Source organism: Cololabis saira, chromosome 8, assembly GCF_033807715.1.
Source record: "Cololabis saira isolate AMF1-May2022 chromosome 8, fColSai1.1, whole genome shotgun sequence".
Taxonomy (NCBI): domain Eukaryota; kingdom Metazoa; phylum Chordata; class Actinopteri; order Beloniformes; family Belonidae; genus Cololabis; species Cololabis saira.
This window is the reverse complement of record NC_084594.1, coordinates 44,062,453-44,206,631: the sequence shown is the minus strand read 5'-3', so window position 1 is coordinate 44,206,631 and position 144,179 is coordinate 44,062,453. Positions and strand designations below refer to the sequence as shown.

Genomic DNA, 144,179 nt, shown 5'->3' with positions numbered 1-144,179 from the left:
ACACCCACCCGATTGTTAACTTTAATGCAAAGACTGAGTTTGTGGGAAGAAAAGAGGATTTCCTTTCCAGATCTTGCAATAAACAAGGATTTATCAATCTTATGACTGAGGAGCTGGAGAAGAAGGGCTGCAGTGTTATCAATGCATCAGGTGATGCAGATGTTGACATAGTCAAAACTGCAGTCAAAGCATCAGAACATCAGACCACAACCTTGATAGGAGAGGATACAGACTTGCTTATTCTTCTGCTCTACTATGCTGAGACAAACAATAGAGACCTCTATTTTCGTTCAGATAAGTCCAAAGCTAGTAAAGTGTACAACATCAGAGAGATGAAACAAGTCCTGGGTAGTGAGTTGTGTTCCCAGTTGCTCTTTATTCATGCTTTCACCTGATGTGATACAACTTCCCGCATCTTTAGTGTCGGGAAACAGTCAGCATTCCAGAAACTTGTGAAATGTGAATCAACCATCCAGTCCTGTGCAAATGTGTTTCTGCTCCCAAATCAGGCAAGGAATGTCATGGAGGACCATGGGAGCAAGGCAATGGCAGTGTTTTTTGGCGGCAAGAGTACTGATTCACTTGCTTCTTTGCGCTACAACCTTTTTAGCAAGAAAATTGTTTCTGCTAAGTCATTTGTTACTCCAGAACGTCTCCCTCCTACAGAGTCCTCGACTAAATACCATTGTCAAAGAGTTTATTTCCAGATCATGGTGTGGATGGAAAAGGAGAGTGACATTAACCCAGTGGATTGGGGGTGGAAACTGGAGGGCAATATCTTCCTGCCAGTTATGACCAATAAGATTGCTGCCCCGGAAAGCCTCCTGCAGATGGTCCACTGTAATTGCAAAACCGCCTGCTGAATACAACGGTGTAGTTGCAGAGCATATGGACTACCATGCATGCCTGCTTGTGGACCATGTCAAGTTGAAAACTGTGAGAATCTACAGAATCAACCTTTATGGGAGGAGGGGTGTGACGATGAACTGTGAAAGGAAAAAACAAAACAAAAATAAAAAAAACATACAAGATAAACAAGAAACAACTGCAGCGAACTTAAAAACATAAAAACAGTGGAAAAAAAGATAAAAATAAAAAAAAAACAATGAAAAAAAAACATAAAAATACAAAAAAAAAAAAACAACTATAGGGGTTAGCGGTACTGAGCCTTCACGTGGCGACCCTGTTTTGACTAATTTCACAGTACCACACTGTAGTAGTCAATGGATTTTTTTAGACTACAGGTATAAAGAAAGCTCCTGAATACAGGATTAGAAATAGAAGTGAAACTGGAAATTGTACAATTAATATAGATATGTTCATAACCGATTTCATAACCGTTTTATTAAATGTTAAATGTGCATGGCTAACAGGGGTGGAAAGTAACGAATTACATTTACTCACGTTACTGTAATTGAGTACTTTTTACGAGTAATTTGTAATTTTCTAAGTAGTTTTTGAAATATGTAATTTTTACTTTTACTCGAGTACATTTTGACCCAAGTATTTTACTTCGCTACATTTGAACCCCCTCACGTTACTGAGTACAAAATTTATGGTGAAGGCACGCCGATTTGTCCCAGTGTCCAGCCGCGGTACTGCAACAAAAAATCCCATGGGGCCCAGAAAGCTTTTTTCCCATAGACCGCAATAGTAAAAGAGAAGCCTCTAAAACTGTTCACAGGACACCTCCAGCTGTAATCACCGGCAATTACTAATCTTTGTATTCTATATTTTTAAGTCATGGACTTTATATCCGTCAAAAATGTTTTATAACGGCCAGAAAAGTCAAATAAAAGTCTCTTTCTGGGCGTGACGTCACGGCTGTGTCCGTGCATTCCACGGATGTATTATATTAATATATATTATAAAATTATATTATATTAATACATTAATAATATATGTAATACTATACATGTAATAATATACATTAATTCATATATTATATTAATACATATTATATTAATACTCGCGTCATTGCCCCGGGGCATGATGGGAGGTCCCAGAGCATCATTGATTAAAACAACTTGCTGGATTTGATTCGGGACTCATCCTTTTTTTGCATTAAATAACTGAAAGTAACTTTTACTCAAATTACATTTTAAATGAAGTACTTTTGTACTTTTACTCAAGTACATTTTTAGATGAGTACTTTTACTTTTACTTTGAGTAGAATTTAAGCAAAGTAAAGATACTTTTACTCAATTACAATTTTTCAGTACTTTTTCCACCTCTGATGGCTAATAATGTCACTATAATTTAAATATTCTAATTAGATGCTTTTATCAAAAAACATGGGGTTTGGCACCAAAAATGCTTGCCTCTGTTAAAGAATAAGGAGCAATGGTTATTTTATGCGAATTGGCGAGTATTCAATGAGATACGCCTAATTTGCATAGTTACACATACAATTTCAAAAAACTTCCAATGCAATTTTTTTTTGTCTTCATGTAAGTAATTAACTGGGGAAGTTTCATGATGATATCTGTTTGTTAAAAATTTTACCCTATTCACCTGGGATTTCTTGGCCACCTTGGTCGCCATCTTGAAAAATACACCTTTCTGGTGGTCAGATTTTGGTAGACTTTTAGGATGTCATTAAGTACACCTAGTACTACAATAATCCACTGAAAAACCTTTTGTTAGAATTTTTTTGGGGTCAAGTCATAAATGCAGCCGACTATTGTTCCAGCCAATCATAAGAGCGCACCCCACGTGAGGGACGCAGAACAGTGGATAAAACACGACTTACTCGTAAACCAATCAGATAAAAGGGGCGGATACACCTGCTGTTTGAGCGGCGTTAGCGACGTTCACTTAGAAAAGTGATTAATATTTCGAGTTGGTGGAGTAAAGATAAATAAACAGCAACAGGAGATAAAAGAAAAATAAACAGGATGTAGAGGAGATCACTGTTCTGCTTTTCTTGAGATCTCGGTAAAGAAAACAGCGCGATCTGAGATGGTTTGTTGGGCCGTTCAACCAGAGCCGTCGGGAGAGCTCTTAGTCCTGCCGATGCAGCAACTGATGATGGGAAATAGCAGAGATATTTATGTATTTGCTCCGTTTGGTTTGACTACGTGTTACATGGGATTGTCCCGCTGATTGAGCTCAGAACCAGACAGATCGCAGCAGAGAGCTGCTGCGCTACCTGACAGAGATGAGCTGCAGCGGCCAGGTGGAGCAGCACGCGCATGTCAGGAGATTAATTTACCGAAATATCTGGAGTAAAGTCGGTATCAGTCGACTGATAACCGAAGAACCTCTGTATCCAGCTCAGATGTTTGATGATCGGTGGACTAAACCCCGACCAGCATCCTCACGGCTGCATCTTCCCATGAGCACGACTCTGCACCGGGAGTGTGTTGATCTGCCACCGCTGTTTTGACACATGTTTGTCTCTGTGTGGTGGCAATGTCACATCATAAATGTGAGCATAACAGCTTCTTGTTTCTGACCTCCACGTCTGGTCACTTGTGGTCAGCTGGTGTCTGAGCGGGACCAGCGCCACTCGCGGCCAGAGCCAGAACACGACCTGCAGCAATATTCACCCCCGTCAACAGGCTCGTTCTCCTGAAAGACACCTGTAGTTCAAATACAGAATAGAAATATCTCTGCTGTTTCTCATCATCAGTTGCTGCATCGGCAGGACTTGGAGTGCAGTCTCCTGACGGCTCTTGTTGAACGGCCCGACAAACCATCTCCGATCGCGCTGTTTTCTTTACCGAGATCACAAGAAAAGCAGAGCAGTGATCTCCTCTCCATCCCGTGTTGCTGTCTTGTTTATTTATCTTTACTCCACCAACTCCAAATATTAATCACTTTTCTAAGCGAACGTCGCTAACGCAGCTCAAACAGCAGGTGTATCCGCCCCTTTTATCTGATTGGTTTACGAGTAAGTCGTGTTTTATCCACTGTTCTGCGTCCCCCACGTGGGATTCGCTCTTATGATTGGCTGAAACAAAGGAAGACAGCTGATTGGTTGCAGATCCTTCTGTGTTAAAAAAAAAACGTATTTGTGGATCGAGTCACGTCAGGAGAGTCTCAAAAGTCACACGAAAATCCAGCGCAGCTCACAGACAAAAAAACTTTTGTAAATCAGGTTATATCTGTGTGTGCATCAAAAATACATTTGTATATCTTGTCCTACGCACGTGTGAATTGTTCTGTGCATTTGTGAAACGGTGTGTGCATTTGCAAATCGGTCTCTGCATTTGTAAAACTTGTCCTGTGCATTTGTGAATTATGAGACTGTTCTAGCTCCATAGAAGAAAGAAATTTTACTGATACTGACGATGAGACAGAATCAGTTCTGTCATCGTCAGCTGAGAGTCTCCTATAACATGATGCCAACATTTCTGTCCAGGTGTGATCTGTGAAGCCGAGTATTCACCTGGAGAAGATGTTTTCTGTTTCATTAAAAACTCAAAGAAAAAACTCATGGGGATCAAAATGATGGTTTTACCAAAAATAAAGAATCTTTTTTCAATGATACCCCTTCAAACCCCTTTCCTCTTGGTTTAAGTCACTGAACTCATACGTGTCAAAATTTCTATGGAAAAATAAAACACCACATATTAGCTTAAAGACATTACAAAAATCCCAAAACTGTGGAAGTTTAGACTTACCCAACTTCCAGTATTACTTCATACTTAATAAGCTACAGTATATCTTAAAATGGTGCAAAAATAACCCACTAGATAGTTAATGGCTGGATTCAGAACAAGTGTTTTGTAAGGACTTGAAAATCTCAGATTTACCATTTATTAGTCAAAATATTAAACTTTAAAAACATTAATATTAGCTCTACTCTGACAGCCTGGTGGGACTTCCTTAAAATAACCAAAGTCTCAGTTTATCCATGTAATCGCACACCCATCTGAACTCATACATTCTGAAAAATGATAAAAATATGGTAAACTTCATTCAATGGAGAGACCAAGTAATAAAGTATTTACAACATATAGTCACAAGTGGACATTTTGTACCTTTAAACACACTCACGGTTCAATATGGAATTAGCAGTAACACATTTTTAAAATACCAACAACTTAGTGTGCTGCTGACGCCCCCCATCGGAGGCCAACCGATGTAAATCACGCCCGTCGTTACGTAACGACGGGAGCAGAATCTGAACGGCTCGTAGATCCACATCACACTGAACGGCTCATCCGGGCGGCTGTACAGACACTGCAGAATTTGGTTGCTTTACTCCTTCTCTGAGTTGGCAGGCTGAGGGGAGACCACTTTATATATGTTAAAGCAAGAAAAAACGTGTTTATCATAATAGGTCCCCTTTAAGTCTGTAATAAGTAAAAAATATAAACTCAACCAACTGGATCTGCAACTTCCGTTAAGGTAACAGAATTACTTAATCTAAACAACCCAAATATAATATCAAAACTGTACAGGTTAATGTCCAAAATAGAGAACTCAAAATGGGAGATTTCTCTTAACACTAGTCAAATCTCTTGGTCACAAATATGTTTAAATACTTTCACTATGACCAGTAAGGAACATATCAGAGCCGGGCCGGGGGGCGGGGCTTATGACCGGGCCTTTTGCAGCCTGGAGCCAGTTAAATAGCACTAACATCGTCTCCCCTTCGTCTGGACCACTTCACTTTTGGAGGTTCATCCCTTTTCAAGGTGCTTTTAGTTTCATTCTGACACCATGTTACGTTAAGCTCTAAGCTCTTGTCTTAAAATCACGAGATAGAGAGAGTGACTTGCTGTTAAACGTTTTCTTCAACGTCCTTAGCAACAGTAACCAATAACACATCCGTGTCCCTACATACTAACCACCAGCCCTCTGATTGGCTGAGACATAACCAGGTTTATACTGTACTGTAACAGGTTGGATTAACTTTACACAACAACAAAGTCCAACAAACCACAAAAACCACAAAAACATAGCCTAATAAAACAAATACATTTCAGTCACAAATTCAACGCATTGTTTAAGAGTTCAGCAGCACGGAGCCTCCAGATCACTCTGAAATCACCATCTGATTCAGTTCAACTAATGACAGTACTGTAGTAAAATTGGCACGGCGGCCCATAAATTCACATACAAGTTCAAATTCCCCTGGGAGGGGGCGGGCCTTGCTGGCGGGGGGTTTCCTCCCGCCCTCTTCTGGCTTCTGGTCTCTCGGGTGGGGTGGTTGTGCTCTCCCTCCTCCACTATAGTTACAGTTCAGGTAGAGCATCGTTTTGACTTTACACACAGTTACACAGAGATACACACCTGCTCACTCACCTACATACTCACCCCACAGTTTTGGGGGACAGATAATCGCAGTAGCCTAGTCCTGATTCAGTCTCAGGGACCTGGTATGGTTGCTGTTTGTGTCTCTGCTTGTTCTCCTGTCTGTTTGTTTGTTTTTTTAAAGGCTTGTGTGCCTGTTGTGCGTTTCCCTGTGTTTTTCTCGTTTCAGACTAGCAGTGGATGTCAGTCTTCAACACCGCCCTTCACATTAAAAAAAAAAAAAAATATATATATATATATATATATATATATATATATATATATATATATATATACACAAACCAGATTCGGTTGAAGTTGGGAAATTGCGTAAAATGTAAATAAAAACAAAATACAACGGTTTGAAAATCCTTCCCAACCTATATTCAATTGAATACACTACAAAGACAACATATTTAATGTTCAAACTGATAAACTTAATAGTTTTTTGCCAAATAATAATTAACTTAGAATTTCATGGCTACAACACGTCCAGTAGAAGTTGGGAAAGGTGGCAAAAAATACTGAGAAAGCTGAGAAAAGCTCATCAAACACCTATTTGGAACATCAGGTGGGTACCATGATTGGGTATAAAAGGAGCCTCCCCAAACATGCTCAGTCATTCACAAGCAAGGATGGGGCGAGGGTCACCACTTTGTCCACAACTGCTTGAGAAAATAGTTGAACAGCTTAAGAACAACATTTCTCAAAGCAAAATTGCAAGGAAAATACGACAGAGAAGACCCCGGACTGTTGAACAACTGACGCGGTTCATCAAGCAAGAATGGGAAAGAATTCCACACGAGAAGCTAAGAGAATTAGTCTCCTCTCTTCCAAAACATTTATTGAGTGTTATTAAAAGGAAAGCTGATGTAATGAAGTGGTAAACATGCCCTTTCCCAACTTCTACTGCACGTGATGCAGCCATGAAATTCATTCAGTTAATTATTATTTGAAAAATAAAATGAAGTTTATGAGTTTATGAGAGCATTAAATATGTTGTCTTTGTAGTGTATTCAATTGAATATGGGTTGAAAAGGATTGTCAAATCATCGTATTTTGTTTTTATTTACATTTTACACAATTTCCCAACTTCAACCGAATCCGGTTTGTATATATATATATATATATATATATATATATATATATATATATATTTATATATATATAAAGAAAAACTCAAAGATGAAGTCATCCAGGAAACCGTTTCATTCACTCTAAAGAGCCCCACTCTAACTCTAAAAAAGCAGTCACAAGAAACTGGCTCAATGTAAATGCCCCGAAACAGGAACAGTGGTTGGAAATTGTCCAGGAAATGTGTGTTATGGAAAAATTGACATATCTTTTAAGGATCAAAGAGAATGAATTTGAAAAGAACTGGGAAAAATGGAATACTTACATGAGACGTGACACCAACTAAACAAATGCTGAATGGAACAGTGGACTGAATAGAGAATCATCTCCAGACAGTTTGTTAATGTTACTATTATTGTTATTCTAATCTGTTACTTGTTTGCAGTATTGTTTTGTCTATATACATGTGAAAACATAATAAAAATTTAAGTTATAAAAAAAAGAGCCCCAACTTGAATGTTACCTGCTCGTGTTCAGTTTTCTACACAAAAACATCCGTTTATTTTTCTGAGATCATAAAACAAGTTTTCAGGAGACAGTCGGTTAGTTTAACCATGAATCCTACTTTGTTAGCTCAACGCTAACTTCCTTCTTTGTTCGATAAACAAATCCCTGAACAACTCGCAGAGAAACAGACTTACAAAGAAACTTTGTGTTAAAGTCTCATTCAAGTCCCAGAGAAGAGTCTAAAGTTCTGAAGAAGATAGAAGCTTGGAGCTTAAAAAGTCTCAGTTAGTGAAATAAATCAAACTTGTAGAATCTGTAAAAGTCTTCTGAATATCAGCATCAAAAATTATCCTTTCTGTTGAACAAGAAACATTTAAACCTGTTTATAGCAAATACATGATTTTATTTTAATCATCAAAACAAAAGGTGGGTATAAAATGATTATGTTTACTTTGAAGAGCTGTAAGCAAAACTAAGATTATTTCTGTAAAATTTATTCCTACAAATATTTTCTTCCAGATGGAACAAAACACTTCCTACATCTGATTCAGTAAAGTTCAACTACATTTCCAATGGTTCTTAGTGTCAGCAGCATTGATCCAGATACCGTGTTTTAATTCAAATATCAACAAAGGTAACATCAGAAAGTCATGTGACCCCTTACTGACGTTAGCTGGATGTCCGTTACTGCGTACTCAAAAATGTCCCAACAACCTCCAGAGGTCTCTTTTCCTGTGTTTGATTAAACCTGATACAGGTACGTCTGAACAAGAGTCCTCAAAGACACATTTATCTGACCCCAAACTATTTAGTTCTTTAGTTTCAATCTCAGACACTTTAACAGCAGCAAAAGAAGAAGGAACAAACACTCACCTGGGCTGACCTGGGCTGACTCTGAATCTGTCAGGTGATTTTCACCTGAGCAGAGCTGCTCCTCCTCCTCCTCCTCCTCCTCCTCCTCCTCCTCCTCCTCCTCCTCGTCCTCTTCACTGTATTTAATGGAAATCACATGAGACAGAGTTTTATAGTACGACTCAGACACTTTATCAGCAGAAGAAGAACTTGACACATGACGAGATGACGTCACGGAGCAGATAAAACAGGGTCGACAACGACGGCTGATGATTTTCAAAGAACCTGCATCAGTTGTCAAAGAGCCACGTTTAGGATTCTGTGAGAAAGAACAAGAACAGAATCATCAGGAAAGAACCAGATTGACCTTAAAGTGGTTGGCTTTGCTGCTTGCAGATGTTCTCCAGAGCAGAGACGGCTGCAGGAGACGGCAGAGCCAGGACTGTTCAGCTGAGCAGCCGGTATTTGACATGTGGTGATGGAGACTCCGGTCCTTCTGGACAAGAGAGGAACCACAGACACAGAAGCTGCTGCTGAGGTGACCAGCACATCTGCTGATGCTGGACCTCATTTGTATTCAGCCTCCTGAACTCTGATACCCCCATAGAAAATCCAGGGAGTAAAAAGAGTCCACCTGTGTGAAATGTGTTCTCAGTATAAATACAACTGCTCTGTGAAGGCCTCGGAGGTCTGTTAGCAGTACTCGAGTTGTAAAAGAAAATCAGGGGGGATGGTGGATTTTCTCATATGGGGACAGATAATTTGTGCTGATTACAAATAATGTAATATATTACAAATAATAGCAGTGACCAAAACACCTGCAGAAATACTGCAGGAATGACATAGCAGCAGTTAAATGCAGCCTTCTGTAAGCTTTAAATATCCACTGGGCTTACATCAAATACATCAAAACACAACAATAAAAAACACTTTTCTGAACTTATCAATATGACTCTGTCCTTCACAGGATAAGTAAAATGGATCACTGCAAAAACTCAAAATCTTCAAGAATATTTTTCTTATTTCTAGTTAAAATGTCTCATTTTAGTAAAAAAAAATCTCATTACACTTAAAACAAGATCCATCACTGGAAAAAACGACAATTTTCACCTGTTTCAAGTAGATTTTCACTTGAAATAAGTAGAAAAATCGGCCAGTGGAACAAGATTTTTTTGCTTGTAATGAAAAGATAAATCTTGTCCCACTGGCAGATTTTCCTACTTATTTCAAGTGAAAATTTACTTGAAACAGGTGAAAATTGTCAAATAAGTTATTTTTCTGGTGTTATTTTTCTGGTGATGACTCAATGTTGAAATAGCAGTAAAACCACATTCATTGATGAAATGACATAAGGGATGGAAAGGCGGGATGGCAGCTTTACTGGGGGGATGATTTTGACTGTATTTATTTCAGGGGGGATGCCATCCCCCCTCATCTCGAGTACTGTCTGTTAGAGAACACTAGTGAACACCCGGGGTCATGAAAACCCAGGAACACACCTGACAGATCAGAGATGAGGGTGTGGAGAAGTTTGAAGCAGCGTTAGAGGAGAAAAAGAATCTTCTGGAGCTGCTGAATCCATCACCTGAAAACAGAGAGTACGGGACAACCACAAACTCACCAAGACACGACCGTCCACCTCAACTGGCAGGAGACCAGTTAGAGAAGCACCCAAGAGGCTCATGGTCCTCTGGAGGAGCTGCAGAGATCCACAAGTCACTAGTCAGGGGGCAAACCCTAAGATTGGTAACTATGCTCACGCTTCTGGGTAAAGTTTGACAACCTTATTTTTTTGTTAGAAGGAACCCCTAGGAGGAATAATAGGGGTGTTGTCATCTTGGATTTTTTTGCTGGTGACCACTGGAGGCGCTGTAACATTCAAATACATAATTCATGCATATGGTCACAATAATGGCCAAAATGTACAGTTTATATGCAAAATCTTCAATGTTCAAGATTTTATATTTAGGGAAATGGATAAGACATCAATTGAAAAAAAAATTTTGGATTGTATTGCTATATTTTGTCCAATATTGGTTAAAAAATATGACTTTTATAGGCGTTTTGAACACACACATAATAAGCATCTTTTTTTTTGCATTCTAACTAGTAATGGGATGTTATGCTAATTGAAGCAGCTAGGTAGCTAGGCAAGCTAGCAAGGCAAGCTAGTTAGAGCTCTGCACCATGCTTTTTAGGGCTTCACTTTCTGCGCTTGACTGAACGGAATGATGCCAATGATTAATTCTCCAGCGCATGACTATGATACACTTTGGACAGTATTAAAAAAGTGCCATAACATGACCAACAACCTAGGCCAAAAGTACACAGTCATAACATTTGATGAGCAGCTTTATTGTAAAGCAAAGATGCTTCAGTGGCACCATCAAAAGGATTGTGAGAACATGGTGATCCTCTTGGGTGGCTTTCATGTGCAAAGGAACTTTGCAAAGGTTATTGGCCATCATGTTGCCGATTCAGGGCTGAGAGACATCCTTGAGGATGGTGTGTTTGGGAAGAACACAGCAGATAATCAGTGTTGGGCAAGTTACATCCAAAATATAATACATTATATATTACTAGTTACTGTCATTTGAAAGTAATTAGTTACATTACAATATTACTATATCTGAATTGTAATGCGTTACACTACTTGTGTATTACTTTTGAGTTACTTTCAACAAAATAGCAAAAAAAGATAAATCTTGTCCCACTGGCAGATTTTTCTACTTATTTCAAGTGAAAATTTACTTGAAACAGGTGAAAATTGTCAAATAAGTTATTTTTCTGGTGTTATTTTTCTGGTGATGACTCTAAATGTTGAAATAACAGTAAAACCACATTCATTGATGAAATGACATAAGGGATGGAAAGGAGGGATGGCAGTTTTACAGGGGGGATGATTTGGACCGTTTTTATTTCAGGGATGATTTGGACCGTTTTTATTTCAGGGGGGATGATTTGGACCGTTTTTATTTCAGGGGGGATGATTTGGACCGTTTTTATTTCAGGGGGGATGATTTGGACCGTTTTTATTTCAGGGGGGATGATTTGGACTGTTTTTATTTCAGGGGGGATGATTTGGACCGTTTTTATTTCAGGGGGGATGATTTGGACCGTTTTTATTTCAGGGGGGATGATTTGGACCGTTTTTATTTCAGGGGGGATGATTTGGACCGTTTTTATTTCAGGGGGGATGATTTGGACTGTTTTTATTTCAGGGGGGATGATTTGGACCGTTTTTATTTCAGGGGGGATGATTTGGACCGTTTTAATTTCAGGGGGGATGATTTGGACTGTTTTTATTTCAGGGGGGATGATTTGGACTGTTTTTATTTCAGAGGGGATGATTTGGACTGTTTTTATTTCAGGGGGGATGATTTGGACCGTTTTTATTTCAGGGGGGATGATTTGGACCGTTTTAATTTCAGGGGGGATGATTTGGACCGTTTTTATTTCAGGGGGGATGATTTGGACCGTTTTTATTTCAGGGGGGGATGATTTGGACCGTTTTAATTTCAGGGGGGATGATTTGGACTGTTTTTATTTCAGGGGGGATGATTTGGACCGGTTTTAATTTCGGGGGGGGAGGGTGCCATCACATCACCCCTCATCCCCCCTCAACTCGAATACTGCTCACACGGAACTCAGAACTTCTTCATAAATAACTCCCAGAGAGAAAAAAAACACCAGCAAGCTAACAAACAAACCAATAAAGCCATCAGAGTTAACAAAACGAACCAGCAATCAACAACTCGCAACTGTTTTAACCTCTCCTCCTGATGGGCTGCAGGTGTGGTTTAAGGCTGATTTATGGTTCCGCGTTACACCAACGCAGGCCATACGCCGTGGGTTACGCGAACTACTGCGTAATCTACGGCGAATCTCTGCGTCGATTTAACGCGGAACCATAAATCCGCTCTCACAGCGCGACTGACTGTGAGCCCGGCTCCTGCTCTTCGCCGCGCGCAGCTCCTCGCCGACTCCGCGCTCATATATATTTAATAAATGTATAAAGCCCATATATTAATAACGCCTCACTTGGCCGAGCCCTAACGCTGAGACCATGGTAGATTTAAGTTACACGCGGACACGCCGCACTGTTGACTTTTCCCTGCCGGCTCTGCTCATTGAACAGTCCCCACACAAACAGTGTCCAGCGGCGCTACTGTCACAGGGGTGGTTCAAGTCCCCAATTAAATACTTTCGAGGGTGAGCAGCGCTTAGTAACCCACAACAAAAAGCAGGAGTGCAGCAACAGACATTTATTGCTCCAAGACGGTTATAAAATCAAGGGTGGGGGAGTCACTAAAAATAGAACCGTTTCTAAAAATGGCCAATCCATAAAAGGTTAAAAAAGGTTAAAGATGAAGAGTCTCAGTCTTTCTGGGCTCACTGTCCTCCAGTGCCCTCTCAGTGCCTCCTCCCTGTTGGCCCACGCCAACAGGGATCCCCGGTCCGAGTCCGCCGGGGGCTCCCCAACCACCTGGGCCCCCATGGGCCTCTGTACGTCAGTCCATCCACTCTTGTTCATCAACTCTCGTTCAATCTCCCAGCTTGAATGTCTGCCTTGAATATATAAGGGGAAGGAAACCCTCCCCTGGTCCACCATTGGTCTAGGGGGGCCAGCCTGCAGTGGTTTATTGGCCACTGCAGCTGTCTGTCAGGATTCAGTTGATTGTGTTCAGCTGTGTCTAATCAACTCAAACAAAAAGGTAATTGCATGTCAACTCAAAAACAGAAGAAGTTACATTTCAAACAATAATAACTAGACAAAACAACAAAACATGCATGCAAATAAAATGTTACACTAAAATTCCAAAACAATAAAACGATTAAACACAGCCTGACACTCAGCATGACATCCCCCCACAGTTTACCGTTGGCAGTCCCTGTCAACAATCCCCATGTCCACCAACAGCAGCCTCCAGCGGTTCCTTATCCCAGCAGCTGCACCCAGCTCTCCGCAGCGTCCAGCAGCCCCACCAGTAGCCTCCGGTGGTCTCGTGCTGCAGCCAGCTCTCCGCAGCGTCCAGCAGCCCCACCAGTAGCCTCCGGTGGTCTCGTGCCGCAGCCAGCTCTCAGTAGCATCCATCAGCCCCACCAGTAGCCTCTGGTGGTCTCGTGCCACAGCCAGCTCTCAGCAGCATCCAAAAGCCCCACCAGTAGCCTCCGGTGGTCTCGTGCTGCAGCTAGCTCTCAGCAGCATCCATCAGCCCCACCAGTAGCCTCCGGTGGTCTCGTGCTGCAGCCAGCTCTCAGCAGCATCCATCAGCCCCACCAGTAGCCTCCGGTGGTCTCTCTTGCTGCATATGGGCAAAGGTCGCATCACTGTTACGACGGGCAAAACATCCTCAGGGCTTGGGGCAGAGGGCCTTCTTTAAGGCCCAACAAAAAACGGGCACCAGGATAAATTATCATTTTAAAACTTTGTGGGTACCCAGCACTGCTCACGAACTCGATTCCTGCCAACAACGCCAAATGTCACAGGGGTGGTTCAAGTCCCCAATTAAATACTTTCGAGGGTGAGCAGCGCTTAGTAACCCACAACAAAAAGCAGGAGTGCAGCAACAGACATTTATTGCTCCAAGACGGTTATAAAATCAAGGGTGGGGGAGTCACTAAAAATAGAACTGTTTCTAAAAATGGCCAATCCATAAAAGGTTAAAAAAGGTTAAAGATGAAGAGTCTCAGTCTTTCTGGGCTCACTGTCCTCCAGTGCCCTCTCAGTGCCTCCTCCCTGTTGGCCCACGCCAACAGGGATCCCCGGTCCGAGTCCGCCGGGGGCTCCCCAACCACCTGGGCCCCCATGGGCCTCTGTACGTCAGTCCATCCACTCTTGTTCATCAACTCTCGTTCAATCTCCCAGCTTGAATGTCTGCCTTGAATATATAAGGGGAAGGAAACCCTCCCCTGGTCCACCATTGGTCTAGGGGGGCCAGCCTGCAGTGGTTTATTGGCCACTGCAGCTGTCTGTCAGGATTCAGTTGATTGTGTTCAGCTGTGTCTAATCAACTCAAACAAAAAGGTAATTGCATGTCAACTCAAAAACAGAAGAAGTTACATTTCAAACAATAATAACTAGACAAAACAACAAAACATGCATGCAAATAAAATGTTACACTAAAATTCCAAAACAATAAAACGATTAAACACAGCCTGACACTCAGCATGACACTACGTTCCGCCGCGCCGCGTTCCCAACGCTTTTTTCTGTTGTCGGGACGGGATGTCTCGCGGACGCGGTGTTGGTGAATTCTTTAAAAAACAACAGCTAAACGGGTTAAAATGCGTTGTAACGCGCGTTACTTAGATTGTAACGAGTAAAATATTACCGAAAATTTATTAGTAATGCGTTATATTACTGCGTTACAGCAAATAGTAATACATTACTGTAATTGCGTTACTTTTGTAACGCGTTACCCCCAACACTGCAGATAATATCATGATGGGAAAGGGATGGAACCGCATAGCCCATGCACACAAACTTGTCTTTGAAGCTCTTTGGAAGATCTTGTGGCCAAGCTTTCTCCAATGGGTGGAAGACAATGAATACACAATCAACAAGGGGTGCTTGGAGCTGGCAGGTGCACTTTCAGAGCACATAAGAAATGGAGATGTTGAAACAGCTGCAGCATGCTATGAGGAGCTTTTACTGGAAGTCGGTAAGGTTCAGAATCTCATTGCAGAGTTTGACATGGCAAATGAAGACAAGCCAACCTTGACCTTCTGGAGACAATACATGGAGCTTGTGTCTATTCTCCTGGCATTCACACGGGCACTTAGGTGTGGAGATTGGAAGCTATACATGTCAGCATTCAAGAGCATGATGCCCTGGTTCGCTGCTTATGATCACACTCATTACACAAGATGGGGTACTGTATTCATTGCAGACATGGAACATCTGGCACACACAGCACCAGAGGTCAACCAGGGATTTCTAGATGGTGATTTTGTTGCCAAAGAAACCAAGCATAGCTTCAATGGGGTGCCTTTTGACCTTCGCCTTGAACACATCAACAAAACAGGAAAAGTTGCTGGAGGACTGGTGGGCATCACAAGAAATGAGGCTCTTTTCTAAAGTTGCCCCTTGACTACAGGGGGGACAAGCTGTCCACACGACAACTATTAGTCATGTCTAGGGGTGGAACGATACGGGTAACTCCCGATTCAATACTGTGGCGATATGTGGCCCACGATACCGATAATATCACGATACACGATATCTACGATATTCGATATATTGTAAGAAATTTCATCAAACGATATATCACGATATATGTGACTGAAAAAGAAAAAATACCCATAAAAAGGAAAACATCTGTAGTTATGCATTTATTCAATGCCAAAACTTCATACAATGTACAAAGAAAGTGCATTTGTATAGAGCCTCACTGCCTCCTAGGCTTGTAAATGTAAACACTGTACAGCTGGACAAATTGAAGTGCATGAACAATAGTGCGATGACAACCGCGTAAATCCATTATGTGTGTTGTAATAAAATATCGATATTTGCCGTCAGTTTATCGATTATTTATTGCAACAGAGAGCGCAACAATATATTGCAATATCGATTTTTTTCCCCACCACTAGTCATGTCCACAATCTGGTCTTCATGGAAGAGTGGCAGGAAGAAAACCAGAAGAAGTCTCGTTGCAGAAAACCTTCTGCAGAAGACTTGATCCTGGGGTGGAGGTCCACCTTCCAGCAGGACAACGACCCCGAACAAACAACCAGCTCCAACAGAAGAGTCAACACGTATTCATGTGTCAGACCGGCCCAGTCAGAGTCCAGACATAAAGGAGACCTCACTCAGGGCCACATTGTCTTTGCAGCGTGCACTACTTTCCAGCGCTCAGTATCGGGTCTAGTCCAGTCTTCCAAGGACTGTTACCTCCTGCTTACAGCTGAAAATCCTCCCTGTGGATAATTCAGACAAGAGACTTTTGTAAAACTCTACCTTCGTTGTTCTGCACTTGGGTCCTACAATCCACCCGGGACAGAAACTGGGATTTCAGCTGGAAACTTTCTTCAAGTTTAGTCTCCACAGGACTGTAGACAACTTTCCTGGACGTGGACACAAGACATTCAAGGCCTGTTTAAAATAGGTATTAGATGCCATAATAGGTCCCCTTTAAATGTGAGTTCATATTATTCTAAAACATACATTTAATTCAGTATGTATTTAATTGTTTCATGGATCTTGTCTTGAAGAGCATGATGAAATAATTTCAACCCTCACGACAGTTCGTCCACAGACACAAACATCTGGTTATTTTCTGCAGCAAGTCAAGACAAATCGATCCCAGATAACGGATCAATGCAGAGCCAGACGACAAACTCCTTCAGGAGTGTTTAGGGTTTTTGGATGATGTGAAAGACGACTCACGTATTCATGTAGCTCCAGCACACGCATGAGCACTTCCTGAGTTGGTAAGTGAGTGAAGGACAGGAGAAACGTCACAAACATGTCCAGAGCTGCTGAGAGAAGCTGTGAATCTGACTGAAGAAGCTTTGAGGAGAACTCCTCCAACCCCAGCAGCTCCTGCAACAGTTGCAGTTTTATCCTGTACAAACATCTCAGATGGAAACCTGCCTGAATTCACCACGTTCCTGTACATCTGTGTATGTGACAAATATCTTTAAACTGTATTTATGACCAGTTGTCACTTCTGCTATTGTACACAGAACATTCAAAATGTTTAGTACAACTTTAGATACATAAATGTTGTAAAAGCAGGAAGAAAATCTCACAAAATGAAATGAAATGTTTCAACAAAATCAGTTCCTCCTCAAGTGTTCTGAGATTTCTCCAAAAACACATTTGTTTGTGTAAATGTATTTGTTTGGTAAAGAAACTCATTTCAACAGTATATACATTATCCGAAGTAGAAAACTTTTTGCACACCGGATTTGCAGAAAGGTGCGTCGGAGGAGGAAAGCTGCAGCCAAATATAAAAAGAAAACTCCTGCACACCTTCTTCTCACCGTACTCGTGTTTATTAGCTAATTTAACCCTAATAAACACGATGAGAAGAAGGTGTGCGGGAGTTTTCTTTTTATATTTCAACAGTATATACATTGCAATGGAAATAAAAGTAGTGCGGAAAAAAAATCTGTGCAAAAAAGGCAGGTAGAATGTGTGAGGTAGACATACAAAATATAATCACACTTACAGTGACTGAAAAAAAAGAATAAATAACCCAAAATAAAATAGAGCTCTTTTCTTAAAAAAATAAAAAATAAAAAAATGAATTCCCTTCTAGGATTTTTCCAGTTCTTATTGTACTGGTAAATGTTCTTTTGGGGTTTCTTGTTCTTTTCCGTGTCTCTTATGTACATTACCCGGGTAGGTATAAGTGTAGGTGTTATTTCCTTAGCTGGGAAATCCTGAGTTCAAACTGATCTTGTCAATCCCTGCAGCAGCTGGCCAGTCTACTGGCAGCAACCTCCAAAGCATCGTCCGTGGGTCTGGCTCGCCATCACTTCCGAAGTCTTCGCTCATGCAATAGAAGGGGGTCTCAAAAAAACCAGTCAGAGTTCTTTCAATTTAAGTGATTCGCTCAGCAATACTGCACCATGCAGCACTCCCTCCCGCACTCTTTATCGTCTCTTCTATCCTTTTTTCTTCATACTTTCACCCGCACTCATTTCACCTTCCCGTTCACATGCATGGACACTATCCTTTTTTTCTTTCTCCCGCGTGCCCGTTAATTACATGACACACCAGCGGAGGGCCGGATCTGCCATTCCAACGGGTGCTGCCGAGGACCATAATTCAGGCTTGAAGCCTGAATTATGGTTCAGTCTCTCTGTCGTCGCTCTGATGGCTCTGATCCTGTTGACGACTGAAAAAAGGCTCCACGGAGCAACTTGTAACAGGCAATGCTATCAGAATACAATGCAAACAGTTAATCTTGGATAAAAAATCTTTGTCGCAGGAGTCTAAGACTTCAATAATGTACGGGAACTCATGTTAAATCGGTGCGCGTCGCCGCGTACCCGACGCCGTAAGCTCTGCGTTGGTGTAACGCGGAACCATAAATCAGCCTTAACAGTCCAGGAGCCGCGACACATCGCCTGACGGGAGGTTTTACATGCGAAAATAAGATTTTCTATTTTGAACATCATGATAACATACTAATAACCTTGATTTAGAATACAACATGTTAGTAAGACTATAACAAAAAAAAAAGCATCACATTTTTGGGTGTGCCAGCTGTCTCTGTGGGTGGCCCTGGCACACCCTGGCACACCCGTGGCTACGCCACTGTTTACAACGCCAGCAGAGAAATGACATCTCACTGTTCATTTTATGCAATTTCTCTGGCGTATAATAAATCCTGTGTATCATCTTAAATAGAGCTAGTTTATGCCTTAGATTGTAAGAACATTTATGAACGTGCCTACAAATGTAAGACCAATCCTCTTTCTGTATATCAATATGATACACTTACATCTTAAATTATCTGTATTTATAACAGAACATTCAACAAAAATGTTGTAGATCTTAGAAATCATTTTTTCATTGTTCTGCCCCTTATTGTTTAATATAACATAATTTTTTGATGATGTAGGTTCTTGAAGAGAACCATTCTTTCCAATTTAAAGTTATACATTTCCTGGCTGCCAACATAGCAAGATCTATATATTTGCATTGATATTTGTTCCACTTGTCTGACTAGTTCCCAAAAGACATAAACGAGGTGACAGAGAGACAAATACATTTAAACATTGAGATACCAACTATTATCTCAACTATTACGTGTCGGACGGAGGCTCAAAGTTTCGGTTTAGTTTCCTGTGAAGAGGCTGAAAGTGAAAGTGGATCAGCGGCGCGTGATGAGGCTGCTGTCCGCGCTGGCTCGCCTGCTCCGGGACACCATGGCCCGGTTAGGAGAGCTGCTGCTCGGCCCCGCGCTGCGGGGGCTCGGCTGGCTCTGGGGGCGACTCCCCCCGCTGCGGCAGCTCTGCTACGCGGCCTGGGCCGCCCTCCCGGGGGCCCTGCGGGCACTCCCGCTGCCCTGGAGGAGCCGGGGCGGGCCTGAGCCGGGAGGGAGCGAGGAGGACGGGCGGGGGACCGGGGGGACCGGCGGCCCCGCCGGCTCCGGCAACCTCGGCGGCCCCGGGCACCGCGTCGAGGACCGCCCGGAGCGCGACGAGTTCACCGGGGAAGATTACCGGGTGGAGGCCACGGATGAGTTTTACTGCAGCTACGACTCCACCTGGGAGACGGAGGAGAGCCCCGGGCCCCCCGGGGCCCCCGGGGCCAGGAGCAGGAGTTCACCGGGATACGGAAACGTGAGTACCCGGGACAGGGACGCACTGACGCGGACCCAGAATGAGACCCGTCCCGGTCCCTCGGATCACCGCTAGGGGCGGGGTGGGGGGTTATTTCAAACTATACAGGACTGTCTCAGAAAATAACAATATTGTGATAAAGTCCTTTATTTTCTGTAATGCAAAAATGTCATACATTCTGGATTCATTACAAATCAACTGAAATATTGCAAGCCTTTTATTATTTTAATATTGCTGATCATAGTTTACAGCTTAAGAAAACTCAAATATCCTATCTAAAAAAAATTGAATATTCTGGGAATCTTAATCTTAAACTGTAAACCATAATCAGCAATATTAAAACAATAAAAGGCTTGCAATATTTCAGTTGATTTGTAATGAATCCAGAATGTATGACATTTTTGTTTTTTTTAAATTGCATTACAGAAAAGAAAGAACTTTATCACAATATTGTAATTTTCTGAGACAGTCCTGTATATCTTATTCAAAGGTGTCGTGTTGGTACTTATAATTTATTAATTGTATTATTTATTTCATGAAATATTTACCAAAAGTACAATATTTTTTTAATTATTATTATTATTGACAGATATACAGAAAAGGTACAAATCTACGATGCAATCTACAAACGCTACAAAATAACCTGTGATCCGTCACATGGGGTGTGACGTCACCAACCTGGCCAGGAAGGTTTATTTCAAACAATACATCTTATTCAAATGTGTCTTGAAAGAAGTTGGTATTTATAATTTATTGTATTATTTATTTCACGAAATATTTACCAAAAGAACAATCTTTTTTTTAATTATTATTAATTATTATTATTATTGAGATATATACAGAAAAAGGTACAAAACTTCAGGATAAAATGCAGTTACAAATTAAGGACAGTAAATTATATATCAAAATAAAATAGAAGGCTTGAGGTTTAAGGAGGAAAAATAAATTAAAAAAAAAAATCAGGAGATATATTTCATGGGGGTGTGACGTCACCAACCTGGCCAGGAAGGTTTATTTTAAACAATACATCTTATTCAAAGGTGTTGTGAAATAAGTTGGTATTTATAATTTATTAATTGTGTTATTTATTTCATGAAATATTTACCAAAAGCACAATAATAAACACGCTTCAAAATACCTGTGCTGACGTCACATGGGGTGTGTCCAGTTTTATACAGTCTCCGGTCGTTAGTAGTGTCACTCAAAGCCAGTAATGTTTTTTTTCCATTTTAAAACATAACTAATAATCTGATTTTCTGTGCTCCAGTCCAAGTTCAGCAGATTTGTAAGTGCTGCAAGAGACATGCAGAACTACAGGCACGGTTACCCTGTAAGTAACACACACACACAAACATGCACACACACACACACACAAACATGCACACACACACACACACACACAAACAAACACAGCAAACCCCATTAACCTCTTTCTTTGACGATTTGTCACAGAACCAGTTCAGGATGCAACACCGGAGACATGAAGCACAAGTAAGTACTTACAAAGTGTTTTAAACTGCCTCATTTTTGAAACTGTTCAACTAAAATTCTCCTTCCTCTTGAGCAGAACGATAAACCCAATCTGAGCTTCTACCTCGGACACACGTCCTCCTCACCAGACGGTAGGTCCTCTGCAGACACACAGTACCAAGTCTGTGACCTGAATGACCTGAACGGTTGTAAAAGGGATTTTTGTTACGCGTCCAAACGAGAAAAAGTGGGGATGTTAAGAACGATGCAAATAAAAAGATAAGCACAATGGTTCTAACGTTGACTTGAGTCGCGTTTCCAGTACCCCTAGATCTGCACAAAACCCAAATATTCAAAAAGAAAATCTGCAATGAAACTGGCTCTAATTATAAAAAATAGATAAAGATCTATAGAGGGGTCAGAACTGTAAAGGGGTAAGGACTGTAGTCGGGTCAGAACCAAAGAGGGGTGAGGACTGTAGAAGGGTCCGAACCGTAGATGGGTCAGAACTGTAGAGGGGTCAGATCTGTAGAAGGGTCCGAATTGTAGAGGGGTGAGGACTGTAGATGGGTCAGGGCTGTTGTCGGGTCAGATGTGTAAAGGGGTAAGATCTGTAGAGGGGTCAGGACTGTAGTCGTGTCAGAACCAAAGAAGGGTAAGGACTGTAGAAGGGTCAGAACCGTAGAGGGGTGAGGAATGTGAAAAGCAGATCACTGTGATATCCCTGTTTTTTCCAGGACCTCTCTACAGTCCTTCTACAGTTCTGACCCCTCTAGAGTCCTCTGAGCAAGAGATGCACATTTTGCAGAACCAGTATGGGACTCAACTACTACTGCTGCTCTCCCCTTGATGGTTTGTAGAAAGACTGTAGAAGGTTCAGACCTGTACAAGGGTCATATCTGTAGAGGGGTCGGGACAGTTGTCGGGTCAGACCTCTAGAGAGATCAACACTGTAGAGGGGTGAGGACTGTAGAGGGATCATAACTGTAGAGGGTGAGGACTGTAGAGGGATCATAACTGTAGAGGGTGAGGACTGTAGAGGGATCATAACTGTAGAGGGGTGAGGACTGTAGATGGGTCAGGACTGTACATGGGTCAGATCTGTAGTCGGGTCAGAATTGTAGAGGGTTCAGGACTGTGATAGACAGAAACAGTTAGTGGTCAAGATGTTCTCAACATGCAGCCCCACTTACTGTAGAAACCCCCAGTGATGACTGTGACCCCCGGGGTGCCATGGTAGCCCCTGTGGCCCCCCAGAGAGCCCCGGTCAACCTCAGTGAGCGATAGTGGCCCCAGTGAGCCATGGTGGCCCCAGTGAGCCATGGTGGCCCCAGTGAGCAATATGGCACTTTTGCACTAGTCTCACTTCAGCCCGGCTCGGCTCGGCTCGACGCGGCTCCACTCGTGTGTTTTTGCGCTGCCAGGGGAGAAGCGGGCAGGTTGGGGTGAAGCTGCTATGACGTACTCGATTGGGCAACCGCTTTGTTCATGTCGGCGCAGATGAGAAATCAGCTGGAGCCGGGAGCGGCTGAGAGTAAAACAGCCCGTCTACATCCCTCTCTCCTCAGCCACCAGGTTTATGAACATCTGCACCTCAGAGTTGGATCACCAAACAGACGTTTTGCGCTTTATAATAAAATCGCCGCGAGCCGCGGGTCGCTCTCGCTCTGACTCCTGCTTCCTGATTCAAACGTCTGACGGCCCCGCCCCCCGACCAATCAGAGGCGTGGAGGGTGGTGACGGCCCCGCCCCCCGACCAATCGGTGGCGAGGAGGGTGGTGACCTCAGAAATAGTCCCTGCTCAGCCCGCTATAGAACCTCACTGAAATGTTTACAGAAAAAAGTATCGACTTGGAGCGGCTCTACCTGTCTCAGCCCTAGTGCGAAAGCGCAAAATGGGGCCGTGGCGGGTAGAACCGAGGAGAAGCGATACTAGTGCAAAAGCGGCTTTAGTGGCCCCAGTGAGCCATAGTGGCCCCAGTGAGCCATGGTGGCCTCAGTGAGCCATAGTGGCCTCAGTGAGCCATAGTGGCCCCAGTGAGCCATGGTGGCCTCAGTGAGCCATAGTGGCCTCAGTGAGCCATAGTGGCCTCAGTGAGCCATAATGGCCCCAGTGAGCCATGGTGGTCCCGGGGAACCCCCCTGACCCCCGATGAGCCATGGCAACACTGGGGACACCTGTGACCCCCAATGCCAGGTGGGTCCCGTTTGGCCACCAGACCAGTTTCCTTGTATTTGTAAAAGGATTCGCTTGTGGCTCATCTGTTACCAGGCGTCTTCATATCCGAGTTCCATGACGAATGGTACGGGAATTACGACCAGCTGGAATACGTGCACACCTACATCCAGTGGTAAGCTCCTCCCCCATCAAGGATGTTGTGTTCGATCTTTGGTTCTGGTTTGTAATCCCACTTTCCTCTGAAAGGTTGTTTCCCCTGCAGGAACCGGGGATGAACCGTGACGCCAGCACGCTGACCCAAGAGGAAATCCAGGTATACTGAAGAAGCTCCTGTTCTTCTTTGAAAAAAGATCTGGGCCTCACAAACGCTGTTCTATGGAAGAGAATTAGTGCCATGCAGGAGAAAAAATATTTGAGAGGGGAAGATTTTCTTTTTTATTGTGCAAAAAGTCGAAATATTGAGAAAAAAGTCGAAATGTTGAGATTAATGTTGAAATACAATTTCGAGAAAAAGTTGAAATGTCAAGATTAATTTTGAAATACAATTTCAAGAATAAAGTCAAAATTGTGTGAATAAAATCGAAATTTCGAGAATAATGTTGAAATACAATTTCATGAATAAAGTGTAAATGTCTCCTCTGGTCCATCAAATCCAGTTAGAGCGACTGACAGCTCTGCAGCAGCAGCCGTAACTAACTAACTAACTAACTTACATCCTTGGAGTGGAACGTTAAGGGTACGTTTCTGAAGTTATGCAACTGCATAAGTGTGATATGTGTTTCAAATCAATATCGTCATCAAATTTGGACTTTTTTCTCGAAATTGTACTTCAACATTAATCTCAACATTTCGACTTTTTTACTCGACATTTCAAGTTTTTTCTCGAAGTGCATAATGAAAAAAAAATATTAATTTTATTTTTCTCCTGCCTGGCCCTAATACTCTTCCGTACTCTTCTGTGTTTCCAACAGGACTTTCTTGATAGCAGCGTTGCAAAGGAGAATCTGCTGAAGTCGTACAAGCTCATGTTGGACTTTTACGGTATGCAGTTGGCTGACGAGGCAACCGGAGAGGTGATGAGGGCCGACCACTGGATGGAGAGATTCAACAACCTGAACAGGTGAACGACAGCTGCGTTTCAACCCAAGTCTCCCCTGAAAACAGCAAAACCCTCAAATAATCTTTTTGTTTAAAAAACAAGAAAAATCCAAGGCACTCTTCTTCAAATATAATATATATCCCACCAAAGAGCACCTTCGTCACATGATTTAGATTAACCTTCTGAGCACTCTGGACTTTCTTTTAATCTTTTTGTTTGTTTTTTTTCACCGTCAGCCGCACACACAACAACCTGCGCATCACGCGCATCCTGAAGTGCCTGGGAACCCTGGGATTCCAGCACTACCAGGCCCCGCTGGTCCACTTCTTCCTGGAGCAGACTCAGGTCCAAGGAGAACTTCCAAACGTCAAGGACAGCGTGCTCAACTACTTCCTGTTTGGCGTCCTTGACAAGAGTGAGCGCAGGAAGCTCCTCAAGTTCGCCTACCTGAACTCGCGCGCCACAGAGGAGTTTGTGTGGTGCCCGAGGAAGATCCAGACGCTGTGGTCCAGGCCCGGCGGGTCCAGGCTCAGACGGAAGAGGAAACGCGTGGGTGCCTCCGGCCCGTCGGCGGAGCTCTACAGCTCAGACGAGAGCCAGGACGAGGACACGGCCGAGCCCTCGGCCACGTTCTGATAAGCGGCGTTGCAGGCGAGAACTCGCCGCACCGCTGACTAACGGGCTGCAGTTTGTTTTTTACTAACGTGGGTAAATGTTTTCATGCACCCCAATTATCCAAAGCAGTTGTTCTTGTACAAGACAATAAATATGGATGTTTATTTTCTGATTCCTACTGTTGTTCTGAACTCCCAAGTGCTTTTATCACAGATGTTTCAACAGATGTTCATCATTCCCAGCGGCTGGAAACGCTTTCTAGTCTCTCATAATGGTTGTTTGAATCCAGTTCCTTCTTATTTGAGAGTTTATACCTGTTTATACCTGTGCAATTTTTCCCAATAAAGACATTGTTGAAAAAAAACAAAAAAACACTACCCTGATTGTTTCATCTTTAAACTTAAAATTAAAACCTTAATCACACCAAAGGAAGTTCTGCTCCACTGTTCCAGAAAGAAAGGTGGATTTTATATTATGTGCAGATTTGAAGCAGACTGGTAAAACGACTTGTTTTAAAGTCGACCACTGTCACTTTAATAACGGTAATGGTAATAAAAGTATTAATAGTAATAATAATAAAAGTAATATCAATAATAACAGTAATATCATTAATTATAAAAGCAGTAATGAGTAATAACTAATAATCAGGTGTATAGTAACGAAGTAGATGTACTTCGTTACACTACTTAAAGGGATTGTGACATGAAAAACACATTTTTCTTGATTTTTTGTGTTTAGTTAGACGAGACAACCCGCTGCATAAGCATATTACTAAGCGGAGGAAAAGAAACTAACAAGGATTCCCTCAGTAGCGGCGAGCGAAGAGGGAAGAGCTCAGCGCCGATTCCCCGTCCGAGCGGCGCGGGAAATGTGGCGTACGGAAGACCGCTTGCCCGGTGTCGGTCGGGGGCCTGAGTCCTTCTGATCGAGGCTCAGCCCGTGGACGGTGTGCAAGACAAAATCACATACCAAAACCAACAAAACCACCAGGCCATCGTGTGGGCGGATGCAATCAGTGAGGGTGGACGTGTGTCCGTGAGCTCCCGGTATGCCTCAACAATCACCACTATTTTACTTTTACTAACTCAGCTCCGAAAGGGAAATTAACTTTCCCCATTTATTGGACCTTTTCTCTCTCATCTGAAGGGGTAAAACTTAAAGCTTAAGAACTTTATACAACAATATTATACGAACTATCGGCTGAGATTTCCCTCACGGCGTGATGGCTGCTGATCAGGAACAGCTGACACTGGACTCATTGTTGAGAGCAATTCGGGAAATCAAAATAGATCTTACTTGTCATATAGACAAAAAGACAACAGACATTCAAACCTCATTGTCTAAAATTGAATTGTCAATTTCAACTTTGGCCGAACGGGTTGACGAAATGGAGACCCGAATTAGTGCAAATGAGGATAATTTAACAGACACTTGCTCTCAAATGGAAAAGATGGAAAAGGAGATCGCTTTTCTAAAAGAAAAATCAGACGACCTGGAGAACCGAAACAGAAGATCAAATATAAAGATTATAAACGTGCCGGAGAAATCTGAGGGGAACGACATGGTTGGATATCTGGAGCGCATCATCCCGCACCTGCTGGGGAATGACCGCTTCACCTCCCCGATCACCCTGGAGAGAGCTCACCGCTTGGGAAGACCCTCGGACCGGATCAGACCCATCATCGCTAAATTCCTTAACTACAGGGAAAAGGAGAAGGTGCTCCGTCTATCCAGAGAGAAGGGTGCGGTGTATCTGGACAACAAGCGCATCTCCTTCTATCCAGACTACAGCGTCGAGATCCAGCGCAGGATGATTCAGTTCAAAGACGTCAAGAAAAAACTCCGAGAGAAAAGTATTGAATATACCAGCTGCTACCCCGCTAAACTGCAGATCAGATTTCAAGGAGAGCGTAAACTTTTTGCGACACCAACTGAAGTTGAAGTTTTCCTTGCTGAAGTGGAAATGGAGTAGTGGGGGATATTGTCCAGAGGAGTGAACACCTGTGGGACTGAAACTGATGGGACTCAACACTGGACATACCGGTAGGCTAATGTTGATCCAGTAATATAATTTAGTAGGCCTGATACAAATTTGAAGTGATTTATAATCCTGCTTTGAAGAAAAATATAACCTACATTGTTATTTAGTTTTCCTGTTTTAGAAGTGATAATTAAGACCAACATAGCCAAATAGGGATCTTGTGTTTTGTAGATTAGTGCTTATTTCATCTATTTTATTTGAAAATAAATAAATTAATAAAATAAAGAATGTTTTGCTTTAAATAGTCCCCTGATGGTGGTTGATTGAATTTGACTTAATAGTAATTGTTGAGGCTACCTAGCCTGTTTAGAAGTGCACAACTACCTGCCACATGGGTGGGTGTTTTTTTGTTTTTTGGGTGTGTTTTTTTTTTTTTCTTTTCCCTTTTTTTTTTTTTTTTTTTTTTTGTTTTTGTTTTTGTTTTTGTTTTTTTTTTTTTTTTTTTGGGGGGGGGGGGGGGGTTGCTATATATGGTCCTTATTCTATATCTGTCCCATTAAGTTAGTAATTATAATATTAATGCCCAGAACTTTGAACTATTTTTTATTTTATTATGCTCTAAATAAGGGATCTATGGTTTTCCTTATATATTGTCATGTCATGAATATGGCAGGAAGATTGACTTGTATATCAATGAATGTCAGAGGAATTAATTCCCCAATTAAGAGAAAGAAAGTCTTAACATATCTGAAAAAACACTCTGTCGATATTGCTTTTATCCAAGAGACTCATCTCACCAATCTGGAGCATATGAAGCTACGAAGGGACTGGGTAGGCCATGTTTTCTACTCTTCGTTTTCTTCACAGTCAAGGGGAGTGGCACTGCTCATAAATAAGAACCTTCAATTTCAGTTGAACTCAACAGAGAAAGATGAGAGTGGTCGATTTGTTCTCATAGATTGTGTTATAAATTTAAATAAGATAACCCTTGTGTGTATATACGGCCCAAACATAGATGACCCGACATTCTTTAATGAATTAACTTTAAGGCTTGCTGCAACTAACGGCCAGTGCATTGTTGGGGGTGACCTAAACCTGGTTTTAAATCCATCAATGGACCGTTCTTCCCCCAAATCATTATCACTGTCCAAAGCAGCCATAGCCCTAAGTCAAGGGATGAGAGAATTGGGACTATGTGATGTTTGGAGATTACACCACCCAAATCAAAAAGATTATTCATTTTATTCTACTGTTCACAATACTTATTCAAGAATAGATATGTTTTTGGCTTCACATAAGACTTTGTCTAGAATTAAAGCTTGCTCCTATCTAGCTGCCACACTCTCTGACCACAATCCCATTAGGATGGAAATGGAATTAGGTCTACCTGAGTCTACCCCACACAAATGGAGATTTAGGAGTTATCTATTGAAAGACCCAGAATTCATTACCTTTATGAATACTCATATTGATGTATTCCTGGAAGCTAACCTGAACTCTTCTACTCACTCTAATATCTGGGAAGCCCTTAAGGCATACATGAGAGGGCAAATCATGTCATATGGGGCACATAAAAGTAAAATAAGGAGAGAAACATTTAAGCAACTAGAAAATGAAATTAGGCTATTAGAACAAGAACATTCGTTAACACAAAACCCTGCTACCCTTAATACTATTACTCAAAAACGGATTCTATATGACAACTTATGTACTAGTAAAGCTGAGGCAGCTATGACTAGAACAAAGTATCACTATTATGAGTTTGGCAATAAAACAAGCAAGTTACTTGCATGGCAGATTAAAAAGGAAGACTCCGAAAAATATATTAAGTGTATTAAAGCAGAGGATGATGGATGTTTAGAAGAACCTAAAGATATTAATTTAGAATTTAAAAGATATTATCAAAAATTGTATAAGTCTGAACTTGATATTGAAAATTCAAAAATAAAACAATTTCTGGATAAAATATCCCTCCCTAAGATTGACACAATTGACAAAGATCTTCTGGATGCTGGAATATCTGAGGAGGAGGTTCTTTGTGCTATTAACTCATTACAGAACAATAAGGCACCTGGACCAGACGGATTCCCAATTGAATATTACAAAACATTTTCAAAAAAACTCCTGGCCCCTCTTACTAATATGATTAAGGAAGCATTAGATAATCAAGTGCTGCCACAGTCACTGGAGGTTGCAACAATAATATTACTGCCTAAACCAGGTAAAGACAAGCAGAATTGTGGCTCCTATAGACCTCTCAGCTTGCTTAATTCAGATTATAAAATTTTATCTAAAATAATTGCTTTAAGACTAGAGAAAGTCATTCCTAAAATAATCCATCCAGATCAAACTGGATTTGTCAAAAACAGACAGGGAGCAGATAATGTGCGCAGATTGTTTCACATAATAGATGCTGCACAGAAACGACAACAGCCAATGTTAATTGTGTCTATGGATGCTGAGAAGGCGTTTGACAGAATAGAACCATATTTTCTTTTGCAGACCCTTAGGACTATGCATTTTGGTGATAGATTTATACAATATATAAAAACACTTTTCAATGCCCCTAAGGCTCAGATTGCAACCAATGGATTTCTGTCAGACGTCTTCTCGCTTTCTAGAGGATGTAGGCAGGGATGTCCCAGCTCACCTGGGTTGTTCGCACTTGCTATTGAACCCTTAGCCATTGCCATTCGCTCCAATCCATCCATTACTGGTATATCATTTGGTGGAGATGAGCACAAATTAGCTCTCTATGCGGATGATCTTTTATTATTTTTAACAAACCCAATTAATTCTCTCTCCCAAATATTTGAGTGCCTTAAGGATTATAGTTTTGTATCTGGTTACAAAATTAATTTTTCAAAAAGTGAGGCTTTCCCAATTAATGTAGCGGACAGTGATACTTGTATTATTTCTGGATCCTTAAAATGTTGCCCCAGTGGTTTTAAATACCTGGGTATTAATATATGTGACTCCCCTAATAAAGTGTATTTAGAAAATTATGTAAAGCTGTTAAATCATACTAAATCAGAACTCCAGAGGTGGATGGATTTACCATTGTCATTAATTGGAAGAGTCAGTACAATCAAAATGAGCGTACTACCTAAATTCATTTATTTATTTCATTGTATTCCTTTCAAAATCCCCATAGATTTTTTCAAACATATTAACAAAGCTATATCTTCATATCTATGGAAAAAGAAAACTCCAAGGGTTAAACTACTTACCCTTCAGGCTCCATATGCTAAAGGTGGATTAAATCTTCCAAATTTTAGACTGTACTACCTAGCATCTCAGGCTCGTCCACTGTGGATTTGGCTGCACTCAAACAACAGTGATTTGAGATGGGTCTCAATAGAGAAAAATGAAATGAAAACTATCCCATTAACGTCTATCCCCTACTTGGGCTCCATGAAGAAACTGGCTAAGATCACAACAAATTCAATTATTTCTAGCACATTTGGCGCATGGCAGGACTCTCACACATTATTGAACTTAAATACATGTTTACTTTTGAATACTCCTCTTATCAACAATCCTAACATTTCAAGTCATATTGCTGACAGAACTCTACAAAGTTGGACTGAGAAAGGTATCAAAACAATTGATGATTTATATATTAATGATTTATTTGCCAGTTTTTCTCAACTATCTGAATTATTTGACTTATCAACACATAATTTGTTTAAGTATTTTCAAATAAGAGACTGGATCAAAAATCAATCGCTTGACACATTCCCCAATAAACCTGTAACATCTCCATTGGAAAAACAATTGCTTGATAACAAAATCACATCTATAAAAGGAATAACATCTGTAATCTATAATATTCTTATCAATAACCTACCACTATATCACAGACCTCCAATGAAACTAAAATGGGAAGCAGACCTGGAATGTTCATATGAGGACAAGGATTGGTATACTCTTTTAGAAAAAACACACACTATGCTAATATCCACCAAACACAGACAAATTCAATTCAATATTTTACATCAAATTTACTACACTCCCTACAAATTAAATAAATTTAATAGTGCGGTCTCTGCCATGTGCCAAAGATGCAAAATAAATACTGGAAATCTGCTCCATATGCTCTGGAACTGTCCTGTTATAGATGCTTTCTGGAAATACGTCATCAAAACAATCTCTGACATTTTAAAATCCCATATTCTTGATCCTAAAGTTTGGATACTGGGAGATATTAGTTCATTAAAAATAACCTATCATAAAAAGTATTTCATTCTGCTCGCAGGCACCGCAGCAAAAAATTGTATTTTAAAAAACTGGAAATCGGAAAACCCCCCAGGACCCAAACAGTGGATCAATGAACTTGGATCATATTGTACTCCAGAAAAAATACTGTATTCCGTTAGAAAAAAAACTAGAGACTTTGACCTTATTTGGGGACCTTTTTTGGATTTTTTGCTTTTAATGGACTAATGATCTGAATCATCTACTATGTTAATGAATTTGTTTTCACAGGACTTGATTATTTAATTTATTATTCATTTTTGTTCTAGTATTGATAGACACATGTTAAATAATTTTGAATGAGGTAATTTATTGACCATATGAGGGAGGGAAGGGGAGAGGGGTGTGTTGTTGTTTTTTATTTTTATTTACATTTTTTATTTTTTATTTTTTTATTTTTTTTTATTTTTTTATTATTATTATACTTTATTTATTTTGGTTTAATTAATGTTGTGAAAAGTAAAAAAAAAAAAAAAAAAGGGGGAGAAATATTGATAATTATATTGTTATTGTAAATATTTCTTTTTTTTATGCCCTCAATAAAGATATCTATACAAAAAAAAAAAAATCACATACCATTGATCCACTGTCTGCTGTGTGCGGGGAGTTTGGGGGAGAGGAGGAGTGGAGGATGGGGGGGGGGGGGGGGGGGGGGCAATGATTGACAGGAAAGGGGGAAAAGGACGCGTTTTTCACTAGGCAAAAAACACCCTCATAAAAATAGCCAGGCATGGAGTACTGGAGTGAAGTTTTTCTTGTTACACCCTTTTAGACACATTTGAGGGATATTGGCCAAGACTTTTAATAGTGTTAAAAGCATGTTAAAAATTATGTCACAATACCTTTAAAGGGGACCTATTATGAAAAACATGTTTTTTCTTGTTTTAACATATATAAAGTGGTCTCCCCTCACCCTGCCAACTCAGAGAAGGAGGAAAGACACGAAATTCTGCAGGGTCTGTTCTCCCTGCCCGGAGGATCCTTCCAGTGTCATGTGACTTTTACGAGCCGCTCAGATTTGTGCATTTTCGTTACGTAAGCAAAATGCAAACCACGCCTTGGTCTCCTCCGCTGCTGAAACCACGCCCACAACTAACTCCACCGGCTGGAGCGTCCGCTATTGTTCAGCAGCGGTGGCTGTTTCCACAGCGAGAGACAGTTAAAATGAGGTTTTGCATCAACACTTACCCTCATAAAAGGATCAGTTCCAACAGCACGGACCCGGCAACTGCACACGAGTCAGCGGTAAGAACGTTCATTTTTTATGTTATTTATATTTATGTATTTAGCTTAGCTCCTGTGTTACTCCGTGTTACGGAGCTCTATTAGTACCGTAATACATTTTTCTTCTGTTCATGGTTTCAGATCTTCCAAGCAGCTGAAGCTTCAACGACACCTTCAGAAGACGCACGGTCCTTCCTTGAGCCAGAAATAGTGCATACATGTTATTTATATACAACTTATGTTCTTTTATTTTTTTTAACAATAAAGTTGCCATTTGTGAAAATTCAGTGTTGTGATTTCTTTACAGTTATGATTCATTTGTCTTGTAACATAAGAAATGAAATGATGAGGAATCGGAGTAAATACCTGTGGTGTACCTGTTTAGAATTCAATTAAATCTTCCTGTGTGAATTAGTGTGAAGACGAGGTGACCCGTTCCCTCTTCAGGGAACTAAAGGCTGATTTATGGTTCTGCGTTACACCAACGCAGAGCCTACGGCGTAGGGTACGCGTCGATTTAACGCAGAACCGTAATTCAGGCTTAAGATCCCAGCGTCCGACTATCGCGTCGAGCTGCGTGACATCGGACGCTCTCTGTCCACACTGAAACGGTTAAACTCGCGGCCAGTTAGGACAGTCCAATAGAAAATAAAGCAATGGAATTGATTTTGCCACTGAAGTTCGATCGCATCGCATGGGACTTGTGTACGGAGCTGCTGCTCTTCAGCCCGGAGCGAGGCTTTGTTCCCCCCCTGCTACACGTCATTCAGAAATACCATATATCCAATATCCATATTCGGGGGGGTCCCTAACTCGTCCCTAACTTTTTTTTTTTGTTCTTTGTTTTTTAAACATTGTGGCCCTATACAATAAACCAATACAATCAGCCTACTATAGCCTATGACAAATACACCCACACTTTTAACCATTTTAGATGCACGTTGTTTTACTAACAGGAGGCAAAATTGTGCATTACGATGCAGAATGTTATTTACATATTAAATCCGATAATTCAAATAAATAAAAGACATTAATTGGCACCACACTAGTGCACTTAATGAATAAATACCAGGTATAAGACACTGGCGCACGACCAGTGCATTGCAGAAACGAATAAACAAATAAAATAGGCCAATGTATTTTTTTTAGATAAATTAAAAAAAAAATACAATAAAAATTAATTGTGCATTCAAATAACAGTAATAACAACAAATGCCACTATCGGAGACGTGCAATCAGTGCACTTAAACAGATCCTCAGCCTGCACAATGATGACTGATTATTTAACGTTATGTAACCACCCAGGAAATTATGTTTTAACACAGCTGCAGCTGTGTTAAAACATGTGAACACATTCACAAATTCCACTCATAACAGGTCATCACGCAAAATTTAAAAAAAATATGATGGCTCTCAACAGGTGGGTTCACGCAGCTTACACATTCACAAATCACACTCATAACAGGCCATAACGCAAAATAATAATTAAAAAAAAACATTAGCTCTCCGGTGGGTTCAGGCCATATTAAGCAGGCTGGCCTCTTACCTTAAGTTAAAATAGACCAAATGTGCCTTTTTTCTCTCTTTTTTTTTTACCTTGTCTGCACACATATTAATGGTTTATACCAGGCTGGTAAAAACCTAAGGCATTGTTACTATATTTAATATATATACATATATACGCATACACATACATATATACACATACAAACCCAGTGAGTTTTTTTTGTTTGTTTTTTTTTTGCGGGGGGGGGGGGGGGGGGGGGGGTGACATTTCTTGACTTCTTGTCCTTTCCGTCTTGGTTTTGAGGAAGAAGAGAAGCAATGTCCTGCTTTAATCCAGCTTCTGACAAATGGAACCGGGTCCAATTTGTCCAGAGGAGGTCCGATGAGGTCACAAACAGGAGTGCAGACAAGCTTTCTTCACGCAACCTGTTGAGCCCCTGGCTGTCCGTGTTATTAACTGCGGAAAAGCCTTGTTGCGCTGTGCTGGCGCACATGGCTAATTTGCATATATAAAGGTGCAGGACTTGTGTTAAACCAATAAAAGTTTTGAATTGTGAATACTTGATATGGCGATCTCTTAAACATATTTAATTGACCATTAGTGACAATCAAATTACCATATTACCACTCTTTGATATAGCCTAATTTATTTATTTTTTTGTCAACATTGAGACCCCCGCTAAATTTGGCTTTTGAGTCCGTCAGGGGGGCTCAAGGGTTAATCGGGGGTGGTCGGACCCTCCCGAACCCCCCCGTATTTCGCACTCTGGCCCCGCCCCTCAGAATCCCTCATAGAGGAGGTTAGAAGCGGTAAAACTAAAGACATGGCCCACAGGCTGCATTTCTGATTTATGTAGAAAAAACAAGCTTTTGATTGTTTTTAAGACATTCAAGGCCTGTTTAAAATATACATTAAAGGCCATAATAGGTCCCCTTTAAGTGGTTTTTTTGAGGATTTGTACTTTACTTGCGTTTTTTTTTTTTAATCACGACTTTTACCTCACTACATTTAAAAGTTAAAAAATATACTTTTACTTCGTTACTTTGACATTTGCCACCTCGTTACAAATTAAAATAATTATATTTTGCAAGAGTTAATTGTCGGTGTTGTATTCATTCACCTGAAAGTGAAATGAAAAAAAAAACAAGGATAATTTTTGGTTGTGTTGCTTCTTTTCGTGCGTACTATAAAATACTTGTACTCTTACTTTTGATACTTGAGTATATTTTTTCACAAGATACTTTTGATACTTAAGTACATTTAATGTAAGCTACTTTAAGACTTTTACTCAAGTCATTTTCTTATGGGTGACTAACTAGTTTTACTAGTCTTTTTCAGTTATGGTATTTCTACTTTTACTTAGTTACTTTTTTCAAGTACTTTATACACCTCTGCTAATAATAATAATTAAAGCTACAAGCAGCGATGAACGGGCGCGGGGCGCTTTTGACTGAGAAAAGTAATGCGCGTCGTCGCAGGATGGAGATGCACATTTTGATGTATAACACACCTGGGTGCACGTTACGGTTCGGGCGAAGAAACGGCTGAAGAAATGGCATAAATTGCGCCAAAATTACACAATTAATTCAAAATGGCCGACTTCCTGTTTGGTTTCGGCCATGGCACCAAGAGACTTTCCTTTAAGTTGCAACATGATACAGGTGTGTAGCGATTTTCGTGCATGTACGTCAAACCATATTGTGGGACTTGAGGCACAAAGTTTTCTAGGGGGCGCTGTTGAGCCATTAGGCCACGCCCATTAATACAAACCCTTAAATATCAAATTTTTCTCCAGGCTTGGCTTGCGTGCAAAATTTGCAAAACTTTTTGGGCACGATTAGGGGGGCAAAAACGCCTTCCTTTCGTCGGAAAAAGAAAAAAAAGAAACGACGAGAACATTTCCTACAGATGTAATAGGGCCTTCGCACTGTAAGTGCTCGGGCCCTAATAATAAGTGATAATAGTAATACTACCCCTCAGATCACACTTGAAGACAATAATAAAAAAACAACAAATTTTCACCAAAGAAATTTAATTGGTCAAGCAGAAACAAAATCTGGACATCTTACAAGAACTATTTATGGGATGTATTCTGTAAATAGAAGCTTCGGTTCAAAGCCACTGAACGAACACACACACACACACTCATACATGTCTCAACAGTGTTTCCTCTTCACCTTCCCATCATGCACCTCAAATATATGGCTTGGACTTTCTCGCCTTAGAAAAGCAGGACTAAAAACATCAGTATGTACAGAAATATTTTCATATTTACATTTTGTAAATGGAGATTTATCGGTTAATTTTTTTCTTTAAAAAAAATGCTTCAACAAGAGAAAAAGGTACGTGTAGTAGAACTCAGCGGTGAGCTTGACGCTTGTACACGAGAAACTTAAGACGGCCTCGATTTCAGAGCTAATAAAACAAACAGAATCCTTAAAGTGACAAAGAAATGTGACGTTTTCTTCCCCCAGAACAGACAGACAGCTGCGGGAACTTTACCAAATACTGCTCTACATTTACGGTGACGTCTGATTAAAGAGTGTAAAAATGATAGTTCAATGTCCCAAAAGAGGAAAAACAGAGACTAGGACGAGTCCTTCTCATTGTCTGTGGGTTTGACTTTAGACGGCTCGTGTTTACTGTCCTTTCTGTCCTCTTTCCTTTCTCTGCTCCGGCTCTTTTCTCTCCGATCTCGATTCTTGTCACGCTCTCTCTCTCTGTCTCTGTCTTTGTCCCGGTCCCTATCCCTGTCTCTGTCTCTGTCTCGTTCACGGTCCCTCTCTCTGTCTCGGTCCCGGTCTCTTTCCCTGTCCCTCTCTCGGTCCCTCTCTCGGTCCCGCTCTCTTTCCCTGTCCCGGTCCTTGTCTCTGCCCTTGTCTTTGTCTGTGACCCGGTCCTTTTCTCGGTCTTTGTCCCGGTCCTTTTCTCGGTCCTTGTCCCTGTCCCTGTCCCTGTCCCGGTCTTTGACCAGGTCCCTGACTGGGTCTTTCCCACGCTCCCGCTCCCGGTCTCTACCTCTGCTTCTGGACCGCTCTCGTCTTCTGTCTCGCTCGCGTTCTCGGTTTCTCGTCCTGTCGCGGTCGTAGTCCCTCCGGTCAGAGTCCTTAGCCCGCTCCCTGTCCTTGTCCCTGTCCTTCTCTCTATCCCTGTCCCTCTCCCTGTCTCTCCTCTTCTCCGGGTCTTGCTCCATGTGCTGCTCTCCCTCCGTCTCCCTGTGTTTCTCAATGTCCCTTCCTCGGCCGCGGTCCGTTTCTCGGCCGCGCTCCATTTCTCGGCTCCGCTCTCGGTTACGCTCCGGGTTCCGCTCCGGATCCCGCTCCCGGTTGTCCCGGTCCCGCTCCGGATCCCGCTCCCGGTTGTCCCGGTCCCGCTCCGGATCCCGCTCCCGGTCCCTCTCTCTGACCCGGTCCCAGTCCCGTTCCCGTTCCCGGCTCCAGCGCCGTCCCTGCCCCCGGTCCCGGTCCCAGGAGGGCCGCCCCCCGTGCGAGCCCTCCCTCTCCCTGTCCCGCCGCCGGTCCTCCGGCAGCTCCCGCCGGTCGTCGGCGGACGGCGCCGAGCCATCGAAGCGGCTGAATCTCTCTGGGCCGCGCGGCTCCGCGTCATCGTGGGTGCTGCTGCTCCTCCTCCGGTCGGGCGAGTGGCGGCGCCAGGGGTCGTCCCTGTGGGGGTCCGGGCTGAGGCGGCCGGGGGGGCCGTGGGAGCCGTCGGCGGGCGTCGGCAGGAGTGGGCCGCTGTGCCGCACGGCTCTGTGCTCGTCCGAGTGCCAGTCGAAGCGGTAGCGCTCCGACCCGCCGAAGGGCGGGGCCGGGTGGGACGGGTGGGGCCGGGGCTCCTGGGACGGGAGGCCCCGCAGCTCGTCGAACGACCCCCGGTGCGTTGGTGGAGAGGAAGGTCTAGAGTTGCCGTACGGGTTGTGTGGAGTGAACATCTGCCCGCCCAGCGAGCCCATGTCTCCGGGGGGTCCCCTCCTGCCCTCGTACTGGCCGGGCGGGGGGGCCCGGTAGGTGGGGCCGGCGGGGAGGCCCGGACTGTCCTTGAACAGGTGGTGAGGGTTGGGGTGAGTGTTGGGGTTCTGGTCCCTGCTGGGCGTGAACACGTTGTTGGGAGAGTCTGTGTTGTACTGCTGGTCTACGTACTGGGATGGGGGGGGGCCCTTGGGGCCCTGGAAGAGGGCTGGAGGGGGGAGCCTGTTGTCAAAGGGACCAGGCGGTAGGGTGGGGAAAGGTGGGGGTGGAGCTCTGCTGGGGGCGAAGTTGAAGGGAGGAGGACCGGCAAACCTGGGTGCAGGTAAACTGTTCTGTCCGTCAAAAGCAGGGAGTGGGGGCAGGCCTGGGGGCGGGGCTTGTTGTCCCATGTGCTGGTGGGGGATGGAGGGGTCGAACATCTGGGGAGGGGGCCCTCTCTGAGCGATGGGAGGGAATGGTGGAGGCAGCCCTCGGGGGGGCATGATGTTCTGGTGCGGGGGCCCGGGGAGTGGCCCGGGGAGTGGCCCGGGGAGCGGCCCGGGTAGAGGCCCGGGCGGGGGCTGCTGGGGCGGCAGCTGCTGGGGTGGCAGCTGGCCGCTGGGCCACTGGTTCTGGAAGCGCGGGTACGAGGATGGAGGCGGGCCGTACTGCTGGCTGCCCTCCCCCTGCATGGGGAGAGGACCCCGTGCCAGGGGGGGGGCGTGGAGGGGCGGGGGGTGCCCCTGCATGGGGAGCGGGCCCGAGATGGGAGGATGCTGCTGGATGGGGGGCAGCATGGACACCGGCGGGGGCCCCATCCGGAGGTTCTGCCCCGGCGCGGGGCGGGGCGCGGGGAAGCTGTCGGCCTGACGGCTGTCGGGTCTGTACTCGTTGTCGAAGCTGGGCGCCGACATGTGGTGCGACATGTGGCGGGAGTCCACGGCCGCAGAGCTCTGGGTGAGCACCGGGATGGTGGAGGTGATGGCCTCGGCCTGGCCCCGGTAGTAGCCCGGGGAGTCTCTGCCGTCTCTGCCATCTCTGCCGCCTCTGCCGTCTCTGCCGCCTCTGCCGCCTCTGTCGTACTCCGAGTCCTCGCCCGCTTTTAAGATACTGGCAGCATTTGGCCAAAGACTGTACTTGTCCACCTCTGTTTCCGCCTCCTCGGGCTCCTCCTCCTCCGTCTTCAGCTCTTTGTCGTCCATGTAGTTGATCTCCATGTCCGGCTCCACCGTCTCTCCCAACAGAGGAATGGACACCTCGTCCTCCGACTGCAGGAAGGGCAGGGCCTCACTCTTGGCCTCCTCCTGCGGCGGTGAGACCTGGGAGGCTTGTGAGGAGTCGGGAAGCTGGTCCGTGTCGGGCTGGGGCTGCTCTTCCTCCGCGGGCTCCCCTGAAGGAGCGGCCCCCTCCCCCTCCTCCTCCTCCGGGTCGTCGGGCAGCTTCTGCCGTGGATCCCGGCTCTGCCTGGGGTCCCTCCTCTGGTTTATCAGGGGAAGGACCGACGAGGACTTCACCAGCTCCTCCACCTTCTTCCCCAGCTGGAGCAGCTGAGTGCTGGCCAGCAGGGAGACGGCCGGCTGGGCCGGACCTGGGTTGGGGGCCGCCGGGGGGGGCACCGGGGACGCTGCCCGCTCTTCTGCCTGCTTCTGCAACACCTGGCCTCCGATCCTCTTCAGGTTCTCCAAGATCTTCTGCGGGTCTGCGATACATTCCGGTGCGGGCTTGGCGGGTGCAGGCTTGGCGGGCGCCGGCGCAGACGTTTGGACGTCATCAAAGATGGATTCATCTTCCGGGTCATAAGCCACATCGTCCGTTTCACTGGCTACCGCCTCAGGCTTTTTAGGGGCCTCCGCTTTGCTTGCGGCCTCGGAGGGCTTCTTGGGCACGCCGTAGCCCCTGCTGGGCTCGTACTCTTCCTCCGGGTCGTACGGCCTGTCGTCTTCGTCCTCCCCTCCGGCGTCCTTGGCGTACTGCAGCACGATGGGGTCTAGCATCTTAGCCGGGGCGGGGAGGTCCCCGGTCAGATCAGACGGAGAGTTGGAAGCGTCCGGGTCCTTCTTCTTCCTGAAGAGAGTGCTGAGAAGCGTCTGGAGAGGGGTGGCGGTGGCCGCCGTGGAGCTGGATGGGGAATCCCTCTCCGAGGTGGTGGATGTGACCAGATCCCTGTCTGATGACGGGGCGGGAACAGCGGTGGAGGCAGCCGGAGCGCCGTCAGACGAGTGGGATGGAGGCGAGCCCGGCGGCGTCGTGCTGAAGGAGATGTCCGGGCCCTGTCGTGTGCTCCGGTCGGCTCTGGCGGAGGACGGCGGCTTGGGAAGTCCGATTTCATCTGCGTCTTTGGTTTGGGTCTTGGAGCGCTTCTCCTCGGCTTCCAGCGGGGCTCCGGCTCGCTTCCTGTCCTTCTGGCAGATCAGCAGCCCCAGCAGCAGGTTGGGACGAGCCGGTTCCAGCCCTGAAGCAGAAACACACAATCTAAGAGGCTTGCAAATATGACGTTTTTAGTTCAATTAAATCCATCAATGCATAAATAAATAGGGAAAGAAAGAACGGAAGATCTTTCACACGGAACCACAAGATGTTGGTGCTGCTGGATTCATCATCTGCATCCAAGTAATAAGTCAGATATTTGTTTGATGTTTAATATCTTTATATTGATAAATATATATGATATATAAATACAGGACTGTCTCAGAAAATTGGAATATTGTGATTTTCTGTAATGCAATTACAAAAACAAAAATGTCATACATTCTGGATTCATTACAAATCAACTGAAATATTGCAAGCCTCTTATTATTTTAATATTGCTGATTATGGCTTACAGTTTAAGAAAACTCAAATATCCTATCTAAAAAAAATTTGAATATTCTGGGAATCTTAATCTTAAACTGTTTAAACTGTTTTTTTTAAATTGCATTACAGAAAATAAAGAACTTTATCACAATATTCTAATTTTCTGAGACAGTCCTGTATATGATATTTATGCAATATCCTTCTACCTCACACACATCCTACCTGCTTTTTTTGCACTGTTTTTTTTTTCTTTCTCGTACTGCACTACTTTTACTTTCATTCCATACTGTTTATATTTTGTAATTATATACTTTTTACTTTTTTATTTTCTTTCGCTGCATGTGTGTGTTGTGTGTAACTGCTGCTGCTCAAAGCGAATTTCCCTACTGAGGGATGAATAAAGGACAATCTAATCTAATTAAAGCTTAGAGGTCCAGCATTTACTCATGTCCCGCATGTCACCTGCAGCTCTAAGATGGTCTCATCATTGCTGATGTGGAAAGTGTGCTGCCGTCGTCGCGGGAGATGACCGGCACAGGAACCCAACGGCTTTTTATTTCTCTTCCGTACCAGTCACTTTTATTTGGCGGTAGAGTATTAGTTTCATGCAGGAGAAAAAATATTTGAGAGGGGAAGATTCTTTTTTTATTGTGCACTTTGAGAAAAAAAATTGAAATGTCGAGAAAAAAGTCGAAATGTCGAGATTAATGTTGAAATACAATTTCAAGAATAAAGTCCAAATTTCGTGAATAAAGTTGAAATGTTGAGAATAAAGTTGAAATACATTTCGAGAAAAAAGTCAAAATCTGATGACGATATTGATTTGCAACACCTATCACAGTTATGTAGTTGCATAACTTCAGAAACGTCCCCTTAACGTTCCACTCCAAGGATGCAAGTTAGTTACGGCTGCTGCTGCAGAGCTGTCAGTCGCTCTGGATTTGATGGGCCAGAGGAGACATTTCCACTTTATTCACCAAATTGTATTTCAACTTTATTCACGAAAAATGAAAAAAGTCAAAATGTCGAGAAAAAAGTCGATATGTCGAGATTAATGTTGAAGTACAATTTTGAGAAAAAAGTTCAAATGTTGAAGAAAAAAGGCAAAACTTCGACTTTATTCACAAATTTCGACTTTATTCTTGAAATTGTATTTCAACATTAATCTTGACATTTCGACTTTTTTCTCAAAGTGCACAATAAAAAAAAAAATCTTCCCCTCTCAAATATTTTTTCTCCTGCATGGCCCTAATACTCTTCCGTACGCCAGACTGTGAGCCCTCCCGAGAGCAGAAAAATAAACCCCTCGAGTTCCCAATCCAGCAGCAGGAGGGGGGAGGGAGACAGATACTCACCACATGTCAAAAACCAAGATAAGAATAAAGCAATGTGAGCAAGTTCAGATGGAAACATGTGAGAACAGACGGGGTGCAGCGTTTACCTGGCCCGTCGAAGGGCAGCAGCTTGGAGGGGAGCGGGTCCTTGGAGCCCAGCGGGATGAGGTACAGGTCCTTGATGCGGCGGTTGTTGTTGGCCACCACGCCGAACCTCTTCCTGCTGCTGAAGTAGGAGAAGAGGGAGACGTACGCCACCTCCTCCTCCTCCGTGGCGGGGTGGAACCGGATCAGACACAGCTCCTGTGAGACACAAACACGTGGTTAAAAAGGCCAGCTCTTCTCCGGGGCTGCTCTCTGACGTGACGGAGGAAGGAGAGGAAAACCTTGGAGAGGGACGTCTTCAGCTTCCCCACGTAGTCCCACACCGTGCCGGGGGAGATCCGGCCCCCGATGTGGATGGTGTCGGGCAAATCCTGCAACCAGGACGACAAAAGGCCAAAACTTTAGATGTCGTTTACACAATTGCCGGAGAAGAAAAGCTGACCGGCGGGTAAAATTACCTCTTTGAGGTGTTCGAACGCTCCCGAGACCAGGTACGCCTTGGTCACGAACTTGGCTACCGACTGCATGTTGACGAAGCCTTTCCAGATCTTCTCCTGGCCGTGCAGGAAGATGGCCGTCTCTCCCTCGGGAGGGGGCTCGGACACGCTGGAGGAGCAAAACACACACTTTTAGACACTAACACAGGGGTCTTCAACCAACTAGGGGGGCCGCGGACGTACTGCAGGGTCCTCCAACTTAACAAGAAATAAAGGCCATTTTAATCTAAATAATTTGTGAGAAAAAAAAAAATATATATACATATATATATATATATACACACACACACACATATAAATATGATTGAGAAAACTCCATTAACAGGCGATTATAATCTACTTTTGACTAAACTATTTAGTCTACAACTCAACATAAATGATTCCCATGACGTGAGTCATGTGACTAATGTCAACTTTAGAGCGGTAAAAACGAGCTACCTAGCTGTTTAAGAAGAGAAAATTCGTTGCGAAATTGACTTTCATATTTAACGACGACTCCTCAATATTTCCTATTTAATGTTAGTTAGACCTGATGGATAAATTAGTGACAATAACGAAGCCTAAAGCTGGAGATTGTAACGTTACAGCTCGGCCTAACGCTACTCCTTCCACGTCTGACGAGGCCAAAGTTTCATCAACCATAAACACATGTAGGTTAATAACCCAGTCAGGAATTGGTTAATAAGGTGATATAAGCAGAATAAAACACATTCAAAAGTTACTATAACACCTAAAACACTTAAAACAGGAGTCATTACCAGAAAAATAACTTGATATTTGACAATTTCTCAAGTAAATTTTCACTTGAAATAAGTAGGAAAATCTGCCAGTGGGACAAGATTTATCTTCTTATTACAAGCAAAAAAATCTTGCTCCACTGGCAGATTTTTCTACTTATTTTAAGTGAAAATCTACTTGAAACAGGTGAAAATTGTTGTTTTTTTCAGTGATGAGTCTTGTTTTAAGTGTAATGAGATTTTTTTTAACAAAAAATGAGACATTTTAACTAGAAATAAGACAAATATTCTTGTTAAGATTGTGAGTTTTTGCAGTGATCCATGTTACTTATCCTGTGAAGGACAGAGTCATATTGATAAGTTCAGAAAAGTGTTTTTTATTGTTGTGTTTTGATGTATTTGATGTAAGCCCAGTGGATATTTAAAGCTTACAGAAGGCTGCATTTAACTGCTGCTATGTCATTCCTGCAGTATTTCTGCAGGTGTTTTGGTCACTGCTATTATTTGTAATATATTATATTATTTGTAATCAGCACAAATTATCTGTCCCCATATGATCAAATCCACCATCCCCCCTGATTTTTTTTTTTTTACAACTCGAGTACTGATTGTCATCAAGTTAAGGAGTGAGAGGACACTACTACAGAGCGGGTGAGCACCTTGTTTTGGCCGGCTTGGGCAGAGGCAGAACCAGCGGCGGGGGCAGAGCCAGTGGCGGCGGCAGAGCTAGCGGTGGCGGCAGGGCCATTGGCAGGGCCGGGGGCATCGGCAGCGCCGCCTTGGCTGCAGCTTCCACCAGAGCGGGGCCCGGAGCTGCCGGCGGCTCCGCCGCGCTCCCGGCGGGCTTTTCCGGGGCGGCGGGGGCGATGTTGACAGCGGACGAGTGGCGGGCCATGCGGGGGTCTCTCCGGGAGATGCTGACGGAGGAGACGGCGGGGACGACGGGGAGAGGGGTCTGGGCCGGAGGCTCCTCCTGGTAGAGCTGGGCTGCTGATGAATCTGCAGCCGCCGGCTCCGGCTTGGGGTGGAAGGATGGAGGGGGTGGATGCTGGTACGAGCCCTGGTGCTGGTAGGACGGGCCGGGCGGGGCCTGGTGCTGGTAGGGCGGGCCGGGCTGGCCCGGGCCCAGAGACGGGACGCCCTCCGGTCTGGGGGACTTGGCTTCAGGCTTCTTGGTGAGCCGGACCTTCTTGGCTGCAGGTTCATCTTCTGCCTTCAGTCCTAAAGGACAACATTTGTTTGAGTTTTTTCAAATAAGATTAAAAAATTAAAAAAAAAACAATAAAACCATGCAACATTTAGAAATCTGACAAACCCCCAACATTCACGAAATGGGTCAAAGATGTTATATCTTTTATACCTTTAGAAAAGCTCAGATAAAACAGATTCAAATCTCGCCAAAAATGTATAAAGGCCTGGTTTCCTTTCTTAGAATTCATCCTTACGCTGTCTTTCAATGATGTAGCTTAGCATTTATTTTAGTCATGTTTACAGTGTTACTTGGATGTGTGGAAACCCTCAATTGTACTACTAACTGACAAATGTTTGGACTAATGTGTAACCCTTAACCGTCCATCCGATATGTAACGAAAGGCTGATCCTCAACTTCTATTCTACAACCAGTTCTAGATCAGGTTGAAAAGAGAGATGCCTCAAACATTTCCAATGTTTCCAATGCTGTATGTTTGTGTACAGTTATTTTGTTTATACTCGGGCAACTTCTATTTTGTTTAATTCTCTAAATCCTAAATGCACTCAACAATATATAGATATAACCCCTCCCGCTTTTTCCTTTCCCTTTTTTTTCTTCTTATTTTTGTATGTTTTTGTTTGTTTTGTTTACTTCATTTGTGTTTTGTTTGTTTGTTTAAAAAAATAACAACCAAATATCACCTTTACTGCTGAACCCGTGATGTAATGTGGACATGTGGTGATGGCGATGGGGTGGGATTGTGTTGAGATGTATTGAAATGCACGTCAAATTGTATCTTGTAAGATTTAAGAAAAAGCTAATAAAAATACTTTGAATAAGAAAAAAAATAAACCCATGCAACGTACTGCCTTCCAGAGGCATCTTTCCTTGTTTTTTTTACCTGTGCATATTTTACAGTTGAGGTCAAACAGGTGAGTCTTGTGTTCAGCCGTGGTGTCTTTGAGCATGCTGGTGAAGATGTCTGCCACGCCGCCGCCGCTCCCCTCCAGGGCGGAGGACTGAGCCGGAGCCGACGAGATGAAGACACTTTCATCCTGGTCCTGAGGAAAACACGGCACAAGATACAGGTGAATCCAGGCGAAAGTGGCGGCTGTCAGTCACGCAGCAGCGCAGAGGAAGCTAGACGGAGGAGCTGGCTGCGCGTCGTCCCCCCTAAGGGCCAGTCCCAATCCCCCCCTAGTCCTACTTTTCAGCCCTAACCCTAAATTTTGCGTGTTCCCGTGAGGGTAGTGGTGTCCCAATTCCTCTTTGCATGTAGGGCTAGTGGACATAACGAGGGCTAGTGTGTATCAATCTGGCCCTTCACAGCGAGGGATTTCAGATGCTGACTTCGCGACGGAGGGCATGAAAAAATTTACCAGAATGCTTTATGTCATCATTTGCAGACTCAATCAAACAAAAAAACATGGACATTTCTCATTTTTTAGTGAATAAAATCTATATTTTGAGTTAGTTTCTGCATAAAAATGCATTTTGATTACATTTCTAGTGAGAAATATATATTTTACTTTCATAATATTCACTCAGTGAATGTACATAATCACTCGCTTGCCCGTTGTTGCAAAGATCTCGCCAGAATAAAGGCTGATTTATGGTTCCGCGTTACACCAACGCAGAGTCTACGGCGTAGGTTACGCGGCGACGCGCGCCGTACGGTGTGTGTTGCCGCGTAACCTACGCTGTAGCTCTGCGTCGATTTAACGGAACCATAATTCAGCAACGTTTTCAACCTGATCTCACAAAAATCCATGAAATGCCCAGGACCGCTTACGTACCCGAACGTAAACCATGCAGTGACGTAGCAAGTGGTGTCCCAATCCCTAGGGAACATTACAAAGCCCTACCCCTTGTGGCTTCATTTTGAGGGTGAAGTGGTAGTGGGAGAGGGCTAGTGGTAGAAAGTAGGGTGAACATTGGGATTGGCCCTAAAACACGGCCGTCTACTGGGACAGTTCCTGCAGGCTGAACCCAACCCCCCCCATGCAAAGTGAGAAGGAAGTATAAGAGGTGCAGAAGAGCCACTTGCCACCACTTACTGAAGCAGAACCCAAGCGAGAAGCTGAAGACGAGCCGGAAATACATACATCTGCGTCGGACGTTGGTGGAGCGTCGTCCACGTCCATGTGGGAGCCGGAGTCATGTCTCTTCCCCAGTTTGGAGTGCCCTGAATGGGACCTGGGAGACAGACCCTGCAGACACAAACCGGTCAAACTTAAAGCAAGGAGTCTCCTTGAGGGGAGGAAAGCATGAGGTGGGAGTTCTTTGGGAGGAAGCGTTACCTCGGGAGCGTCAGGTTTCCTCCACTCGGATATCTCTTTAGCGAGCAGCTCCTCGGCGCTCAGCCTGACCAGCCTGAAGGGCGACACGTCCCCCCCCATCACCCTGTAGAACAAGCCCTGACACAAACACACGCTTCATTTAGGCCAGTGTTGAAACAAATGTATTTTCCGATTGTAAATCGATTCTCATTAATTCCTAAAAATCGATCCATATGTCTAAAGATCGATTTATTTATTTTTCATCATTACAACTTTTGGTATTTTTTTGTTTATGCCCAAAAATTTAATGTTTTGTTGGACACAAGAATAACTGCTGCCATGTTTTTGCCTTTAAATATTTTTTAAAAAAGGTATGAAAATATTAAAGTTTTACATTATAATTGCATAAATTGTCTATATTTCTTTGCTTTATATACTGTCTTGGGGTTACATTTGCATAAAATGCTAAAAACCAAATTCTCAAAATTGAAAAATTAAAACTGATTTCATCCGTCTCTGTTTCCTCCCTGGATCTGTTTGGTAATTCTGACCCACGATGTTTCTGAAAGCAGTTCTATCAGCATTCTGGGAGCTGATTGGTCCTTACAGCATCATTAGCTGCAATACTTGCTGTTGAATCTAGATATAATACTAGTATTAATATGTTGCATAACTACAGTCATATAATTCATGCAACAGCTCAAAAAACAGTTTTAATAACACATCCATATCAATATCAGAATCGAATCAGATCGAATCAAAGTGTGATAATCGATTCTGAATCTTAAGAATGGGAATCGTTTCTTGACATTTGAATCGATCCCCTGCCCTAGTTTAGTTTCACTGCTTAAAAACTCAAACCAACCTTTCTTCAGACTCTAAATTCTACCAATAGTACCTGAAAATCTAAGTGTGCAGGTTGATGGGAACTCACTTTGTTTTTGGGGTCTTTGAGGTTGAACATGAGGGTCCGGTACTTGTTCTTGTACTTGCTGTCGGTGCTCAGACACAGATTGAACATCTCCTTCTCGATGGCGACGGCCAGCCTTCCCACTTCCCCCTCAGTCATCTTCAGATCGTCACTGTCGCTCACCCTGGTGGAGAGGGAGACAAGGCTTTAATACGTCTGGACCATCTAAACAACCTCAACTAGGGTCGCCAACCGTCCCTTGAAAAAACGGAATCGTCCCGTATTTATAAACTAAAGTACGTGTCCCGTATTAAGCTGGAAAGCACTTTGTCCCGTATTACTGTGAGAGTCAAAAAATAGTCATAAAATGCCAATGGAAAATGTCATTGAGCTGTTGAGTTCCTAAGTTATTGTTTCCTGTTTTACTACAACTGTAGCTACAGTCATGGCCTTTGAGGCACAAATATGTTTACAAGTTTTCTACAGACTTTCTGTTTGCACTTTTGTTATTGCACTAAAAATGTGCACTAATACAGAATTGATGTTCTGCTTAGGGGTGGAACAATACGGGTAACTCACGATTCAATACTGTGGCGATATGTGGCCCACGATAACGATAATATCACGATACCTACCATATTCGATATATTGTAAGAAATTTCATCAACGATATATGTGACTGAAAAAGAAAAAATACCCATAAAAAGGAAAACGTCATTTATTCAATGCCAAAACTTCCTACAATGTACAAAGAAAGTGCATTTGTATAAACCTCACTGTCTCCAGGGCTTGTAAATGTAAACACTGTACAGCTGGACAAATTAAAGTGCATGAACAATAGTGCGGTGACAACCGCGTAAATCCATTATGTGTGTTGTAATAAAATATCGATATTTTCCATCAGTTTATCGATTATTGCGACAGAGAGCGCAACAATATATTGCAATATCGATTTTTTTCCCCCACCACTAGTTCTGCTTGCTAAAAATGACGCACTTTGTCCCGTATTATATTGTTGCACTAAAAATGTGCACTATTATAGAATGGATGTTCTGCTTTCTTTCTATTGTTTTATATTAATTTATAAAATTTTAAGTTAAGCAGGACAGGTTTCTGCTTAAGAAAGATACTTATTTTCTCATATTGTGATTAGTATTCTGGCAGTGACAGGGGAGGGATTAGTTTGGTCTGTAGTTTGTTTTTATTATTGTTTTATTTCTTTTTTCATACTGTTTAATTGTTTTTTTTAACATTTTGTACACTGGTGTATGCTATGATTAACATGCCCATGCCTACTCAAAATCTTTGTAATTAACACTCAGCATTTCACCTTTGCTACTTTGTGAAAATTTCAATAAAAAGATCTTGAATTAAAAAAGAAAGATACTTATTTTATTTAGTTCATTTTGTATTAAAGTGAATTGCTGGATAATAATTTGTTTTCCATGTGTTCATGTGATTCAAAAATATGCATCTAATTCAATTCAGGTTTGAGTCAAATAGTTAAAAAAAATCGTTTCACTCACAAAAAATGGGGCTAAAAAAATTCACCACGCCAGGAAAGGTGAAGACAACCGGGCCGGCCGGCCCTGACGATGAGGTGACCCAGATGTATTTTTCAGGGAGTACAACCCTAACCTCAACACACACACACACACACACACACACACACACACACACACGGCGGAGACCTGCGGGACTCACCTCTTGAAGAGGATGTCGGTGAGCGAGCGGCGGATGTTCTGCCTCATCTGGTTGTTGGGCGGAGGCCGCAGGGGCGGCCCCTGCGGGTGGGGGGGGTGTCTGGAGGCCGAGGACGGGCCGGGGGAGGCGGCGGCGGGCGCGGGAGACGAGGGGACCCTGGGGGACGAGGCCTGCCGTTGGGGACTGCCGTCCTTCTGCTGCGGCTGCTGGGGCTGCTTCTTGGGAATGGTGAAGTTGGACTTGGTGACCCTGAGCGCCCCCGTGACGTGGATGGGACCCGGAGGGTGGGAACTCGGCGGGGGGGCCGACGGCGCCGGGGCCTTCTTGGACTTGGCCGGGCTTTTGCTCGGAGGGGTCACGGGTTTCCTGGAGATCCGTGAGGCGGCCGCCGGAGGCGGCTGCTTCTTGGCCCTGGCGGATCCCCGGGTCTCCCTGGTCCTGCTGGCCGGGGGCGACTTCCGTCCCCGGGTGGGGGTCGTGGAGGCCGCCGGCTTCTCGGGGGACGGCGCCGGCTCCTTCTCGGCCGGCCGCTCTTCTTTGGGAGGAGGAGCTGCAGATATAAAACGAGAGCCAGTATTGGAACATGTACAATCCTGTCCGGCAGCAGTAGACGTGACACAGTTTGGGACTATCGTGATAAAACAACCACCACATCCAGCAGGCAGCAGCAACCATAACCTCCTTTTCTACGTGACCACTCGAGGACAAAACCCACACATTTAAAGTCCCCATTATTGACTTTGCATAGAAAAACATTGTGAAATGAAAACAATGTTGACAACTGAGAAGATAACCAGACCCTCTTTATTTTAGCAGCAACAGAAAATACATTAAGCTGTTAATGCAAATTCTTTAAATCAAGTGGGGTCGTAATCCTAAAAGTTGTGGGGGGACCCTCTCTCTGAGTCCTCGCATCCAAACCGGAGGTAAGGAACTTTATTAAAGCACCTGCACAAGGTTGCTTGTACAAGCTCTCCAATAACCAAATGTTAAACATGAAAGAGGCAGTTCCTGTCGCTTGAGCGGCAACGAGACGAGCCCCGTCCACCACCGGTCCAGTGGCTGCGTCGTCCCCAGCTCCGGCCTTCCCTTAAAAATCTAAAATGTAATTTGGGAATAAGTATTGCAACCCCAGAAGGGAGCGTGTCATATCTCTGGGTTGGCTGGAAACAACACATGGAAGGAAGCAGCACAACCTCAACAGAGTCTCATTAGTGATCCGTTATTCAAATGAAATGTGAATGGTACATTTGAGTCAACTGCTTTCATATTCACATCCAAATATTAAAAAAAAATAAAAAGCCAAGTCACATCCCACTTTGGAGCATGAGGAGTTGTGGCAGAACAAGAGCTGGGGGTCAAACATCTGCTGTGGCTCCGCCTCACGGCCACAAGCCTCTCTGGACTAAACTGCAGCAAGTGGAGAACTCCCAAGTAGCGGCGGCAAAGTAAGCAGAGTCAGCAGTGTTGGATGGATCGTTAGTGGAGAAACATCAACGATGTGATGGCTATGGATGGACCAATGACCTGCAGCCACGTTGCTCCCAGCTGACGGCTACAAAAACACTCATCTTTGATACTTATATTATCTTCAGAAACCCTGCTAGTATAACTCCTCAAAAAGAGGAGCGGAAAAAGCAACTGTCCACATCCCAAACATCCCTTAATATGCATCAAATGTCATCACCGGGTGCAAACTATTTGGAAAAACTGTGGCGGGGAGAGGGGGTCCCCCTTTTCTTCACGGGCTCTTCAGCTTCCAGCATCTCCAGCATCTCCAGCGGCGGCGGCTTCCTCAACTTCCCCACACGGGTCCAGCTCCGGGTCTTCAGAGGCGGCTCTCACTCGGTAGCTCTCACTCGTCAGCTCTCACTCGTCAGCTCTCACTCGCTCAGCGCCCACCGTCTCGCGAGCTTCTCCGTAAATGTGTGCAGTTTTTAAAACAGTTTCAAATGCTTGATTTCAGCTTAACTGGTCGGGACATCCTACAGGAAGCCAACAATGCTCACATAATCAAACGAGGCATCCAAAAATCACTTTATCACCTTTTATTTTGAAGCCAGTTTCTCAGGAGTAGTGATGCATTATATTCAATATGAATTAATAAACTGAAAAAAACAGCTCGTAACCACAAGAAAAACTAGGACATGAGCTCAATATGAGCCATGTTCATACAGTCACATCACCTACCTGCTGCAGAGGGAGGGAGGGAGCGGCTGGAGGAGGAAACCAGGAAGTGCAGGCTTGTGAAAACCTCGTTCAAAATACAGAAGCCCCATTTCATTCATTCAATCCAAAAATGTCAGCTTATGTCTGAATTTTAAAAAGAACAGGCTCCCTCTCTGCGTCTACCACATTTTCATGAGTGGATTTCATAAAAAACCGTGATCCTCCTAAGGAAGAAACAAGCCGCCGTATCAAAGTTAAGGTGTTAGTCTACGTGGTGGGGTCTGATCCTCAAACACGGAACACTGCTCTTCATCAAACTAGCCTAGTTGTGGGTGACCTTTCAAAATAAGAGCCTCCTGATCACTCAATACTTACCAAAAGCAAAAGGCTGACACTTACCGGTTGACTGCTGCCCAACATTAGATAGTGGTTTTTTTGCACATGACTGAAATCACAACACTACGGCACAGATCAGTTCATCACGTCCTCTCTAGAGGAGTTTAGCATGACAGGAAGAACACACAATCGGTTCAACAACAGCTCTAGACTTTTAAAGAGATACATACACTTTTTGTTTAACACTGTTGGTGATATGGGTGAAGTCTTTTCTGGTGTTACTGCAATGTAATTATGGTCACTGGACCAGGAGGCAGTGGTCGGCGGCGGCGGCTGCTCCTCGGCGTGCTCGTCTTCGTCGTCCTCATCCTCATCCTCGTCCGGGTCCGAGCTGAGCTCTTCCTCGCTGTCAGAGTCTTCCCGGGACTTCCTCTGTGCCTTCTTCCCGCCGGCAGTGCTCCTCTGAGGGGGGGGAGGAGAACAAATGCATATTCAGGCGTTTCAGATCCAAAACAGCAAGAGGAAAGAAATGCTTCCACTTCAGCTCTGTTGTCTTAAAAACATTCACTTCTAAAAGGATCCCCGGATACACGAAGCCGTCTGCTCTGGTCCGGTCCAACAGAACGGTGACAGGAACGAGCCTCCGACACTTCAGATGTTTTACAGACCGACATGGACTTTTATGGAAAAGTACAATGTGCATGAAAATGTTCTTTGCAGGTTTAATACATTTATATCATTATAGTAAACATTGGACTGTTTCTAACGGCGGGTGTGGAACCGGCGCATTCCCATTACTGCGCTGTTGCTGTAATATTAAAATCATATAAATACAGGACTGTCTCAGAAAATTAGAATATTGTGATAAAGTGCTTTATTTTCTGTAATGCAAAAATGTCATACATTCTGGATTCATTACAAATCAACTGAAATATTACAAGCCTTTTATTATTTTAATATTGCTGATCATGGTTTACAGTTTAAGAAAACTCAAATATCCTATCTCAAAAAATTAGAATATTCTGGGAATCTTAATCTTAAACTGTAAACCATAATCAGCCATATTAAAATAATAAAAGGCTTGCAATATTTCAGTTGATTTGTAATGAATCCAGAATGTATGACATTTTTCTTTTTTTTTTTTTAAATTGCATTACAGAAAAGAACTTTATCACAATATTCTAATTTTCTGAGACAGTCCTGTATACAATAAAAGCCTACAATAAAATGAAACAACAGCAAAGAAAATCCAATAAAAATTACGCAAAGTTATTTATGATCTTGTCATGCTGACGACTAAAACTGATGCGTTACTTAGAGCCGTGGAGAGTTATGCTCTCAGCTGATTGGTCAGCTCAGTGGAAGAGTATAATATACCCAGTCAAAATAAATAGGATAAGTTGGTCAAATGAGATATGACAACGAAACATTTGTCTTCACACGATGCATCATTGGTGCCGGGTCCCGTCAACAAGAAAAACATCCAACACAAGATTATGTCTTGATTTGTCCAACGTGAAGCCTTTCCTGGTTTGTTCTGGGTGGAACTACCGGGTGCGGTGGGAGCTACCGTCTACCGTACAGAAGTGTTGTGCTCTTCTGGGAAAGAAGGAATAGTAAAAATCTCAGAGCTGGCACGAATGATGACCCGACTCAAATTCCAGGCCAACGCGGTCCTGCCACTTCGTCTGGGTCTGCAAAATCCCCACGCAGCAAAATCACAGCAGGAGGTGGACGGGGTTTCTTGTTCTCACTCTTCTTTTCCCACCAACAGTAAAATCTTATTAGTAGATTCATAGCGTCTTCAACACCTCAATAACGCTCTTTTTATTTATATCTTACATCCCCACTAAGAAACCTACTTCTTGTTTTTTTTTATTTTTATTTGATTTCTTCTCCTGTTGTGTGCTGGAGTTCCTCCTCTTTACTGGACGCACCGATAATCCACTGGTATAAAAACATAGCACATAAAACCTGGCCCTTACTGTACTAAAACCTTAAAACACTGGATTAATGGACTGACACTGAAGGTTGTGGTTTATTGAGCAATATGTGACGGAGGAAGAAAGCAGTTTGGACTCATTTATTATCCACCAACTGGCCGCCCTGCGGGGCTTTAAGGGCGGGAACCAGTTCCAACACACATCACGTCTCAGAGATGACGCCAGTGCCAAGCTGCTCGGTGGAGGGTGAGGTCACTCCGACAACTAAAGCTGACCGCATTGAACAGGACACACTTGGAGAAGAAGAGTTGGTATCGTATGTCCAGTATAGAGGGAATGCACATGACGTCACAGATGGAACTTCACAGCGGGTTACGCTCACTGAGTGTCAGAAAGACTGAGTCTAAACTTTCAGTTTGAGCAACTGGAAAACATCTAAAATGGGAAAGAGCTGTTGTGCGATCGACTGTACTCATAGATTTAGCAAGAAATCAGAGTTATCGCTTTACAGACTGCCGAAAAATAAGCTTAAGAGAGACAAATGGATCACTGCAATTCGCAGAAACAACTGGATTCCAGACACTGAAACGTGGATTTGTGGTTCCCATTTTGTATCAGGTAATGTTGGATTTTTGGGTAGATAACGTTAAACGGTCAAATCATAAAGTTCGGTGTCCTCATCACTTTAATTTCTACAACAAATCCTGCCTTGAAGTCGGATCAAGCGTCAAGACTTTTGTATGCCTTCAAGCTTTGCTTCATGTATTTCCCCGGCGTAGAAATTAAGTACATATAAATATCGGGAAACTGGATTTGTGGACAAATATTAATGTCCATGGACCACTGGTTCTTGGTAACTGTACCAAATATTAATGTCCATGGACCACTGGTTCTTGGGGTAACTGTACGGGTCACTGTCAAGTCCAGCTGCCTTTAATTTAAGCCCATAATCAGCTGTTATCCCGTCTTCTCCACTAGTTGCAGCTGTTTTTGCCACTCAGTGTGAGTAAAGGGGCTGGTCCAGTGGGAATGTGACGTCATTGCATTCCCTCTATTTTAGACTAAATTATGTCCTAAGAGTTCAGGAAGAACGGGCACGTGTCTCTAACATCCCTGCTGTTGGAAAAGCATTTCAGTGGGTCTGTGTTACCTTTGGTGCAGGCTTGTTTTTCTGAGCCTTGTCCTTCTGCTTGGGCTCTCTGACGTCACTGATGGACTTCATGGCTGCAGCCGCGTGTCTCAGGATACAGTCATTCCCACAGTACACAGAGTCTGGCTGGGCGACGCTGTCGCAGCCCGGCCCGATACACTTAGGCGCGGCGTCCTCCTCGGCCCGCGGGCCGGGCGTGTCCTCCGGGACGTCTGCTGTGGGCGTCGTTTTCACCTCCACCACCGTCGCGACCTTGGGCTCCGTGTCTGCTGGCGCCTTCTGCTCCGCTGAGGACGCCGTCGTCGTCGTCGGCGCAGCAGCCGCGGCCTTTTGTTCTGCCTTACGCTCAACCGGCTGCTGAACCACCTGCTTGAAGTCGGTGTGGAAATTAAAGACTATTTAAATATATTGTCATTCTTCATAACTCCTCAGTGACATTTATCATCCTTTTGACAATGCTATGCTCCCTCTTTTTTTTTTTTTTTTAAACATACTGAATCAGACTGATACATTTGACATGGGAGGAAACTGGCATTTGTATTGGCTTGATAAAGAAAATAAACCCAATAAAAAGATCTGATATAGTTGAGAAAGAAAACTTTTATAAGTTCTGGTCCAAATGGACTGAGTATGTGAAACCAATCACATCTGATTTCATGTGAACTATTTTTTTATGTGATGTAACAATTGTAAACATGGGTGCACTCCCTGAGAATTTAAAAAAATAAAAAGATCTGATATAATCATGAAGATGGTGTAATTTCCTCCTAGAGCCTTTTTAAAACCTGTCATGTAGGACGCCAGCACGCCCCGCGTCGGCCCGACTGCAGGCCAACACTACCGGCACAAACGCCGGTCTGATAGCTCCCCGGACCGGTTGTCACGGCAACAGAGTTGTATTCAAACAATATGAAGCAGCAGCTAGCAGCTGCTACGGCTAAAAACAATAACACGGGCCGTTGATGTTCACGGCAGACGGACGGATGGATGAACTTCCTTGATCCTAAAGATGGAAACTGAAGTGCGACGGCTCAAACTAAAACATGATACACACCAGAAACATCTGAACACGTTACACAACATGAAACATCAGTGTCACTGAAATGACACGCTGTGATTATTGAGAACAAACACTATGAAGGGTACAGGTTTCAAAGTGCTCAGGCTATATTATCAAGAAATAATGGATTAAACTATCAGACTTCCAGGCCATGAAATTGACAAGCTACTGTCGGGAACGATTACAATGTGAAAACATGATTTTTTCATGATATTTTTGCCATATCACCCACCCCTTCAAGCTACATATGAATATTAGAATATGGTATAAAGAAAAAAAAAACTCTTGAATGTACATATGGGTGTTTTTTTCCCCAGACATTTAAAACTTTAAGGCAGAAATGTTGAAGCCATAAAAGACAAAGTAATGGGACATTTTGAGTTGACTAAGTGTACAAACTTCTCCTGGCGCATGAAAGGTACAATAGATTTGTTTCTTTGTAGATCCAAATCCCTGAAATGTGTGACTTGACATGTTGGTGTTGGTTTGATAAAGTCAAAGTTAAATGTTTGAGTTGTCTTGCTTTGTTTTTTTTTTTTAAATATGCAGCCACAGGCCTAAAGTCTAATGTCTGAAAAGTCCAACACACACAAATGCATCACATGCACTCGCAGTAGACGTGAACTTCAACAACTTGACCCTGTGATACGAGCCCTCCCGGATATTTCCACAAGTATTTTACCACTGCACAAGTGTTGTGCTTTTATTTATCTGACAAAAACAAATGACCACCCCCAGATCCCGGACTGTTGTCTGCTCTTAGAGCTATTCAAATATTTGGTTTTCATTGCTGCATCTTTTTATTTTCCTGGGTGCACAAACTGCAGAATACTTATAAGATACTAAATGTAAAGATGAGAAATATATCAATATAAAAATGAGCGTAGTCATCGGTATCAGCCAGTCAGAACAGGTAAATTCATGGGTAAATCTGCCTTACATTTTTAATATCACGCATCCCTAATAGAAATGATGTTGCAATTTCAAAAATACAGCAGATGTGTAAAGTAATCAGAGATTTTACAATCATAAACAGGTGATTCAATCATTAAAAAGGACAAGCAGAAACATTAGTCTCATGTGTATGAATGTTTTGGAGGCTGGACGGTGTTTGAGATCAGAGCAACTGCAGAGACTTACCGGCTGAAAGATCTTGATCTTCTTTTTCCCGGTGGGATTGATGGCCTTCTCGATCCTCCCCTTGATGCCCAGGTCCTCTGCTCCCTTCTCCTCCGCCCCGGCCGCCGGGGAGGCCTGAGGGCCGGCGGTCTGACCGGCCGAAGGTCCAGCCATCGCCCCGGTGAGGGGGACTCTCTCTGCTGCCGTACACGTCATGGCAGCGGCAGAGCCGGCGTCGGCTCTGGGCCGGCCGGCGTCTGCAGCCGTGGGGAGGATGGACGTGGCGGGTCGGACCACCTGGTTCTTCTTTGCCGTACAGTTGGGACAGATGTAGTCTTCCCCGTTTCTCTCCATGAGGCGGCCGCGGGCCTCGGTGATGCCCACGCAGTCCCCGTGGAACCACTCCTCACAGCGGTCGCAGCAGATCATGAACCTGCGGAGCAGAGCTCGTCAACACCGGGGCTTTTCCTCACGCATCATGTCTGCTCACGCTCCAACCAGGAACCAGGACGATGGGTTAGCTCGTTGAATGTGGACAGAAAATGGCATGTACTTGGCCAAAGACGCGACCTTATGGCCTCAGGTGGTCAACACCACCCTAATCAAATGCGCTTTTCCACTAGCACCAACTCATCTCAACTCAGCCAAGTTTCTTTTCCATAACAATTCAGCACCTGGATCAGAAGTAGGAGGTTGGAGTGAAGCTGCTGTGACATTGTCATGTGACATTGATTGTATGATCTAAACGAAGAAGACAACAACACTAAAGATGTAGAACCTGGAGGAGATGATAGATGTGCTGCTGGGTCTGTGGCTTGTGTTCCATATCAAGTTAAAAAATGAGAGTGAGAGAAGCTTCATGTTTGTTTGTCTCTGCGCTGCTGAAAAGTCAGCTGGAGCCGTGAGCAGCTATGAAGAGACAGATCTCCTGGTAGATCTGGTCGTTCCTTATCGTCGTCTAGATCCCTTTTTAATTATTTTTAATGGGCATGTGGTACAAATATATAGAAATATTCACCTATGTGTATGTATGTATGTATGCATGTATAAGTATGTGTGTGAGTATAATTACAGTATATAATAATAATAATAATACTGTTATTTAGCAGTGTGAGTACAGTGTGTGAATATTTATAAATACAGGTTAAATGATCAGTGAATGGGGGTAGGACTAAATAAGTTTACACTTCTTCCTACTTCTTTTTTGGCACATGTAAATCAAGATAGCAAGTTTTAAAGGATGAAATGCTTTGTTTTGTTGTTTTGTTTTCTTAAACTCCTCGTGAAGTGTTTCTTTTTTTTTTTACATGTACAAAAATAAAATAAATTAGGTTTATGAACATCTGCACCTCAGAGTTGGATCATGAAACAGACTTTTGCTGCCATTGATGTTGAATAAAATGAACAAGAATCCGTCAGAGTCTCTTTCTCTGATTTCCTCCTCCTGACTCAGACGTCTGACTCCAACCCCCCGACCAATCGGTGGCCTGTAGTGTGATGATGTCAGATACAGCCGACTCAGCAGCTTAGAACCTCGGTGGAATAGTTACAGAAAAGTATCTACTCAGCACGTTAGACCCCTAGTGGGAAAGAACCAAACCGAGTGGAGTCGGGCTGAGTAGGTACTAGTGGAAAAGCGCCAAAACACTGGAAGACTAAACTACTGACTGAAGGAAACGTACCGTTTGTTGTGTTTCTGCCGACAGATACAGTACAGTGCGTTTGGGTCGTAGCCTCCCTCGTCAGAGTCCGCTGATGAAGATGTCGTTGAAGAAGAGGTAGAGGAGGTGGAGGAGTCGACATCCTCCTCCTGCAGCATCTGGGGCCGGGTCATCTTCACAGCAGCTTGGGGTTTTAGTTCTTTCTTTACAGGAGTGGGCAGGACTTTGACGGGCGTAGTGATCTTTTTAACGGCTTTCTTTTTATTGACGTATGTCCTTATCGGTCCGCGTTTCCCCATCAGAGACGCGGGCTCGTCCCCTTCGTCCGTGTCCGTCTCCTCCGTTTCATCGTCTTTAGCTCCACATTCTTTCTCCTCCCCCTGGGGAACAACCTCCTCCTTCTTCTCAGAGTTCTGCTCGGGCTGAGTCTGGGGCGCGGTGACGTTCCCTACGTCTTCAGGAACGGGCTCGCTTTTCTCCTCTTTTTTCTCTTCGCTCTTCTGCGGCGACTGATTGGTGTTGAGCGCGTCCTTGCTGTCCTCTTCGTTTTCAGAGCTGCCCTCATCTCTGAGGGCGGCTCTGCCTCCGCTCCTCGTCAGTCTGCCTACCAGAGTTTTCCTCTGGGCCTGCTTCTTGGCGCTGCTTCTCGTCCTCCTCTCCGGGGACTCTGCTTTGTCCTCGGCGGCCTTGGAGTCGGCGTTGCCATCGAAGCTGGCCTCCGAAGCCGTCTCTGCGTCGGTGGGGGTCTGGGAAGGAGGATCCCCGCTCTCCAGGCTGGGGGGAGCGCTCCTCCGGGAGCCTCTCTTGGCCGTGGAGAGGAACTCCTCCAGTTTGTCGGTGCGCTTGGGCTGGCGGCCGCTGCGCCGCACGGGGAGGCTGTCCGTCACCGCTTCCACTGGCATCTCTCTCTTTGCGACGGTGGACTGACGAAAGCCCCAGGTCTTCTTCACTTCGCTCTTGGCTTTTGGTGGTTTATCCGACTGCTCTAGTCGATCGTTTGCTGCATTTTTGCTTTCTGTTTGAAACTGTTCCTTTCGGTCACCGTTTCCTTCTCCCGAGCCTGTGAACAAATCAGAACTGATGATCACCAAATGGCGCAACGTCAAAACACTGCCATCCAACTATCTGAACTGTAACTTCTTACTTACAGGACTGTCTCAGAAAATTAGAATATTGTGATAAAGTTCTTTATTTTCTGTAATGCAATTAAAAAAAAATGTCATACATTCTGGATTCATTACAAATCAACTGAAATATTGCAAGCCTTTTATTATTTTAATATTGCTGATCATGGCTTACAGCTTAAGAAAACTCAAATATCCTATCTCAAAAAATGAGAATATTCCGGGAATCTTAATCTTAAACTGTAAGCCATAATCAGCAATATTAAAATAATAAAAGGCTTGCAATATTTCAGTTGATTTGTAATGAATCCAGAATGTATGACATTTTTGTTTTTTTAATTGCATTACAGAAAATAAAAGAACTGTATCACCATATTCTAATTTTCTGAGACAGTCCTGTAGGGTGCTTTCAGACCTGTGGCCAAGTTTGTTTTGTTCCGATTCAGGGGCTAAATCGATAGTTGTTTCGTTTTTCGTTTGTGGCGTTTGTGTTCACAACTGTCTGTAGCGGTTCAAAGCTGTTAACAAATGCCATGAACCAACTGTTCTCTCATTGGTCAGAAATGAACGCGGAAGGAGTTTCCTCTTCCGTACCCTGGGAAAAAACAGCTATGGAGCATTGGAAGCGAGTGTGGCTGGTTGGTTGCTGTGTGGATTCTGTTCTCACTGCAAACGAACCGCTCCAGGTCTGGAATGGAAGCGAGCCGAGACCACCTCTCCTAGGAGATCTCGGCTCGCTTGTTTTGTCCCGCATCCGAGCGCGATTGCTGTGTTCACATGTACCAAACCAACCGATCTTTAGGGGGAAACGCTCCCTGTTTGGGAACAACTGCTCCAAACGGGACAGGAGTGAAAGCACCTTAAGATGTACTAACCATACCAAGACAGCTGAACTTTATGTGAGCCCAACTTACCCTACATTTCTACAGTAATTTAAAATAACTTCACAGAACTTGTGCCCAATTTCATTTGAATATTGTGCAAGTAAAAAAAAAAAAAAAGAAAAAAAAAAAGCTCATTCAAGGTACCTTGTGAGCAGCTATCCAAACGGTCCTGGCTCTGCTCTGGCTCAGCAGCTAGACAGAGCTCAGGGTTCACATTCCCCTCCATAGACGATGGAGTCACTACTTTCAAACTCAACGTCTAAAGCTAAAAAAAGAGAGCACAAGAGACCAGCTATGAGTCACTCGGTTACTACGCTGGTAAGAGTTCAGGCTCCACGTCCTAAAGACACTTGCTTTTGTTACAATCTCACACTAAAGTATTACACATGGACGAGTAATGGCTTCACCTGATATTCTGAAGGCGTACAAATACGTGACTATCCTTTGAAAGACAAATAGAAAAAAAGAAAGGGGGAGCTTTTACGTGTGGACAAATGTTGTCCTGCTGTATCCATAAGATTTAGGGCTGAAAAGCAAAAACTGTCAATGTCTTACATAAATGAATACGGCCAAATAAATAAATAAGGTGTGTCTTTTGCCCTGATGAAGGCCAAATAGGCCGAAACATGTTGGCAGCCGTCTTTTAATAAAGGCTTTTTATCTTTTTATCCACCTCGTCTCGAGTGCCTGGATCTCTTGCTTCTATTTTTCCAAATAGGATGTGTTGTTGGTATTTTAACAGCAAAGCGCCTTCAAATAGGTCTCAACGTTGTTATTTACTCTAATCTGATAGATGGGAGCTACATCTAGGAAAGGCCTGAAAACGAGCCATAAATCCTCTGCTACGACCAATCAGAGCGACGAATGAGGGGGCGTATTCAGAGCAGCCCAAACAAGGGGAGAGTCTGGGGTGCGGGTCATTTTTTCAGGAAAACATCCAAATGTTTCCCGCCAACGCCGATTCCCCGGCAGTTGTTCCTCGGCTGCATCTACACCACTAACACCCAGATTACGTCATCGTGTCATCTTTGTGCTGCGACTGCACCAGAGACGACATGGATGGATGGATTTGACTGGCTCTACAGAACTGCTGGCCAAATTTGGCTATCTGGATATCCCTGAGAGCACGGCGGCACATCGAGAGCTCTAAACTACATTTACCATATTTTGATTCCAGATATCTACAGGACTGTCTCAGAAAATTAGAATATTGTGATTTTCTGTAATGCAATTACAAAAACAAAAATGTCATACATTCTGGATTCATTACAAATCAACTGAAATATCGCAAGTCTTTTATTATTTTAATATTGCTGATCATGGCTTACAGCTTAAGAAAACTCAAATATCCTATCTCAAAAAATAGAATATTCTGGGAATCTTAATCATAAACTGTAAGCCATAATCAGCAATATTAAAATAATAAAAGGATTGCAATATTTCTGTTGATTTGTAATGAATCCAGAATGTATGACATTTTTGTTTTTGTAATTGCATTACAGAAAATAAAGAACTTCATCACAATATTCTAATTTTCTGAGACAGTCCTGTATGGTGGGGGGGCAACACTTCTTCCACACCAACAGTGAAATCATTCTCACACACTGAAAAAGAGCTCTGCAACTGTCCTGTAAAGTCCCGGTTAATCCGCACTCTTCACCTACCGGTATTAATGTTGCCATGTATGAAACACACCGAGCACAGCAGTGTCCACTTACAGATTAAAAGATAAATACAGACATTTTAACTGCTTGGCATTAAGACATTGTATGAGTCAAAGGAGGAACACCTGAATACTGTGAACAATCAGAACAATATGTTGTTAATTCCTGCCCTTTATGACTAAAGAAATTTGAAACAAAATTACCTCATTGCTGGAGAATAAGACTTAACAGGAGATGTAAATGACTTTAAATTGATCAGATTTAGACAGAACAGTATCCGTACCTGGAATTCAGCAGTGATGAGTAGGGAGGTGTCCTGACACAAAATGACATCAAATCAGTTCTTAGCACAAATGTAAGGATCTGCCAAGGAAAGGAAGAAAATGTTGAATCAGAACATAATAAAACCTTGTTCTTTAATTTGAACACGTGTGAACGGGACACGGGAAAGTGACCCGAAGACTTCCTGGTTGGTCGGAGGAGCAGAACCCCTAAAAACCCTAAAAAACCCGCTCCCAGGAACCAGAACCTCTAAAAACCCCGCCCCCAGGAACCAGAACCTCTAAAAACCTCTAAAAAACACCGCTCCGAGCTGCCACACCTGAAACGTTTAATAACAACGTTACAGGAACCCCGCGCCACGTGGGCGGGCCAGCTGGCCCCGCAGATCAACACCAAACAACCAGGCTGGAAATGACCGACACTCCATTCAAATGTTAAGCCTGATTTACGGTTCTGCGTTAAATCGACGCCGTAAGTACGCGGCGACGCGCAACGTACGTTGTGCGTCGCCGTGTACCCTACGCCGAAGGCTCTGCGTCGACTGAACGCAGAACCGTAAATCAGTCTCTAACGTAAACTGTTATGACGGCCGTCCTCGAACACGTCCGCCGGCGGCCCGGTCACGTGAAGGTTGATTTAAGGTTCCGCGTTAAATCGACGGCGTAGCCTACGGCGTAGGGTACGCGGCGACGCGCACCAAAAACCCAAAATCTTACCAGGAATATTTGTCTTATTTCTAGTTAAAATGTCTAGTTTTTAGTCAAAAAATCTCATTACACTTAAAACAAGAGTCATTACCAGAAAAATAACTTGTTATTTGACAGTTTTCACCTGTTTCAAGTACATTTTCACTTGAAATAAGTAGAAAAATCTGCCAGTGGGACAAGATTTATCTTCTCATTACAAGCAAAAAAATCTTGTTCCACTGGCAGATTTTTCTACTTATTTTAAGGGAAAATCTACTTGAAAGGTGAACATTGTTTTTTCCAGTGATGAGTCTTGTTTTAAGTGTAATGATTTTTTTGTCTAAAGATGAGACATTTTAACTAGAAATAAGACAAATATTCTTGTTAAGATTTTGAGTTTTTGCAGTGCACGTACGGTGCGTCGCCGCGTCCCCTACGCCGTCGTTTTAACGCGGGACCATAAATCAGGCTTGAGGCGGCTGGTTTGTGCCCGGGTTTCTGCAGATTTCGCACACCCTGCACGCTGCTATCGGCTCCCCCGCTCCCGGGCATTGAGCCCCCACCCTGGCCGCCCAGCAGAAGCACCCTGGCCGCGGCCACGGGCAGGGATTCCCCCGCTAGAAGCTCCCACGTTGACGACTATGACCACCACCGCCGAGGCTAATGCTAACGCTGCAGTGCCCCACGCTGCGGCCGCAGCGGCTCCCGCACCTCCCAGACGCCGACAACACGCCACAAACTCCCGACACTTCTCACTCCGAGCGGGGTGAACTGATATCGCAGCACCTACAGGCTCCAGAGACGACGACGTCCCTCCGTCTTCCCTCAGTCGTCCATTTTCCCTCCGACCAGAGCGACTGCGGCAGATGGCTGCTGACGGGGACGCGGGGCTGCCGCGTCACAGCGCCCCCCTCCGGCCGGGAGGAGCATTACACCATCACACCCCACACAGAATACAGTTACAGCCCCAGTTCGTTTGAAATAAAAATAGGAATTTAATTTTTCCCGAAAGATTGTTCCAGTAATTAAGTGTTCAAAAATCACATTACCCGTAATTTATACAGGAAGATCAAGGTTTCTGTTCAAAGCCCACTAAAGGCTGATTTATGGTTCCGCGTTAAATCGACGCAGAGCCTACGGCGTAGGCAGGGGCGTCAATTGGGTATGGCAAGGTATTGGCAGCCGCCACACCTTGGCTTCAAGGGAAAATGTAAATGTTTGTTTTTTAAATACATTTATGGAATTATGCCGCGTTCCATTTGTCTTCGGAAGTCGGAATTTCCCAGTTCCCAGTCGGAATTTTCAACTGGAACGCCCCTCGAAGTGGGATTTCCTACTGGGAAAGTGGGAGAAGCTTCACCACCCCCGAGTTACCATTCCAGATTGGCTGCCATTCCCAGTCCTAGTTCCGATTTCCGAGGTAAATGGAACGCGGCATTACTCTGTCTATTTGTATTGATTATTCTATTACTTAATACATATAGAATAACTACAAATGCAAATCAGAACAACATGATCGATTTCACTAGTTATTATACACTGCAAAAACTCAAAATCTTAAGAATATTTGTCTTATTTCTAGTTAAAATGTCTAATTTTTAGTCAAAAAAAATCTCATTACATTTAAGACAAGACTCAAAAACAACCATTTTCACCTGTTTCAAGTGGAAAAATCTGCCAGTGGAACAAGATTTTTTTTGCTTGTAATAAGAAGATAAATCTTGTCCCACTGGCAGATTTTTCTACTTATTTCAAGTGAAAATTTACTTGAAACAGGTGAAAATGGTCAAATAAGTTATTTTTCTGGTAATGAGTTTTGTTTTAAGTGTAATGAGATTTTTTGACTAAAAATGAGACATTTTAACTAGAAATAAGACAAATATTCCTGGTAAGATTTTGAGTTTTTGCAGTGAGCAAAAAAAAAAATGGAACTTTTTGCATTTGAAAAAGTTCCAATTTTCTTGACCACACAGATAAGCTCCATAGCAGACTTGTGTGATGAGTATTTGCTGGACGTGTTGATTGATACTGTAGTTAAGTTCTGTGACTCGTAACCTTGCCATACCTTAGCTTTGACTGAATTGACGCCTAGGGTACGCGGCGATGCGCTGCGTACGGCCTGCGTCGCCGCGTACCCTACGCCGTAGGCTCTGCGTTGGTGTAACGCGGAACCATAAATCAGCCTTTACTCAGCCAACCCACTGAATAGAGAATTTGAACAGTAAGTAAATACTTCAGTAGACTTTAGTATAGCCATAGAGACAGCTTATTTAGAATGTGTTTACAATTTTTCTCTGTAACATTAGAATAACAAATAAATTAACAAAGACTACCAAACAAGTAATTTACAAACTTTTCTGTCAGCAGCACCCTAATATACAATTCCAGTAGTCCACTAACGTGGACAACATTTCTCAATCATAACTGCATAATGTTTTTAAATGAACTATATGTTTGTTTCGACACCCATGCATGCTCTTCAGAACTTTCACTGGTAACTCTCTGTGTATATACGAGAAAAAAAAAAACATGACTTTTTCTAAACTACCCCCATGTAAGGCCTGACAGGCGAAAGAAAAATATACATAAACATTGTTATTGATATAAAACAGGTTCTTAAATAGAACAATTTACACGGACATAAACTCAGAAGGAAAAAAAAACAAAAAAAACACACACACAACCTATACATTTCAGTTTTGAAGTGCAATTAGCTGGGTATTGACAGAGTTGCAGTGGCAGCGTCAGCGCTCTTCTCCGCGTCCGAGTCTTTGTCTGACGGCGCGGGGGCCGGCGCGTCTCTGAGAGAGCTCGGCCCGCCGCCGGCCGGGCCTACGTCTTTGTTCGGTGGCTCTGCCGTCGGCTCGGCCTCAGGCTCTTGCTGGGGGGCTGTGGCTACACATACAACAAAAAAATGGAAAAAAACAAAACAATTAAAACATTACACCTGCCTGTGTGGTTTTCAAATATGCAGGTTTCTTCTCAGGCTACGTCCACACTAGTCCACATTTGTTCTGAACATTTAATAAAAAGCCTGCATCCAGTCTAGCATTTCATTGCCATGTCAGAAAACATCTCCATCCACATGACATCACTGGAAACACAAATCACACGGCCAGAGGTGGGTAGTAACGAGTTACATTTACTTGAGTAGGTTTTGGGAAATGTTGTACTTTTAGGAGTAGTTTTGAATCACTATACTTTTTACTTTTACTTGAGTAGATTTGTGAAGAAGAAACTGTTCCTCTTACTCCGCTACATTAGGCTACGTTGAGCTGTTACTTTTCTTTTATCCCTTTTATCCACGTACGCGTCAATCTCATGACATCACTGGGTGATTCTTTGGGAAAAATGTTTGTTTTTGCATGTTTTGTCACATTTACACAGACTCAAACACACACAGAGTTTCTATGATGGGCTTGTTCTAGTTCTGCCTGGTTAAAAAAGAAAAGTACAAAGGATGGAAATTTTTTGCTACTTGTGATTAATTTATTTTTTTATTCTGTTATTATTTTATTTATTTTATTATTTATTAAAGTACTTGAATTTACTTTAAGATTATTTTCATTTAAGCTATTTTAAATTTTTTATTAATTTTAATTTATTTTATTATTTTATTGATTTAATTTGCCTGAAGATGATTATTTTGTACTTTTGTCTGTTTGAATGGTTGTGTTAAAAAAATAAATCAGACGTTACTCAACAGTTACTCAGTACTTGAGTAGTTTTTTCACCAAGTACTTTTTTACTTTTACTCAAGTAATTATTTGGATGACTACTTTTTACTTCTACTTGAGTCATATTATTCTAAAGTAACAGTACTTTTACTTGAGTACAATTTTTGGCTACTCTACCCAGCTCTGCACACGGCGGCCTGGCTGCACAGGTGAAAACAGAGAGGAAACTAAGCTGGAACTAACCTTTGCTTATGTAGGAAGTTACATTGGTATAAAATGCTAAGTTTAACTGCATGAACACATTATGTTCTGGTGATGGCCACATGCTGACCCGGGTGGGATAATCATGACGCTAATACATGCAACTACTCGGCTGGTTCCGGTCCATCCACATGACACCTACGCTGCGCAGATCAAGATTTAGTATTTTCACAGGTCAACAATGGCCCACGGTTACATGATGTTTTTTAATTTGGAATTAATTATTCAGAATTAAATAATTCAGAATTAAACTATTTTCCTTCGAGTTTACATGGAAACAGTAATTCTGAATTGAGGTTTACATGGAAAACACGTTTGTTCGGCTTTATCCAATTCCTCTTAAGGTCTGGGGGTTGGGAAGGTTCTGATATAATAATAATAATAATAATAATAATAATAATAATAATAATAATAATAATAATAATAATAATAATAATAATAATGAATTTAACTTGTAATGCACTTTACATTCAATGAATCTCAAAGTGCTACACTTACAGGACTGTCTCAGAAAATTAGAATATTGTGATAAAGTTCTTTATTTTCTGTAATGCAATTAAAAAAACTAAAATGTCATACATTCTGGATTCATTACAAATCAACTGAAATATTGCAAGCCTTTTATTATTTTAATATTGCTGATTATGGTTTACAGTTTAATATTCCCAGAATATTCTAATTTTTTGAGATAGGATATTTGAGTTTTCTTAAGCTGTAAGCCATGATCAGCAATATTAAAATAATAAAAGGGATAATGAATCCAGAATGTATGACATTTTTTGTAATTGCATTACAGAAAATCACAATATTCTAATTTTCTGAGACAGTCCTGTAGATATCTGGAATCAATCTGGTGGTGGTAGCTACATTTGTAGCCACAGCTGCCCTGCAGACTGACAGAAGCGTGGCTGCCATATTGCGCCTAACGGCCCCTCCGACCACCACCAACATTCATACACATTCACACGGGGCAAGGTGGGTAAGGTGTCTTGCCCAAGGACACTACGACAGCAACTGGGACAGAGCAGGATTCGAACCGCCAACCTTCCAATCATTGGACGAGCCGCTCTACCACCTACACCGTTACAAGTGTTACAAGTTACTGCCGCCCCCCACATTATTAGCATCCTTTTTGGATTTGTTTTGATTTGATTTTTGAAGCAGCAGCACGATAACATCATGTGGATGTTTTTCTTCCGTGTGCTGAGGAGGAGGGAGGCAGAAGACCGTGCTTTGGCAAATAGCAGAAACCGGTCAGTTCAACGATTGCTCTAACTCAGCCCACCGGCGCATCCGGCTCGCAATGCCAGACAGCAGCAATTCTTATGTTTCCTGTTTCCATCTGTTCTTTTAATTATTTCCAGGTCCTCCAAGCTATTTATTAAATAAATGGTCTCTGCTCTTGACCAGCGTTTACTGCGTGCTGCAATCTTGAAACTTTGTTTGGAAAACAAGCCCAGCGCGGAATATAAGCGTCATGGAGACAGACGGGAGAGGGAACGAGCAGCGCAGAAAAACCGTAATTAATTTAAAGAGGAATGAGTTTATACATGATCGCGGAATTATTCTATTCGGATTTAAAATCGGAATAAACCAGCCACTTACTTCGGAATTAAGTCTAATTTGGAATGGCCATTTTCATTCGGAATTAGGTGTTTACATGGTAATTTTTACTCATTTTAAATCAGATTTAATTACTGCCCTGTCTAATCACATTCATTCTGAATTAAAGAGGAATTAAACTTCCCATGTAAAGGCACTAATTGATGGTGTTGTGTGGATGCCAGGCACAGCTCCATTTCAAATGGAAACACACTAAAGAGGACACAGTGTTCGATCAGAGAAGGTAATGGGATCAGGCTCGGGGCCGGTACCTGACTGCGTGCAGGACTTCATGTGCTCGGGCCAGTGGGCTTGCTGACAGGGGTAATCACAGTAGCTTGTGTTCCAGCAGCAGTAGAAGATGGCCTCTTTCCTGCAGTTAGCACACCACTGTTTCTTTTTTGTCTCATCCACAGCCTGCTGCTTCTCCAGCTCCATCTGTTTTCTCACCTCAGTCACCAACCTCTCCCTCTCCTGCTCCAGACTCTGTCTCATCTCGGCCATCGTCAACTCTACACGGTCGTGCACAAGTACAAGCCAAGCACAAGAAGAAGTCAGTACATCGAAAAAGCTCCTCACGCAGCAGCAGCAGGCCGAATGGTTTAGTACGGGGGTCGGCAACCCAAAATGTTTAAAGAGCCATATTGGACCAAAAACACAAAAAAACAAATATGTCTGGAGCCTCAAAAAAATTAAAAGTCTTGTATAAGCCTTAGAATGAAGGCAACACATGCTGCATGTATCTATATTAGTTATAACTGGGGGAAGATTTTTTTTTTCATTATGCACTTCGAGAAAAAAGTCAAAATGTCGAGAAAAAAGTCAAAATGTCGAGAAAAAATTCAAAATGTCGAGAAAAAAGTCAAAATTTCGAGAAAAAATTCGAAATGTCGAGAAAAAAGTCAAAATTTGGTGAAAAAAGTCAAAATTTGGTGAAAAAAGTTGAAATGTCGAGAAAAAAGTCAAAATTTCGAGAAAAGTCAAAATATTGAGAAAAAAGTCAAAATTTCGAGAAAAGTCAAAATTTCGAGAAAAGTCAAAATTTCGAGAAAAGTCAAAATTTCGAGAAAAAATTCGAAATGTCGAGAAAAAAAGTCAAAATTTGGAGAAAAAATTCGAAATGTCGAGAAAAAAGTCAAAATTTGGTGAAAAAAGTTGAAATGTCGAGAAAAAAGTTGAAATGTTGAGAAAAAAGTCGAAATGTCAAGAAAAAAGTCAAAATGTCGAGAAAAAAGTTAAAATTTAGAGAAAAAAGTCGAAATGTCGAGATTAAAAAGGAAAAGAAAAAGGAAGAAATAAAGAGAAAAAAGGAAAAAAAGAATAAAAAAGAAAGAAAAGAGAAAAGAAATGAAAAAAGAGAAAAAAAGAAGAAAAAAGGAAAAAAAAGAAAAAAAAAGAAGAAAAAAAGGAAAAAAAAGGTCAAACATTTTTGAAAAAGCTCCAGGAGCCACTAGGGCGGCGCTAAAGAGCCGCATGCGGCTCTAGAGCCGCGGGTTGCCGACCCCTGGTTTAGTAGCTGATTCGTTAGGTCCTCACCAAGATTGTGCTTCATTTCCGACAGCTCTTGTTGATGCAGCCATTGTAATTTTTCAATTTCAATTCGGAGTCTTTTTATCTGCGGAGGAGAACAGGGTCACGTTGGGACGGGGAGAGAGTCCCGTGTGAAGCCGCTGGGCTCTGAGAAGTCAAGACTCAACACCTACCTCTGCTATCGTGTTCCCTGAAGTGTTCTTGGAGAGGTCGTTGTAGATTTCAGTCATCGTACCTTTTATAGCATCCATAATCTGACAAGGAAACACATTAAATAGATATAAGAACAAGGGGTTTCGTTGTGGGACAAGACTGAGGAAGAACACAAAGCTACGCCGTGGCGGGATACGGGGGCACTCGGGCTCGTTACCGAGAAAGAGACGCCGCTTCCGGGGAAGCTGGGCCGCGGAGGCGGCCCGGAGGCCGGAAGAACAGATGATCTACAGGTTTGGAATGCTTATGAATGTGGTCGAAAACGCAGATCTTCGGTTATGTGTGGAAGGTTTTTTTTTTTTTAAACGATGTAATGTGGATACAAATTATTTTATAAACGGAGGGGGGAAATATTCGGTTTTAAAAATACCCGGCTACGTGTGTACATAGCCTCAGTGGCCTTGCCCCCCCCCCTATTTATGGGAGCGTTTAACGGTGCGTGAGCATGGCAGGGCTGAGATCCTCAAACCAACTGTTGTTGGAAGTACCCAGGTCAAAGTTCAAGCGCTGGGGTGACCGAGCCTTTTCATTTGCCCCCCCCCCGGCTCTGGAACAAGCTCCCCTGCAACTTAAGCTGGGCATACACTGCCATATTTTAAATGGTTTGATTCAGCCCCATCTCACACTGCACGACTAGATCGCTGAGTTCAAAAGTTCACAGCCCACGATTTATGGTCTCACACTGTACGACCTGAAGCTCTGATGAGACCCGTCTGCTCACACTATACATTCATAATCCTCATGTCGGACTTCTATAACCTGAACTGCAACGTCAAAAAGAAGTGGAAGAGGAGGAACCCAGAAGTGGGAGACACCGAAGATGCTCAGCAAAAACAATCGCGCTGCCTTAAACCTGAATTATGGTTCCACGTTAAATCTACGGCGTAACCGTACGGTGTGCGTCGCCGCGTACCCTACGCCGTAGGCTCTGCGTTGGTGTAACGCGGAACCATAAATCAGCCTTTAGCAATTTGTGCCATTCTGTGTGGCGATAAATGAAAAAAGACTAGACAACGCCGTGATTGGACAAGGAATTGGCTGGGCAGACATGAGAAATGTGGTCTTTTTTTTTCCTATTAAAACATGATTTGTAATGTGAATTTGCAACACCTTAAACTACAAATAATAGTTTTTGACGTGACATCAGAGATTGCGAATGCTCTCTGTGAAAGGATGATCCAATCGGGTCGTAGCTGCTTCAACTGAGCGATTCCTTCACGAGGAGCGACCAGGATTTCAAACACGTTTGATTTTCTTGCGAGCACACGATTTGTGATCGGGAGCTCGTCGTGAGGGGTTAATCTCTCGTCTTTACCCCACGTATACTGCACGAGGCATGACTGGAAAATCGGTTCAAAACGAGCCGACAATCGCACCGTGTATGCCCGGCTTTACGCTAATCTCTGACCTGGGCCTTTTTAAATCAAGGCTTAAAACTTATTTATTTAGAATGGCTTTTAATACCCAGTAGTATGGTGACACTTTTTTTCTTTTATTATATTTATTTTTTGCTCTGTCTTATGATTGTATGTTGTATTTCTGTATGTTTTTTTGTAAAGCACTATGGCTCACCTAGAGGGGGCTGTAAATAAAGCACATTTACATTTACATTTACGACAGAAATGTTTCTGTGTGAAGGAACAGAACAAACTAGTGGAGCGGGCCAGTCGGGTCGATGCTAAGTGGACTGGGGACATCAAGGAACTGTCAAGGGAAAAATGATACTAACTTTAGTAGTGTACTTGGCGATGTCTGCGGCCACGTCTGCCGAGGCCGTGGGGATGTAAACTTCTGCCGGCACCGGCGACGACGTGGCTGCCGTGCTTGAACCCGACGCTGCTATCATGGCCACGGAAGCCGGGCTGCTGGTTACCAGGGTGACCGCTGACGTGGAGGTCGCCACAGGACTGTCTTTTTGTTGAACAGCTACAGTCAGGAAAACCAGCAAGATTACGGAAAAGAAGACGAACACAAGTAGGGATGGGAATCGAGAACCGGTTCTTGTTGAGAACCGGTTCCCAGTGTTTCAATTCTTTGGAATCGTTTGCATTTTTCGCAAACGATTCCCTTATCGTTTCCAGTGGGCGCGAATGCGCACGTTGCGCAACGTGCGCATTCGCGCCCAGCAGGAAAACACGGGGACAAAGCGGCATAAACGCTCGAAAGTTTGGTTACATTTTACCAAAAAGGATGACAACAGGGCGACAATACTTGCAATGTGGACATTTGAACAAAGGGGGGAAACTGTTAGGAGTCAGCCGGCGTGTGGTAAGCTTATTTATGGTTCCGCCTTACACCAACGCAGAGCCTACGGCGTAAGGTACGCGGCGACACGCACCGTACGCCGTAGGCTCTGCTTCGATTTAACGCGGAACCATTATTCATGCTTAACACCGTGTCCACACTGCATGCGACGCGAGCGAGCGTCAGCGTCAAAAACAGTTCCATTGCTTTATTTTTTATTGCACTGTCTACACTGGTTGCGAGCGACGCGGCGTCGTTTTGAGCTGGACTTTTGTCGCACGCCCTGCTTCTATTTTCTTCCTGCCGTCATTTCAATACAAGAACCTCAATAAAGTGGCAGCTGCTGGAGGGAGATCGCCAGGCTGGAAGGTTCTGATAAGATAATAAGAATCTTATCTTAATCTTACTAGGGCTAAATTTGTACCGGATCCTGCCGGATTTCTCGTGTCCTCTGCTTTTCCCCCACATCCCAGTAATGATCTGACATGCTGACATGTTTGCTGCATTTAACACCGCACGCCGGTCACTCCACGCTGTTCGCTGTTTCATTGCGTCGCCACACGCCGTTATTAATTGTTCGGTTTTTTACCCACTTATTCCACCGAATAGTAAGCTTGTTTTCTGTTTAGAAAGCACAAACGTAGGAAGATTAGAAGTAATCACCCATCTTTTACTTGTCCCTTTACTCTTTTAGGAGTCATTTTAGGAGTTTCTTTCAGGAGTGCACGGGCGGGTGAATAAAGGCTGATTTATGGTTCCGCGTAAAATCGACGGCGTAGCCTACAGCGTAGGGTACGCGGCGACGCGCACCGTTCGGTGAGACCGCCGTGTACCCTACGCCATAAGGTCTGCGTTGGTGTAACGCGGAACCATAAATCAGCCTTTTAAAAGGCGAGTCTCAGCTGTCAATCAAAAGAACGTGGTAGAACGTGGGGGCCGATAACGCGTTCAGTGTGGACAGAGAGCGTCCGATGCCACACAGTGCGGCGCGACAGTCGGACGCTCGCATGCAGTTAGGACAAGCTGTTAGAAGAGCTGCACTCTCGGACACGAGGACGTGCCGGGCGCTCCTGACAGCTGCAGCGCATCAGCTCATCTATGGGAGAAGTTAAAGAGCATCTACTGCTAGCTTCTCCTTTCATCAAGGCAGGGAAGAGTATCAGGCCAGAATAGTTAATTTCTACAGAAGAATATTTATTTTATATTATTTTATATTGAATACATATTTTATATTACAAATAATTTTGTGGGGACCCCCTGGCACCATGGAGGAGCCCAACCTGGGGGCGTCTTAAGACCTCACTTATATTTTTTTGTTCAAAGATATAAAACAAAGTTGATACTAAAATTGTTTGTTCTCCTTTTTTCCAAATGAGAATCGATAAAGAATCAAATCGTTAAGCAGAATCGAAAATGGAATCGGAGTCGGAAAAATCTTATCAATTCCCATCCCTAGACATGAGGAAAGCTGTGTCCAGCAGCGGCAGCAGCACGGGGCTCACCTTTAACCGTCTGTCTGGTCTGGTAGCGCGTGCTCTGTGCAGAATGTGATGCCGAAGGGGCCGGGGCTGCACTGGAGCCGTTCCCGGCTCCCTGTACCGGGGTCAGGCTCTGGGTCTGGCCCTGCCGGGGAGACGACGCCTGCGCGGCGGCCAGGGGCTGCGGGCTCTGCTGGCTCTGCTGCTGGTGCTGCACCTTCTGCAGGTGCCACTTCTGAGAGGAGGTCTGGAACTTAGTGCTGCTGGGGTTCCACACCACGGCTCTCTGGACCACCGGCACCGTCTCTCTGGGCAGCAGGGGGCGCTGCTTCTTCAGGGCTGGTGTCGGGGAGGCCGAGGATGAAGACGGCGGCGTCACGGCGGTGCTGGACACGGACGCCAGGCTGATGGTTGCAGGAGAAGGAGCGGCGAAGGAGACCAGGGTCACGGGGGACTGGGCCGAGCCCCCGGAGGACGAGGGGGGAGCCGCGGCCGCTGGAGACGGGGCCGTCGACGCGCTCACAGCTTTCCCTAAAACACAAAACAGTGCTTTTTTAAGCCAATTTTGAATTAACAAAAGGTCCTAACGTTTATACACGTTATAAATACAGAAAGTGTTTCCAAGGGTTTTGGATTATTTCATCTAAAATTTCACTAACTTCATCTAAAATTGGAAAAAACATTGGAATAATTGGGAAAATCCGTTATCTCCTCAACACAAAAGTTTCACTCAACCTTCATTACTCTGATTCCTTTATTAGTTACTGCAACATGGCTTGGAACTGTACTCACCAAACAAAATTACAACCAATTCTTAGGTTGCACAAACGAGTGGTGAGAATCATTCGCCTCTTCGCCTCTAAGGTTTTATATTTTAACGTGTTGTGTACGGCGACCTTGAGTGCCAAGAAAGGCGCCTTTAAAAATAAAATGTATTATTATTATTATTATTATTATTATTATAAATAATAATAATAAGAAGAAGTCACTCGTTACCTTTGTTTCCTAAACTTGGCATTCTTGATATCTATCAGATTAATAACCTCCAAATTGCTCAATTTGTATACGGTTCTTTAAATAAAACTCTTCCTAACTTTTTTCACAATTTATTTTCCCCAAACAATGAATTTCATAATTATTCAACCCGTAAAGCCTCCCAGCTTCGGCCCCACAATCTAAACTATTTCATCTCAGTTTAAGATTCTTACAGTTCCAAGATATGGAATTCACTTCCTCCCCACCCTGTCAAACTTTCTCATGAATGATTTTAAAAATCTGTGAAACATATTTTGCTATATCAATAGCTTAATAGTATGATGTAAACTTCTACTTACTCACATTTGTCTTTTTCCTCATTTTTATACATTATTGTAGTTTTTTTCTTTCTTTCCTTTGTCTTTTTGTAATTTTTTGGGGTATGTACTTTATTCTTTTCTTTGTGTGTGCGTGTGAGTGTGCAGTGTGTGAGCGTGCTGTGCGCGGGGTGGGTGTGTGTGTGTGTGTGGCGTGTGTGTGTGTGTGCTGCGTATGATATGCATTTATGTCCATGATAATGTCCATTTTTATGCTCATGTAAGGAAGTCCTCTTGTCAAGCCCCTAGAGGGTTTTTTGAACCTCCTTGCATATATGCTGTCTATTGTTTTTTTATGGTAATTGTATTACTGACTTTTTAATATGTGATAAATAAAAATAAATATAAAATGAAATAAAATAAAATGAAATGAAATGAAATGAAATGAAATGAAATAAAATAAAATAAATACATTTGTCAGCAGGAGATCAGCAGGGAGCCCAAAACACTCACCTTCTGATTTACCAGTCGACTCTTTAATGATGCTGCTGTCTTTTCTGCTCCTCTTCCTCTCCTTACCACCTTGTTCCTCTCCCAGATCTATCACCAGCTCCCTCTCCGAGTCCGAGTCCTCCACCAGCGCTGCGTGCTTGGCCTCGTGCTTGGACTCGTGCTTGGCCTCGTGCTTGGCCTCGTGCTTGGATTCGTGCTTGGATTCGTGCTTGGATTCGTGCTTGGATTCGTGCTTGGATTCGTGCTTGGATTCGTGCTTGGATTCGTGCTTGGATTCGTGCTTGGATTCGTGCTTGGCCTCATGTTTGGCCTCGTGCTTGGCATCCTGTTTGGCCTGAGACTTCTCCTTGGAAGCGGGTGTCTTTGGGGCCGCTTTGCTCTTCTCTGGATTCTTCTCCTCCACCTCGGTGCTGATCTTCTCCCCCGCCGGGGCGGTGGACGGCGCTGCACTGCCGTCCTCTGCAGCAGATTCACTGGAGACGAGCAGCTCGGCTTTGTCCTCCTCCACCGGGCTGGCAGGAGGTTGGTCTTTCACCTTGTCTTTGGTGAGCTCCTTCTCCGGGTCCTTGTCCCGAGCTGCACCCGGCTCCCCCTTGGGATGCTGGTCCTCGTCGCTGGCGTACTCGCTCTCGCTGGAGTCGGACTTGTCCGAGTCTTCGGAGTCGCTGTGCTCCACGCCCTTGTACACGTCCACAGAGATCTCATCGATGCCTGCAAAAGGAGAAATGAGAAATGAGGCGTCGCTAACCCTAACCACTGCGACAACGCGAAAAACCTATTAAAGGCTTAAACTCAAATTTTTAAATGAATTTCGCGCACATCTTCTGGTCATGTTTTGAACTTGAAGAATTTTGGTCTCTTATTTTTAGAACAATTTCTGATTGCCTTAATAAATTAATTTCTCCATGCTCATTTATTGCTATCTTCTACGACGGAGTATTAAGGCCAAACCAAGACAAAAAAAAAGTGGAAATTACGAGAATAAAGTGACAATATTATGAGAATAAAGTCCTAAAATTATGAGAATAAAGTCATAATTTTGCGAGAATAAAGTCGTAATATTACAAGAATTTAGTCATAATATTATGAGAATAAAGTCGTAAAATTACGAGAATAAGGTCATAATGTTGTGAGAATAAAGTCTTATTATTACAAGAATTTAGTCATAATATTATGAGAATAAAGTCGTAAAATTACGAGAATAAGGTCATAATGTTGTGAGAATAAAGTCTTATTATTACGAGAATAAAGTGGTAATTTATGAGAACTCTAACAGGAAGAGCTTCTTCTCCCTGTGTTAAAATGAGGAATATTGAGCATCTTGTGAAGTTATATTTTGGTATCGGTTTCACAAATTAGGAAATACTTAATCTTTTGGCACATCAGCATCGAATTATTATCAGTATAAAGACTTAAACGATTGTGCAAACGACTGCGTCTATTTCGAAGAAGAAACCACACAGACTTGGAAGAAATTGCGTCTTTTTTAGAAGAGGAAAATCTTTATGATCATCCTCATTGTTTGCTGAGAAACAACAAAACCTCTTTGAATGGCAGCAGATGGAACCACCGCTAGGCTTGCAGTCACCACTACTATACTATACTATAGTATACTGTACTATAGTATACTATACTATAGTATACTATAGTAAAGTATAGTATAGTATAGTATACTACAATATACTATACTATACCACATAGCTCCTCTTCCACAAAAGACGTATGTGCTCTTCCTGTTAGAGATCTCATAAATTACGACTTTATTCTCGTAATATTACTACTTTATTATCGTAATATTACAAATTTATTCTCATAATATTACGACTTTGTTCTCGTAATATTACAACTTTTTCTCATAATATTACTACTTTATTCTCGTAATATTACAAATTTATTCTCATAATATTACTACTTTATTATCGTAATATTACAACTTTATTCTCGTAATTTTACAACTTTATTCTCGTAATTTTACAACTTTATTCTCATATTATTATGAATTTATTCTTGTAATTTCCCATTTCTTTTTGGTCTTAGTTTGGCCCTAATAATAACATAATCTTCAGCATTCCCCCAGACACAATTGTACTTTCAAATGCAGAGGCCGACTGCGTCGCTTTCGCCACTCTGCTTGCCAGGCGATTAACTTTATTCAAATGGAAGGAGGCACACCCCCCCACCTTTACTCACTGGATAAGGGATTTATTCTATTGTTTGAAAGTAGAGAAAATAAAGCATTCCATGAGAGGCTCTGCTGAAACCTTTTCTAAATTGTGGAAGCCTTTCCTGAAACACATTAAAGATAATATCCAATTGTCTGTCATTGCATCCTGCCTACCAATTTAAAAAACCACCATGCTTCATTTCTTCTGATCTCCAGCAGTGCCTCCAACAGTGCCTACTTGTTATTAGTATTTCTTTTTTTTTTCTTGTTTGTTTTGTTGTTATCATACTCTGATCTCCAGGACAGGACAGTGCCTACTTGTTATTAGTATTTCTTTTCTTCCTCTTGTTTGTTTTGTTGTTATCATACTCTGATCTGCTCTGACTTTACATTTTGCTGAGGGCATCACTTCCTTTATTGTACAAACCATGTTTTATATTGTAGTTCATGCATGTTCTGCCTCTACCTAGATGATGACCATAATCTTGTTTTTTGTTTTTGTTTTTTGTCTGTCTTTATGAAAAATTGAAAATCTTAATAAACAAAGGAAAAAGATTTTTTTTTTAAATGAATTTCATTGAGCCATTTTCAGTTAAGACAGTTATAACCAAGTATCGCTGCACAAATAGTTGTCATTGACCTTCTGTGGTCTCTTCTCTGTGTGTACTGACCTAGCTGTGCCTTGCAGCTCTCGATGGTTTTGTCCAGGTTGAGCTGGAAGCGGCTCTTGATCCGTCTCTTCGGGGAGGTGAGGACGGGAGCGGCTCCCTGCTTCTGCTGAACTGAGTCGCTGAGTTCCTGAAGGTCCATCTCAGCTTTGCTGCGGTCTGCAACGAGAAGGACAGTGTTTCGGTTCCTTCCAGACGTGGTGAATGTGGGCGGTGCACTTCCACTGAAAACCCACAACGGTCACTGAAATAACTTAAAACCGACAAAAGTAATGATAAATAATGATTTACTGATAAACAGATATTGCTTTTGAGTTGTAGGTCAACTGTATCATAGAAAAATTTACTATTAAAAATGAAAAATTGAACAAGTGTCCATGAAGACCAGAACACCTGTCTACAGGTGGACGAGTGTTCATGAGGACCAGAACACCTGTCTACAGGTGGACAAGTGTCCATGAGGACCAGAACACCTGTCTACAGGTGGACAAGTGTTCATGAGGACCAGAACACCTGTCTACAGGTGGACAAGTGTTCATGAGGACCAGAACACCTGTCTACAGGTGGACATGAGGACCAGAACACCTGTCTACAGGTGGACAAGTGTTCATGAGGACCAGAACACCTGTCTGCAGGTGGACAAGTGTTCATGAGGACCAGAACACCTGTCTACAGGTGGACAAGTGTTCATGAGGACCAGAACACCTGTCTACAGGTGGACAAGTGTTCATTATGATTCCGGCTCTCAGCAAAGGCGGACGCTTTTTCTGCTCCTCTCCAACCTTATCAACCTTCCCTGCTACTGCTTTGTCTGTTTCGTCTTCAGAGTCTCTCTTTTTCACTCCTCCGAAAACTCTACAACCCTACAACATGGAATTGATTAACTGGTCTCTCAGCACAATTGACCAAATTTTTGCGACAATAAGCCAGGGGGTAAGGGAGCCCTCTTGCCCCGACGGGACATTCTTTTCTGGATACACAATGGATTCTTACAAGAATTGCAAGCCTTTGTGCCTCAAAATTCTGTCTGTCGAGGATGTTGAAGACGCCTTCATAATTGGAATTATGATAGCAGGATTTCTCCTGACCATCCCCTTGATCGGAGGAGGGGGATTACTTGTGTATCGACCAACGCGTAATACGTTGACAGCTGTTTTGGCTCTCTCAAAGCTGCCGGACGTGGCTGAGGGGTCAAGCAAAGCGACCAATGCTCAGACTCTGACGCTGGGGGAGCAGAGCCATAAGCTAGATGCGATTCTCGAACAGAATCGCAGGTTAGCGGCGGTGTTTGAGCTCATTGGCAAGATTGACAACACCTTGGAGAAGTTGGAAGCTCGGCTTGGCAGGAAGTGACCACAAATTCGTCTGATTGGAGTTGCATTGATGAACCAGAGACTGAAAGGCAGACAGAAAATTACTGAGGCTGCCTGCTTCAAGAAATTGTTGATTCTATAATTTGCCCTTAATAGAGCGGCTTGGCAGGCCTCTCCGTCACAATCTCCCTGGAGGAATGTAAACAAGATGACTCTGCCCCCCCACTTAACCCTCCCCCTCACCCACGACAAAACATCTGTGGACTTGTTTTCAGAACTGTACCGGGCCGTCTGATAAGATCAAGAACAATGGCTGAGAGCAGCTCTGGAGCGAAGTTTTCACAGACTTACCGCCCACACACACACACACACACACTTGCTGATAACCACACCCCCCGCCCCCCATCTTCAACGCCTTCCCTGGCTCCCCTCTTATCATCAGCCCCCCCTGACACGGACTTCGAGTTCGAGCGCCACGCTGCAGCGGCCCTCACTTGGATGAACTGTACCTGTCTGCAGGTGGACAAGTGTTCATGAGGACCAGAACAGCTGTCTGCGGGTGGACGAATGTTCATGAGGACCAGAACACTTGTCTGCGGGTGGACAAGTGTTCATGAGGACCAGAACAGCTGTCTGCGGGTGGACGAATGTTCATGAGGACCAGAACACTTGTCTACAGGTGGACAAGTGTTCATGAGGATCAGAACACCTGTCTACAGGTGGACGAGTCTCAGTGAGAGGACACTCATCTCTGGACTGAAGTCATTGATGAAAAGGTTGTTAAACTGAAGATTGAGTTGAGCTCTCTGTCCACGTCAGTTTTATTACATCTTTTTTTCAACAATTTCGTTTCGACTCAAAAGCAATGTCCGAGTTCCAGGAATCAATGTTTAGTAAATTATTATATATTATTACTTTTGTCCGACTCACGTAGTTGTGGGCTTTTCTTCAGTGGAATGATGCCAACACATGTGTTTGTAAACCAATGAAAAGGCAGAGAATCCTCACCGAGATTGAGGTTGAGGATTCTTCCCGTCTGCGGCGCCTTCTCCTGCTTGCCGGCGCCGGCAGCCTGAGACTGGACCGCTTTGGGACTGTCCAGGGAATTGGCTGCAAAAGCAGATCAAGGACGGTGAAAACCTGCTCCAAGCTCTCCTGAATTTAAAGAGGGGTTATGGATGCGTATGTTTGGGCACCTGTGCAGTCCGTGGACTCTTCCTCTGTACTGTACTGGCTGTTGGCTGCTTTGCCCTGGGACTTGTCTGCCGGTTCCTGCTCCGCGTCAGAACCGGTATGAGCAGAGGAGTTGGTGCTCATGGGGGAGCAGGGCATGTCGCTGGAGGGCCGCGGTGCCGCTGCCCCCCCCGCCACCGCGGCCGCAGACAGCACGGTCCTGGCCACCGCCATCTTGGGCAACGCGGTCATGTCGAAGCTCAGCTTGATTTTCTCCTGTTTGTCAGCTTTGATAGGTGAGGACGAGGGGTTGGACGGGTCCAGGAGCATCTGGAAGTCATTGTCGGGGGTATAAGGGGTCCTGAAGGAGGCATAGTTAAACACTCCAAACTTCTTCTTCATGTTCTCCACGTACACCTCCATTTCCTGCATGGCGCTGTTGAAGATGCTCTTGGTCTTCTTCACGGAGAACGGGATCTCTTTGGACATGAGGTAGCAGTTGTTGAGAGGAACCCAGGCCCTGCAGGGGAAACACACGCAGCGTCAGCAGCCTGACAGCACCTGCCTGACAGCACCAGCCTGACAGCACCAGCCTGACAGCACCAGCCTGGCCTCTTCCTGTCGTGCTCAAGTGATCATGGAACCAACTTCCAATCTGGGTTAAGGAGGCCGACACCACCTCCACTTTTAAAACAGGGTATTTTAAAATTGGGTATGGCAAGGTATGGCAGCTGCCACACCTTGGCTTCAGGGGAAAATGTAAATGTCCATCCATCCATTATCTATGGATGGATGGACATTTACTCTGTGTCTATTTGTATTGATTATTCTATTATTTAATACATATAAAATAACTACAAATTTAAGTCAGAACAACATGATGGATTTCACTAGGTATTATCTTTCCCAACATTTGTATCCTCCCCCTCATATCTTGAAATGTGATATGTCCCAGCGCCCCTGACGACAGTGGTCGCTAGGTCAATCTCGTTTTTAGCGCTCTTTGCAGTGTTACTAACTTACAAAAATGAAAAGGAAGCAGGTAACCCTGCAAATTTTTTTTTTTTCAAAAAAAAGAAGGCAAGTGATGGGTCCAATGTTGCCCCAGCAGCGGAGGGAGTCAGGCTATTAACAAGGCTGTTAGCCACTCCATGTCCACGTGATATTGTTGCACTGACAGTGAATGAAGTGAACAGAATGAGTTAAATTGCATTTGTCAGATACGCTGTTTCTGCTCTCTAACTCTGCTGCTTGCTGTCCATGGTGCCAAAAATGGATGCGTATTGCGTAAATGCGCATTGCCTGAATTGATCATCACGTTGTTAAAGTGTAGTGTTTGTAGTTATGTTAGCAGGATGTTAGTGAGACTGCATTTGAAAAAGTTCAAATTTTCTTGACCACGCAGATAAGCTACATAGCAGATTTGTGTGATGAGTATTTGCTGGACGTGTTGATTGATACTGTAGTTAAGTTCTGTGACTCGTAACTTTGCCATACCTTAGCTTTGACTGAATAGAGGCCACTGCTTTAAAACCAAACTTAAAAGTCTAGTTAGTGTTAGTAAACCTCTAGTTAGTGTTAGTAAACCTCTAGTTAGTGTTTAGTAAACCTCTAGTTAGTGTTAGTAAACCTCTAGTTAGTGTTTAGTAAACCTCTAGTTAGTGTTAGTAAACCTCTAGTTAGTGTTCAGTAAACCTTTAGTTAGTGTTAGTAAACCTCTAGTTAGTGTTTAGTAAACCTCTAGTTAGTGTTAGTAAACCTCTAGTTAGTGTTAGTAAACCTCTAGTTAGTGTTTAGTAAACCTTTAGTTAGTGTTAGTAAACCTCTAGTTAGTGTTTAGTAATATCTCTACTTAGTGTTTAGTAATATCTCTAGTTAGTGTTTAGTAAACCTCTAGTTAGTGTTAGTAAACCTCTAGTTAGTGTTTAGTAAACCTCTAGTTAGTGTTTAGTAAACCTCTAGTTAGTGTTAGTAAACCTCTAGTTAGTGTTTAGTAAACCTCTAGTTATTGTTAGTAAACCTCTAGTTATTGTTAGTAAACCTCTAGTTAGTGTTAGTAAACCTTTAGTTAGTGTTTAGTAAACCTCTAGTTAGTGTTTAGTAATATCTCTACTTAGTGTTTAGTAACATCTCTAGTTAGTGTTTAGTAAACCTCTAGTTAGTGTCAGTAAACCTCTAGTTAGTGTTAGTAAACCTCTAGTTAGTGTCAGTAAACCTCTAGTTAGTGTTAGTAAACCTCTAGTGAGCGTTAGTAAACCTCTAGTTAGTATTAGTAAACCTCTAGTTAGTGTCAGTAAACCTCTAGTTAGTGTTAGTAAACCTCTAGTTAGTGTCAGTAAACCTCTAGTTAGTGTTAGTAAACCTCTAGTTAGTGTTTAGTAAACCTTTAGTTAGTGTTAGTAAACCTCTAGTTAGTGTTTAGTAATATCTCTACTTAGTGTTTAGTAATATCTCTAGTTAGTGTTTAGTAAACCTCTAGTTAGTGTTAGTAAACCTCTAGTTAGTGTTTAGTAAACCTCTAGTTAGTGTTTAGTAAACCTCTAGTTAGTGTTAGTAAACCTCTAGTTAGTGTTTAGTAAACCTCTAGTTATTGTTAGTAAACCTCTAGTTATTGTTAGTAAACCTCTAGTTAGTGTTAGTAAACCTTTAGTTAGTGTTTAGTAAACCTCTAGTTAGTGTTTAGTAATATCTCTACTTAGTGTTTAGTAACATCTCTAGTTAGTGTTTAGTAAACCTCTAGTTAGTGTCAGTAAACCTCTAGTTAGTGTTAGTAAACCTCTAGTTAGTGTCAGTAAACCTCTAGTTAGTGTTAGTAAACCTCTAGTGAGCGTTAGTAAACCTCTAGTTAGTATTAGTAAACCTCTAGTTAGTGTCAGTAAACCTCTAGTTAGTGTTAGTAAACCTCTAGTTAGTGTCAGTAAACCTCTAGTTAGTGTTAGTAAACCTCTAGTTAGTGTCAGTAAACCTCTAGTTAGTATTAGTAAACCTCTAGTTAGTGTCAGTAAACCTCTAGTTAGTGTTAGTAAACCTCTAGTTAGTGTCAGTAAACCTCTAGTTAGTGTTAGTAAACCTCTAGTTAATGTTAGTAAACCTCTAGTTAGTGTCGATAAACCTCTAGTTAGTGTTAGTAAACCTCTAGTTAGTGTCAGTAAACCTCTAGTTAGTGTTAGTAAACCTCTAGTTAATGTTAGTAAACCTCTAGTTAGTGTCGATAAACCTCTAGTTAGTGTTAGTTAACATCTAGTTAGTGTTTAGTAAACCTCTAGTTAGTGTTAGTAAACCTCTAGTTAGTGTTTAGTAAACCTCTAGTTAATGTTAGTAAACCTCTAGTTAGTGTTTAGTAAACCTCTAGTTAGTGTCAGTAAACCTCTAGTTAGTGTTAGTTAACATCTAGTTAGTGTTTAGTAAACCTCTAGTTAGTGTTTAGTAAACCTCTAGTTAGTGTTTAGTAAACCTCTAGTTAGTGTTAGTAAACCTCTAGTTGGTGTTTAGTAAACCTCTAGTTATTGTTAGTAAACCTCTAGTTATTGTTAGTAAACCTCTAGTTAGTGTTTAGTAAACCTCTAGTTATTGTTAGTAAACCTCTAGTTAGTGTTTAGTAAACCTCTAGTTAGTGTCAGTAAACCTCTAGTTAGTGTTAGTAAACCTCTAGTTAGTGTTTAGTAAACCTCTAGTTAGTGTTTAGTAAACCTCTAGTTAGTGTTTAGTAAACCTCTAGTTAGTGTTTAGTAAACCTCTAGTTAGTGTTAGTAAACCTCTAGTTGGTGTTTAGTAAACCTCTAGTTATTGTTAGTAAACCTCTAGTTGTTGTTAGTAAACCTCTAGTTAGTGTTTAGTAAACCTCTAGTTATTGTTAGTAAACCTCTAGTTAGTGTTTAGTAAACCTCTAGTTAGTGTCAGTAAACCTCTAGTTAGTGTTAGTAAACCTCTAGTTAGTGTTTAGTAAACCTCTAGTTAGTGTTAGTAAACCTCTAGTTAGTGTTTAGTAAACCTCTAGTTAGTGTTTAGTAAACCTCTAGTTAGTGTTCAGTTAACCTCTAGTTAGTGTTTAGTAAACCTCTAGTGAGCATTAGTAAACCTTTAGTTAGTGTTTAGTAAACCTTTAGTTAGTGTTAGTAAACCTCTAATTAGTGTAAACTCTAGTGTGTTAGAGTCAGTAGTCATAGCTGCAGCTATAGAACAAGACTATAATAGTTAGTCTCAAACATAGCTTGGTGGTAGATATGTTGCTATAGGCCTCTGCTGCAGGGGGGCACCAACATGATCCACTGGGCGGTGCCCCTCACCCTTCTTCTCCTCTACTTTTCCATTTTTTATTAATTCTAAGTATCTCATAGCCATCATTTTTGTCAATCGTTCTTGTAGTTTGTTGTGCTAGTCTGCCCCCTTTTTTCCTCTTTTGTGCATGTATGCAGGCCAGAGCTTCAGGAGCTGCATGATGACCTGCAGTCCCCCCTCTGATCATCCCACTGCTGCTTCCAGCTGTCTGTGTGGATGTCTGGTATATGCTTGCTGATATCCTGGTTCAGGTTTCTTCCCTCATAAATGGAAGTTTTTCCTTGCCACTGTTTGGTTTAAGGTGTTTCTCTCACTAGGGGATATTTTACCTGCCATTGTTTATGTTATGTTTATGTAATAATTGCTCGGGGGTCATGTTCTGGGTCTCTGGAAAGATCCTGGAGACAACTTCTGTTGTAATAGACGCTATATAAATAAAATTGAGTTGAATTGAAATTGAGCAGGCGGTGTGTACCTGTCATGCTGGCCGAAGAAGCGGGCGTCCACCTGTCCGTCTTTGTCCCGCAGCGCTTTCGCCGGCCAGAATGGAAATCCTTTGAGTTTGGCCCACACAAGAGGGTGCGGGTTGCTCTGCAGACACACAGGGAAACACCGGGACCGTGAAGCTCTGCTGCTCTGGGACTGAAACGGATGAGATATCAAGATCGAGAAGAGACGGTTCGGGGGAATTCAGAAAATCTTACGCAAGGCTCACAGAACCAGTTGTCTCTCTTCTGGCAGGCGGACAGATAGCACTCAGGACAAACCTCGATCTCATTCATCTGAGAGGGAAAAAGAAAATCAGACAATGACACCAGCAGCTGGTGGCCGTCGGGCAGAGGAACCACAGAGGGATGGCTTACCTCGTGTTCACAGATTTTCACTATCACTTTAGCCGTTGCTGTGAGTTTGTGATTACCTGAAAAACAAAAAGGCATTTCCTGCCGCATTATTGATAGCTGTGAACGTTTTTTTTTATTTGGAAAAGCCTTGATTTCACAGATGCAGATTTACATAGCGTCAAAAACACTTCAAGTAACATTGGCATGACATTTTGTAGAACTTCTGATGTCCAATTTGCCTGCTGGCTCTTCCCAGAATTTTCTTTATAAAATATTTACATGGAACATGGAAAGCTTCTCATCTTAAATTTTAAATACAGAAAACTACACACAAAGGAGAATGAGTAAAGATCGTGCTGTAGATTATATCAATATATTATATTACAAAACACATTTTGATCCCACTCTTTATTTTTGTCAAGTTAGCAAAAGTCAGACGTAATAGGTTTTACGTACTCAGTCCACTAAGACACATCTGGTAACATTTCTCCTTCTCGATTTTTAGAGAGAATGACAACTTTTCCATTCCATATATTTCATACATTATTCCTATATATTCATGTATAGAGGGGGATTCAGGTTTTAACCACCTCCTTGTAACAGCTTTTTTGCTCGCTGCAAGGAGTATCCGTAGCAGTTTCTTATCTTTGTTATTCCACCCCTCACATTGGATGTCACCCATATATAGAGTATCAAACCGGTAAGGAATTTTGACTCCAAATATATTATTAATGCGTTTGTGAATTTCCCCCCAATAGGTTACAATAACCTTGCAATCCCAAAATCCATGGAAGTGATTGGCTTCCTGAGTCCCACACTTTCTCCAGCAATCATTACTGCTTCCCTGGTGTCGCTTTTGTAGAGGTTGAATAAAAAAACCTTACAATGTTTTTCCAACAGAATTCTCGCCATGTAGATGAGTTAGTTGAATTCCATTGTACTTGACAAATTTTACTCCAGCCTTCCTCTGTAATAATTCATTTTCCCTCCTTCTCCCACTTCTCTTATGTATATTGTATTTTCTGGTTTGGACTGGAGAATCTCCTTGTACAATCTGGAAATTATCTTGTTGCATGTAGTAGAGTCAAATGCTGACAGGATTATTTTCATAATTCCTGTCTCTCCAGCTTTTAAAGCTATATTCAAGTTATGATTAAAATAATTTGGAACCTGAAGGTATCTGTAGAAATCATTTCGTTTCAGGCCATGTTTTTTCTGTAAGGAGTTGAAGCTCTGGAATATCCCCTTGTGAACAAATGAGTAGTAGTTAGTTAGGCCTTTTGCAATCCAATTTTTAAACCTATTATCTGTGCGATTTGGAGCAAAATCTGTGTCGTAAGCGCACCAACGTAACAGTTTGGATGAGTCTCCTACTCTGCATAGTTTTACTATATCCTGCCAGGTTTTAAATAATGTGTTTCACCAAGGATTATCTTTATTTACAATTCTGTTTTGTAATTCATTGTCTGCTATCATCGTTGTTATCGGTATCTCCTCTGTAATTGAATTCTCTATGTCTTTCCATCTTGCTGAATCAAATCGTTATATACGGGACTGTCTCAGAAAATTAGAATATTGTGATAAAGTCCTTTATTTTCTGTAATGCAATTAAAAAAACAAAAATGTCATACATTCTGGATTCATTACAAATCAACTGAAATATTGCAAGCCTTTTATTATTTTAATATTGCTGATCATGGCTTACAGCTTAAGAAAACTCAAATATCCTATCTCAAAAAATTAGAATATTCTGGGAATCTTAATCTTAAACTGTAAGCCATAATCAGCAATATTAAAATAATAAAAGGTTTGCAATATTTCAGTTGATTTATAATGAATCCAGAATGTATGACATTTTTGTTTTTTTAATTGCATTACAGAAAATGAAGAACTTTATCACATTATTCTAATTTTTCTGAGACTATTACTATGAGTATTACCAGCCGTTCAAGAGTATTTCTTAATATTCAGTATTATATGTCCATGTTTTTAGTACGATAAGCAACATACCGCCGTTGTATATGATACAGTTGTGTAAGATCCACTTGACATCTGCCAAAAAGGCCTCGGTGCAGCCGTACATCTTCTTTTTGATATTCTGTAGTGGAAAGGGGGGGAAAGAAAAGAGACAAAAGTATATATAATCCTGTGTTGGACGTAGCACTGAATGCCGTGAACCTGCATCAGCTCTGACTTTACCTTCTCAAGTGTGCAGAGATCCATGGGATGAAAGATGTACTCTGCGTAATCAGGATGCTGGTCGAGAGACACGGGTTTCTGGAAGGGTTCGGTCTGTCAGACGACATCGTCAGAAAAAGAGAGGGAAGGTAAACAAACGGGAGGGACGGAGCCGCCACACAAGCGTCCCTCATGCCGCCCACCAACATGCCAGCACACTTCTAAAAAAAACCTCCTCAGAAAAGAGGAGGGAAGGAAAACAGTGAAGGAGGAAAATCATGACGGGGTCTTGTTAGTGATGTAATTGATTACCCAATTAAAAGTCTTTCTCTGTGTGGAAGCTGCATGGGGGGTGCGAGATGACAAGCGAGGATGGTCCTGAAAGAGAGTGAGAGGGGCAGCTGTATCCTCACCACCAGCTAGCAGCTTTATTTCCAGCCACGACGGGCCACTATGACAAAAGTACGGTGGCCGTCGGTTCTGTCATCAAAAACATTCTGCACATGCAAATCATTAGTGGATCATGCTGCAGTCCCCATGTGGCACAGCTCAGGGTGCGCGCATACATACACATATACATACATGTGTGTGTGTGTGCTTGTAGGATTCATGTGTGTTTGTAGGATTTATGTGTGTGAGGTCAAAACTTTTAGAAAACATACATGTTTCCAGTTTCAGTTGCAGTTTACATGGTTAAATTTCTCAGTGGGATTGTGGGACGTGTTGAATAAACGGCAAAAAAAATCAACTTAAAGGACTGTCTCAGAAAATTAGAATATTGTGATGAAGTTCTTTATTTTCTGTAATGCAATTAAAAAAACAAAAATGTCATACATTCTGGATTCATTACAAATCAACTGAAATATTGCAAGACTTTTATTATTTTAATATTGCTGATTATGACTTACAGTTTAAGATTCCCAGAATATTCTAATTTTTTGAGATAGGATATTTGAGTTTTCTTAAGCTGTAAGCCATGATCAGCAATATTAAAATAATAAAAGGCTTGCAATATTTCAGTTGATTTGTAATGAATTCAGAATGTATGACATTTTTGCATTACAGAAAATAAAAGGACTTTATCACAATATTCTAATTTTCCGAGACAGTCCTGTACATTCAGAAATTATTCTTTGGGAGGAAAGGGGGTTATAATTTAAGGGGTAATCTAAACTTCAAATCTTTATCTGTCTGTACAACAAAAATAAGTTTTTGTGTATCAGTTTGTGGATTTAAACTGTGGAATGGTTTGAATTTGGAGTGAAAAGAATGTACAAACATAAAACAATTGGAAATATAAAGGAATGGTTTATTTGAGGTATAAAAGTGAAGACTGTGTTTAAAGATCACCACCTGTGTGTGTTCTGCTATTTCGTCTTTGTATGTTTATATACTTAGATATACGTATTATATTTATATCATAGTTATATTATGTTTATGATAGAGCTTACATCTTGTATTAAACAGGTTATTTTTGTAAAAATGATATACATTTATACAAATTAGTGTATAGCATAAAAAATAAATACAGACATATAATTTATGTTTAGTTGTGGAAGGGGTGGGATTAAATAAGTTTATACTTCCTCCCACTCCTTTTCAAACATGTAACTTGAAATATTTGTTTTGATGTTGTTTTTTGTTCTTTATGTGGTGGAATGAACCTGTATTTGTTTTCTTACCTTTTTTCTTGTTTTTTTTATACATGTTCGAAATAAACGAAAAACTAAACTAAACTGTATTTGACCCGGTCTTTGTAGGTTTTGACCGTATAGAAACATAATTCTACTCAGTTGTGTGAAATAAGACCTGGAAACAGGCATTGTGACATAGAATTGTCAAATTAAATTTAATTTACCGTACGAATTGTTACAGATTACTTTTGTAATACTGTATTTGACCCGGTCTTTGTACGTTTTGACCGTATAGAAACGTAATTCTTGCCGTTGTAAGAATGAGATGTACCTGCTGGATCTACTGCCCTTACTTTTTAACAACTTGTGCTTTCTATTATTTTACCTCTTTTCTTATCATTTTATTTGTTATTTACTGTTTAATTGTGTCTTGCCGCTTTTAATGTTGATCTAAAGCATTTTGAATTACCTTGTGTTGAATTGTTCTATACAAATAAACTCGCCTTGCCTAATTGAAAAACTGGGAAGTAAAAAAAGAAATCAGGGAAATATCTTGTTCTCCAAAATTTCAGATGACGTTTACAAGTTTAAATGCTGTGTTGAAGCGGGTGTTCTGGTGCAGCAGTCCCTCCCAACGTGCGGCCCCAGGGGCCTGCACTTCTGTCCCTTCCTCCCACCTCATCCCAGACCAGCCGGCCGGAGCTCAGGCCCGGACTCGGACTTCCGTCATCAACCCTCACCGCGCTGACGGGTGTTCCGGGTCACTTTCCCGCCCAAGGCAGAGCCGGCCCAAGGCATAAGCCAACTAAGCGGCTGCTTAGGGCCCCGTGACCACTAGGGGGCCCCATAGAGTTAAAAAATAAAAAAATAAAGTAGATCACGTGTTTACAGTAAATGGTTTATAAATTATCTGTTTGATTATTTTGTTTCTTTTAGTAGGCCTACACTGTAGATCAGGGGTGTCCAAAGTGGGTCCTCGAGGGCCGGTGTCCTGCAGGTTTTAGATGTTTCCTTGCTTCTGCACACCGTGATAAAAGTAGCTGTGTCACCAACAGAGTTGTCCAGACCTTGATGACAAGCTGGTGACGACCAGTAATTTGAATCAGGTGTGTTGATGCAAGGAGACATCTAAAACATGCAGGACATCGGCCCTCGAGGACCGACTTTGTACACCCCTGCTGTAGATGACACGCAGTATCACACTTAGTACTACATCACTTTAAATATTAAGTGTAAATCAACCCCAGGCCGCTCTTGTAGCTGAATTTGCTCCATTTCAGATTAAAAACCATAGATGGTAAAAACCTGCCAGGCTGACAGTAGGATGATGGAAACAACACTGCTGCAACTGTGACCTTTGACCTTTGACCTGTTGCTTCTCTGTGTGGCCAGTAGGGGCAGTTGCTGACTTTGATCAATATTAATTGAAAGATTTTTCTGCAAGTTTGTTAATCTGTTTTCTGCTTCCATGGTTTAAATCACTGTGGATTACAATCTAACTACAATAAAAAGTTCTTCCATCTAGTTTTACAAGTGTATTTGTAATGACAGGAAAGAACATGAAATACGTTTATAGTGGGTGTGTGAATGATCAATAATCAGTATTATTGGCAGTAATAGAGGGCCCCAAAATCACATTTTGCTTAGGGCCCCACGGAGGCTTGGGCCCCATGGAGGCTTGCTTTTATTTTGAATTCTGTCCATCTTGGTCCTCCCTCAGAAGCAACTATCCCTGTGATAAAGTAGCATCCAGGTGATGCTGCAGAGGGGGTGACCACATCTGTTCAACAGCGCTTTTATCCAGAGGGGTTGGAACTCATCACAAGAACTGGGAGATTTGAACTGTGAAGATGTTTGTCTTTTTGCAGCTTTTTAACCTCGAGCAGGTCCAAACTTCTTAAATCTAAATAAATAAAAGAAACTGGAAAAATAAAGGCCATCTAAAAGTTTTGAACTGCAGTGTGTGTGTGTGTGTGTGTGTGTGTGTGTGTGTGTGTGTGTGTGTGTGTGTGTGTGTGTGTGTGTGTGTGTGTGTGTGTGTGTGTATATATATATGTATTTGTATATTAGGATTAGCCCACAAATGAATAATGAAATAAAGAGGGGACAGCACCGTTAAAAGCGATGTTTAAATGATTAGGACGTTATCAGTTCCTCCCCTAAAACACTTACACCTGGTTGCTTCATCTTCTGCAGGGCAAACTTTAGTAAGTAAGAGACCTGGTCGATAGTCAGCATCATCATGGCCTTGCTCTGAGTCTCGATGCACTCAGCAACCGTTATTTTCTGAAAGACAACAAGAGAGAGTGAGACCTTGTTTACGCCCGTTTATTGGACGGCACACGTGACGCTCTACCCGCTGTTCTTTGATTAAACTAACATTTCATGTAGATAGATCAGTTTTGGTACCCTCACGGCCAGGGCCGCCCTCCCGTAGGGCCTCATCTTCCAACGGGGGACGCATTTGCATGGTAGCACATGTGTGCTACCATGCAAGGGGAGAAAAAGGATCTGAATGGTGAGTAATCTGACCATGCAATGATCGGCAGCTCCTGAAATCTGACCAATCAGAAGGGTGCAGGGAGGCTCTTGCAGAGATTTCAACTTTTCATCCAAAAGACATCACAAATCAGGAGAAAGAGAGGAAAAAGGCAAAACACGAGGAAACTCGCGCTTCACTTGAAGGCGGGGATGTTGTTGAAATAAAACTTTGTAGCACAAACACCTGAGCTGCCACTCAGATAGGAATCTGTCTGTTTTTGTTTTTTCCAGCAGCCCTGATGAACATTTATTGAACGCCTTGTTAACACCCTCTGCATTCACCTCTGTTGAAAAAGAGTGGTCACATGACCAGTAGGTCGTATATGAGCTACAAACTTTAGCCAATATATAATAAATTGGCTATGGTTTTATACCGATGTATGTTGTTAAGAAATTTTGACTATTTCTAATGAGATAGATGTGCGTCTGTAAAAGGCACACGTGCTTGTTTAGCTCTGATTTCAGACCTGAGACCTGCTTTCAGGTTTTTGTGGGGGATTGAGGTGGTGGACGTAACTTTCTTTTGGTGAGTAATTGATCGCTATTTGTGACTTGTTTATCTGACGAGGACCAGAGGGCGGGAGCACATTACACCTGTTTTAAAATCGCTGCATTGGCTCCCCGTGCGCTTCAGGGTTGATTTTAAGGTTCTTTTACTAGTTTTTAAGTGTCTTAATGGTCTTGGGCCTTCTTATTTGTCTGCACTACTTTTACCCTATCAACCCTCACGGACCCTGAGGTCCTCCGGTGCTGGCCTTTTAACCATACCAAAAGTTAGAACTAGGACACACGGGGAGGCGGCATTCAGTTTTTATGGTCCCCGATTGTGGAACAGCCTCCCGGAGAACCTCAGGAGAACCTCAGGGCCGCAGAGACTGTTGATGTTTTTAAAAAGAGGCTCAAGACTCATCTCTTTAGTCAGGCTTTTAACTGACTCATTTAACTCTTTTACATTTTTTATGCTCACCCTTATTTTTATTGGATCTTACTACTCTGTTTTATAGTTAGTTTATCTTTTTTTTTTTTTTTTTTTTTTTTTTTTTTATCATAATTTATTTTCATTGTTTTATCTTAATGTTTTATCTAAATATTTTAGTCGTTATTTATGGTCTATTTTATACATTTTACTGTCTTAGTCCTTTAGTTTTTAATGTCTTGCTTTTTAGACATACTTTTAGGATTTTACGTTATGTTATACTTTTTAAACTCTATTAGTGTATTTTATCCTGTTTTCTTGTAGCTTTTATCTCCAGTGTTTCCTCATGGGGAGCCTCCATGCTGGGAGTGACTCTGGCCTGCAGGGGGTCGTCCTGGGGATGGTTCTGGCCTGGATGGTGGTGGAGCTCTGCACCACGGCTTCACCGCTGTGGTGTGGACTCCTCTATCCGTCCGGGCCGGGATGGTCTCTGTGGGCCCCCCCCCCCCCTTCTAGCTGCGGGCTATGAGACCTCCTGGCGTGGACGGCTCCCTGTTACCGTTTCCTCACCTGGATCCTCTGTGCCTAGCCATGTCTGCACCATGTGTCTGCGTGTGTCTATCTGTGTGTGTGCGGGGAGGGGGAGGGGGGGGGGGGGGCACTTATACATTTTATGTTTATGTTTTATGAAAAGCACTTTGTGTTACATTTTTTTGTATGAAAGGTGCTTTAAAAATAAAGTTTGATTTGATTTGATTTGATTTGATTTAAGTTTTACATTTTTTATTTAATATTTATATTATATCATGTTGATTATTTTTTTTATCTAATTTGACTCATACAGTCAAACTACTTTATCTACCGTACATTTGTTATTATTGACGGGTTGTCAAGTTAAATAGCATGTTGTTATACGGTAATTTTGTAGCAATGATACATTTGGGATGGGGAGAGGTTTGAGGGTGGGGGGGGCCTCCAAATAACATTTCGCTTAGGGCCCCAATTTGGTCAGGGCCCTGCTCACGGCTCAGTACAGATGCACATTTCTTGTGAAACGGGATTAAATTAAAACGCTTGTCTCAAGTCTGCCAACATGCCTTTGGTGTGATTAAAAAAAACAACTTGATGTAAACAAGTAAGGGAAAAGGAGGGATTTACTGCTTATTTTAGAGTCGCCATAGAAAGGATCATAATCATCATGTTTAAGGTTATTATATAAGGCTGCTGCTTTTTACCAAAAGGAACTTTTTTTTAAAACTACAGCTAAAGGGAAGAAGATGTGTGCAGTCACAACAAACCTGGAGGGAGCAGGTGTTCCCATCCCAGCAACACCACACCAGCCAAGCCTGCTGCTATGGGGCTGGAACAGTCTCATAATTCCCAAATGCACAGACCGATTCACAAATGCACAGGACAAAATTCACAAATGCACAGATCGATTCACAAATGCACAGAACAATTCACACGTGCGTAGGACAATGTACACAAATGTGTTTTTGATGCACACATAAATATAACCCGATTTACAAACGTTTTTTGTCTGTGAGCTGCGCTGGATTTGCGTGTGACTTTTGAGATTGGCTGAAACAAAGGAAGACATCTGATTGGTTGCAAATCCTTCAGTGTTAAAAAAAAACGTATTTGTGGATTGAGTCACGTCAGAGGAGTCTCAAAAGTCACACACAAATGCAGCGCAGCTCACAGACAAAAAAACGTTTGTAAATCAGGTTATATTTGTGTGTGCATCAAAAATACATTTGTGTATCTTGTCCTACGCACGTGTGAATCGGCCTGTGCATTTGTGAATCTTGTCCTGTGCATTTGTGGATCGATGTGTGCATTTGTGAATTATTATTAACTCTGTGCAAAACTTGTGACTTTCTGCACTACTCGGTGCCCCACTCACCCATCCGATACCCCAACGAATACAAAACCCAGTCACACGTTCCACTCTGAGGGTGTGGACTCAATTTAGGAGAACATTTGGATACGCAGAATTTTCCATTCTCAGTCCTATTGCCTCCAACCATTTTTTTTACCCCTTCTTAGTATGATACTTCCTTTATAGACTGGCATAGGAAAGGCATCACTTCATTCTCAGACCTATTCAAAGATAACTTTCCTGCTTTGAGGAACTCTCAAAGAAATGTAATTTGCCCAAAACAAAACAAAATTTCTCTGTTACTTATAGGTCAGGGATTTCATCCGTCCCACTCTACCAGGTTTCCCCAACAAACCTAGCCCCAACCCAATTGACACTTTTCTCTCATTTAATCCTGTAGCGAAGGGCGCCCTCTCAACATTGTGCCATAATATCACCATGATACCGTATTTGCTACTGGACAGGACCAGGGCTGCGTGGGAGCAGGACCTAATTCAATTCAATTCAATTTTATTTGTATAGCGTCTAATACAACAGATGTCTCTAGACGCTTTCCAGAGACCCAGAACATGAACATAAACCCCCGAGCAATTATTACATAAACAATGGCAGGTAAAAACCCCCCTAGTGGGAGAAAAGCCTTAAGCCAAACAGTGGCAAGAAAAACTCCCCTTTAGGAGGAAGAAACCTGGACCAGGACCTGGATCATAAGGGGGGACCCTCCTGCCGAGGGCCAGACTGGGGGTCGGGGACGTCAGCAGCACACAGCAGGCAGGTGGAAGCAGCAGCAGGATGACCAGAGGGGGGTGGGGGACCGCAGGCAGGTGGAAGCAGCAGCGGGATGCCCAGAGGGGGGTGGGGGACCGCAGGCAGGTGGAAGCAGCAGCGGGATGCCCAGAGGGGGGTGGGGGACCGCAGGCAGGTGGAAGCAGCAGCGGGATGACCAGAGGGGGGTGGGGGGCCGCAGGCAGGTGGAAGCAGCAGTGGGATGACCAGAGGGGAGTGGGGGGCCACAGGCAGGTGGAAGCAGCAGCGGGATGACCAGAGGGGGGTGGGGGGCCACAGGCAGGTGGAAGCAGCAGTGGGATGACCAGAGGGGGGTGGGGGGCCACAGGCAGGTGGAAGCAGCAGCGGGATGACCAGAGGGGAGCGGGGGACCGCAGACAGGTGGAAGCAGCAACGGGATGACCAGAGGGGAGTGGGGGACCGCAGGCAGGTGGAAGCAGCAACGGGATGACCAGAGGGGAGTGGGGGACCGCAGGCAGGTGGAAGCAGCAGCGGGATGACCAGAGGGGAGTGGGGGACCGCAGGCAGGTGGAAGCAGCAGCGGGATGACCAGAGGGGAGTGGGGGACCGCAAGCAGGTGGAAGCAGCAGCGGGATGCCCAGAGGGGAGTGGGGGACCACGGGCAGGTGGAAGCAGCAATGGGACCTAGGGCATCCAATAGCTGCTGACCACTGGGACTCCATCCTGGGGTCACTGTACTACCTCAAGATTCCAAGATCTCTTTCTTTTTTCTCTTCGGTATGTTTTGTAAGATAACACAATTTTTAACACAATAGCATGCAAAATTGTACCTGTACGAACCTGCACCAGCACACCTTCAGTGGGGGGTGTTTTTGTTTTGTATCATTGTTACTTTTATATTAATTGTGAAAAATAATAAAAAAGATTTGAAACAGAAAAGGAAAATCACAGTCCTGGAGCTCCGAGTCCAGAGCTCAGGATGTGTAAAGTCCCCACAGATCTATTATGATTGATGCTGCAACAGAGTGCTAGCCGGGAGGAGCCTGTGGCTGCTTCTTTATCTAAAAACATTCCCAATTAATAAAGATTCCTCTTTTTTTCATCCCTGAACTCTGTTTTCTGGTAGTTGAAACACTGAATAGAAGATGTCAACATTCTGACATTTGTGCTGTTGTTATTTATGTCTTGTAATGGAACAATTCCAGACTTGTACTTTGAATGAACTCACTGTCTGAGACCGATAATTTGTGCTGATTACAAATAATATAATATATTACAAATAATAGCAGTGACCAAAACACCTGCAGAAATACTGCAGGAATGACATAGCAGCAGTTAAATGCAGCCTTCTGTAAGCTTTAAATATCCACTGGACTTACATCAAATACATCAAAACACAACAATAAAAAACACTTTTCTGAACTTATCAATATGACTCTGTCCTTCACAGGATAAGTAAAATGGATCACTGCAAAAACTCACAATCTTAACAAGAATATTTGTCTTATTTCTTGTTCAAATGTCTAATTTTAGTAAAAAAAAAATCTCATTACACTTAAAACAAGACGCATCACTGGAAAAAAAAACAACAATTTTCACCTGTTTCAAGTAGATTTTCACTTGAAATAAGTAGAAAAATCTGCCAGTGGAACAAGATTTTTTTGCTTGTAATAAGAAGATAAATCTTGTCCCACTGGCAGATTTTCCTACTCATTTCAAGTGAAAATTGACTTGAAACAGGTGAAAATTGTCAAATAAGTTATTTTTCTGGTGTTATTTTTCTGGTGATGACTCTAAATGTTGAAATAGCAGTAAAACCACATTCATTGATGAAATGACATAAGGGATGGAAAGGGGGGATGGCAGTTTTACTGGGGGGATGATTTGGACCGTATTTATTTCAGGGGGGGATGCCATCCCCCTCATCCCCCCTCATCCCCCCTCATCTCGAGTACTGTTGGTAGCCCTTTTAAAAGCAGCGTGTTCCAGGACCAGTACCTCACACTCCGGACAGAACCAGTCTCCCTCGGGCTCGGCAGGCAGCTTCAGGCACTTGGCGTGGTAGACGCGGGGGCAGAGCTCGCAGCACAGCACCTGGCCCTCGCGGTGGCACAGCCAGCAGTAGAAGTCGTTCCTGCCGTCCTGCGGGATCGCGTCCACCGGGTCCGAGGCCAGCGAGGTCGGCTGCTTGGCGTAGTAGAACGGCCCATGTCGGAGCTCTGACTGGAAGGCAGGCAAAAGAAGAGTTGTGGGGAGGTCAACGTCGGGCCACGCATCAGAAACGCTGAAGCGCATCAGCAGGCAGAGCTACGGACCGCTCTGAGCTGGCGTAAACCAAAACAACAAGATCAAATGCCATGAAAAGAACTTCTACACTGCAAAAAATCTTAAAAGGAACCCTGTCTATTAAGACATGTAGGTCTTAAAAGATAAATGTTGGTATCAATTATAATAATGTGATATAAAAAACCTTTTTGATGTCTTCGTTTTTATAAAATTTAAAAATATAATTTAACTAGTAGGTCGCCATTGTTGTTTACATTCTGGGTAGTGACGTCAGACGGTGGCTCCTGCTAACCCCCGTACACTGTTTTGACACCCAGAAACAGATGAAAACACAGCTAAACAGGTGACGGCGCACCAGAAACACAGATCAAAACACAGCTAAACATTAAGGTGACGGCGCACCTACAAAAAAGTAAAAAAAATAAAATAAAAAAAAAAAGTGCTGCACCATAACAGCATGAACTACAAAAACACCATAAAACTCAGATAGACTAACCGACCACACGTTTCAACTAGCAGATAGCCGATGCTACAATAAAAACCCCAGCCAGATCTGGCGTCATTAAATTAAATAAAGATGTTCTTGCCTATTTGAAGCGAAGTCTGCGCCTCCCGTTTCGTCAAAGTCCCGGGCCAGTCCCCTCAGCCTCTGGTCTGTCATCACCCAGCACCGAAGCCGGTTTTAGGGGGGAGAGGGGTGGGCTATGCCCACCCAAACGTGCATATTGCCCACCGGCGTCTCCATCCCGGCCAGAGCGGAGAGCGGATGGCGGTGAGCTGCGGGCTCTAAAGCCCCGGCTACGCCGCCTACGGCATAGGCTACGCAGGCTACGGCGTAGCCTACGCCGTCTACGCCGTAGGCTACGCCGTCTACGCAGGAGCCTAATGCACTGGTAAGATGCGCACGACATTGATCATTTTTGCAGATCTCCCGTGCATCACAGAACTTTGATCCAGTTTGCCTGAACCGAGACGTCTTATGGGCTCCCTCGTCAGCCTCCACGGCCGGAAGAGTGCTGCTCATCTATGTTTTAGATACCTGTCCCAGTTAAACTAACGCAGCTTATCTTCCCAGAGCCACCGTTGTACGTCATCGCCCCCAGAATGCATTGCGCAGGTAAAACATGGCGCCTCCCGCAGGTCAAAATATGTGATAAACATTGTAGATTTTTAAAGCAATTCGATTATTTTATGTGTTTCTAACAACATATTTTAGTATAAGAGAACAATTGTGGCTAATTAGGGACTACCTGTCTTAATAGCCAGGGTTCCTTTTAACAAGAATATTTGTCTTATTTCTAATTAAAATGTCTCATTTCTAGTCAAAAAATCTCATTACACTTAAAACAAGAGTCATTACCAGAAAAATAACTTATTTGACAATTTTCACCTGTTTCAAGTAAATTTTCACTTGAAATAAGTAGAAAAAAATCTGCCAATGGAACAAGATTTATCTTCTCATTACAAGCAAAAAAATCTTGTTCCATTGGCAGATTTTTCTACTTATTTTAAGTGAAAATTTACTTGAAACAGGTGAAAATTGTCAAATAAGTAATTTTTCTGGTAATGACTCTTGTTTTAAGTGAAATTAGAGTTTTTGACTAAAAATGAGACATTTTAACTAGAAATAAAACAAATATTCTTGTTAAGATTTTGAGTTTTTGCAGTGTATGTACAGGGCCATCTCACAGTGGAACAGGTTGCCATTACTAAAGCAACAAACAAAACTAAAAAGGTTCCTTCTGGGTACAGACATACACAATCAGTGCGTCCGAAATGCCATACTAAACAGTAAATACTCAAAAAGAATACTTAAGTTCGGCACACTTTTGAGTAAATATCAGTAGTATGCATTAATTGGGACGTACTACTCAGAGCCACACGGCACTTCCTGCCGTTGGGAGGGGGAGTTGTTACCATGGTAACAACTCCTGTCACAGCAGCAGTAGCAGCACCGCTTTGCTCTTTCCCGTTTATCCTGGCCCAAACAAGATGACATTATATAATATTATTATATACCAAAATTATAACATTAATATACTTAATATTAGATATACTTAATATTATAGTTATGACACATACGTATCTGCGCAGCACTTAGCAACCAAACACCACTGCATTGCATTGTGGGAAGTTTCTGCTTAGCTAGTGTCCATCAATCCACACTAATACATTTCTCCAGAATGAGTATGGATAGAGCATACTATTGTGTACGTACTAATATTTCGGACGCACTAAAAAATCTCACATACCGTTTTTGCTACTCATTAGGGTGGTTGATTCATAAAAGAAATGAACGAGTTTCGCGGCAATCATGTGTTATTTAGACGCTGCATCGTCTGTGTCCCGCTGTGCCCCGTTCACTACCGTTATATGGATAAGCGGCTCGCAAAAAACCCCCTAATATCTTCCGAAGGACTCCAAATGACGCAAACTTGCCTGGGTGAGTATACGACCATAAAAAATGTCAGAAATAAGGTCCAGGTTGTGAAAAAACAAACTTTCCCTTTAATACTCCTCCGTAACCAGGCCTGGGATACCTGAGGGAGCAGCTGCTGAAGGGAACCCTGTGGTGTCCACACCAACAAGAGCTGTGGGAGTTTCCTGCTTTTATGGGATGCTTCCTGAAGAGGAGGGGACCCATCTATGACCCAACTGGAAGAGGAACCATCCGGATGGCACGTGCAGTGTTTGGATGTATATGACCATATCAGGGACTTGCTCAGAGCGGGAATCAATCCACTAGCACCTACTCGGCTCGACTCAACTCGGCCAAGTTTATTTTCCATAACAATCAGCACCTGGATCAGAAGTAGGAGGTTGGAGTGAAGCTACTGTGACGTATTTGATTGTGTGATCTAAACTAAGAAGACAACAACACTAAAGATGTAGAACCTGGAGGAGATGATAGATGTGCTGCTGGGTCTGTGGCTTGTGTTTGATATCAAGTTAAAAAAGGAAAGTGAGAGAAGCTTCAAGCGGTGACGCTTTTTAATTGTTTTTTTTTTGTCTCGGCGCTGCTGAAAAGTCAGCTGGAGCCGTGAGCAGCTATGAAGTGACAGAGCTCCTGGTAGATCTGGTCCTTCCTTATCGCCCGTCTAGATGCCTTTTTAATTCTCTTATTTAGCAAATTATGAACATCTGCACCTCAGAGTTGGATCATGAAACAGACTTTTGCTGCCATTGCGTGTTGAATAAAATGAACAAGAATCCGTCAGAATCTCTTTCTCTGATGTCACATCCTGACTCAGACGTCTGACTCCAACCCCCCGACCAATCAGTGGCCTGTAGTGTGATGATGTCAGATACAGCCGACTCAGCCGCTTAGAACCTCGGCAGAATAGTTACAGAAAAAGTATCTACTGGGCACGTTAGACCCCTGGTGGAAAAGAACCAAACAGAGGCGAGACGAGTCGGGCTGAGTAGGTACTAGTGGAAAAGAGCTATACCATCCCGCATCTGGGCTGTAAAATAGGACAGAAATCATTAGCATTCGCTGTCAGCTTGTTTTTTTCCTCCCCCGAGCACAGTCCTTTCCATTTTTTAACATTACCTATGAATCTTAACGGGTCAGCAGCAACAGCTTTAGTGGCTCGGTGGGTCTCCGTTACAGATCAGCACTTCCTGCTGCTAACTCCTCTACACCTTCATCTGGGAACAGCACACAGTGGCTCATTTTCACTTCTTCCGCGGTGATTTACAGCTCAGCATCGGTCCCACGTTGGCCTGTGATATCCCACATGCACTGCTGGGGGAGTGTGGCCGGCTCCGGAGCACGCTCAGCGGCCAGTAGCCGTTACCATGGTGACAGCATTGCCATTGCTATGGAGATCGTAAACACACTTGGTCACGGTTCTACCAGTGGAGGCCTGTTAGAGGCCAGACCCTGAACCTGATGCTGCTTTCAGACACAAACATGTTTGTTGAACTGTTTAAGTTAAGCAACAAACCAGGAGGAGAGACGTGACCTTTAAAAGCAGTTAACTAAGCACCTGCCAACATTCAGAGCCCTTTGTGCTAACTGGGATATTCACTAACATCTACGTTCCTCTCCGGGGCTTCAGTGGTCAGCACTGTTGTCACAGCGAGAAGGTTCTCCAGCCCTCTCCCCTCGCCCCCACGGTCCACACACGTGTGTGGGGTTAACTGGTGACTGAAGGGTCTGTGGGTGTTGGTGTGTGGCTCTGGGGTGGACAGTCCAGGTTAGGGGGGGGTTCATCGTATCTTATGGGGAGGTCAGTGATGAGACCCAGCTCTAGTCCAAGTGCAGCTCTGCCTTTCACCTGAGGAGCCATGGACCTACTGAGTGGGTATAAAGCCTGAATTAAGGTTCTGCGTCAAACCAACGCAGAGCACACGCCGTCACCGTGACGCCGTCGTGAACCCTTCAGACTTCTCCGTCACTCCATTTCTCCGCGGTGCAGTACCCCCCGCGACCGCTAGTTAGCGATCTTTTCCTGAATGGTTTATCCGACTTTTTCCGGTCACAGTTAATCAAAGAGATAAGGACAACTATTGTGCAAAAAACAAAAACAAAAAAAAAAAAAAAAAAAATCACACATATACGAAGAAAAGAGCGCTGTAAGTTCACGACTGCTTCAAACCGGAAACCGGAAATGCGTTGCTTCCAAGTGAACCAATCACAGCCCTCTCGTCTGCGTTTGGTCTGCGTCGCCTCGACGCGTAGTTACAATTTTCGGGAGGTGCACGTCAGTGACGGCGTCAGTGACGGCGTGTGATACGCGTCGACGCGTACCACACGCAGTGGGCACGGCGTCGTTTTGACGCAGAACCATAACTCAAGCTTAAGTGATGGACGGAGGGATGGATGGACGGACGGACAGCCGGGTGGAAGGATGGATGGATGGACAGACGGACGGAGGGACGGACAGACGGACAGACGGACGGACGGACGGACGGACGGATGGATGGAGGGACAGAATGATGGACAGATAGATGGATGGATGGAGGGACAGACACACGTATGGATGGATTGATTGATGGATGGAGGGACAGATGGACGGACGGATGAAAGAGGGACAGACGGACAGATGGATGGATGGATGGATGGATGGATGGATGGATGGATGGATGGATGGATGGATGGATGGATGGATGGATGGATGGATGGATGGATGGATGGATGGATGGATGGATGGATGGATGGATGGATGGATGGATGGATGGATGGATGGACGGATGGATAACTTTTAGAGGGGCTGGTGGACTGCAGGCCGATAGTCAGATAGACCTCACCGCTCTCTAAGCGGGTTCTGCAGCGGTCTGAGGAATTAAAGGTGAACCTGGGTGAAATAAATGACTGTATTTCCCTGTGGTCGGTGACTGGTACCTGGTCTTTGCTGCCGCCTACAGCTCCCGGCTTTTTCTTCTTTTTTGCTGGGCAGGGTGACGTTTCAGCAGACGAGTGGCCGTTGGACGAGTGAGACGGGCTGGGTATCTTTCGTTTCTGGGACGTCCGCTCACTTGTGTCTGAAATGAAGAAGAAATGCTGAAGTTCATGCCACATGGCCATTAAAGTAGAAACAACATCAGAAATATCACATCAGGTTGTTTCGTTTTTTTATTGTACTTTTTGTTTTCACAATGTCTGATCTGGATGACATGAAGGTCCGTGGAGCACATGGGCTCTTACCACAGAGTTCTGATACATGTGGAGTTGATTCAATGATATTTGATGAATTACTGTACCAATTACTTGATAAGTCAGTTATTTTTACTATATTGTGGCGTTGAAGACGTTGGTCAGTTATTCATTCAGTTGTAAAAATTCTGCACAATCTAACCCATAACACCATGTTGGCCAACACAGACAGTTCAGCCCCGTCGTCTCCAACTCGTGGTGCCAATTTGTGTCAAGCTGTGCGCCTTAGACGTGGCGCTGAAGCCAGTCCGGTCGGTTACCGCTGGAAAGCTCTTATGGCTCTGGGTTCATTCAATTCAAATCATTTCTGTCAACAGCACAATCAGAGAGGCCACACTGGACCTGAGACGTTTGTTTGTTAGTCTGGGACAGTAAGGCAAGTGCTCGCCTGTATCCTGTGGCCTACAGGCTTAGCCCAACTCACCAGCTCTCCAATCAGTACCGCTGGCTAACGTATGCTCCGCTAACAATTACCTGGACAACCTCTGACTCCGACTGACCACACTGCCCGACACGAGGCACTGATGCCAGATGATTTTCACAGAAACGCGGCTGCAAGACGACGCACCTGCACCCATTATTTAGCTACAGGGACACTAAGTACGGCCTGCTGCAGCAATTCCTGTTGATGTACATATCAACAGGAAGTAGCGTGGTAATGCCACCCCAACGGCTTTTCATCATTGAGGAACTTTGCCACAAGAGGAGACAACATACAAGACAACATGCTGTGCTCATTTCAACAAATCTGTGATTCATGCACACCACACTCCCACCTAGGATTCTCAGACCACCATGTGCCCTGCTATTTCCTGGATACAAGGGTTGAAACACTCCAGGCCAGCACACAAGACTACCAGGGATCGGCCTCAAGGTCTGGAGACAGAGGGCCTATCAGATCAGCCAGGGTTCAGCTTTCCAAGGCTGTCAGGTGAGCACAATGGCAGAAAGAACTGAAGATCCCCAAGGACTCATTGCTCATTTTATACAATTTCATTATATTAAGGCTGTGTTCAAATGTCTAAATGGTCTTGCTCCTCTGCCCCTTTGTAAATACATTCAAAAATGTAACAGCAGGTCTACTAGACCAGCCTCTAGTGGCAACTGTAAGGTTGCTTTTTGTAGAACTTCATTTGCACAATCAGCTTTTTCTGTAAAAGGAACTAAGTTCTGGAACTCACTACCCGATCACTTGAAATGTGTTTCTGATTTCATTGCATTCAAGAAACTTACCAAATCTTGACTACTTCAGCAGCAAACCTGTACTCATTGAGAGTGTGTGTGCGTGCATGGGGGTATGTGTGTGTGTATGGGGGTGGGTGGATGTGTTTGTGAGTGTAGGTAGCTGTGTGTGGCTGTGTAGATGAGGTTCCTCTTACAAAGGATTGGTAGCATACATATGTAGGATACCATATGCTGGAATAATTATAGCAGTAGAGATGTGTGTGTAGATAGGCCTAGATAAGCAAAGCTAGCTCTTATTATGTGTGTAATTTTGTATGTTTTTAATGTTTGTATTGTGTATGTTTTTAATGTTTGTAAGGGCATGTCAAGTATGTGTACTTTTCTAACTCCTTTCTTTTAATTGTGATGTGAGCCCTGTTAGGGATGAGTGATGCAAATTAGCATTCGCTATAAATGCTATGATACAGGCATCAGATAGCCATTTATGTCTGTCTATGTTTTCTGTATATGTCCCTTCCAAATAAACAAATGAAATGAGATGAAAATGGACCTCTCTGACACGAGGCCTCCAAGTGCACGTGGAGGGGCATCTAGGCCCTGGCAGACTACGAGGCCACACCACAGATACCCCTTTTCCACCAAACCGGTTCCAGGGCTGGTTCTGGTCCAGTGCTGGTGCTGGTTCAAAACTTGTTCAACTTGCGAACCAGCTTAGAACTGGTTTGCTTTTTCATAGCTCGGGGCGCTAAGGGGAGCCACGTCATTACGTCGCTGCAAAGGTGTTTTGTGTCCTGAAGATGCCTGATTCATTTTTGCACAGCCGACCCCTCTAGAACCTAGCTGAGATTTCTCCCAAAACAAAAGGTCAGTTACGTCGCTGCGTTTGTGTTGCCGCCAAAGTTGAAGCAACAACAAGGTATTTGCTCCAATATGGACTTGGTCCTCGTAGCCCCCTCTGTGGACCACATCTCTAAAAGACAGGTTGTCTCCTCCTCAGACCACTGCTGCTTTGCTGCATCCATAGTAATTTGTCGCTTATTGCCGTTGGTCTTAATAGCTCGGCCCCCCTCCGCTTAGCAGTTCTTTCCTCTAGCCCAGCAAAGAGTTGGTGCTACCTTGGAACCGTTTTTTCTGGCCCGGAAACAGTTTTTTGTCAGTGGAAACAGAAAGCCCGGTTCCAAACTCAACACTGGCCCAGAACCAGAACCAGCCCTGGAACTGCTTTGGTGGAAAAAGGATAAGAGTGTAGGCTACAACCACAAGAGAGATGAGAAACAGGTTTGCATGATGTCATGAAGAAATACTCGCCTTTTGAGAGGCATCATGAAATTATAAGACATTTTCAACTACTGATCATAGGGAGGTTGAAATTATTGTGCAAATACAATAATGATTGTACATCTGGCAACACTGCTCAAAGCTCTGAACAACAAGCAGGCAGGAGACAGCCCAGCCCTGAGGACCAGGTGCTCAGTCTGACCTCAGCCCGCCTCAGCCAGACTCCTGACCCGGAAACCATCCCAAGGAGGGTCATCAGAGAGCATTCAGTCCACCTGGTAGATGTTCTCACAGAGGTCTTCAACACCTCAGACTGTGGTCCCTGTGAGCTTCAGGTAAACCACCACCGTCCCAGTGGCCAAAAAGTCAACAGAAGCCTGACTCAATGACTGTCACCCAGGCGTTGATCACTCAGTCATGAAAGACATCAAACCTCCCCCCCACCCCCCCACCGATGAAACTGCAGTTCAACAGAATCATAAAAAACAACTAATAAACCCGTCCTGGATAAATTGGTCAGTGCCCTTTACTCAATATTTAGTTTCACAACTTCCTGAGTTGATCACTTCAGTCCAGTAATGAGTGTAGCCGTCAGGGAGACGTGTCCGGCAGACAGGGGTTCTGGTCCTCATGAACCAGGTGTCTCAGGTTTGAAGAGTTTCTTCTCCAGACTGCAGGTCCCAGATGTTTCCACAGATGTTCAGCAGGAAGCAGGGCTCATAGAAGGACAGTTCAGAATAGTCCAGTGTTTGGTTCTGAGTGGTTCTTGGCTGGTTCTAGTTGTGTGCATTTGGGTCATGATCCTGTTGGACGACCCATGACCTGCAACTGAGACCAATCTTTCTGACTCTGGGCAGCACATTTGTCTCCAGAAGGTCTTGATGATCTTGAGACTTCATTGAACCTGCACAGATTCCAGACCCTGGTACCAGACGCAGCAAAGCAGCTCCAGAACAGAACCGAGCCTCCTCCATGTTCCACAGTAGATCCAGTCTTCTCTTCTTTGAAGGACTAATTTTTACGTCTGTGAACATAGAGATGATGTGACGTCCACAAGCTCCAGTTTTTTCTCATCTGTCCAAAGGACGTTCTCCCAGAAGCTTTGTGGCTCGTCCAAATACATTTAGACAAACTCCCATCTGTTTTATTCTGATGTCCTTCCCACGGTGGAGTCCTCCTCAGTGGTCCACTTTGGTTCCCATGGTGGAGTCCTCCTCGGTGGTCCACTTTGGTTCCAACGGTGGAGTCCTCCTCGGTGGTCCACTTTGGTTCCCATGGTGGAGTCCTCCTTGGTGGTCCACTTTGGTTCCAACGGTGATGGACGGTGTGATCTGACTCTGATGGACCTGGACCTCGGAGTCCATCTTGAATCTCTTTGGAAGTTGTTCTGGAGACTTTAGTTTCCATTCGTATCATCCGTCTCTCCAGTTTGTCCTCAGTTGTCCTCTTGTGTCCACGTCCAGGTACAGTTGTCTACAGTCCTGTGGAGTCTAAACCTCTGAATGAAATGTCCAACTGTTGTCACGGGAACATCCAGCTGCTTGGAGACGGTCTTCTATTCTTCAACATGCTGGTCTAGAAGGTTCTCTCTGGTCTCCTCAAACAACTGTCTCCTTTACTGTCTCTGGTCCATGTTCAGTGTGGTGGACACCATGGTACCAACCAGCAGAGGGAGACTTTCAAGAGATGTTCATTACAGAACACGCTTCAGTTGAACACGTTGCTATGGAAACATTATTTTCCACCCTTTCTAGGTGAACCAACTCATTCATCCAGGTCAGTTTTGCACGTTTTGCTTTTGATTGATTCTGTTGAGCCAAAGTTCAAAGATTTTAATTTGCCAATTTTCAGTTAATTATGATCACTTTTATCAATTTATGTGACCATTGTGTTTTTTCTTTCTTTAATGGAAGGAACAAATTTGACCTTGTGTGTATGTCAGAATACTGTTCATGGACTTCAGCTCAGCGTCCAGCACGATTGTCCTTGTGCTGCTGTGAGGAAGAAGATACTGAGGAGAGCCAGCGCTCCACACCTATCCTCGCCACCTTGTTGGCGTGCCGCATCACCGTGTGGTTTGGAAAGCGCGTTTCTCCGGAGCACAAGAGGGTACAAGGTGTTAGAATCCTCCGCTCCATCCAGAACATCCTCCTCACATGCCGTGGCCTCTGCCATCATGAAAAAGCCCTTCCACTATTGGCGCTTTTCCACTAGTACCTACTCAGCTCGACTCTCCTCCACTCGGTTTGGTTCTTTCCCACTAGGGGTCTAACGTGCCGAGTAGATACTTTTCTGTATCTATTCTGCCGAGGTTCTAAGCTGCTGAGTCGGCTGTATCTGACATCATCACACTACAGGCCACCGATTGGTCGGGGGGTTGGAGTCAGACGTCTGAGTCAGGAGGAGGAAATCAGAGAAAGAGACTCTGACGGATTCTTGTTCATTTTATTCAACAGGCAACGGCAGCAAAAGTCTGTTTCTGATCTAACTCTGAGGGTCAGATGTTCATAAACCTGGTGCTGAGGAGAGAATTAAAAAGGGATCTAGACGGGAGATAAGGAACGACCAGATCTACCAGGAGCTCTGTCTCTTCATAGCTGCTCACGGCTCCAGATGACTTTTCAGCAGCACAGAGACAAACTAAATTAATTAAAAAGCGTCGGTGCTTGAAGCTTCTCTCACTCTCATTTTTAACTTTATATCAAACACGAGCCACAGACCCAGCAGCACGTACAGGACTGTCTCAGAAAATTAGTATATTGTGATTTTCTGTAATGCAATTACAAAAACAAAAATGTCATACATTCTGGATTCATTACAAATCTACTGAAATATTGCAAGCCTTTTATTATTTTAATATTGCTGATCATGGCTTACAGTTTAAGAAAACTCAAATATCCTATCTCAAAAAATTAGAATATTCTGGGAATCTTAATCTTAATCTGTAAACCATAATCAGCAATATTAAAATAATAAAAGGCTTGCAATATTTCAGTTGATTTGTAATGAATCCAGAATGTATGACATTTTTGTTTTTTTTTTTAAATTGCATTACAGAAAATAAAGAACTTTATCAAAATATTCTAATTTTCTGAGACAGTCCTGTATATCATCTCCTCCAGGTTCTACATCTTTAGTGTTGTTGTCTTCTTCGTTTAGATCACACAATCAAATACGTCACAGCAGCTTCACTCCAATCTCCTACTTCTGCTCCAGGTTCTGAATTGTTATGGAAAAGAACCAGGCCGTACTGAGATGAGTAGAGCCGAGTAGGTGCTAGTGGAAAAGCGCCATTTGATCGTTGCAGCATCAGGACCTGCAAAACTAGACTCTGTCATAGTCCCTCGTCCCCAAGCTGTCAGAGCCCTGAACACACATACACACCCATAAGCTGCTCAACTCCTCTCCCATCCCCCATCCTGTAACACACATCTGACCGTGCACTTCCACTTGAAATGGACCAAAACCAAGCCTTCCCCTCCCATGTGACTCTGTCATGCCTACTACGAGCTCACTCACGCGTGGCACTACTTTACTTTTTCTCTCAAGGCCTTTCTGACCGTTCTGTGTCTCTATATCCGGCACTTCTTAGTGTTCTTGTTCAGAACCACAGTTCTGTTCTTTGTTGGGTTTATATGGACCGTCATCCATGCGGAGCAAGACTTTGTTCAGTTTCTACATGTGGCAGCATGATAAATCAAGCTCCTCTTTGACTTTGACTAGATTAGGGTTGCCAACTCCCTGAAAAATAAATAAGGGACACCTCATCAGCAGGGCCGGCCGATCCGGTTGCCTTCACCCTTCCTGGTGTGGGGAATTTTTTTTGTGAGTGAAACGATTTTTTAACTTTTTGACTCGAACCTGAATTGAATTACAGGACTGTCCACTGTCCACACTGTCTCAGAAAATTTGAATATTGTGATTTTTTTTTCTGTAATGCAATTAAAAAAACAAAAATGTCATACATTCTGGATTCATTACAAATCAACTGAAATATTGCAAGCCTTTTATTATTTTAATATTACTGATCATGGCTTACAGCTTAAGAAAACTCAAATATCCTATCTCAAAATTTGGATATTCTGGGAATCTTAATCTTAAACTGTAAACCATAATGTGCAATATTAAAATAATAAAAGGCTTGCAATATTTCAGTGAATTTGTAATGAATCCAGAATGTATTACATTTTTTTTTTTTTTTTTTTTTTTTTTTAAATTGCATTACAGGAAATAAAGAACTTTATCACAATATTCTAATTTTCTGAGACAGTCCTGTAGATGCATATTTTTGAATGCCATGAACACATAACAATAACAAATTATTATCCAGCAATTCACTTTAATACAAAATAACAAAATGAACTGAATAAAATAAGTATCTTTCTTAAATAGAAACCTGTCCTGCTTAACTTAAAATTGTATAAATTAATATAAAACAATAGAAAGAAAGCAGAACATCCATTTTGTAATAGTGCACATTTTTAGTGCAATAACAAAAGTGCAAACAGAAAGTCTGTAGAAAACTCAAAGGCCATGACTGTAGCTACAGTTGTAGTAAAACAGAAAAAAAAATAACTTTCAACAGCTCAATGCCATCTTCCATTGTCATTTTATGACTTATGTTTTGACTCTCACAGTAATACGGGACAAAGTGCGTCCCTTTTCAGCTCAATACAGGACGCGTACTTTAGTTTATAAATACGGGACGATTCCGTTTTTCAAGGGACGGTTGGCAACCCTAGACTAGATCCTCACCACAGCCAATCACAGAGCTTTACCCCCAGCAACAGCAACATGTGTGTTTGTACTTTATCAGTCATTCAATGAAATCATAGGTCGGTCTCACCTCTGGATCTCGTTGAAATCTCCATTTCTTCTGTTGCCGTCTGTTTTTCTGTCTTTTCCTCCTGTTCTGACACACTAACACACAAAAGAGTACAGTCAGTGTTATGCTGGTCAAATGTCATCCAAAATAACAGAACGACCTCTGCGTTTGTGTGAAGGTCAGGTGAGAAGCCGTTGGTGAGCTGGCAGGTTTTAGACTTTTACTCTCCTAAAAACCTAAAGACTCAGACCGTCGTATTTCTCCATTTACTGCTCCGTTAGTGGCAAACCAAGAATTTTCAGCGTTAAGTAACCGTGCTAACGTTTAATTCATTCCATTCATTTTCCAACGGTTGTTTCTCTGAACGAGTCAACTCCTCCCCGGGGATGCTGGGAACGTGAGTCTGCCCCAGCTGTCTTTCAGATAAATACATAACGTACTCTGTAGGGCTGGCTATCCATTCAAATGTCAAGAATCAATTCGATTCGATTCAGATTCTTAAGATTCAGAATCGATTATAACGCTTCGATTCGATCTGATTCGTTTCCGATATTGATTTGGGTTAGTGTTACTAAAAATGTTTCTTCAGCTGTTGCATGAATTATATGACTGTGTAGTTATGCAAAATATTAATACTAGTATTATATTGAGATTCAACAGCAAGTATTGCAGCTAATGATGCTGTAAGGACCAATCAGCTCCCAGAATGCTGATAGAACTGAAACAGAAACATCGTGTGGCAGAATTACCAAACAGATCCAGGGAGGAAACAGAGGATTATTTATATTATTATTTTATTATTTTTTCCCATTTATGAGAATTTGGTTTTTAGCATTTTATGCAAATGTAACCCCAAAACGGTATATAAAGCAAAGAAATATAGACAATTTATGCAACTATAAATGAAAACTTTAATGTTTTCATACCTTTAAACATATTTAAAAGGCAAAAACATGGCACCAGTTATTCTCGTGTCCAACAAAACATTCTTTTTTGGGCATAAACAAAAAAATGCCAAAAGTTGTAATGTAATGATAGAAAAAAAAAAATATATCGATATTTAGGAATTCATATGGGAATCGATTTAGAATCGGAAAATTGATCTTTTCAACACAGGCCTAATACTCTGGGCAGCCCAGCAGTCCATGGCAGAACCCCACCGCTGGCCTGCTAGTATAGCCATCATATTATCTAGTTTCCTAGCTTTTGTGACGTTCTGGCAACAGAACTGAAGATGGTGTCGAAAACAAGTTGTTTATGATTAATTTCCTCCAGCCCTCTCGGGGGAGGGTAGAGAGGAGCGCGTCGTTGTGAGACGTCATCCAGCATCGCTGCCGTTACTTCCAGGAGGCAGAAAGAGCCGATCCTTCCTTCGGTCACTCACGTCATTCGTCAGAGGCCCATCTTCATCAATAAGCATCAACTTCACAAACAAACAAAACAAACACCTGAACCCAGATATTTTTTCCACTTTGACTGCTTCCGTTCTTTTCTGTCATCCACATCAAACAGAGAACCAAATGTCTGCGGCAGAACATAAAAGTCTGCTGACGAACTGAGCCTCGGTATCCCTTCCTTCATCTCACTACAGATTCATTATTCTAGAAAAGTCAATTTTTCCAACTCAAAAAACAGACTTTTGCACCAACATCAGCTGGGAACATGAGTATTAAAAGGCATAAAAACCAAATAACAGACACGTAAACAGAAGTTGGGTCATGTGACAGACTGAGTGAAGGTGATTTTTACCAGCAGTTGATGCAGATGGTAAATTATCTGCTGGTGCTTTTATCGTGTCAATAAACTCAGGTAACTAATCACACTCACATGTTCTGGTCTTGCCCCAAGCAGGTAGGTTATTGGACTAATGTATTCAAGATTTTGTCTGATGTATTTGACATTTGTTTACCATCACCCCGGATAGCCATTTTTGGAATACCACCGGATTTTGGACTTTTGACCGCAAATCAGTCTAGAATGGTAGTATTTAACACACTGATAGCAAGACGTAGAATATTGTTGGGGTGGAAATCCCCAAAGCTCCTTCTATTGCCTTATGGCTCAAAGATATTATGGATTTCTTCAAATTGGAAAAAATAAAGTTTACAATTAGAGGTTCATTAGAAAGGTTCTTCTCGAGCTGGAAACTATTTATTACCAAAGGACTGAGCTGATGTCTTTGTTTTTCTATCCCTAAGAATAGTAACAGCCTAATTACTAATACATTGGTATATAACTCTGAGGGTGATATATGCCAACATTCCCACTCAAGTGTTTACTAGTATAACTTGTGACTACTACTGGGATTGCTAATCGAAAAAATAAAAATAAACACAGGTAACGTTATACAAAGATATTCTACTCTTGTTTCTGGTTCAGTTGTTTCAGACCTGCTATACAAGGAGGTACCGGAGCAGCGTACGGCTCCTCGGGAAGATTATTCCCTTTAAAAGACGTCAGCTCAAAAAGCACATGTCATGGTGTGACTGTGATGATGGTTGATGGTTTGGTACAGAAGCAGAATCTGAGGGAGAGGATCTGTGCACACTCCTCCCTCCACAGAGCATCGCTATCCTGCAATGATTTAAGAAGACGGACACTCGCACCATCTGCTCCCTGAAAGGGTCGTCCATCAATAGCTGATCGAACCACATGATCACAGGTTGCATCATGGGATTACTGAGGGAAACCTTTAGGAAGCACTACAAAAACAAACTTCCCCTCATCCAGACGGACCGTGAAACCGTGGACAGACATGCGTTTCCAGTAGGCCTGTGTTGAAAATTTTTTTTTTTTTTTCTCATATTAATTCCTAAAAATCGATTCATATGTCTAAAGATCGATTTTTTTTCATCATTACAACTTTTTTTTTTTTTGTTTATGCTCAAAAAATGAATGTTTTGTTGGACACGAGAATAACTGGTGCCATGTTTTTGCCTTTAAATATGTTTAAAAGGTATGAAAACATTAAGTTTTCAGTTATAATTGCATAAATTGTCCGTATTTCATTACTTTATTTACTGTCTTGGGGTTACATTTGCATGAAATGCTGAAAACCAAATTCTCAAAAATTAAAAACCGAAATAGACCGAAAATGGAAAAAATTCAAACAGAATGTGGGAAAAAATTAAACCGATTTCATACGACCTCTGTTTGCTGGATCTGTTTGGTAATTCTGCCACACGATGTTTCTGAAAGCAGTTCTATCAGCATTCTGGGAGCTGATTGGTCCTTACCGCATCATAAGCTGCCAATACTAGTATTAATATGTTGCATAACTACACAGTCATATAATTCATAATTCATCCTTCACCGCCGACACCACACCGCTGCGTTGTCTACGTCTTCTCGTCCAGTTTGTACTTTGAAGTTTTGTCTGTGGAGATTCATTTATCCAGGTAGAAGTTTGAAGTTTTGTACTTCGATCAACACGCCACATCGTCTCATGTTCATCGGTATTTCCTGGACTGAATCAAAATCCTACATCAGACTTTGTGACATTGACATGAACGCGGGATCTTCATCCAGTCAGCTATGTTCTTCATTCTCTCTGTCTGTTCTCTCTTTTCCTGCTCTGTCCAGTCTGGCCTCCGGCAGGAGGTTCCCCCGCCTTAAGCTTGAGTTATGGTTCTGCGTCAAAACGACACCGTGCCTACGGCGTGTGGTACGCGTCGACGCAGACCACACGCCATCACTGACGCCGTCACTGACCTGCACCTCCCGTAAATTGTCACTACACGTCGAGGCGACGCAGACCAAACGCAGACGAGAGGGCTGTGATTGGTTCGCTTGGTAGCAATGCATTTCCGGTTTCAGGTTTGAAGCAGTCGTGAACTCTCAGGACTCTTTTCTTCGTGTACGTGTGATTTTTTTTGTTTTGGTTTTTTGCACAATAGTTGTCCTTATCTCTTTGATATACTGTGACCGGAAAAAGTCGGATAAACCATTCAGGAAAAGATCGCGAATTATCGGTCACGGGGGGTACTGCACCGCGGAGAAATGGAGTGATGGAGAAGTCCGAAGGGTTCATGACGGCGTCACGGTGACGGCGTCACGGTGACGGCGTAGGCACGGCGTTGGTTTGACGCAGAACCATAACTCAAGCTTTATGATCCAGGTCCTGGTCCAGGTTTCTTCCCTCCTAAAGGGGAGTTTTTTCTTGCCACTGTTTGGTTTAAGGTTTTTCTCTCACTAGGGGAGTTTTTACCTGCCATTGTTTATCTAATAATTTCTTGGGGTCATGTTCTGGGTCTCTGGAAAGATCCTAGAGACAACTTCTGTTGTAACAGACGCTATATAAATAAAATTGAATTGAAGTCATGCCGTTGTGGAACATGTGATCTTGGCCTGGGATGGTGGGGGTGGAGCTGAGGTTTGACGTGCAAACATCAACTCTAACCAGTGTATGTCCAGAGATGCGTTTCTCCACCGGCCAGCAGGGTTGTGAACAGTTGAGGAGACATCAGTCCGTCTCCACGTAAACACTTATTCATCAGGTGACCTCCGGGGGAAATCATACCATATCCTAATTAGTTTCCTTCTCGAGAGTGTGTTCTAGTGCAGGAAGAGAGAGAAGAATCCGGATGTGTGAGCGTGCGACGTGCCGTCAGCCTGCCTCTCCCCCGAACCTGTCCAACAGGTCTTTTTTTAGTGTCAGTCCAGAGCAAAGTGGCCTTGCTCCACAGACACCTTGTTGTCACTCCTGTTGCTCCTCGTTTCCACATGTTTCCCCACCGGTCAGACGAGCAAAAGCTGTGACCATTTCCCCATTTACACCTGAGGAAAGCTCAGCTTCTGAAGCAAACAGATTCTTGAAGGTCAAAAACATCAAGTCTCCATTCGGATCCCTCGTAGCAGAACAGCCCTGGGCCGTACGGGTGGATGGAGTGACGTGCGGGGAGGGGAGACAGCCCATCTGCAGACACAAAGAGCAGTCCAGGCGCAGAAAGCAGGGCTCTGCCGGCCTTCCTCCACCTAACCTGTCTGGACACTCTCAGAATCTTTACCTCAGTATCAGCGCTTCCTGTCCAGGCCGAGAAACACAACAGGACAAAGAGACACAGGGACATGAGGACAGCCACTGCTGCCCATCCTTCCCCAATATGTCAATATTTCAATCAAACACCACAGGACATCAAAAGCCTCCTGAAACTTCCTTTCCACATCTCTGTCCACACCCACCCTCTCCACAACAGCCATGCCTCAATCAAAGAAATGAGCAGCATACCTTGTTCTCTCCCTCATACAGACTCTGCAGCGGGTTCTCTTTATCTTTATCAGGTTTTTCAGGACGTTAGGGGATGAAGTCAAAGATGGATGCAGGTTTCCCAGAAGGCCTTCTCTCCTTGCTGTTCTCTTCTGCAATTGTCAATCTTTAACCTCAGCTGTGAGCTACTGATTGGCCTGAGCACCACATGGACGTTCCTGATTGGGCGCTCGTCTCAGCGTGCAACACGGGCTCTCTTCTCCCCGCTTTCCTCAGTCATAGTGCTGCAATGCAGAGAGAGGGCTGACTGATCCTCGCTTTGGCTTCCCAAACACCTGAAAACCACGTCCCCTCGTCCCCCTCAAACCTCATACTGACATGTGGCGGCTGCCTGCCGTCTACCAGACGTGCTGGATGCAGCCCTGCAGGCGTGACGGGGAGAGGATCGCGTTCCCTCCCTCACCACACTCAGCCTGTGCATGTGTGTGGCGTCCATTTTGAAGATGCACTCACTCTCTCTCTTTCTCTCCCTCCCTCTCTCTCTGTCTCTCTCTCGCTCACCGCTGCACGCAGCACGTACACACCGCACCATGCAAATCAGCTGTACAGGACCTCACGCTGCGTTTTCCATGCCTTCGACATGAACGCGTGCACAACCACCGTCCACATAATGGACACAAAGACAGGCCCTGCAAAAGTAGCCGGCCTCCTAGAGAGCAGGGGAGGCATCGTGCTCGTAATCCCTGTTTATTGCCGTGGCAACGTGCACTTCCACTGCACTGGAAATCAGAGCCCGAGGACCGTGATGTCACCCCACTGCCAGAGTAGAGCCGGCCCCCTTTTTGTGGCCAGAGCAGGGACACTTGATTTAGAGAAAACAGCAACAACTCCTGCGGCGCAGCAGCAGCACACAGGGCCGGAACAGCGAGGTGGAAGACCAGCCTCCCCGGTCTGCACCCAGGGGAATGGTCCGGTTTTATCCTCATGTGGACGGCACTGTACTTCCCTTCCAGTCTCGTAAAGAGATGCACCGATCAGGATTTTGAGGGCCGATCACCGATCCCCAAAATATGTGACTACGTTTACATGCAGTCAAAATTCGGGTTATTGCTAATATTCCGGTTACTGAAACATTCAGAATAATGTGTTTCCATGCGTGAGCAAACAGGGTTATCCCTGTTTACATGGTAATTAATCATTCGGGATATCTGGATTAAACCAGCGACACACGGAGAACGTGATGACGCAATTCCCGTCATTTCCGCTTCTTCTTCCTGTATCCAAATTCAAAACAAATGCTGCTTGGCTCACCTTCTTTTAAATCTTCTATCCCGGTACTTTCTACCGTCTACAAATGCAGAAATGTTCATATCCTTCATTACATTTATGAAGTGATTAGTCTCCTCCTGGTCTTGTGTTTCTCCGTGTTTAGAAGAACTTCCTGGACTCAAAAGACCAGGATTCCTTGTGAACAGAGCATGCGCAGAAAACAAATTCCTGTTCCGTTTGATGGGGATATTCCGTTTGGCGTTTACATGACCCAATATTCAGGTTTTAAAAGGAGTAACCCAGGGCTCATATTAGGGTTTTTAAAAACCCGAATATGAGCAAATTCCGGTTATTCAAAGGGGTTATTGGTGTTTACATGGTCGTGCAAATTCGGGTTATTGCCAATATTTGGGTTTTAAAAGGGTTATTGATGCATGGAAACGCAGTCAGTATCTGCCGATCCCCATATTGCCGATCACCGATCACAGCGTGAAATCCATACATTCATCAATGGTGTTGTCTCATGTACACAACACTGACATTGTATTATTAGGTATAAAAATTAGGATCCAAGCTGCTAACGACGTGTTTAAACCCAATGTCTTCTACAACAGAAAGCAGCTGATGAGCAAAACATATGAATTCATTACCTTACGATGTAGTTTTTTATTTATCTTGCTGTCGTGTATAGGTCTCTGTTACGTTCAGGTGAGTTAGCGGCGTTGCTCTTTTTCTGTCTCTGCCTTTAGCGGCAGCCGACTTTGACAACTCAATATACTCCTTTGTATGAAAAACTTTCAAATGTCTTATCAGCTTCGTTGTGTTGAAATTCTTTTGTAACATTCCTCCCATTTTCAGTGATGTTTTGTAGAGACGGCCACGCCCCCTTAGCAGACCTGGGGCCTCATTTATAAAAGAGTGTGTAGGATTCATACTAAAAGTGCACGTTAACCCAAAAGCCGAAAATGGCGGGCGCAAAAAAACCCTGTGCACGCACACATGCACGCGCGGGCAGCGGTTTGTTGTAAACGTCATCTGATCGGCTGCTTTTGAACTATTATTTTCCGATCTCCAATCAAAACCGATAGGGGCATTATCAGCCGATACCGATCGGTGCATCTGTCCTGCAAACATCTGCATGGGACAGGGTTCAGTCTGAACTCCGTTTAGGTCGTCACATAATAAAAACTCACTTTTGCTGGTGAAATCACTTTGTTCTGAACCTTTTATTTTGGGTCTGTATTTTGAACTTATTCACTTACCGGTAATTAAAAAAAAGACAAATAATCAGCCTGGCCGGCTGGTATTATCACGGTAACGGATGTTTTCAAATCTCACGTTCCAGGACTACTTCTGCATCTTCTAACCAACGTGTGAGTCTGTTCCTAGACAGACTCCAGATTAAATCAGGGTGCCTGGGTTCGTGTGACGCGGATTTAAGTGCGTTAATGCTCACACTGTGGTGGAATGAGGGATTAAACACATTACTGGAGGCTCCAGACAAACGCACTGAGGGGTTTGCTCTGCTCTTCCAGCCAATAAGGGCTGCGGCTAACGCAGTCCTGACGCCAGGCCGTCGCTCTGCTGCTCCACACCATCACAGGAATCATCATCATCATCACCAGAAATATTTCAGCTGAAATAAAAACAGCAATCCAACTGATATCTGTAGCTGTGCAACACAATTAAACACAAACATGCTTCGGTTTTAGCCTGGTGTACTTGATAAAAGCGTGTCCGACCTCTCTGGGAGTGCTGAGGCTGCGGTGGAAACGCTCGGCGGAGAGCGCCCTCCTCTTCCTCTCTCCTCCTCTCACAGACAAACAGTCACTTGTTTGGAGCAGAGGGACAGAAGAGGGAAGCTCTGTAAAATGGCTGACTCTCCGCAGCAGAGAGCAACCCTGGGAGACGGCAAACGCCATTAACCTCTGCAGTCCCCTCCAAAGCTGCTGGAAGCACGTCCATCCTGCATATTTGTGTTATTTTAGCAAAACCCCAGAGTATCTCTTAAGATTAGGCAATGGTTTTCATCCTTTTATTGTGTAAATACTCAAAATACAAAAGGATAAACGGTGGGGAAAATAAGCACGGAGCTGGTTCCTGGTCTGCACTTCTCTGCTCTCTGGAAGTGGGAAACACAATGAACCGGAGCACCCTGCTGCCCTCGCTCTCATTCTAGTCGGAGGCCTAAATTAAAACTTGCTGTGCTGTCAGTTTACCATCTGTTAATTCCTGTGGGGACCCCCCCTCTCCGATGCTCCCCGTCTCTCTCTCAGGGCCTGTCATCGTGGCAGCTCAGGCCGGCCCGGGCACAGCCCTGAAAACACTCTCCTCTCAGGAACATTAGTACAGCAAGCAGTTGTTTCTAATCACCACAAGATCAACAGTAACTATCTTGTGCTTGGCTCAAGGCCTTCAACTGTATATGCCCCCCCCTCCCACAAGAAAAAAGGCCAGAGTGTACAGATTTGCACCAGTTTCCCCATACTATGATTATTTCCCTCCTAGCTCTGGGAGGGGGGGGTTAAGGGTGACAAGTATTCTTGCCCCTCCCCCTGTCTGTCAGAGGAAAAACTGTATTATTAGTCAGGCACAGATAGATCACACACAAGAGGCTCGGGCCTTATTGGCAAAGTAATATATGTGGAAGAAACAGAATCAGGGCTTACCTCTGTGGATGCATGGCTAAAAAGTGTGATATGTCAGTGCTTATTAGAACATGGAGGAAGGACTGCCCTGCCGGCCTCGCTGCTCGGCAGCCACGACTCTCCAGCTGCCGCTGCGCTCTGAGAGCCGGGCTGTGATTGGCCGGCGCGGCCGATGAGAGCGCGACGCTGATTGGCTGCCGCACTTCCGGGATGCCTGTCCTTTTGTTTAGCTGAAAACCCGGGCCCTGGTTCTGATAACCAGGAAACCCGGTGTTCTGCCAATTTCTGCTACTTTGCCAAAAAAAATACTCCCTAATGGTTTTCTACCTTTGCAGAGCTACACTTTTACTGTGTTTTACTCCCTAAACCACTTCCCTTTCCCTCAAGTGGTCCTTGTCTCTTGCCAGACCGTCATTGTAAATAAGAATGTGTTCTTAATGACCTGCCTGGTTAAAGGTATAGTCTCGTATTCAAAAACATTTATTGTTATATTGGGTGAAATGGTCCTTCCATCCTGAGAGTAGCCAGTGAATAATGTGTTCGGAAAAAGGAAAGAAAAAAAATCCGACCTCTCTGACAGCTTTAATCCTGTAAAAACTCTGACCAATCTGTACACGTCACGTCGAATGTAACGGCTCTACCTGCTAAAAAGGCTAAAAAAAGAAAGCCAAAGTGCGATTCTGCGGCGCCTGGTTAAATAAAGGCCAATGACTGAATGAATATCAAATAAAGCGATAGAATTGGTTTTTTTTTCTCTTTATCGTATAATGTTCACAAAGTGTAATGCAATTCATGTCATGGGTAGTGTATTTTGAAGGATCAAATATTCAACATCCCATATTATCAATTTTACATCGTGCAAGAACTTGGTGGCGTGGCAATCAAACTTTGAAAATGGACTGTGCGCGTGCGCAGAACCACAAAGTAGCATTTCTCGGCAGGTAGCAAGGATTGGCAGAACACCGGAAAACCCGGCCCCCAGTTCTGAAGCGCTGGAATACCCAGGCCCCGGTTGTGGAAAACCCAGGCCAGGTTGTGATCAGCAGCTGAACCGCGGCAGCAGTGAAGGTGTTGGTGTCACCATGGGGGGGGTGGGCTCCGTCGTAGCCATGCGGAGGACAGGCCCGGTTTCACTGTCTCACAAGCCTCCACCCTCAACTACAACCAACAAACACGGGAACCAAGAACAGCCGCAGATAAATGAAACAAAAACTCAGATGAAAGCACCCTGTTTGTTCCCTGAAGGTTTAATCACAGCAATAAAAATCAGAACAAAAGTTAAATTACTGTCAGATGAGGGACCCAGATGTTCCCGGTCCAGATGAGCAGCTTCCTGTTTCTGTTTCAACTGTCCTGAGTCACCGAGACAACACTCAGATCCAGACCTGCAGTTCCTCTACCGACCACTAGAGGACCCAGACCTGCAGTTCCTCTACCGACCACTAGAGTCTGGATCCAGACCTGCAGTTCCTCTACCGACCACTAGAGTCTGGATCCAGACCTGCAGTTCCTCTACCGACCACTAGAGTCTGGATCCAGACCTGCAGTTCCTCTACTGACCACTAGAGGATTCAATTCAATTAAATTTTATTTGTATAGCGTCTAATACAACAGATGTTGTCTCTAGACGCTTTCCAGAGACCAGAACATAAACATAAACCCCGAGCAATTCATAAACAATGGCAGGTAAAAACTCCAGGACCTGGATCATAAGGGGGGACCCTCCTGCCGAAGGCCAGACTGGGGGAGTCGGGGACGTCAGCAGCACACAGCAGGCTGGTGGAGGCAGCAACGGGAGGACCAGAGAGGGGTGGGGGGAGACCGCAGGCAGGTGGAAGCAGCAACGGGATGACTGGGAGTGGGGGGAGACCGCAGGCAGGTGGAAGCAGCAACGGGATGACCGGGAGTGGGGGGAGACCGCAGGCAGGTGGAAGCAGCAACGGGATGACCGGGAGTGGGGGGAGACCGCAGGCAGGTGGAAGCAGCAACGGGATGACCGGGAGGGGGGGAGACCGCAGGCAGGTGGAAGCAGCAACCGGTTGACCGGGGGGGCGGGGGGGGACCGCAGGCAGGTGGAAGCAGCAACGGGATGACCGGGGGGGGGGGGTGAGACCGCAGGCAGGTGGAAGCAGCAACGGGATGACCAGGGGGGGGGGGCACAGGCAGGTGGAAGCAGCAACGGGATGACCGGGGGTGGGGGGGGGGGCTACCTTTTGTGCAAACATGCACAAAAAAGAAGAGAAAAGAGGGCCAGCACAAGAAACTACAGGAGTGATGGACAAAAACAATAGCTATGAGATACTTAATAAATAATAAATAAAAATTGAAATGGAGAATCCAGGATCCAGACCTGTAGTTCCTCTACCGACCACTAGAGGATCAAGACCTGCAGTTCCTCTACCGACCACTAGAGGATCCAGACCTGCAGTTCCTCTACTGACCACTAGAGGATCCAGACCTGCAGTTCCTCTACTGACCACTAGAGGATCAAGACCTGCAGTTCCTCTACTGACCACTAGAGGATCCAGACCTGCAGTTCCTCTACCGACCACTAGAGGATCCAGACCTGCAGTTCCTCTACCGACCACTAGAGGATCCAGACCTGCAGTTCCTCTACTGACCACTAGAGGATCCAGACCTGCAGTTCCTCTACTGACCACCAGGACAGTGAGTTCACCTTCTTGTTAAAATGTCCAACTTTACAGCAGAAATAGTTAGTTTTTTAGTTAGTTAGTTAGTTAGTTGCCCGTAGTTGTGAGTGAGAGTATGTCTGGTTGTTTGTTTATGTGGCCCTGTCATGGACTGGTGACCTGTCCAGGTGAACCACTGATAACCACTGAAAATTAGCCGGGATAGACTCCAGCAGACCCCTGTAACCCTGCAAAGGATATAGCGGGTATAGATAATGGATGGATGGATGTTTTCAGTTTGGTAACCAGACAGTTTTTGTGTCTTAAGCTTGAGTTATGGTTCTGCGTCAAATCCACGCTGTGCAATAACATGTGCACAGACTGTTCTGAGGTGTTGGAGGGAACCCCAAGTTCCCGCACAGAGTACGTGGAAAACACAGATGATGGAGACAGTGGCGTGTGAGAAGATGCTGGGAAGATTAAACTGTGAAAATGATATGGTAAAAGAAAAATGGAATACTTTTGGTAGACAGATGTGTTAATTTTGCCTGCCTTTGCCGATTTACTAACCTGCCTGTCTTAATTTAAGTTCATTTATTTTCAGATTTTTCAGATTTATTTTATTTATTTATTTTGTACTATTATTGCTATTTTTGACATCCATGTTGTCTGTTGTATTTGATGTTCATTTTGTATGTTGCAATAATGAAAAAATTATAAAAACCTTGAATTACAAAAAAACGCGTCGACGCTCACCACACGCCGTAGGCACGGCGTCGTTTTGACGCAGAACCATAACTCATCCGGGGGATGTTTCTGTTACCTCCACAGGTAGATAAGTCAACACAATCATGTCATTTGGGCTGTGTACTTTAGCTACTCAGCGCTGTTTTGACTCCTGAGCTGTAAATTTAAAGACCTAACAAAACACAAAAGAATATGTTCAGCTGTGTTTTTAATTTGACTTTGGTGCTTTGGTCTGGAAGGGTCTGATGTCCTAGTTCTTCCTCAGTCTGTGACGGTGCTGGCCGTTATTTTCCTGTCAGTAGTTCACAGTTGCATTTAAACTACAATGACGCCTTTATACACACTCAGCTGTCAGCTTAAAAGAAAGCAGCCGTTCCAGGAGCTGCAAAGCCAGCTCAGGTTTTAAAAACCCTTGGGTTCTGGCGGTGTCACGGTGAAGGTCAAAGCCGGAAGCTTCTGGAAACCCAGACGCAGCCGGGCAGACGGCTGGCTCTTGGGGGACGCGACCTCCGTCCCCTCAGCCAGCTCCATCATTACACCGGTACTGAACCGGAACCCATGGGTGCTGCTTCACGGTGGTCTGAACAACAGCAGCGCTGCCCCGTCCGTCGTCCGCGTTTCCCGTCGTCTGCGTTTCACCCAGCTCCCGCCTGCATGTGCGGGACGAGCTGGGATGGGACTAGGGTTGAACTCCCTGAAAAATAAATAAGGGTCACCTCATCGTCAGGGCCGGCCGACCCGACTGCCTTCACCCTTCCTGGTGGTGAATTTTTTTAGCCCCTTTTTTGTGAGTGAAACGTTTTTTTAACTGTTTGACTCGAACCTTACGACGGAGTATTAGGGCCAAACTAAGACCAAAAAAAAATGGAAATTACGAAAATAAAGTCGTAGAATTAACAGAATAAAGTCATAACGTTGTGAGAATAAAGTCGTAATATATAATATAATATATAAATATAACTTCACAAGATATTCCTCATTTTAACACAGGGAGAAGATGCTCTTCCTGTTAGAGTTCTCATAAATTACCACTTTATTCTCGTAATATTACGACTTTATTCTCATAAATTACCACTTTATTCTTGTAATATTACGACTTTATACTCGTAATGTTACGACTTTATTTTCGTAATATTACGACTTTATTCTCGTAATTTTACGACTGTATTCTCATAATATTACGACTTTATTCTATTATGACTTTATTTTCGCAACATTATGACTTTATTCACGTAATTTTACGACTTTATTCTCATTATATTATGACTTTATTCTCGTAATGTTACGACTTTATTCTCATAAATTACCACTTTATTCTTGTAATATTACGACTTTATACTCGTAATGTTACGACTTTATTTTCGTAATATTACGACTTTATTCTCGTAATTTTACGACTGCATTCTCATAATATTACGACTTTATTCTATTATGACTTTATTTTCGCAACATTATGACTTTATTCACGTAATTTTACGACTTTATTCTCATTATATTATGACTTTATTCTCGTAATGTTACGACTTTATTCTCGTAATATTATGAATTTATTCTCATAATATTACTACTATATTTTCGTAATATTACTACTTTATTCTCGTAATATTACGACTTTATTCTCGTAATGTTACGACTTTATTCTCGTAATATTACGACTTTATTCTCGTAATTTTACGGCTGTATTCTCGTAATATTACGACTTTATTCTATTATGACTTTATTTTCGCAACATTATGACTTTATTCACGTAATTTTACGACTTTATTTTCGCAACATTATGACTTTATTCACGTAATTTTACGACTTTATTCTCATTATATTATGACTTTATTCTCGTAATGTTACGACTTTATTCTCGTAATATTATGAATTTATTCTCATAATATTACTACTATATTTTCGTAATATTACTACTTTATTCTCGTAATATTACGACTTTATTCTCGTAATGTTACGACTTTATTCTCGTAATATTACGACTTTATTCTCGTAATTTTACGGCTGTATTCTCGTAATATTACGACTTTATTCTATTATGACTTTATTTTCGCAACATTATGACTTTATTCACGTAATTTTACGACTTTATTCTCATTATATTATGACTTTATTCTCGTAATTTCAATTTTTAGTTTGGCCCTAATACTCCGTCGTAGAACCTGAATTGAATTAGATGCACATTTCTGAATGCCATGAACACATGGAAAACAAATTATTATCCAGCAATTCACTTTATTACAAAATAACAAAATGAACTGAATAAAATAAGTTTCGTTCTATTTTTTTTTTTGTAATTCAAGGTTTTTATTATTTTTTCATTATTGCAACATACAAAATGAACATCAAATACAACAGACAACATGGAGGTCAAAAATAGCAATAATAGTAATAAATAAATAAATAAAATAAATCTGAAAAATCTGAAAATAAATGAACCAAAATTAAGACAGGCAAGAAAGTAAATCGGCAAAGGCAGGCAAAGTTAACACATCTGTCTACCAAAAGTATTCCATTTTTCTTTTACCATATCATTTTCACAGTTTAATCTTCCCAGCATCTTCTCACACGCCACTGTCTCCATCATCTGTGTTCTCCACGTACTCAGTGTGGGGGCTTGTGGTTCACCAACACCTCAGAATAGTCCGTGCACATGTTATTAGGCCAGTTTTTAATATTGTAAAACTATATTTGTTCAACAGAGGTACCACAGTTCTGTCTCCACGGAGACATAGTCTTGGCGATCTGAGAAGTTCGCAATTTAATGATTTGCTCATATAATCAATAAAATAAGTATCTTTCTTAAATAGAAACCTGTCCTGGTTAACTTAAAATGTTATAAATTAATATAAAACAATAGAAAAAAACCAGAACATCCATTCTGTAATAGTGCACATTTTTTGTGCAATAACAAAAGTGCAAACAGAAAGTCTGTAGAAAACTTGTAAACATATTTGTCGCCTTAAAGGCCATGACTGTAGCTACAGTTGTAGTAAAACAGAAAAAAAAAAACCATGAACTCAACAGCTCAATGCTATTTTCCATTGGCATTTTATGACTATTTTCTGACTCTCACTTTGTCCCCTAATAAGGGACAAAGTAATACTGGACAAAGTGCGTCCCTTTTCAGCTCAATACGGGACACGTACTTTAGTTTATAAATACGGGACGATTCAATTTCTCAAGGGACGGTTGGCGACCCTAGATGGGAGCGATCTGCAACCGTTTCCGGGTTTTGCTTTGTATTGGGGCTGAGACGTTGGGACATTCTTCATATTTAAAGTTGTATAAAGGAGTTAATGACTAAAGATTCTACTTTCGCATTAATGTTGTGATTAACGACGCTATTATGGTTATTATTCTGGACGAGTTATGTTTAGTTTTTGTTGTTTTCTTCTTCTTCTTCCCAGTTGTCTGAGTATATATTAATGCTTAATACCAAATTTGTCACAACCTGAAAGCCACATATTTTATATACCGGTATTTTATTTTTGCATTATGGTCTTGCAACAGAGGCTTTTTTAAAGGATTATAATTCCAATTATAACTCAATGTTATTATTAAATCTATTACAGTTCTCTAGGTTTGAACCTAGAGCTGAACCGTAAACCAAAAAACCAACCTTTCTGACCAAAACTTAACATTGAATCAACAACTTCTGCTCTCTGGGCCTCCCGAGACACAATGAAAGGTCATTTTGAAGTGCTGCTCCTGCCTTTTCATGGACATTATGAGAACAGAGAAACCCCACAGACAAACTGTCATATTTATAGTTTTGCAGAAAATATCTAACATCAGAATTGACTAAAATAGTACTAAACAATATTGTTCTCTCACAGCTTGACTACTGCCAATAGTTTGGGCCAATGCTACTAAAAAAGATTTAAATAAACTCCAGCTGGTTCAGAACAAGGCAGCACCTTGTTCTCCAGTGTCCATATATATAATACCAGTATCACCAGCAGGCACTTCTGTCTACAACGGTTAAAAGTTGAGGACAGAATGAATGCTGCACTTCTGTTTTCAATATGGAAGGTTTTACAATCCAAAACAATCTAGAGTCGTATCCATCCGCCACTAGACAGGCAACAAAGAGCCGGTTTTCACTTCATAAGCCAAACACTAATTTTCTGAAGCATACAATAGAATATAGATCAATGAAATCATGGAATTATTTACCACTATATGTATAAATTAACACAGAAATCAATATTCAAAAAGCAAATTAAGAAACATCTTGGAATATCATATGTATAGGAAACCATACACGCACACTAATACAGATACATATACAGGACTGTCTCAGAAAATTAGAATATTGTGATAAAGTCCTTTATTTTCTGTAATGCAAAAATGTCATACATTCTGGATTCATTACAAATCTACTGAAATATTGCAAGCCTTTTATTATTTTAATATTGTTGATTATGGCTTATAGTTTAAGAAAACTCAAATATCCTATCTCAAAAAATTTGAATATTCTGGGAATCTTAATCTTAAACTGTAAGCCATAATCAGCAATTTTAAAATAATAAAAGGCTTGCAATATTTCAGTTGATTTGTAATGAATCCAGAATGTATGACATTTTTGTTTTTTTAATTGCATTACAGAAAATAAAGAACTTTATCACAATATTCTAATTTTCTGAGACAGTCCTGTATACAGATGAGATACATATACATACTGGACAGGGTGATATGTATTTTTGATCTGATTCTCATGGCCTAGATGATGTTTTATTGTATATTGGAATGTTTCATGTATTATTTTTTTTGCTTTAATATAATAATTTACATGTACGGTAAAGTTTAATGTAGGTTTGTCGTGTTATTTCGTTTTCTTTATTTATTTCTTATTTTTAACTGTATGTTTTAAATGTATTGTTTTTAATGTGGACCCCAGTAAGACTAGCTGTGTTTAAGGGCATAGCTAATGGGGATCCTTACAAATAAACCAATAGTAGGTTAATTGGTGATTCTAAATTGCCTGTAGGTGTGAGTGTGTCTGGTTGTGAATGAATGAATGAATGAATGAATGAATGAATGAATGAATGAATGAATGAATGAATGAATGAAGTTTATTCAGTCATGACAACAGAAACACAACACCAAAAAAAAACATTGTGCACAGCATTAACATTTCATACAAAACCAATAATCATGTGTTGAACAATGACTGAATGAAAGGCATAGGCTGAAGCAGACTGCTTATAAAAGCCTATCCTATTGTACCAACTTTCTTTTTTTGGCTACCGACCTCCAGAAAAGCAAAGGGACAATAGAAAAGCAAAGAAACAACAGAAAAGCAAAGAAACATTTACAGATAGTCAATTGCACTTATAAGCTTCAAAAATAGCTTTACAAACCCTTTTCTTAAAAACCAAAAGAGAATGACATGTTTTTAAATGTATGTTGGCATGTCTGTCTGTATATGTGTCACTGCGATGGACTAGCGACCTGTCCAGGGTGTAACCGCTGCCTCTGGTCTGAAATGAGCTGGGAATTAGGCTCCAGCAGACCCTCGTGACCCTGCAGAGGATAAAGCGGGTATAGAAAAATGGATGGATGGATATCTACATTCACATCACGTGTGCGAGTCGTCTTCGACCGTCAGATGTCCAGACTGAGGTTAGTGTCCTCAAAATGCCCCTGTGTGACCTTTGTCTGTTCTGTAATGAGCATCCCCGTCCTCTAGATGGCGCTCTGGCTAGATTTTCCAGGGTACAGCTCAGAGGTCAGTACCATGGAAACATTTGTGCGGAAAAATAAATCTTCCTGTGGTGGTAAGTTGGTCTGATTTACCAGTCTTACTGGTTTCCTTCACGTGATCAACTTTTACACCAAAGTCTGTTCAATATTTTAAAGGTATATGCTTTCAATGTCTTTATTTTACTGCTTTCCTACACTTAAATGTTTTGATTGAATTCCAAGAAGAAATATTTTGACAGTATTTAACCAAACACTTTCACTTTTTTTTTTTTAAAACCTACAGATTTTTATAAATAACTTGAAATTGATGCGTTCAAAGTCATAGACGGTGATGGATCCATTAAAGCTTGTTTTTGTGATTTATTGCATGGTGTTGGGAATAGGGGGAGGGGGAGGTTTGGCACAAAGAAAGGCATGCTGGTTGGTGTTTGCAGGTAAACCAGTCTGAATACATTAGTGATTATGGGGCTATGTCCTGTCCTTTTAAACTGTTATCTCCTGTCATTTCAAAGTGGAGAGGGGGCGAATTGGGGGGGAGGGTGGGATAAAGTGTCTCACACTTACTGAGGGGGGTGGCCGTTTACCATGTTTGGTGGGGGAAGGGGCACAAACTGAGGACCACGGGCCCTTCTTTGGGTTTCTGTGGAATGTGACCGAGGCTCCCTGACACACGAGACCTAAAAAAGACCAAAACATACGTGCAAAGAAATAAAAGCACGTCATCAGTTGTCCATCACTTCAGAGACCGCTCAGGGTCTTTTAAGAACCAGTGTGCTCAAACCTGAACCAATGGGATTTTTTTTACATTACTATTGATAACATGTGTACGACTTGCTTACTACTCATGCTAAAACACCATGTGACTCTTCAAGGGACTACTTTCTAGTGCAGATTCTTCTTCTCTTTTTTTATTGGTAGCTTAAAGCAGATTGCTGCAACAGCTGTGGTGACCTAAACTTCCATCTCATTATTATAAAACACAATTTTCGTATGCATGTGTGCCCTTCAGGGTTTTTCAGCTCAATGTTTTTGTTAAAAACTGCAGAAGAAATGTTGTTTAGACAGGTAAGAATGAGTTCACTCTCATTCTATTGTTCTGCCACTAATTTTGGCCTTCGCTTTCAACTGAAAGTTGGAAACTGGTGTGCCTGAGAGATCACCAAAGACAAGTTTCTTCTGTCATCTGAGGATACTCGAGGATTATAGTGGCTCAACACTCACTCCACTGCACCAACAATCTGGACGGAAAGATTCAGCATGCATATGTGCTTTCTTACTTGCATTAGTGGATCGTTTTATGAGGTTAATATGTGGAATGGTGTGAATAAAATATTTTGTTTAACAATTGGGTGAAATTCTGGCTTACACATAAATAATGAATATGTACACTAATTTCCAAATTCCTATTTGTGTTCTGCTAAACGTGTAAAATGAAAATTGTATCTATTTGAATTTAATTAAAAGTATTTTTATAATTGTATGCAGTGGGTAAGAATAATGTATTTGTACAAAGCTGCGTCTCTGCCAGCCTATAAATAAAAATTAAATATCTCCTCTAATAATATCAGCGATAACTGGTCATATCACCTAAGGGTACTAGTGTACGTGTAGTTCTCTTCCAGGTTCGCGCCCGGCAGACCGACGGAGCTCGTAGGTACAAAGAGACTACATTACCCAGAATCCCCGGTGCTCCTCTACAAGCTGGCTCCCTCCGCTCTGGGAGTGTTTCCCATTTAAACAAACACCGTGTTGCCGAAGATGGCGGAGAGTTTGTAGAGGCGTCAAGTAAACTGGTTTAGTCAATGAAAGCGTCGACGCCGGTGAGTTTTCGCAGGTTGTTTATGATTTGCTCGTGTACAAGTTTGAGACATGTCCACTTGCGTGTGTTTTAGCGCGCAGGTTGGTGCCGGGAGCAGTTTGCTGTGTGTTCGCTTCCGAGCAGACGGGATTTTTCTAAGCTACCGTGTTCCAACGATCCACCTTATTATCACTGTTTATTTGTTATGAAATGTTGCTCAAGACGCGGTTGTTTCACCAGCTTCAATCACGGTCGAAATAACTCCAGATCCGGCCTGATAATGAGTCATTCCCTTTGTTTTTCGTGTGTATTGGCTTTTTCATTATCCACCAACAACAAAGTTTACGAGTCGTCGGCTGTGATTCGCTGCTCATCTCGACTCTGTTTATAACTGTTCTAGCCTGGATTCAAAACATCGATTCATTTCATTTGTTTTGGTTATCTAGTGACATTGAGTTGTGTTTATTTTTCACAGTACAGTTCAATGACTTTGATAATTATGTCTTTTATCAGGCGGTCCGCCGTGCATTACAGTGTAGGTTCATGTGAAGCGTGATTGCGTGATTCACATTATTTCTGTATTTTTATATGATTTCAGGCTCTTAGTGGCGTTTTCTGTGAAAGAAAACTATATGAATAAACGTATAAAGGGGAATTGAACATTTAAAGATGCATTGCTTTTTGGTGATTTGTCCACACGGACACATTTTGAGGCATTCTTAAAGTTTTGCTGAAGTCTTGGTTAAATACCCGACATGCATCGGTCCCCGTCCTGCAGATATACAGTAGTGCAGCTCCCCCTTTAACCACGGCTCTATGCCTCTGTTCACAGCAGCTGCTTTAGTGTGTGAAGTGAGCCACAAGCCTTTACACCGGTCTACCGTTTATTATTATTATTATTATTATTATTATTATTACTACGTTTATTGAACAGGGACAAATGTATCAAACATTATTTCATAAAAAGTACAAAACAGATGTCATACATACAGGTTTCTAGCCAGAGCTAATTTGCAACCCCTGTTCCTGGTTAGGCCTTTACTTAAAATTCGAAAGCAGAGTTAAAGGAGAATGAGGCAGGATTTATGAAAAAAAAAATCGTATACGTTTTAAGTTTTCTAGTAATAATGTCAGATGAAGCGTTCCAAACCAAAAGAATGAGCCCTCTAGTGTATCTCTCCGTTGCCTTGAACAGGCTGTGTGCTGCAAAATGCGCTGCAATTCTGGACCCGAATTTCCCGCGCTGTCCTGCGGATGTGACGTCAAATGACGCTGCATGCGCGCTCCCGTGCCAGCTTCGCTCCCGTGCCAGCTTCGCTCTTGGCTGCAGTACCCCCGACGGTCGTCGTGGCGCTAATGAGTCTCATTTCTTAAAGGAGCCTCATGCTCCTTTAAAACAGTACAAAACCATTAAAATGCTAAACAGAATAAAGACAATACAAAGACAAGAAGCCAAAACAGAAACCAGATAAGGACAGAAAACTAAAATAATACAGTGGTACAGTATGTTAAAGTCAATCGTCACAGGCTTGTCTCAGTTTCAGTCATTGTTTTACTTGTGTGCTAAAAACCTTGAGCTGTCGATATTTTGATTTCAGGTTCAGTGTATTACATAATTTGGTACCTATTACCGAGAAGGATGACTGTCCAAATGTTGTTCTACGTTTTGCTATCCTACAATTATTGCTTGTTGCACCCCTAGTTCTAATTCCACTGTTTTGTTTGTTTACCAATTGGCAGAGTATTTCTGGGGCAAGGAATTTTCTTGTCATTTGTTATGGTGTGTAGTTTGGTGCTTCCATATAGATGTCAACCTGGATAGATGATTGTTACTAGTATATGTTACTCCTAGAGATCTTAAATAACCTAACATGGGAACTCAGGGCAGCACACACCGCAAGCCGTACTGGTAAAACATACTTTTCTAAAAATATTTAAATCAATCAAACTTAATGTATTAAGCATTTTTCATACATGATATGTAGCACAAAGTGCTTTTACATGTTTAAAAAAATTTACTATTTAAAAAAAGTTAAAACAGGGCCCAAACCCTGCCCACCCGTCATGCAAACCCCATTTCCCCACATACACACAACATCATGATAATTAAAATGTAGAGTAAAAAAAAAAATTACTTTGATTTCCTTTTGTCTCCGGTTGGACGTGAGCCGTGTGTTAAACGGCCCAGACTGCTAAAACCCTGGGCTGCAGGTTGGAACTGAAGTGACATAACAGCCTCCAGCCAGGTAGCAGAGGAGTAAAATTCCCCACGTAACTTCTCCTCTCATATGGACATGATTAACACTGTGATCAGGGAATATCACTCTATTTGTTGTTTGTTGATTAGACGCCTAGATGATGCTATTCTGAAGCTGCTCAGTGATGTAACGGTCTATAGAAAATCTTAACGGTTCCTTTAATGACTGAAATTTTACATTTAACTGGTCCTAAATAAAGTGATAGGGTTGTGTCATGATTGGTTTTCAGCTCTCGCCTCCAGCAGAGAAATACAAGTTTTATTTTTTCATAATAGGTTGCATTTAAATTTATGACTTTAACCAGCTGCAGTTTTTGATGACCCATCTTGTTTTTTTTTTTGTTTAGATAGCGATATTTCTGCTATCATTACCGTCAACCAAACTGGAACTAAGTAGTTCAGTACGGCTGCTCTTGGAAATCCACCACACCTGTCATTTAACTGCATGACTGCAGTGAGATTTAGTATTCTTGATTGCAATGGCCCATTAAAGCATGATTAAATTTTGGCTTTCGTTAATAAAGCAGGTACACGAGAGCGAGAGGCAGATGCCTGTATTTGAGAGCAGAGGATAATTGATGGAGTTCAGGTTGAGTCCCAGTTTGAGCTGGAAAAGGTGTATTGCTGAGCACAGTTGTTTTCAGGTTGTAAGAGGACATTCCTGGAGAGCACACTCATGTGCAAGCAAACAATGAGGTGGCAGGTTAGTCAATCCACTGAAATGGCTGAGATCTCGATGTGTTGTATGTCTCTGCCTGGGGCCGTCCCTGCCAATACTTGCAGGCACTGACATCTTGGGGGGGTTTTTGTCCTCCCCCCCCACCCCAAGTCTCTGAAATCATTCTGATGTTTTTGTCATGTTTGAACATGGTCCGGCCACTCATGCAATAGAAAGCCAATTAGTGGCACGTAGCTGGGAATGAGCTAGTGAGAATAGTGATCATGTCAGTTTACAGCTATCAGATGAGCATACTTTTTTTTATTTTTTTATTTGAGTCTCATTGAACGCCGTTAATCAGTGACGGTATGTGGTATTTTTGCAAGTGGAAGAATATCCACTGTGGGAACCTGTCCAGTGAACGGCTTCAGCTCATATTCTTGGCAAATGGAGCCCCCTGTCCCCTATTCTCTGTTCCTTTATCTACCACTTTCTTTCTCCCTCACACAGGCTGTCAGGCTGTGTTAACAATGAATCAATCTTTTGGGGAATTCTTTGACTGCAGATGGGGTGCAGAAGTGACTGGGATCCATTGCTTTCACTCTTTGTCTGCCATCCCCTGTGCTCTCAATAATTCATTAACTTATCACTTTTTTCTCATGGGTCTGGGAGAAGTCTCCCTGTGGTGGCAGATTCTAAAGTTACATCGCATGATGGATAATCTGCATACATTTGGTGGCAGTGCATATATAAGTAGCTGATTTTCATTGGGGATTCTTGAATTTTAGATGTGAAAATGCTGATAACTGCAATGAAAATGTGTTTGTAGGTTCAAAAAATTCAAACTCCATTTATGCATATTAATACATTTGTGAAAAAGGCATTAGATTTCCTCAAACGTATCCAGGGAAAAATCTAGCCATCAGAGGTTAAGCTGCTCTGAAATGAATTCCCTTTTCGCACCGGAGCAGTATTGCAAAAAACGTAACAAAAATACACCAAAGCTTGTGCTTCATGCAGCACATTTGCACCGGATAGACAAACTTGAGTTTTACTATAATTATATGAATCCCCTGATGTGTTGTAAGGGTCTTGCTGCATTACAGTGACAATACGTTACATTTTGACGGGTGACGACACCTGAAACTGACATATGTGTTTACATGGCCACGTTAACAGTGAACTGCTTTTGTTGTAGCCTAAAGGCTCCGAGCTTGATCCCAGAGGAGAGAGGTTTCCTAGCTGGGGTTATGCGTGTTATCTCTCTCATTGTCGCTCCTCTGCTGCTCTAGGCTGCTCCGGGCCGCTCTGGGCTACTTGCTTTTTATAGGTTTCCAGGTGAAGCTTAATACAGACTAATTTATTTATAGTTCATAATGTAATTATCTTATCAATATATCCACATCAACTACAACGGTTACAGGAAGGAGGATCGGAAAGGGGCTAGAGGAATCTTTTGAAAAAAGAAATAATTAAATAAAACAAGGTATGAATCGTGCATTTGGTTTATAGAGTTGTTATATGCTTGGTATCTATTCCCTGATGTCTGGTAGCTGGATGGCCGTTGCCCCAACTCCCAACCCGGATGTATCTGGGTTTGCATCTAGTGGTGAAGGAACTAGTGAACTTTTTAATGTTGCTCCTGAGAAAGCGCTTATCGAGCTCCCGGATGACGTGAATAAACCGGGCTGTGGGATGTCAGCAGGTCTCAACATCGGCAGAAATGTGCAGGGTAAGGGCAAGATAGCCCAACTATGTGGGGTTTAACCTCTCATCTCTGGCAGAACTAGTCATGTAGGTTATCTGAAAGCGGAAATGGCTGATAGCTTTGGCAAGTAACGTTTGGTTTATCAGAACTGATTTGCATTGGGCATTTACATCGCTCCTCATTTTGAAAAAAAGACCAAGTGAGTCTGTTGACCCGTGTTCCCGGTCTTGGTCCTTGAGGGCGGATGTCCTACATGTTTTAGATGTTTCTGTGATCCAACAATCCCGATTAAAATAAGTGGATCACCAACGGCTCATCATCAAGATCTGCCAGTCTGTTATGACAGTTCATTTGAGCCAGGTGTGTTGGAGGAGGTCACACATCGAAACACGCAGGCCGCTGGTGCTGGAGGCCTTGGCTCGGGGAACTATCAATTTTTTGAAACTTCTGTTATTGAACAACTTCAATGTTTACAGCATTTCTGTATGGAAGGGCGTCCTTTCTGGTGAATCCATGCAGATATACTGAGCAGGGGTGTTATGCACATACTTGATTAAAAGACTGTTCAAAGCTCAACGTTTCAGTTTAAGAATAAACACCTTTAGAGCTTTTTGCCAACAAGTAGTCTGAAAATAAGGGTCGGTGTTCATCGTTGTTATGTGGTACGCTTATACATCTAACTACTCCATGTATCGCTGCTCTGCATCAAACCTCAGAATGAGGCACCCCTTTAATTTTTTTAGGCCCATACCTTTTATTGTTAATTACTTAGTTTTTATCACAGAGCAATGCATTTCTTTAGTATGCATTTCAGTTGCCATTCCTTGTTTTCAGTCTGTGCACTTCAAGAGAGATGGAGAAATGGGTAATAAATATGATTCAGTATCAACACGATTCGGTCACATCTTGTGTCGTTGATTTGTTTAATAGCTGTGAGGATGAACCATGTGAGAGCACTCATGTTGACGTAAAACTGAAAGAGAGGTTGATTGTTTCCCCGTACTGAAATAGGGATCTTTGGTCTTAGTACCTTTCTGCCAGACAGCTGTTCAGGGTTCGTCCGAGAAAACAGCAGCTCCCTCGGATTAAAGCAGAGCATCTTTACAGTATCCTTGTTGTGTTTTGTTTCCAAGTTCACTTTGTGTAATCAACACTCAGTGCGGTTCCCTGCACATCTAAATCTAGCTGTTGGCAACAATCTAGCTAAGGATTAAACTGGAGTTTCGGAGAAATTCAAGTATACATGCGTGAGAAGACCATCCATTATTGGGCCAATCCCAATACACCCCCTACTTTCTACCACTAGCCCTACTTTCTATTACTACCCCTAAAAAAGAAGCCACAGATTTTAGGGCACTTGAAATCTTCCCAGGTCCCTGTCCCAATACACCCACTACTCCTACTTTCAGCACCACCCCTAAAATCAGGAAGCTGAGAGCCAAAAGCTGTTTTAATTTTGCTGTAGCGCTGTTAATATGCCACTTTATTAAGTTTTAATATTTTTTCAGGCGTAAAAGTAACCGTTAAGATCCCCAACCTGGGCTCAGTTTATCCAAATAACGCCTGTTAAGAAATTTGACCCGATGTTTTCGGAGATAAGAGCCGCCGGCTTGGAGCAGCAGCAGCCGGAGTACAGACGTGATCGCCAGGTCAACCTGCGCCGTCGTCCCGGGGGAGAAACCTGCAGCTCTGTGAAGAATTACCGCTGGCTGAAATAAATCATTTAGGAAGATAAATGTTGGTTTAATAGATGAAATCTAACAGTTGTAGCTACGCCTGTTAAGAAATTTGCTCCGAAAATTTCGGGATTTCTGCCTGCCGACTCGGGAGCTGATTTATGGTTCCGCGTTAAATCGACGCAGAGCCTACGGCGTAGGGTACGGCGCGCGTCGCCACGTAACCTACACCGTAGGCTCTGTGTTGGTGTAACGCGGACCCATAAATCAGCCTTTATTCTGGCGAGGTTTGAAAAAGACTTTGCAACAACGGGCAAACGAGTGATTATGTACATTCACTGAGTGAATATTATGAAAGTAAAATATATATTTCTCGCTAGAAATGTAATCAAAACGCATTTTTATGCAGAAACTAACTCAAAATATTGATTTTATTCACAAAAAATTAAGAAATGTCCGCCATGTTTTTGTTTTTGATTCAGTCAGCAAATGACGACGAAAAGCATTCTGGGAAATTTTTCTGGCCCTAGTTCAGCTAGTGAGCATCTGAAATCCCTCGATCCGTAGGGACAGATTCATAGCCACTACACTCGCTTTCTCCACTAACCCTAGTTGAAAAGAGGAATTGGGACACCACTACCCTCACGGGAACGTGCAAAATTTAGGGGTAGGGATGAAAAGTAGGGGTAAGGGGAGTATTGGGACAGGGCCATTGAGTAAGGTGCGTTCGACTCAGCGACACTAGGTGGCGCCACACGCACTTTCGCGTTGGCGTTCTTCCGGTACAATTAGTAAACAAGCACAAAGGAGGACAACAACATGCGAAAAAATGGAAGCTAATGATGCAGCAGCTCTGTAAATGTCGTACATACTAAGCTGGCCGTGTTGCAGGTAAGATGCAGCAAAGTCTCCCTCTTCTTCTGTTACCGTGTTGTTGTGATGCCGTGACTGTTATTATTCCCGCTCCCACGGCTCGTCATTTCCAGACGGGGGGAGTCCCGGGGCAGTCGCTAGCTCGGTTCAGCGTGAATAGCTCGAATTAGGACGCATTATCTGGCACTAACAGCTTGATCTGAAGAGCTTCAGTTCGGTTCGACTACAGTCCAGCTAAGGTGTGTACGTGGCTTTTAAAAAATCGATATCTGTCAGATTAAGGCAACAATTCCACTTTCTGTTAGTGCATGTAAACGTACTGACTAACCGACCTGCTGTAGACGGTGCAGTTGCATGTTGATTTGTGGGCATCTAAAATATGCAAAACAGCCTGTTTAATCCACATATCTCAAGGTCATCGGTAAATCCCAGTGAAGAGTTAAGGAGTTTGTTGAACGAGCAAATACCACACACTGGAATGTTTGTGAGGTGCAACTCAACAGGTAGGCTTGCATCTGGATTTACGTCAGAGGGATAAATATAGAAGTATCTGCTCAACAAGACGGCCACGTTTAAACTGCTAAAATGTTTAGTCACTTTGGCCAAACAAGTGAGAGTAAGTGTGTGTAATGAGAGCTGCAGAGAAAGCCCCAATCCCATGCTCACTTAGATCCCAGTTAATTGGTGCGACTCGGGTTCATCCACTCAGTCTCCTCTCCTTCAGCTCCGAGGACCCGAGTGTCAGGCTTCCTGAGCCAAATGTGAGGACAAACACATTTGCACACTCTTAAAAGCTAAACCGGCAGCCTGAAGTAATCACTGCACCCAGTTCTGGTTTATAACCAGCAAGGATTTGGAGCAGTTCTCGCTCTGGTCCCCGCTGATTGGATGAGGGCAAGAGTTTATTAGGCAAGGGAGTGCCAACAGCCCCTCTCTTTTTTTTTTCTTGCCCTCCTTCTTTAACTTCAACTTCAACCCCCCCCTTTAAGTTTTGCTCTCCAAGCTGAAGAATGCTCGTAAACGGGTTCACCTGAACAAGCCGGTAGGAGGCTTGGTTTTGTTACTATTGTAAAAATGTAGAAAGACCTCGTTTGTGTTTTGCTTAGGGCCTCCGTTTTTCTTTTTTTTTTTTCTTATTTTTTGTCAGAGAGACACTAAGCGTGAAAAGAAAAAAAAGAAAAGGTTTGCTTTGTGAGATAACTGCTTACAGATGCTCCTGCTGTTATTCAGAATAAAGAATAAGAGAGGGGTTGGTGAGCAGGGAAGAGAAGAAGGATGCCATATCTAAGTAGATGTTTTAAGCAGTCTTCATTTTACTAGTAAATCTGCTACTTATCAATGCTAAAATGAAAAGTAGTTGCTGGAAGTAAGAGTCACGCAGTGACCGTCATACCCCCGTCAGGGTTTTATGTATGGATTCGTTCAACCATCGCAGCTGACCTCCCTCTCAACCAGCATTGGACGGGAAGCATATTTTTCTGATCAGTCAGGGTTGGGGAGGGGGGGGGGGGGGTAACACCGAAACTCATCATCAAACAGTTAGTTTTCATTTATTTGATATGTAGCACACAACAGCGTTGGATTCAGAGGGCTGAACTCAACAAGGATCGGTCAAGTGCAGGATCAATGTCAAATGTTTGTTTTATTGCACACTGCGTCGCTTGTTATCTGTACATCTCTAAAATGACATGGTTCATGAGTTCACGTTGCAGTAGTTTGTGATTTCTGGGTCAGTCAGGAATTGTGGAGCAGCTGTTGTTGGCATGACGATGCACTTGTAAGGAAATGTAAACATGCAAGCGTGGACTGTCGGACCTCCGTCTCTGGGTTCATCAATAATTTAAAGTGTCATTTCATGATGGAAACGAGCACAAGTTACAATGAGTTTGGAGTCACTTGTGCTCGAGAGCATTTTTATTTTTCCGCCGTTAGTATATTTTATTGCAGCCGTTTAGTTCAAACTAAAGTCAAGTTTTACCTTACAGACTTCCACGCCATCGTTAAAGTCTCCAGATTGATGCAGCATGTCAACGCTGGTGTGCCATGTGTTGCATGATTTATTAGAATTGTTTCTTAATTGGGCAGATTTTTTCTTTCTCATGCTTGATAAAGTGGAAAAAGCTCTTTTCATAACTGTTCCTCCATCTGCCTGGAGAAGTCAGCGCTGTTTATGCGTTTTGTCGTTAAAGCGACACGCTCATGAAGAGCTTGCTGTTGCACCCAGAAGAGTAAAGCTAACCCTAGCATCCCAACGTTGCCACATCACATCCAGCTTCACATTGCAGTTTTGCAAACAACAAATAAAACCTGGATATCAATCTTATCCAGTATTACAGAGATGTGTGCCCTGATATTGGGGAAAAAAGCTGCTAGGATAGCAAATGATCCTACTCACCCACTCTGCAGCAAGTTTAAATGACTCCCCTCAGGTAGACGGTACACTGTACCAAAGGCTAACCGGAACATATTTAAAAACTCATTCATTCCCAACGCCATTAAGGCTCTGAATGAGGGCACGTCTCGGTAGACCTGTCTTTTATGTATATGCCCTTGTTGTTCCTCCTTTTTTTGCCACTAAGATGTTTTGCGTGTAAATGTTAAGTGTTTGTTGATGTCATGTTACTGTTGTTTTTGTATTATGAGACAAAAGACAAATCTCCACTTGTGGACAAATAAATTAACTAACTAACTATAAAACAGAAAACATGTTTTATAGTAGTCTTTAGGCCTGAGGATCGATTCAAATGTCAAGAATCGATTCCGATTCTTAAGATTCAGAATCGATTATCAAGATTTGATTTGATTCGGATATTGATTTGGGTTGGTGTTATTAAAACTGTTTTTTTGAGCTGTTGCATGAATTATGACTGTAGTTATGCAACATATGAATACTAGTATTATATTGAGATTCAACAGCAAGTATTGGCAGCTAATGATGCTGTAAGGACCAATCAGCTCCCAGAATGCTGATAGAACTGCTTTTTGGGTTGTTTTGGTGCACACCTCAATCAAGTGAGCGTTAATCACATTTTAAAATATTTATGATTTTGTTGAAATGAAGTCCAAGGTTTGTTGCTTGCTTTTCATGAAAGCATTAAAAAAAAGAAGCTTGGCTTGACAGTTTAACATGCTTTCTTTAAAAAAAAAAAAAAAAAAATGTATCCCGATTTTTTTCCCCCCATTTTACCACCCAGTACTCCTACCTAAGTGACAGTCCTGGGCATTGCCACCATCTACCAACCTGGGGAGGGCCCTGCACTTTAACATGCTTTCTCAACTCGAGTGTTTCTGTTCATGACCTTATATTTCAGATGCACAGAAGGAAGAATAGGCCGGTACTCCCTCTGTGTTGTCCTTGGCCTTCTCCTGTACCGTGCAAACAACTTGATTAGTAATGCAGGTTTAACCACACAGCAGATGGGACGGCGTGCCATTTCACCGATACGAGGACGCACCACTGCTTGGATTAGAGATAAAAGTGTGAGATGGCATGTACTTGTACGTTAGGCAATAAAATTAGCCTGATATGATTAGTGGAATTTGATGTCTGCTTGTGTGTTTCTTTCCTTTTTAATTGTATGTTTTTAAATGAGCTGAGGGCTATAGAGTGGGCATCGGTAATTTCCTCCGTTTTTGCTCGCCGGGCACCTCCATTCTGCCGTCGCTTTGACCTCGGTTCTGTCAACACACGAAACCGGCCCGTTGAAAGAAAGGAAAAGGAGTAGTAAGGGGAAAATGTGAGATGGGAGGGGCTGAAGTTGTGAAACTGGCGTCAGACCATCCTTTGAGTGGAATTCTTTGCAGGGGTTAGAGTTCAGGCGCTGCAGCGTGGCACTGTGATTGGCTGAGGAAAGGTGAAATGAAAACCACGGTAAACTTTTGACCCCGGCGCAGCAGCAGTGCGGTAACGCCCAGGCTCAGCTCTGGCATGGTGGAACAGAGCCCGCTCTCTTCCTGTGTTTACTCCGCCGATCCAACAGGGACGGAGGGGAGAGGAGGGGGAAGGAAGCACAGAGGGGGAGGAGAGAAAAACGCAAGTGCAAAGGGGAGGGAGAACGGCAGGGAAAAAAATTTTCAGTACCATATTTGAAATGTCTACGAAGAGGAAATGCATTTCCTCTGAACAGACGGTCAAAGTTGTTCATATGTTGGCGTCGGGTCACTTTATGACAGTGTTTGGCATGTTCTCTTCGTCAATTATCTGTGGTTGCACAATGTATGTTGCGTGCGTTATCAGACTTGGCAGCAGGGAGACCGATCAGGACCTGGCATTCTGGCTGCTCAGATAAAAGACTGTTTCCCCATTGATTAATGAACTAATTTCCATAATTGTAATACAATGGCTTATGTGATGACACCAGACTGGTCACTGTGGTTCACCAGGGGATGACGGCGTGTCCTTGCAGTGATTCCCTAGCTACGCACGCCAATATATACATCAAGCTTACGTACTGAAAATGAAGGGATTGTTAGAAATGGAACCTCATCACTGCTCTGTGCAAGGACTTGTTCAATCTGTGTCCGTGTTTATCCCGCCCCTTTTCCTTCTCTTCGGTATCATGTTATTGATTATAATGTTAAGAGATGCACAGTAAAATCAGCCACATCTTTGGTTTCTCCTTCACCTATTTACGCTGGTTTTTCCACATCTTGTAGTTTGTGTGAGGGGAAATCAGGAAATGCTCAGTCAGTCCGTCCAAGGTCTTCTGTGTGTGTGTGTTGATAGAAGAAGC

General features: G+C 42.9%; 4 protein-coding genes across 16 annotated transcripts in view; 2 read left to right on the top strand and 2 right to left on the bottom strand.

The window, feature by feature from the left end:
- The first annotated feature begins 19,487 nt into the window (after positions 1-19,487).
- LOC133449007 (opioid growth factor receptor-like) lies at positions 19,488-25,701 on the top strand. Of its 2 annotated transcripts, none has more exons than XM_061728083.1 (8): positions 19,488-19,980; positions 21,248-21,310; positions 21,433-21,471; positions 21,548-21,602; positions 23,723-23,801; positions 23,876-23,942; positions 24,601-24,749; positions 24,965-25,701. In XM_061728083.1, exons 1-8 carry the CDS (start codon positions 19,522-19,524, stop codon positions 25,362-25,364), a joined length of 1,311 nt encoding a protein of 436 aa, XP_061584067.1. In that variant the 5' UTR covers positions 19,488-19,521; the 3' UTR covers positions 25,365-25,701. The 2 variants fall into 2 exon arrangements, with proteins under 2 accessions (XP_061584067.1, XP_061584066.1); XM_061728082.1 differs by having other exon boundaries at positions 21,545-21,602.
- Positions 25,702-36,324: 10,623 nt separating this feature from the next.
- Positions 36,325-64,802, bottom strand: dido1 (death inducer-obliterator 1). Of its 4 annotated transcripts, none has more exons than XM_061728052.1 (17): positions 64,679-64,802; positions 63,204-63,283; positions 61,401-61,521; positions 59,270-60,308; positions 57,609-58,020; positions 55,409-55,774; positions 52,546-52,777; positions 49,811-50,360; positions 48,131-48,290; positions 47,218-47,334; positions 46,975-47,127; positions 45,819-45,978; positions 44,385-44,946; positions 42,950-43,097; positions 42,773-42,862; positions 42,494-42,689; positions 36,325-40,711 (listed from the first exon to the last, which is right to left on the bottom strand). In XM_061728052.1, the coding sequence occupies exons 3-17, from the start codon at positions 61,480-61,482 to the stop codon at positions 36,900-36,902; spliced, it is 8,079 nt and encodes a 2,692-aa protein (XP_061584036.1). In that variant the 5' UTR covers positions 61,483-61,521; positions 63,204-63,283; positions 64,679-64,802; the 3' UTR covers positions 36,325-36,899. The 4 variants fall into 4 exon arrangements, with proteins under 4 accessions (XP_061584036.1, XP_061584035.1, XP_061584037.1 ...); XM_061728051.1 differs by having other exon boundaries at positions 55,409-55,777; positions 64,679-64,801; XM_061728053.1 differs by having other exon boundaries at positions 47,023-47,127; positions 55,409-55,777; positions 64,679-64,801.
- A 57-nt stretch (positions 64,803-64,859) lies between these two features.
- Positions 64,860-121,517, bottom strand: LOC133449002 (MYND-type zinc finger-containing chromatin reader ZMYND8-like). Of its 6 annotated transcripts, XR_009782992.1 has the most exons (22): positions 117,498-117,896; positions 112,292-112,365; positions 104,671-104,810; positions 99,033-99,257; positions 93,121-93,234; positions 89,627-89,692; positions 89,336-89,428; positions 89,147-89,234; positions 87,158-87,213; positions 86,999-87,076; positions 86,770-86,885; positions 82,040-82,536; positions 81,852-81,953; positions 79,534-79,689; positions 76,699-77,409; positions 74,918-75,424; positions 72,901-73,097; positions 71,132-71,212; positions 70,965-71,043; positions 69,879-69,940; positions 69,701-69,801; positions 66,643-66,783 (listed from the first exon to the last, which is right to left on the bottom strand). XR_009782992.1 is itself a non-coding variant. In XM_061728063.1 (21 exons), exons 1-21 carry the CDS (start codon positions 121,426-121,428, stop codon positions 66,599-66,601), a joined length of 3,819 nt encoding a protein of 1,272 aa, XP_061584047.1. In that variant the 5' UTR covers positions 121,429-121,517; the 3' UTR covers positions 64,860-66,598. The 6 variants fall into 6 exon arrangements, 5 of the variants coding, with proteins under 5 accessions (XP_061584047.1, XP_061584050.1, XP_061584049.1 ...); XM_061728063.1 differs by lacking the exon at positions 117,498-117,896 and adding an exon at positions 121,415-121,517 and having other exon boundaries at positions 64,860-66,783; positions 69,701-69,940; XM_061728066.1 differs by lacking the exon at positions 117,498-117,896 and adding an exon at positions 120,965-121,068 and having other exon boundaries at positions 64,860-66,783; positions 69,701-69,940.
- Positions 121,518-132,191: 10,674 nt separating this feature from the next.
- The window catches only part of ncoa3 (nuclear receptor coactivator 3), a 57,656-nt gene continuing 45,668 nt past the window's right edge, over positions 132,192-144,179 (top strand). For 3 of the 4 annotated variants that reach the window (XM_061728057.1, XM_061728059.1, XM_061728055.1), the window contains exon 1: positions 132,222-132,296. The gene's annotated coding sequence lies outside the window, so the exon portion shown is untranslated. Of the gene's footprint in view, positions 132,297-144,179 lie in introns of all 4 variants that reach the window. The other variant, XM_061728056.1, reaches the window with a different exon arrangement.

Excerpts from the sequence above, each read along its gene's own strand:
- LOC133449002 (XM_061728062.1), bottom strand. Across the intron at positions 89,429-89,626 it reads AGAGAAAGACTTTTAATTGG|ACCGAACCCTTCCAGAAACC; the intron begins GTAATCAATTAC and ends GTCGTCTGACAG. Across the intron at positions 77,410-79,533 it reads GAGCTGCAAGGCACAGCTAG|GCATCGATGAGATCTCTGTG; the intron begins GTCAGTACACAC and ends CTCCTTTTGCAG.
- dido1 (XM_061728051.1), bottom strand. The coding sequence starts at position 61,482 with ATGGAGGGGAATGTGAACCCTGAGCTCTGTCTAGCTGCTGAGCCAGAG. Across the intron at positions 47,335-48,130 it reads TCAAAGACCCCAAAAACAAA|GGCTTGTTCTACAGGGTGAT; the intron begins GTGAGTTCCCAT and ends TGTTTGTGTCAG. Across the intron at positions 40,712-42,493 it reads GCTGCCCTTCGACGGGCCAG|GGCTGGAACCGGCTCGTCCC; the intron begins GTAAACGCTGCA and ends TTTCTGCTTCAG.
- LOC133449007 (XM_061728082.1), top strand. The coding sequence starts at position 19,522 with ATGAGGCTGCTGTCCGCGCTGGCTCGCCTGCTCCGGGACACCATGGCC. Across the intron at positions 21,311-21,432 it reads ACTACAGGCACGGTTACCCT|AACCAGTTCAGGATGCAACA; the intron begins GTAAGTAACACA and ends GATTTGTCACAG. Across the intron at positions 23,802-23,875 it reads GTGCACACCTACATCCAGTG|GTTGTTTCCCCTGCAGGAAC; the intron begins GTAAGCTCCTCC and ends TTCCTCTGAAAG.